This window comes from Folsomia candida, unplaced genomic scaffold (genome assembly GCF_002217175.1).
Source record: "Folsomia candida strain VU population unplaced genomic scaffold, ASM221717v1 Fcan01_Sc017, whole genome shotgun sequence".
NCBI classification, from domain to species: Eukaryota; Metazoa; Arthropoda; class Collembola; order Entomobryomorpha; family Isotomidae; genus Folsomia; species Folsomia candida.
Genome location: NW_019091209.1, coordinates 2,542,403 through 2,662,297, shown reverse-complemented (window position 1 = coordinate 2,662,297; position 119,895 = coordinate 2,542,403). Strand labels below are relative to the sequence as shown.

At 39.3% G+C, this 119,895-nt stretch overlaps 18 protein-coding genes across 25 annotated transcripts; 6 read left to right on the top strand and 12 right to left on the bottom strand.

The window, feature by feature from the left end:
* Positions 1-5,316: 5,316 nt before the first annotated feature.
* Positions 5,317-11,019, bottom strand: LOC110856786 (mini-chromosome maintenance complex-binding protein). The gene is made up of 15 exons (XM_022105336.2): positions 10,743-11,019; positions 10,618-10,673; positions 10,423-10,532; positions 10,145-10,327; positions 9,944-10,051; positions 9,747-9,881; positions 9,581-9,673; positions 9,384-9,483; positions 9,179-9,290; positions 8,945-9,112; positions 8,441-8,565; positions 6,756-6,892; positions 6,509-6,682; positions 6,146-6,231; positions 5,317-5,618 (listed from the first exon to the last, which is right to left on the bottom strand). Exons 1-15 carry the CDS (start codon positions 10,889-10,891, stop codon positions 5,507-5,509), a joined length of 1,848 nt encoding a protein of 615 aa, XP_021961028.1. The 5' UTR covers positions 10,892-11,019; the 3' UTR covers positions 5,317-5,506.
* A 203-nt stretch (positions 11,020-11,222) lies between these two features.
* LOC110856709 (signal peptide peptidase-like 2A) lies at positions 11,223-14,402 on the bottom strand. Its single transcript, XM_022105226.2, has 10 exons — positions 13,757-14,402; positions 13,537-13,683; positions 13,322-13,462; positions 13,123-13,248; positions 12,904-13,049; positions 12,435-12,830; positions 12,233-12,347; positions 12,044-12,156; positions 11,843-11,961; positions 11,223-11,754 (listed from the first exon to the last, which is right to left on the bottom strand). The coding sequence occupies exons 1-10, from the start codon at positions 13,847-13,849 to the stop codon at positions 11,591-11,593; spliced, it is 1,560 nt and encodes a 519-aa protein (XP_021960918.1). The 5' UTR covers positions 13,850-14,402; the 3' UTR covers positions 11,223-11,590.
* A 138-nt stretch (positions 14,403-14,540) lies between these two features.
* Positions 14,541-15,751, top strand: LOC118437912. Its single transcript, XM_035857459.1, has 4 exons — positions 14,541-14,668; positions 14,759-15,063; positions 15,146-15,265; positions 15,359-15,751. The coding sequence occupies exons 1-4, from the start codon at positions 14,605-14,607 to the stop codon at positions 15,362-15,364; spliced, it is 495 nt and encodes a 164-aa protein (XP_035713352.1). The 5' UTR covers positions 14,541-14,604; the 3' UTR covers positions 15,365-15,751.
* An 886-nt stretch (positions 15,752-16,637) lies between these two features.
* On the bottom strand, positions 16,638-19,021 carry LOC118437947 (TATA-box-binding protein-like). Its single transcript, XM_035857538.1, has 5 exons — positions 18,596-19,021; positions 17,895-18,512; positions 17,426-17,779; positions 17,243-17,337; positions 16,638-17,145 (listed from the first exon to the last, which is right to left on the bottom strand). Exons 2-5 carry the CDS (start codon positions 18,119-18,121, stop codon positions 17,072-17,074), a joined length of 750 nt encoding a protein of 249 aa, XP_035713431.1. The 5' UTR covers positions 18,122-18,512; positions 18,596-19,021; the 3' UTR covers positions 16,638-17,071.
* Positions 19,022-19,587: 566 nt separating this feature from the next.
* LOC110856727 (protein BCCIP homolog) lies at positions 19,588-21,120 on the top strand. The gene is made up of 7 exons (XM_022105253.2): positions 19,588-19,737; positions 19,802-19,887; positions 19,965-20,120; positions 20,200-20,286; positions 20,359-20,546; positions 20,608-20,740; positions 20,829-21,120. The coding sequence occupies exons 1-7, from the start codon at positions 19,719-19,721 to the stop codon at positions 21,042-21,044; spliced, it is 885 nt and encodes a 294-aa protein (XP_021960945.1). The 5' UTR covers positions 19,588-19,718; the 3' UTR covers positions 21,045-21,120.
* A 2-nt stretch (positions 21,121-21,122) lies between these two features.
* LOC110856725 (cytochrome c oxidase assembly protein COX15 homolog) lies at positions 21,123-23,133 on the bottom strand. The gene is made up of 7 exons (XM_022105251.2): positions 22,583-23,133; positions 22,386-22,518; positions 22,129-22,315; positions 21,802-22,054; positions 21,575-21,729; positions 21,377-21,490; positions 21,123-21,286 (listed from the first exon to the last, which is right to left on the bottom strand). The coding sequence occupies exons 1-7, from the start codon at positions 22,896-22,898 to the stop codon at positions 21,155-21,157; spliced, it is 1,290 nt and encodes a 429-aa protein (XP_021960943.1). The 5' UTR covers positions 22,899-23,133; the 3' UTR covers positions 21,123-21,154.
* A 9-nt stretch (positions 23,134-23,142) lies between these two features.
* LOC110856726 (protein FRA10AC1) lies at positions 23,143-24,812 on the top strand. Its single transcript, XM_022105252.1, has 5 exons — positions 23,143-23,526; positions 23,627-23,783; positions 23,860-24,025; positions 24,111-24,270; positions 24,365-24,812. Exons 1-5 carry the CDS (start codon positions 23,361-23,363, stop codon positions 24,640-24,642), a joined length of 927 nt encoding a protein of 308 aa, XP_021960944.1. The 5' UTR covers positions 23,143-23,360; the 3' UTR covers positions 24,643-24,812.
* A 1,008-nt stretch (positions 24,813-25,820) lies between these two features.
* LOC110856739 (peroxiredoxin 1) lies at positions 25,821-30,187 on the top strand. Of its 3 annotated transcripts, none has more exons than XM_022105272.2 (5): positions 25,821-25,988; positions 29,188-29,344; positions 29,432-29,548; positions 29,651-29,750; positions 29,845-30,187. In XM_022105272.2, exons 2-5 carry the CDS (start codon positions 29,202-29,204, stop codon positions 30,079-30,081), a joined length of 597 nt encoding a protein of 198 aa, XP_021960964.1. In that variant the 5' UTR covers positions 25,821-25,988; positions 29,188-29,201; the 3' UTR covers positions 30,082-30,187. The 3 variants fall into 3 exon arrangements, with proteins under 3 accessions (XP_021960964.1, XP_021960963.1, XP_035713263.1); XM_022105271.2 differs by having other exon boundaries at positions 25,822-25,984; XM_035857370.1 differs by lacking the exon at positions 25,821-25,988 and adding an exon at positions 28,558-29,110.
* Positions 30,170-33,014, bottom strand: LOC110856738 (pumilio homolog 3). Its single transcript, XM_022105270.2, has 11 exons — positions 32,810-33,014; positions 32,648-32,743; positions 32,334-32,572; positions 32,154-32,245; positions 31,723-32,082; positions 31,457-31,631; positions 31,246-31,368; positions 31,017-31,171; positions 30,797-30,942; positions 30,482-30,710; positions 30,170-30,409 (listed from the first exon to the last, which is right to left on the bottom strand). The coding sequence occupies exons 1-11, from the start codon at positions 32,874-32,876 to the stop codon at positions 30,277-30,279; spliced, it is 1,815 nt and encodes a 604-aa protein (XP_021960962.1). The 5' UTR covers positions 32,877-33,014; the 3' UTR covers positions 30,170-30,276.
* Positions 33,015-33,094: 80 nt separating this feature from the next.
* LOC110856969 (tryptophan 5-hydroxylase 1) lies at positions 33,095-38,324 on the bottom strand. 2 transcript variants are annotated; one of them, XM_022105560.2, is made up of 11 exons: positions 38,073-38,319; positions 37,676-38,015; positions 37,479-37,576; positions 37,257-37,324; positions 37,128-37,178; positions 36,885-37,030; positions 36,674-36,809; positions 36,480-36,606; positions 36,181-36,410; positions 34,741-36,111; positions 33,095-34,620 (listed from the first exon to the last, which is right to left on the bottom strand). In XM_022105560.2, the coding sequence occupies exons 1-10, from the start codon at positions 38,178-38,180 to the stop codon at positions 35,799-35,801; spliced, it is 1,617 nt and encodes a 538-aa protein (XP_021961252.2). In that variant the 5' UTR covers positions 38,181-38,319; the 3' UTR covers positions 33,095-34,620; positions 34,741-35,798. The 2 variants fall into 2 exon arrangements, with proteins under 2 accessions (XP_021961252.2, XP_035713261.1); XM_035857368.1 differs by having other exon boundaries at positions 37,676-38,324.
* On the bottom strand, positions 33,306-34,619 carry LOC110856781. The gene has a single exon (XM_035857473.1). The coding sequence runs from the start codon at positions 34,617-34,619 to the stop codon at positions 33,306-33,308; it is 1,314 nt and encodes a 437-aa protein (XP_035713366.1).
* Positions 38,325-41,731: 3,407 nt separating the features above from the next.
* LOC110856894 (JNK-interacting protein 1) lies at positions 41,732-44,577 on the bottom strand. Its single transcript, XM_022105481.2, has 8 exons — positions 43,998-44,577; positions 43,520-43,731; positions 43,253-43,444; positions 42,954-43,070; positions 42,700-42,876; positions 42,335-42,621; positions 42,087-42,268; positions 41,732-42,003 (listed from the first exon to the last, which is right to left on the bottom strand). Exons 1-8 carry the CDS (start codon positions 44,078-44,080, stop codon positions 41,931-41,933), a joined length of 1,323 nt encoding a protein of 440 aa, XP_021961173.1. The 5' UTR covers positions 44,081-44,577; the 3' UTR covers positions 41,732-41,930.
* A 244-nt stretch (positions 44,578-44,821) lies between these two features.
* Positions 44,822-49,395, bottom strand: LOC110856759 (histone deacetylase 3). 2 transcript variants are annotated; one of them, XM_022105297.2, is made up of 10 exons: positions 49,197-49,395; positions 47,901-48,955; positions 47,571-47,817; positions 47,299-47,493; positions 47,092-47,225; positions 46,899-47,011; positions 46,708-46,814; positions 46,480-46,628; positions 46,255-46,396; positions 44,822-46,167 (listed from the first exon to the last, which is right to left on the bottom strand). In XM_022105297.2, exons 2-10 carry the CDS (start codon positions 47,965-47,967, stop codon positions 45,993-45,995), a joined length of 1,329 nt encoding a protein of 442 aa, XP_021960989.1. In that variant the 5' UTR covers positions 47,968-48,955; positions 49,197-49,395; the 3' UTR covers positions 44,822-45,992. The 2 variants fall into 2 exon arrangements, with proteins under 2 accessions (XP_021960989.1, XP_021960990.1); XM_022105298.2 differs by having other exon boundaries at positions 47,571-47,796; positions 49,197-49,394.
* A 387-nt stretch (positions 49,396-49,782) lies between these two features.
* Positions 49,783-50,898, bottom strand: LOC110856841 (RWD domain-containing protein 4). The gene is made up of 4 exons (XM_022105412.2): positions 50,653-50,898; positions 50,475-50,584; positions 50,208-50,394; positions 49,783-50,113 (listed from the first exon to the last, which is right to left on the bottom strand). The coding sequence occupies exons 1-4, from the start codon at positions 50,752-50,754 to the stop codon at positions 49,883-49,885; spliced, it is 630 nt and encodes a 209-aa protein (XP_021961104.1). The 5' UTR covers positions 50,755-50,898; the 3' UTR covers positions 49,783-49,882.
* Positions 50,899-51,394: 496 nt separating this feature from the next.
* Positions 51,395-52,766, bottom strand: LOC110857007 (nucleoside diphosphate kinase). 2 transcript variants are annotated; one of them, XM_022105604.2, is made up of 5 exons: positions 52,544-52,766; positions 52,359-52,390; positions 52,060-52,248; positions 51,838-51,939; positions 51,395-51,737 (listed from the first exon to the last, which is right to left on the bottom strand). In XM_022105604.2, the coding sequence occupies exons 3-5, from the start codon at positions 52,243-52,245 to the stop codon at positions 51,528-51,530; spliced, it is 498 nt and encodes a 165-aa protein (XP_021961296.1). In that variant the 5' UTR covers positions 52,246-52,248; positions 52,359-52,390; positions 52,544-52,766; the 3' UTR covers positions 51,395-51,527. The 2 variants fall into 2 exon arrangements, with proteins under 2 accessions (XP_021961296.1, XP_021961295.1); XM_022105603.2 differs by having other exon boundaries at positions 52,359-52,413; positions 52,544-52,765.
* Positions 52,767-53,407: 641 nt separating this feature from the next.
* On the bottom strand, positions 53,408-70,867 carry LOC110856968 (dopamine receptor 2). The gene is made up of 6 exons (XM_022105559.2): positions 69,083-70,867; positions 67,281-68,090; positions 65,692-66,067; positions 58,056-58,279; positions 57,326-57,541; positions 53,408-56,571 (listed from the first exon to the last, which is right to left on the bottom strand). The coding sequence occupies exons 2-6, from the start codon at positions 67,518-67,520 to the stop codon at positions 55,762-55,764; spliced, it is 1,866 nt and encodes a 621-aa protein (XP_021961251.2). The 5' UTR covers positions 67,521-68,090; positions 69,083-70,867; the 3' UTR covers positions 53,408-55,761.
* Positions 70,868-72,658: 1,791 nt separating this feature from the next.
* Positions 72,659-99,856, top strand: LOC110856791. Of its 3 annotated transcripts, XM_022105343.2 has the most exons (10): positions 72,659-72,937; positions 75,629-75,764; positions 83,348-83,387; positions 88,154-88,323; positions 89,079-89,252; positions 94,521-94,682; positions 94,813-95,031; positions 96,060-96,566; positions 97,230-97,505; positions 97,619-99,856. In XM_022105343.2, the coding sequence occupies exons 2-10, from the start codon at positions 75,669-75,671 to the stop codon at positions 98,972-98,974; spliced, it is 3,000 nt and encodes a 999-aa protein (XP_021961035.1). In that variant the 5' UTR covers positions 72,659-72,937; positions 75,629-75,668; the 3' UTR covers positions 98,975-99,856. The 3 variants fall into 3 exon arrangements, with proteins under 3 accessions (XP_021961035.1, XP_021961034.1, XP_021961036.1); XM_022105342.2 differs by lacking the exons at positions 72,659-72,937; positions 75,629-75,764 and having other exon boundaries at positions 81,482-83,387; XM_022105344.2 differs by lacking the exons at positions 72,659-72,937; positions 75,629-75,764; positions 96,060-96,566 and having other exon boundaries at positions 81,483-83,387.
* Positions 99,857-102,617: 2,761 nt separating this feature from the next.
* Positions 102,618-114,928, top strand: LOC110856967. Its single transcript, XM_022105557.2, has 6 exons — positions 102,618-103,005; positions 105,147-105,351; positions 106,689-106,895; positions 109,188-109,262; positions 109,324-113,608; positions 114,265-114,928. Exons 2-6 carry the CDS (start codon positions 105,163-105,165, stop codon positions 114,411-114,413), a joined length of 4,905 nt encoding a protein of 1,634 aa, XP_021961249.1. The 5' UTR covers positions 102,618-103,005; positions 105,147-105,162; the 3' UTR covers positions 114,414-114,928.
* Positions 114,929-119,895: the final 4,967 nt, after the last annotated feature.

The following is a 119,895-nucleotide window of genomic DNA, read 5'->3' as shown; positions in this document are numbered from 1 at the left end:
GCGGATAGTGTAACCGAGGCACAAAGGAGCCATGCAAGTCGTCTACTTCTTCTTTTTTTCCTAAAGCTAGGAAAAACTACTACTTGTCCCCCCTCGACCTTCGCACAATGTAAATGTGTCGCAATCAGGTTTCACTACCAGATGTGGTCTTATATCAAGAATCTGGACCGCTTATCAGCCAAACCCAGCAGGCTGGATGTAATCAAACCTCTTATACATAACTCGAAAATGAGTGATATTGCCCCCTTGCATGCATGCATATCTTTCTTTCTCTTTTTTTTCGCGAAATTATTTATTTGCAAATTTTCTCCTCTGCCAGGATGGAGAGAAGGTAGATAGATAGTAGAAGTATGTACATATCTACCACTGGGAATATGTAGCGATGATAAGCAAAAAGACGGAGAAGAACGATTATGATTGGAAGCCGAGATGAAAAAAGAGAGGAGAAAGTCGGTCTCTCTTGAGAGAAAACGAACCAACCTTTTTCTCGCACTCTCGTCCTCCGTTAGCCAAACTGCTAAAAAAGAAATGCATTTTGTCCTTTTATTCTATTCTATCCGGGACTAAACTAAGCAACCCAGCAGCGAAAACAAGGGGAAAGAAGAAATCCTGCCTAAATCTTCTCGCAGGAGAACGCACGACTCTCTCTTTCAGCAACCACACTCTTTCACCAAGAAAGGTGACACTTTGTGACATTTTGGAAATTGAAAGTGTCACAAAGACAACGTCCAGGTCCAGGTTTTCTCCTGCGGCAGGCTCACTCACCTTGTTCCTCACTCACTTCCGTACACACACACACGCAGGAGAAGAAGAGCAGATTATCTCATTTTCTCCTTTTCCACGTCATCTTCTCATCAAATAAATGCTCTCTTCTTCTTCTTCTGATCATGCAGAGTGGAAATTGCGGCATTGGGCGTAGTACTGTAATCACTGCGCGAATTAAGCCCTTCCTTCGTCTGGAAAGAGTATGATTTCATCTTCGTTTTCGTCTTTCCTCGCAATTAAGCAGATCAAGACGGTCTTCTTCTTATGGACGGACATGCATACGTGACAGATTACGATGAGTAAGTTACGTATTATATATGACACACTTTATTATTACGCAATGCCTTTCAAAAGCTTAAAGTAGAACAAAAATGGGGTAATTTTAAAAGAAATTTTCCCTCTGGAAGTGTATGGCTCGAAATTTTTCCGTATTTTAATAAAGCCTCACTTTTTACACATTACTTACATCTTATGTTCATACTCTGCATGCAAATCTGTAAAAAAAAGTTGGTTGGTTATGCAACGCTACCCCCACATTCTGCATCAGTGGCAGTGCATCGGAAGGAAGCTGTGGGGACATTGCCATTGTAGGATAGGGGGAAAGGGACGGGTTTATATAAGATGGGGAGATGATGGGGACATCGAACAACCGTGGGGACATTGTCCGCGGCCACTGTTCTACATCGAGGCGAACTTTCTTTTTTGGTGGGTTGGTTGTAGATAGATATTCATAAAATAATTCGAACGGCTCGTGTTAGCATCGAACAACCGTGGCGACATTGTCCCTCTGTCCCCTCAAGCTTCCGCGGCCACTGTTTGTTCTGAGCCGAACTTTCTTTTTTGGTCGGTTTGTGGATAGATATTCATAAAATAATTCGAACGGCTCGTGTTATGCACGACTAAGCATAATATTTAGTACGTTACGTAGAGCTCCCCCATACCCATACTTTTAATAATAATAATAAATAATATTCAATAATCGAGGCCGACATGACTCCCCACGAAAGGACAATTTGTGCCGAGACTTGCGATATGTCCGAGTCGCTTTGTGGCTTTGGCGTTGGTGGATTTTGTGTGTCCATCCGCGTCATCCGCCGCCCTCATAATTGTGATGACCCTGCTTTTTCTGGGAGGACAGGCTCCATTTTTCTGAGGAAGCCTACCACCACCACGGCCACATACATGACGTTGGATTACGTTTGTCTCATCCAGTCAGGATGGGAGCAGTGGCCGCGGAAGGAGAGGGGACATGTGGGGACATTAAAATTGTAGGATGGGGGGGGGAAGGGCCGGGTTTATACAAGATGGAGAGATGATGCCGACATTGAACAACCGTGGGGACATTGTCCCCTCTCCCTTCCGCGGCCCCTGGATGGAGGATGCATTAGGAGAAAATTTTTGTGTGTTGGCCATTTGGAAATAAATTTTCACATCCTCTTTCTCTCCCTGAGTCACTGCCCAAGCCCAAACACTTTGTTATATTCTGCTCATCCGCCTTTGTGGGAGCAAGGGAAAAAGACGGCCAACTAAATTTAGAAGGGTCAGTTTGTGGAAAGTTGGCTCAAAGAAAAACTTTCGTTTTAGCCAATTTTAATGTGATGTGGTTGGTCGTAAGTCGTCCTATATGGTTTCTTTTCCAGTGGAGAATGAAGGGGATATTAACAGAGTCTGACTTTACCCGGCAGCACCAGTGGCCGCGGAAGGGTGTGGGGACAACTGGGGACGTTAACATTGCAGGATGGGGGGAGGGACGGGTTTATATAAGATGGGGACATCGAACAACCGTGGGGACATTGTCCCTCTGTCCTCACAGCTTCCGCGGCCACCACTAACTATTTCTATATCTATACGTCTAAATCCACATTCTGCTTGCTGCTCCCCCCAAGAAAGGAAAACTTTAAAGGAAAGAAATATATATATAAATACGAGATAAATTCCCGTCTAGGTCATGTATCTACGTAGCTGCTTCTCAGCTCTTCGTTCTTTTCAATCCAGGAGCCCCACACATTTTTACATGAAATGAATCACTATGCTGTGATTATCTCGACATTTTGCATATTATGCATAGAGTCCCCGCTTATTAGAGGAGGGACACACCAAGCCGAATTATTATTATGGACACATACACACCTTGGAAAACTTTCCAACCTAAATTCTCACATTGCCACCACGGACTACTTTTGTCTGTGTTTGAGAGAGAAAACGAGTTAGTCTCTTTCCGTGACGAGCACCTTTTGTGCGACATCATATTACTTGGCTTGGGTTAGTAGTTGAAAGGGTAAAAAAATTCAATTAGTTGCTGCTCCTCTGCTCGTCCACATATTTACACCCATCAACCTGACACATTGTGGGGTGATAATAACAGGGAATGAAATAATTGTGGGTTCCTCATCAGCTCAAAAGTTTGTTAGTGGTCGTGGTCGTCGTCCTAATTCTGTTGCTTTCTCTGCATCCAAAACCTTATAGATTTCCTTCTAGTTCATCGTTTCATGTGGTGTGATCAGTGGCCGCGGGAGGGTGAGGGGACAATGTCCCCACGGTTGTTCGATGTCGGCATCATCTGCCCATCTTATACAAACCCGGCCCTCCCCCATCCTACAATGTTAATGGCTTCAGATGTCCCCACGGCTTCCGCGGCCACTGGGGGAATTCAGTCTACTAACATGTATGTACATGATGCAGTGGCCGCGGAAGCTTGAGGGGACAGAAGGACAATATCCCCACGGTTGTTCGATGCTCCCCATCTTATATAAACCCGTCCCCCCCACCCCCATCCTACAAGATTAAGGTCCCCACATGTCCCCACGGCTTCCGCGGCCACTGGGTGTACTATTCCCTATACGAAACGCGTCTCGGCCTCCTCCTCACACAACAACTTTCACTCCCACCTTAATGTCTTTTTCTTTGTAATAAAGAGCTGGATATTATTATGGAATGCATGCAACCTGCTTTCCTTACTCTCATAAAAACATGAAGCACACTCACTCCTCGCCCATTGTACGTACGTACTGCTTCTTGTGTTTAACTCGTGCTAAACACGGGCCAACAAGCAAGCAAACAAGCGCAGGGTTCGGCATAAAATAAAAATGAGGGCGAAAATTGTCCATGGCGTACGTAGCGTTGGCGGAGTAATGTCTTGCTAATGGCCGAAATTCGACGCCATTTCACAAAATGTATACCATCCCACGGCCGCCACGTAAGGGGGAGGAAATGTGCAAATGTATTATGTACCAAATGGATGGACGGATATTATATGCATGGCGAGGAAAGAGTGAGATTGTTCTGGGGGGCAATGGGAGAAAGCAGTTTTGGATGAGTGACTGAGTGAATTAAGGACCACATCACGGGAAGAGAAAGGAGAAAGCACACATACAAAAGTCGATCCTGGTTATTAAACTGAACACTCGACTCACTAAAACCAACTGCTTTTTCGCCTCGTTCTCTTCACCCCTTTCATGATATGATTATCGGAGGAGATGATGACGTGATGAAAATTCAGCAGAGAGACCATCGAAAAGTATGTGCAGAGGTAGAGCCAGTGGCCGCGGAAGGTGAGGGGGGACAGTAACATTGTAGGATGGGGGGAAGGGACGGATGATATCTGATATCTGAGGACATTAACACTAGGGAACAGAGGGGTTTATAAGATGATGGGGACATCAAATAACCGTGGGGACATTGTCCCTCTGTCACCACGCTTCCGCGGTCACTGAATATATAGACAAACTAATAACCAATGGCTGCGGAAGCTGTGGGTACATTAACATTGTAGGATAGGGGAGGGATCGGGTTTATATAAGATGGGGAGATGATACCGATATCGAACAACCGTGGGGAAATTGTCCCCTCAAGCTTCCGCGGCCACTGCGTACATCCATCCATGGCAAGAATTCCGTTGTTGTGTTGTCGTATCAAACATGTGGACACATGTGGACGTACGTACATATGCATTTTACATACAAGCCGACATCGAAGAGGAGATGAAAATGAGCCAGGAATGAATGAGCCACTGAATTTTTTAAACTTTCTACCCGTTGAACCCCTTGTTTAATTTGCAAATTTGCAAGTAGGGCGCAGAGAAAAATGGCCCATCGTATCGTCATCTCATTTCTGTCGAGGGGTTGGTTATCAAAAAAAGCGACGTTGATCGTGCCACTAAAAGTGGTGCAAACTTATCTTTTTTTGTGTCTATTAAAAGTCACAAGTGAAACAAGGAATAATGTAAAATTCGTTATAAGGAAAAATGCTCATTGCTAAAATCTGCACATTCTGCAGGCAGGGGGCCATAATCCATTAAAGTCATATTTATGCGAAATTACCAAACTCGCCTCACGCCTTCTTTTCCTCTCTCTCTCTCCACTTCTCCAAGCACTTGAATTTCAATAGCGAGAACCCAAAGAGCCGGAAGTCGTCCGCTCACGCTTTCACTTATATATAGCGAAACCTTCTTTTACTCCTTCTCCTACGTGTGGAATGAATACGACCGACTTTTCTCATCTTTTCTATGGAAATGTGTGACGGTGGAAATAATAAATTCACAAATCAAACTGCTACGCTTTCTCCTCGTGTCTTTATTCATTATATTATTCAAAGGTTTAGCTGCACCTGTATTTATGCTCAATAGAAGCAATTATAAAACTTATTCTAAGCTGAGTCAAAAGACATTAATTTTACATTTGTATTAAAATAAGGGTATTTAGGTCTTGAGTTTGGAAGACGCTGTTTTGAACAACCATTTCAGTTAGTTGTTCGCTCCTTCTTGGATTCGCTGTCGCATTTCGGCATCAAATTTGAGCACTTCCTTCCAAATTTGTACCGTTAGGTTGACTCTTCCCGCAATGAATGTTAAGATTCTACAAATATAATACAACACACAAAATCAGCCAATGAAATTAAATCAGAGAGAGAGAGAGAGACGAAACGAATTCCCTTCACAAGTCTCATTCTTTCCAATTCTCCTCAAATAATTCAATTCAAAAGACTTGTGTTGGATGAATCAATGCAAGTTGGGCCACATTGAGGAGAGGAAAACTTGTAAGAGTCGTCCAAGAAGAGTATAGTTCTTGGAATGCAAGTGACGAGACTTGGAAGCAAAAGCTCTCCCCTTCATTTTAAAACTTCACAACATGCTGAGCCCTTCTTTTGAAGAAAAGTTTAATTTAAGATTCCTAATCCAAATCTCTAGAGTTGACAAATCAATCAATGCTGGTAGTCACTGTACTGGTAAGTGGTTGGCTGAAAGTCTGATGTAGTTACTCGAGCTCTTTTCACAAACTTGAGACATGTGTGGCAAACTTTTGGGACAAGTAACTAGTTCCTCAGAATACATATCCAATACATGGTACGTACGTACGTACGCTTGCATAGTGTACACACTTACCTAGCTTGAGTTACCAAGGCGGAAAGTCCTTCCGAATCTATCTTGATTCCATTGCTTCGCATGTTGGCAAAATCTTTTCCAATCTCCTAGAAATAGAACACGTGGCAATTAATTATCACCTTCGCTACTGACAGCATCATCAGCAAAACTGGTGAAACTAGTTAGTTATTCTAATTGTCAGGGGTCAAATTATGGGAGAAATTATGGGTTAGAAGCTAAAGGGCAAATTTGAAATTGCTTTCTGAATCAAATAAATGGTTCGAATGTGAAGTGCTCTCCGAAGCAGAAACTTTTTCGTTCAATTACTGTACAAATTTCGAAAAATGTCTGTAAAACCAAACCGTATTCTAAATATGTACTCACTTCTTCCACGTCTTCTCTAATCTCAATTTGTTTCCTCGCTTTGAGTTTAACAATTGCGCGTCGGATAAGGTCGACATCTTCCAATTGAAGTAACTCAATCGTAATTGTTGGACGGGTAAAGTTCTCATACCCCTCAGGTAATTGAGCAGGTCTGAAAGGCACTTGTAACACATTCTGAAAGTGAAAAAAGAAATGAACATTAGTTAACAAAAGCTTACAATTATATGCAGTTTACTCTTATGCTTACGGAAAACATGGTCTTCTTCGCAGAAGACAAGATGAGTACAGGAGCATCATGAAATATATCCATTCGCTGATAGATAAAATCATACGCCATGGTCTGGCTTCCAATCAGACTCTCTAATCCGGCTAAATTCTTCTTGGCTAAAAAAAGAAAAAAATTGCAAAATTAATCACAGCTCTAGTTGGATTTATGTTCATCCATCAAATCAACCTGTCAATAACTTTATAGTATTTTTTTCCCTTCTTCCATCCAACACAATCTCACCCTATACGTAATAATCCTGGCTGGGTAAAATTTCCCCATAGCTTGCCTCTTACTCTGCCGGTTACATTGCATAGCGTTAAATATACATATACATGTCTCCAGCGTATTGATGGAAACAATTCAGAAATGAATAATTATCTCGGGGGCAGAGAATACCACTCGACGGTGCTGAACCTCAAGGTAAAGAATAATGGAGTCTGACAAGGAAGCAGAACTGCTCATCACTCAACTCAATTTCCCTGTTAAGCCTTCAGGCCCTTGCTGGAACATTTCTTTCCCGTATGAATAATAATAATCTCCATCAAGTCATATACCATAATGCACGCCGTGTACCCCAGCAGCATCCGTTCCATAGCTGTTCATTTCATCTCACCACAATCCACAAACCAATCCACCAACTACAATCCACAAATCCACAAACCACAAACCTTTCCACAAACTACAATCCACAATTCCACAAACCACAAACCCTTCCACAAACTACAATCCACAATTCCACAAACCACAAACCCTTCCACAAACTACAATCCACAATTCCACAAACCACAAACCCTTCCACAAACTACAATCCACAATTCCACAAACCACAAACCTGTCCACAAACTACAATCCACAATTCCACAAACCACAAAAAAATCTTGTCCACTTTCCACACCACAGTCCACTTTGTGGATCCACACTTTGGTTTGAACAGCTACATATGCTAATTACTAGTAATTACATACATAATTAAACACGTGTTTCAGAATTTTTCATAATGCTCAGTTGCAACGAAGTTATAACGTTATACGTGAGCGACAATTCGCATTTTTTACAGCGAAATTTTAAGATCCAAATTCCCGCTTACGGATTATAACATGGTTTTCAGTGTGCATTTTGAAAAATCATGAAACGTGTGTTTAACTATTTATCTAAGGCTATATCATTCACAGGAATGCCTCAAAACTTAACCATAACTATAAACTACAGACCTGCCCACATTGTGGACCAGTCTGTGGTTTTGTGGATTGTAGTTGTGGACTCCACAACTACGAACCACAAACTTTTCCACAAACTACAATCCACAATTCCACAAACCACAAAAATATCGTGTCCACTTTCCACACCACAGTCCACTTTGTGGATCCACACTGTGGTTTGAACAGCTATGATCCGTTCCACTGTTACGTAGCTCACTCAAAACTGCAAAACTTATTGCGAACTTTGCATAGTTCAGAATGTCTAGCTGTAGGCGTGACATCTACAACTCTCTACTTGTGCTATGCTGCCTTATCAATTACACTGTTTATAATCCAGTCCAATAAAAGCAATAATTGCCTATATAGCATTCAACTATCTCTCTTCTCCCTAGAGAACTAAACGACGACTCCAGAGCAGAACATAAGCTGGTAGAGAACATGAACTATACACAAATTGAGAATTACCTTGAGTATTCTTTTGTAAATTTCGAAGCTTCTCTTCACTTATATCAGCCTCTTCAACGAACAAGTGGGTCCCATTTCCAATCTGCAATGCTCCCGTAACGAGCTTATCGGCCTCGTAATCCATCCTGGAAAGTGAACAACCGCAAAATTAGTATCCGATTAAAGTGTTGAATCTAAGTGTTTCAAATATTCAAGGATGCTTGACTTATTTTGCAAATCTTTAATCCTACTTGAACCACTTGTGAAACAAGAACAACTATGTATACCAAATAGAACTAATTACATACTTGAACAATACATGTAATTGGTCTTTCTTGTGATTGCATAATTTTGCCAAAATTGCATAACCAAATTGAGCAATGAAACCCAACTTCGTATAGAAAACAAAGAATAAGTTGCAAATAAAGTTATATTTAGCATTTTGATCGGTTTTATGCAACTTTTCTTGCGTAACTCGTTGATCCGAATAAAATATTTGTACAAGAACAGAGGATCGAATCTTACCACGGGACATAGTTTTCATTGGTTACTGATTCCAAAAAATTTGTCAAATACACTGACGAAGGAACGAAGGCTTTTACAACGCGATGTAAATCACGTGACACTTCTTCAGGGATTCCAGTGATGCAGAGTGGAAAATGACCAACTGGAATTCCGTCTGTCCGACAACGCCTATATATACAATTCATGACAATTAGATTATTTGTTCATGTTCATATTTATACAACCTACACTTACACAGAAGACAATATATTCATTAAGACGTAATGAGCGCACAACTCATCCCCACGTAAACATTGTGTGATGAATATTTTAAAGTCAGTGAAAGCCGTTTCCAGCAAAGTGTCGTCTGTAAAAAAAAACATTAAATATAAATACTTGATTAACTTAATATATAACACAGTTGATTGCGTTATACATTTTAAGATAAAAATACAATTACCTAAATCTTCTGGCTCTGCTTTCCAATATCCCAAGACGGACAGGGACAGTTGTGCTTGGTTATTGGCCTCATTTGGCGCAGAACCATTCATTCCATCGTCCTGATTATGTAAATAGTACAACATACAAGTACACAGTACTTTATAAAAACTAGCATAATTGAACTTGCATATTAATAATGTATCGCATCTGACTTACATTTGTACCACTCTTGTCAACTGTTACTAGTCCGACAAGGTTCACGATGTCGTTCATCCTAATCTCATCCTTATGATTTAACCGGCGATGCATCTATGTACCAGTTAATTACGAACATGTTAATTGCATTGTCGTCTTTTATATCGTATATCTATAATTCTTGTACTTTAGCTAAGACTGATATTGGATTCAGTCGGTCCTCCAACTGGCCTTCTAAGCAAACAAGTGGAACAGATAGGCCGGACGACGGTGGTGTGGCAAACATAATGTTCTTATATGCCCTATTAACGTCCATATCCCGCTGTAATAAATTTACAAAAATTGCAACAAAATTGTCCACAAAAAAGTTTAAAAAGACCAAACCTGTAATTTCCACTCGCTTTCCCCTGGAACTGATACGAAGGTTATGAACTCAACCTGCTTCAATCCGGAGCAGTCGTTCTCTTCCACCAACTCTTGGCCAGGTTTCAGCTAATAATATAGTGTTTAAAGTGTTACTTAAGCATTACAACTCGTACCGTTTTCCTCCCTTATTTGAATCATTACAATTTGCGATAATAATACCTCGACTTTGTCGGAAAATACGCTGCATTTCTCCACGACAGCTCCAGTAGCAGTGTTTCGAATCCGGATATATGGTCTGTACACCTTAGGGTCATGCTGACGTTGGACCATGCCTCGGAAATGGACAAGCCTCCCGTCGATAGCTTCAATCCCTGCTGGGCTCATCACATTTAAGTTTGGGATCTATATTTACAACATGAAACAACTTTAATTAGCCTTGCCCATCGATCTATACGTTATTATTTAAAATATTAAACTCATATTTTAGTAGCACTCACCAACCCATGAAGTCTAAAGACGTTCTTAATAACCACGCCATGCACAAGGGATACCATCATCGGCACCCAATCAGTTGAATTCAGTTCTTGCCCATGGTTAGTGATCTTGTCTGCAATCATATCAGTCATCCGCATTACATAAATGTCTCCATCATTCTCCAACCACCGACGAAAAATAACTTTATACCAACTTACTAAAGGCATAATCAATGAAAGCTTCTGGATCCAGGGCAAAATAACCGAAAGCCGAGCTGTCGGAAATAATAAGAAGACAATATAATTAAACCCGGATTTATCTAGTTATTACAAAATAAACTTACACTTCGTCGTCGGTTATATTAGTCTCGTACAGTTGCTGTTGCACGGCCATGATAAAGGTTCCGTGAAGGTCAGGTCGAACTCTGATATAGTCCTTCATACAGTTGAACATGCTCAGTGTGTAAGTAAATTGCTGACACAGACTGTCCATGTTGGATAAGGTAAAATTGTTAAGAGTTTACAAATTAATTGGAAAAGAGACTTCAAATTTTTTTAATCAAAAAACAAGCGTGTCTTGTCCACGAGCTTTTTGGGGAGAAACCACTGACAAAGAAAGAGCACGAGTGGAGCTGAAGTGCCGCTTATTTTTATATTTCGCCGGTCTCACTTGTCTCAAAAAGGAGTAACAAAAACCCTCAAAGTTTCTGAAAAAAAAATTGACTAAAAAACTTCCCTTTTTATTACTCAAGGATATAATTTTCAGAATTAGAATTAAATCATTTTTGTATGTAAAAAAACGCTAAATGCTTTCTTGAAACTTATTTTCTTTTTTAGGAGCCACTTTATTATGCTTTAATACAAAATTATTATTATGATATTTAATTCCATAAAATAAATTATTACAAAATTATAATTATGTATAACTTATCTGCTAATTTTACACGTTAGTTAAAGCCACGTGAATCATTTGCTGCTTGTGTTAATTGTTTCTTTGCGTCGTCAAGTACTAGGTCATTTCATTAATTAGATATTATGTAATGTATTAATTCAATCAGTCACGGACAGGAGCCACACCTACGACTAATATGCGTTTTTTCTTGCTACTGTCTCTAATCACAAGACGATAATACTACTACCGACTAAACTAGTAAATTATAAATCTTTGTGTGATTATATATTATGATTTTCATCAATTTCTCACAATGCCGTACCAAATATCGCGAAATTGTTTTCTAATAGCACCCACGATGAAAAGTGGGATTAAAACGGCAGGGACAATGTAGAGCAGGGCAGGTTGTCCAGTTCTGGTCAGGTATAAAGCCACAAAAGCAATACTTAATCCGATAGCGTAACCTGGAATGGAATAATAATATTAATTTTTCTTAAATTATTATTAAACTAGATAGGTTAATAATCATTAATTTATGATTTGTCATGTTACCCAGCATGGCAGTGATGAAATATGGCCGATATTTTTCTCGTTTTGCAATGTCATACGCATTTGCAAATCCAACCAAGAATCCAGGCAAGATGATGTCACCAAATCCAAGAAGTGAGAAACTATAATATGAAGATGGGGGTATTATATCAAATTTTAGATACACTTTATTTCAAAATAACTACTAATTATTGTGCGACATACCCCTTGTCATAACATGGCGAGACGATTCGTAATCGTGGAATTTGTAGAAGCAGAGGCAACCTTTCTCCTGATCCAGCACCAGTCGCAACTTCGACCATGATACTTTTTCCATTCTAATAATAATTATAATTTTCATCATTTATTTTCAATCATTCAATCATAGTTTAGGTAATAAGACCTCGAGCTTACCGGAGTCAAATACGGCGTAATGAATACAAAAAAAATGTCATAAATAAACAGCAATGAGAGTAAAACCGTACAAATCTTCAAGTTGGGTATTTTCATGGTTTGAATGAGATGAATACTGGAAGAAATAGACAAGATTTTGAAATGGTATACAAATTATAACTTTTAACAATGCATAATATTTGTAATTCAGTTTTTTTATTACCAAAAGCAAACGCCTAGAAGATCTTCCAATATCCAAATGTAAGCCGTGTGTCGGAGGAAGAACCAAGTCAACGGGAGAGCAATGCATATTCCAGTCAAGAGGATTTTGTGAATTCCAATCCCCTTGATTCTTGGAATTTGGTCATTAATTTGACATAAATTTAGGAGTTGGACCAAGACTTCGAATAATGCTCTTCCCGAAGCGACGCAGAATACAAACATGAAAAAGTAGACCAAGTATTCGAAAAAGAAGTAGAGCAGCATTAACGTTGTTGAAATGAAGACTACCATGACAAGAACTACTTTAACGTTGAAATAGACTTGGAGAGCGCTTTCAGGTTGGACGATTGCCTCATTCGATTCTCCATCCAAGATTTGCTGGTGTGTGTTGCTCGACCTAATAAAATTAATTTTTAAGATATAGATGGACAGAGAATCTGTCAGACATGCAAAAATTATACGAGAATTACTTTTGAGGTTCGTAATAAGGTGCAGCAAGTGATCCAACAGCCACACAGAAACACGCCAATACCCACAAGATGACCGTACTCCATTCGAAACCGTCGTCTGCTGTAATATCATTAAGTTCGACGTATGGTTTATTGATTATCAAGTCCTGGAATAGAGATAATCAATTTTGATAGTCATTCCACTAATCAGATAGCCGAATAATCTCTTATCATGCTTACCTTTATTTTCGAAACCGACTCAGAGTACAGATAGGCTAAAATTTCTATTTTTTCCGAATGCGTTTCATTATTTAAGATAACTGGGAGTTTTTCAGCTATAAGCAGCAGACCGGAAGCATTTTGTTCCTGGGGAAGAAGACAAGATATGAACATGAGATGACAAATACTAACTACTTTAATAATCCTATATATTTCTAACCTCTGCAAAATCCAGGTAATTTATCAGACTACAATTTGGCTGGACATTCATTAACAGAAGCGTTTTCTCTTTTCTAACTGGTTTCGGGGGTCCTGGCATATCGCAGGGATTTATGTCCGTATGGTTCTCCAACTTGTAGCGCTGCCAATATATCAAATTAGTCACCAGACGACAACAATTGATTCATTATAATACAAATATTTAATTAATCTCACAGTCAAATTTCCAGTCATCAAGTAATTGGACGGGTGCACGATACAGACCACATTTCCCAGGGGTTGACGCGTCACCTTATCCGCAAACAGGGTCATTTCTCCATACTTGTAGGTCACATTGGACGACGATGTCGTCGTCGCCACATCCTAAACATCAGACGTACATAAAAATTAAGACATAATTTCCTCAATCTCATCACCATAAAATACAATAAATCACCTCATCCTCATAATTATCCCCTTTACACAATCCTCCTCTCGTCACAATGGCCAAAACAATTATCACAGTTGATAACCCTACCTTCCAAGACATCTTTACACTGTCTTCCTACCAGTAAAAACTTGTATAAAAAGTTGGCACTTTTTCAATTCGGTTGGTTATGTATATTTTTAGTTAATAATAGTTCTGAGTTGTGTATATAAGCGTAAAAATAATAGATTTTCTGGCCGCACATATGGATATACTTATACTTATGATATCTATCTTCACAATTATTTTCAATATTCAGTACATTTTGTGTGTCCACCCAAGTAAAAATTAAGTTTAATAATGATTAGATAATTAATGGGTGGATTAAAAAATACGGCACACGGCAGAGCTAGGCAGACAGCAGCTGTACGTAGATAAGTCGAATAGAAGATGACTCACGTGAGAGAAGACTGATGACAACAAATGTTAATACCTTACAGTTAACTAATTAATTATGTAATATATTATGTAAACCTTTACTTTACGGACTACCCTGATATAAGTGCTATCAAAGGCTCGTCATTAATTGTACTTTGCATTTTATCTGATTGTAGGAAATAGTTAAACTTTCAATTTATTTTAAAACTATTATTCAGCAACAGCAGACAGTCTTTTTGCAGTCGAATAGAATAGTGGATTCATGTGATGTGTTCTCGCAAACCGAGTAAACTCGACTACACAAAGTCGAGTTTCTCTTGTAGTGTGCATGAAATGAATGCTGTATATGTATTCTACTTTGTCTCAAAATTTAGACTCAAGAATTGTCTCAAAATTTTGTCTCAAAAAGTGTCTACAAAATTGTCCCAAAAAGTGAACCCATGAACCCGATGATGTATGATGGGTCGATGAAGCATGTTCCAGACACGGTAACCGAAGAGTTCGGTAAACAATATAAATTTGATGATCTCTTAAAGTCTACAATGAAGATGTGGTGGTCAATTTCATAAATTTCTTGCTCGTGTTCATTCTTAGGCACTGGAGTCGAGGCGTTTGAGAAGATTAAAGCCAAACTGAACGAACTTTTGGAACCCAACATGACATGGCGTCAACGCCAATCAGCCCATTACGCCTTGACGGAACTGGTCGCTGTGAGGCATATGGAAAAGGGTGTACGAACTTGGTTCCGAGGTGTCATCTTAGAATCGAATGTTACTAATGTTTCTGACCGTAAAATTCCACACCATAAAGTTCAACTGATTGATGCCGGTCAAGTTTTGACGCTGCGGGAGGATGAAATGTGTTCCCTCCCGTTGTACGTGAGCTACTATCCTGCTCTGGTTGGTGATAAAATGCATACAAATTATAATTAATGTCATCTTTTCTATTGCTAATAAATTAATGCAATTATTTGGTATGCAGGCCTACAAATATTGTCTGAATGGGGTTGTGCCCGTGGGGAATACCCTGGATGAGACGAGCATTACTTGTCTTGCGGAGTATGACGACTGGAACAAACATCAAGATGAATGTGACCAAATCGTAATAATCAAATTAAATGTGATCAATCTAAACTGAGCGAAGTTTTTAATGAATATTTGCAATTCATGAAACGTTTCATTTTTACATGTACAGGAATAAATCTGCAAGTGTGTGCAAGACACTCGAAGTTGATCCATATCTCGTTGACCTGTCGCTGAATTCCTCGCATGCAACGCCTTAGCCATTGAACTCAATCAATTCCCTACTCGACCAATTTTGAACAGTTTCTTCGACAACGTAACGCTCCATAACGCTCCATTTTTCTGCTACAAATGACAACCGGAAATGAAGCACATATCATTTTGTGTTTATTTTGTCTTTTGAAACAAATCGGAAATCGGGGCAAAGGATAACAGATGCATCCTGATCATTGTTCTTGCTACACATTTCTAAAAAAAATCAGAGTACTCAATGTCCATGAAAATTATTAAATTAAGGGCCTGGGGGAAGTTGCTTAGAAATCACGTCAACTTTGACGATAAAATTCAGCAATGCACAAGAGGGCAGATTTTTTAAATTATGTTTAATGCGTTAATCATATCTTTAGATTTTACTTGAGTTTTTTTTGACGATCTGCCCTCTTGTGCAGTGGAGATATTTGGTCGTAAAGTGAGGACAAATTGGCTTAGAATTGCCAAATTAATGGCAGGAATTGCATTTTGAGTATCCATGGAACAAAAGAAACAACTTTTTTCAAAAACTTGAGGGACTTGAGGGAAACTTTTTCAAAAGCAGTGACAAAACCAAAGCTTTTGAACGTGAGTGTCCCATAGAAACGGTGTCAATTAATTGTGGTCGTAACCTAACAGAGCGATAATAATCTTGGGGCCCTGGCAATTATTGTTGCTAACATAAAATCAAGTAAATCTTCCCCCGGGCCCTTAAGCTACAGAAGTGTAAAACTGGACGCTTGATTAATCCCTGCTCAATTTCGGCGAATTATTTTATAGCTTTTGCTCCAACTCACTCGAGATCAAAGTTTTCTTTCTAAATCAATCCTTCTAATAGGTTCCCAAACTGAAATTCTCATCCATTTGATTCGTGATATGGTAATGAACATGTCAAATTCTGAGTAAATCGACTAAAACGTGTCACTCCTCATCAACAATTCGCGTTTCCTCAATTTTCTCGAATTAACTAATTCTCAGAAATGGAAATATGTTGACCCAAACGCACACACACCTTTTCCTTGACCATAAATTATTTTGTGGGAGTTGAGCAGTCATCAGTCAGTAAATGTCGCAACCTGTGTGGAGAAAGTTCTAAATTTCTTCAACTCTGCAACATTTCCTTCCCGTTAATTTTTGTTACAAAAAATGAAACGACAAGTAAATAATTATTCCAATCATCAGCTCCAAGAAGTACATGCAGCATCCACACTTATTCTTCTAAAAATCCAAAAACGGAACCTTCTAACGAGATATTTTAACAAAGACGGTAGTGAAAGTTGTCACAATTCGGATTCAAATCATCATCACCTTTGTAATTCCGTGTTTTAGATCTTACAAATTAAATACTTCTTAAGATATAATTGTCTCAATTTTATTATCGCTTTATTAATTTCATATACTTTATATGCAACAATGTAATAAATAAGATAAGTGCATATTTAATTCTTACTATTGGTTAGAATTGGTATGTAAGTTTCTATCAACTAGTAACAATATATTTAAATCAAATAACATGAAATTTAAATTATTTTTAATTTGATGTGAATTTGATTCTCGTTTACGAATGAAAAAGTTTCCAAAGTTGAAGACGATACTGAATTCGAGTGCCAAATAGTTTCTTACGATCCTGCCCTTCTCACATTGCATACATCTTAAAGTGGGGATAAATAATCTTGAAGACCTTATCGAGATCCTTGAAAGTGGTAACTCCTGCAAATAAATATATTAAATAATTGTAGTGCCAACTGAAATGGATCTCAAATCTCTCCCTCCAAAATAAATGTAGGTAAATATGATAATTAATTACCTTGTATCATCCCGCTTCCAGTCCGAAACACCATCACATTAGCTTTCGGAAATGGCAAAGCCATCGAAACTCCGGTAAACGAGTCAGGCTCATACCTGTCAGCGAATCAAATGATAAACGTACTTATTAATTAAGTAGATGGATTATTGATGAGTATGTAATTTGGTCGAATGGGTTTCTCACGTTATTTGTGGGGTGAGCATTCGATTCTTGGAGAGGTCTCTCAACCTAATCTTGAAGCCAACACTGAAGGTGGCAGAGATGTTTTTAATCAACATTCCAAATGGTCTCACATTGAATCCCACCGACCGAACCATCGCTGTGAACTTTCTCACCGCTATCTTACAATCCTCCACTGATTTGGCTCCAGCCACGGTCATCCGGCCACCTCGGTGGACCATCGCCGTGGCGATTGGATCTTTGAGACGCATGACCAAGGGTGCGAATGACTCGGGATTATAGCTCAAATTCACACATGCATCAGCAATGGCTTTCAGGTCCAAATCTGCTCCCAAGTTCACCGACGCCGCCACAGATCTGCAAGCAACAGTAATAAGAGCAGAATTAAAACACCATCAGTTAACTTTTTATTGCCATTCACATAATAATTATAATACTAAGAATAATGTTAAGTGGAATTGCAAGAGCTTACAAAACGGTTGGTTCCAACCCTTCCTTCAATTGGGCTTTGCTTCCACGGAGCATTCTTGAACCTGTGCGGCTCGGGAATGATGAAGTTGTACTGCGAAGCAAGTTCATACTTGGGATAAACAGTACCCTTCCCATTTCCGAGAATGCCGTTGGCTTCAAAGTTGACAGGACTGACTTCAAAAGCGGGCCGTTGTCGTGGCAGATTGCATGGCACGAAACTTGGCTCATCTTCTTCTGCTTCAGCGATTGCTCGAATTCGTCGAGCCGCCCGAAGTGCCGATTTGCGGCGTGTTAGTGTCACGGGCTTAGTCGCCACCAAACTTGGTTTTCTTGCCGACTTTCGTTTGCCCTTGAGGTTTCCTTCAGCCAATCCATCCTTCTGGCAGTCGTCGAAAAACTGATTTTCTGCTTTGACAGCTTCCAAGCACTCTTTTCGTAGTCGCTTCCTCTTGTCTTGACCCCTCAAAATTGGGTAGTTTCCAGAGTCAACGCAGACAAGTTTGTTGGGAGGACACCCGTCTTCAAAGTCATCCAAGGAATCCGTGATGGCTGCATTAGGACTATCCGGCTCATCCTTCACGGACAAATTTCTTTCCATAATAGACGTAATACTTCGGACCTGCAAATAAATTCAGGTATTAATAGTTTATCGCCTAGAGAGTGGACTAACTAGCCAAGAACTAATTAATAAACTATTTTTACCTTGGGTTGTCAAATTTTCCAAATTTGAGGAACACTAACCTTGAAGTCCGTCCGTTGCAGCTCGACTATAAAAATGGATGACGTGGCTGCGTGGCAGGGCAGAGTTTGATGAAATGATGCAAGGGGCGCACCAATCAGAAATCCTGACTCAGAATTTCTGAGAGTCTCTACTCATATGCATTTCATGCTTCATCCTGCATGCATATTTCTGGTAAAGTTTCCATTAAATCAATTTTAACGAATCTAATTATAGTTGCATTGCAAGCCAACTATTAGTGAGCTATCGGAGGCTATTTCATTTCACATCGTCATCATCATCAAGACCATCAGATAAGGTTAAAAAACATATTTAATAAATAATATGTATGTATGTACACACTACTTAAATTCATTGAGCACTTATTAAAATCGGACCCAACCCAAGAGAAGGTTTTTTTAAAAATTATTTCTCCCATTTTGCTAAATACTTTCCTCCATGTCCATGCAAGTCCATGATAGTCCATGCAAGGGTTCGTCACCCCCACCAACACAAAATCACACCCCTGATTTTGACATAGCCTCACCTTTTCAAATTAAGTTTTAAAATTGAAGTGTAAATTACGTTATAAAAGTTGCAAAGATATAGAAAAGAAGGAGACATTCGAAGAAATCGGATAAAGAAAAACGAAACTCAGACTAGATCACCGTTTCACAAAATAATCAAGGAGAGTAGTCTTACTCAAGCTGAGGCAAATTGAGAAATATTCTCAACTTGACTCCATTCTCAACATGTGTGGGTTTAGTATTATCTTATTCCATGGGTTTAGATTTATAATCGTGTTTAGCAATTGGCAAATATGATATGCAGTTTGCAAACGCAAAATATGTCTCATTTTGATTGATAACCCGATTATCTTGGGGGGCCCCACTGTGGGAGGCTTTTAGTAAATTGAGGTAGTCAGGTTTCTATGTTGGAAAACATAAACCGTTTTGTACTTTGGGGCAGGCTGAGATTAGAGCAAACAGGGAAGCTTGAACTTGCCTTCCTCGCCCATGTGCGTTAGGTATCCGAATTTCGGCCTACACACGAGGTCCGGTTTCGAGAGTAGTTAGTGCTCAATTAAATTGGTTTTTTCCTTGTTTTATGGTCGGATTATTATCAGGTAGGGTTGGTTTAGATTGTTTAATTTTAATGTGTAATTAATTTTAACTAATAATTTATTGCAGGCATCATGAGTGATAGTAGTGATAGCGATTCGGGCTCAATGCCAGAACTTGTAGATACTATAGATGGGTCCGTCGAAGAACCGGAGGTACACAATTTAGTATAAACTCGAATGAATGATTAATCTTGTTTGTGCTATTGTTTAAAGTTATTTTTACTTTGTAGACGTTCATGAAAGGCTTCCTAGCCGTTACGCCGGACGATGCTGACAGTTCAGGAATTGAAAATTTGTGCAAGCAACTCTTTAAACATTTTGAAGTTGATGTTAAAGAGCTGGCGGAACTTCTCGTTCGACAGAATTATGTGACCACCGTGTTGAAGGTTAGTTTGTCTTGAACATTTAATTTGAAGTTGGTATTGTTCGGCTTTTGAAAACAAGCTATTTTTAATGTTTTTTAAGGAAGAAGTTGATGAACCTGCGGCAGATCCGGATGATGATGGGACAGTGTATGGTGTGTACAGCGCAGTGAATCTGAAGAATAACAAGGTAGCCGATTTATAATAAAATTATTGATTCGATTTAACTCGATTTCATTGATTTATTAAAAACAATTAACAGGATAATCCTTTCGTGAAGCAAGTGGTTAATTGGATGTTGACACATGCTGGACAATCAGTTGAAGGAAATGTTCTAAAACAATTACTTGACTTTGAGGGTAATCATCCAAACACGACTGGATTACTGATCAAGGAGAAAGTGGTCAACATTCCGGGGGTGGCGACTTGCCCATTCATGAAACAGTTGATGTAAGCTCAATTCATGGTCTTAAATATTCTTGATAAAAAATTAATGGGTTTAATTTTTTAGAAATGATTTGGAAACTGCCACTGAAAATGGAATGCAGTATAATTTCACTCATTTTGTTCATGTGGCAAAAATGGTAAAAATTAAACACGAGCCCGAGTATTTCGTCGATCAAGACGACGAAATAATTCATAAGGTAAAGCACAATGATTGAATTGATCTAATCTTTTTGATAGCAGTTGTCTGTAAGAAAAATGTTTTTATTGGGTTTCTATTTTTTCTAGAACCACACTCGATTCTTCGATGTCAATTACCCATCATCCGTTGACTCAGGCATAATTTTCCAGAATCAGTCTGGCAGTTCTATCTATGGAAAAGCCTTTCGTCGGATTTACGTGTTCACTAAGGCACAACTGACTGACTTCATGAATGAGCTTCAAAATATCGAAGGTATGAATAACCTGATGGCAGAAGCTGCAAGCAGTGGATTGAAAATATAACGTGATGTTATTCTGACTTGTTAAATTCAAATACATGACGATGTAATAAAAGCATTTTTTCATTTTTCAAAACCTATATTCTGTGTTATTTGATATATATAATGACTCGTTTATTTCGGAATACGCTTTAATTCATGTGTCAACCAAAAAGCAATTGATAACAGAATTAGGGATCCACTTTGGTGACTGGCAGCGAGAGGTGTAGGAACATAAGTGAGCAATGTGCTTATCCCCAGACCCACCTGCACCATAAAATGTAAATGTATACATACTTAGCAGTTAGCAGCATCTAAAACATTACCATTTGCAGCCAGGTATGCGTAATTTATTACCTGCGCCAATGCTGCTATGGCCATTACATTGCAGGCTAATCTCGCCCTCCTGGGAATATTTAGACGACGACTAATTGCCCAACATGCCATAATTGTAGAAAAAGTTGTGACTCCCTGTAGATAAATAAATGCAATATCTGATTATTATTAGTTAATAATGACATAAAACTCATGTGCGTGATTGTGATTTGGTTGTACCAAAATCCGATGGTCGAACTGCACGGTGGTAGGATTTTCTGTAAAATTAGTCCATGTTGGTTTATATTCTAAAACATCGTCAGGAATCCATTTATCTCCCATTTTAGGAAATGAGTTGTAAACTAATCCTGCATCTAATCCAGCAACAAACGCTCCTGTAAATTAATTTGAAGATTATATATAATTGTAAAACCACATACTTAAGTTTACTAGTAATATTTAATTACCTGATATTGCCGTAATAAAAACTAAACCCTTGCACATGTGGGCCAATCGTTTAAATCGAAGCAACTCTTTCGACCTTTGCAATTGTTGGACGGGAAGAAGATAGTCGAGGGAGCACCACAACAAGTACGAGTAGAGGACAAACGCTGAACCTAAATGTGCAGCGAGTCGATATTGCGAAACACGAGGGACATCACTTTCACCATGAAACCGAGATTCAAGACCAGACTTTACCATGTACCAACCCAACAGGCCCTAAAAGTACAAGTAATTTACAATATAAATCATTAAATTAAAGTCATAATTATATTACTAGTAATTAAATGCACCTGAAACGCTAACAACCCACCCAGAAATACAGTTCTCTTTTTCATAAGTGGAGAGAAATGCCCTTTCATCCAGAAAATGGCAGCAGGAATATAAAAAACGGCTCCAATCGCACGCCCCCACGTTCTATGACCATACTCCATGTACCAAATCCATCGAAACTCGTCGAGTGTAATGTCCTTGTTTTTGCTAAATAATAAACAATGAAACATCAATTCAAATCTATTCTTCTATTTCATGTTTCCATCTCTGTTTTTACATTTTGAACTCTGGAAACTGTTTATATCTTTCAAATTCCAACTGCCATTCGTCCATACTTGTGGGAGGCCTTTCGCCAAATAATTTCCAATGAACCATCGACAACCCTGACTCTGTTAGTCTAGTAACACCACCTGTACAATCAATCAAATAATTAACTAATTATTTATTAACTGAAAATATAATTTAATTGCTTACCAAGTACAACTGCGCCGAAACACATCCCCGCACACCCGGCCAACCATCCGCCTATAAGTCGTTCCATATTCCTGCTCAACGGCATCGACACGTTCGGCGGCGGTGCAGCGGTCATCGTATGACGCAAACCTTGCTGTTTCATGAATGGTAAAAAAAGTTTGGATTTTGTCGTCAGACGAGACGCATTTCGAGACAATGGTCCCAGAAGAAAGGGTCGAATTGCTGGTCCTGTGCTGATAAATTTCTTGGAAATGGTGGATCCAAGTGATGGAACTCGTCCAAATGATGAGATAAGCCGGAAAGATGACATCTCCATTTATAAATTCTTGCTCTGGACTCTGGAGTGCTGGACTGAGATTTTAATTGAGCACTGTTAAAGTAACTAATGTTGACCACCCCCACCTCCCACTTCCCGTCACTAAATGCAAGACCAGATAATGCTCACTAATTATAAACTGATAAGTTATCAGTGATAACAACAATTTGCATAATCCGGCGAAGATTCTTGTATGAATAAATGTTATTTTAGAGTCACGTTCTTCCCGGGAGATTCTCACTTCTCTGATCTGATCACGTTTGATCGTTTGTTTACAAATTAAAAAATTTGGTTATCTGTTGTTCATAATATTTTAAATAGTTGAGATTTAGTTGATCAATTGCCTTATCTGTAAATAGAAGGTTAATGAATGCGTGCTAGTCTGCTTATCTTAAATATCGTTAATTTCGCCAAATCGTCGTTTTCATTTCTGCAATTTACTTTCGACGTTCATGGGAAAATATGAACAACGCTAAAAAATTACGCGTAGGAACTCACGACGATTACGATTCAGATTTTGAAGACGATGAGGACGACGAGAAAAAGCACAAGCGGGCCCAGCGCGAGGACCTAGCGCGGAAAAAAGATCAGGCAGGTTGTTCGAAAACGAGTACAAATCATGCTTCAGGTGTGTTAATGATAAGTTATAGTATTTAAATTGATACTGAATCAGGTTCGAGCTGAAAAATTATTTACACTTATTTTTGGTATAATTCCAAATTTTGTAGGTTTGCCTACAAGGGAAGCTTTTGAAACAGAACGTGGCCGTGCGGATGGGTACAAATATTCCTACCTGAGCCTTAACGCCTTTGAACGACACAAGAAGCTTATCAATGATTATTACCTTTTCTATCCGGGATCGAAAAATACATTTCAGAGGGACACGTAATAAAGTTGAAATATTAATTATTGCTGAGTCCAAAGTTTTGTTAAAGGTTTACATTTTGTAAATATATTCTAGGTCACGAGATAAGACGGATCACGACATCGTGAGAGATAATCATCGCTTCATTTGGACCGATGATGACGATGCGGACACCTGGGAGAAACAAATGTCCAAGAAATACTATGATAAGCTTTTTAAGGAATACTGCATTTGTGATTTATCATTTTATAAGCAAGCAAAGGTACGAAGAAATCCATTGATAATTATACATGATTTGAATTAATGGACTTCTTGTCGAGTTGTTTTAATATCTTTCTTTTCTATAGTATGCAATGCGTTGGAGAACGGAAACTGAAGTAATTAACGGAAAAGGACAATTTACTTGCGGTGCGAGAAAATGTGACAATTCCACCGAACTTCGATCCTGGGAAGTAAATTTTGCCTATATGGAAGATTCAGTAAAGAAAAATGCTCTAGTGAAACTCAGTATGTATTTACACAAATGATAACAGAATTGCTAAATGTTTTCGTATTATTTTCCAATCTATAATATTCTAATTAATTCTATAAATTTGTTTAGGACTCTGCCCTGAGTGCTCTGAAAAGTTGAATCATCACCAAAAGAGAAAAGACGTTACAAAAGTTCCAAAGATAAAGAAAAGAAGGAAACATTCCAAGCACTCAGATAAAGAAAAACGAAACTCAGACTCGACCACCGCTTCACAAAGCAATCAAGTTGACGCACAAGGAGAAAATGCAGACAAGTCGGAGAATATTTGGAAAGATTCACTTCCAACTGTAGATGTTAAATCTAGAGAAGAAGAATTCGATGAATATCTTGGGGACCTATTTTTGTAGAACACACAAACCTAATACTACCCATCAAATCCTTGTTATGTACATTTGCTTGTTTACATATTTCCTTATGAAATGAAACTAAAATGATTGTAAACTATTCCGTAATATTTCTCAAGGCATAATAAAAGTACGCATGTTATGTAAATACAAAAATAAAGACTTAACGATTACTTTTTCGTAATAGGGAATGCATTCTTTTGTTCATTACATCATCTAAGTTATTAAAATTCCAGACATTCCAATAATGAGAAATTGCTTTATTTATTATGAAGATATTTTGCATGCAATAATAATAACAAGCCTTTATTAATTTATTATCCCCACCCCATTTACTAGTGAATGCATATAATTGAATTACGTTTGCATACCATGTTAGCCTATTTTCATGAGATTACAGAAACTAAAAATAAAGCTAATAGATTAACTTAAATTTAAACTATATAGTATGTACTTAATACACATTACAAACACTAGAGAAGAAAAATACTTAATTAATTATCAATCCAGTCATCCAAAGTTCATTAAATTATTGATTGTTGAATTTAAATTATTGTTACTCTATAAATTATACATTTTAATTTCTATTCAGTCCTAATTTTGGCTAATTAAAACTTACAACTAGTTAGTGTCAATCTCAAACAATCACAAATTTGATAAGTATGAAATTTGCAAAAGACACGATCTCCCAAGGGGCACGTTTAGCAGAGATACATATTTGCATTCAAAGAGGAGAAAATACGCATTAAATAAAGTCCACAAATTTCATTTTGCGCTTTCCAAATTTCTTCTCTTCGGATGCAAACATCTCTACCAAACGTGCCCATTGGGGGGAGATCGTGTCTTTCACAAATTTAATATTTATAAAATTTGAGATCGATTGAGACTCTCAAATTTTTTCGTCTCAATTTGAGACTAATAATATTTGGTCAAAATCGGTGACCATACACGCTGGGAGACCTCCATTGTTAGTAGAGCCGTACTAACTACAAAGAGTGCCGTGGTTGGCTGGTCCGCTTCTTCGGCTGTCAAGCAGATCATGATCCTTGCTTTTACCTACGGAACAAGATGAGACGACATAATTATTGTGCATGCAACTAATGATTGACGAGGACGAGACATCATCACCATCCAATCGTCTCATGCATTCGTCTCACTTGCCTCACTCGCTGCGAGCCTTGAGCCACCTTTTGTTCACGCTTTCTTCCTCAGTCTCCTTCCTGCACCCTCCAAAACTGGTCCACTGGAAAATTCTCTCTTTCTTCTTCTCCTCTCCTCCTGCCCGGCTGGAAATATCGGAAATCCGAAAACTTCCTCTTTTCTGTTGCCCTGCTACTCTTCAACGGTAAGTGAGTCAATTATTCTCCTATCAATTAAGTTAAGGTTAAGGATAAGTTGTCGGCATGAGCATTATCATCATCAGTAGATCGATTAGCCATCAGATTTGTCAAACCGTGCTTCGAGATCATTACTTACTTGCAAAGGTCTTCTAGGTAATTGGTTTGATAGTTATTGCTCATTTATATTTACTTGATCATAAAACTATCGATCGAGACGGGACGGGACTTATCTTTGATGACGAGAGAGAGAGAGGGGATTATCGAAATAAGTAAATCCAAAATGGCAATTATTTTTTATTGAGGGTGACCAACCATCGAAAATGGGGACATAAAACCTTTACTTTTTAGTGCATGGTAGACTAGAATTAATTCATTTTGTCTGGATTTTTTATACGACTGGGATAAATATAGAATCGAGTGGCTTTTGCATTTTGACCGAATACACAATAAAAAGATGGAGAAAATTGGAAAGCGATCTGAACATATATTTTCAAAAATTGTATAAGGCACGTGTGCAATTGTCCATTTTTAGGTACAATGTGTCCTTGTCCGATATGTGCATATGCATCGTTGATCATTATTACTTAAGTTGTTTCAATTAACAAGTGATTGATGCGAAAAACAGAGAAAAACAATTAATATGAGACATTATTCCTTTGTAGGTTGCAAATAGCCTAGTGGTTTATTAGTTTAGTGGAACATTATCATATCCCAATAAGCTTCTTATCCAGATACGGCATCTATCAAAAGCTGTTCCGACTGCTTAAAAGCTTTACTGGATTCGGCATTAAAAAGACATTACTTTAGAAGGATAACGGTTTTGTAACCAGACACCAGAAGAAGAAGGAGAGTAAGTAAGCACTATAAATAAAGTATACATATTCTGCACGTATCTACGTATCATGGAATATAGTCGATGTATGCATGAATAAGTGAGAGCACACCGTTTGACACTCTGTTCTTCTATTGTCAGTCTTTCTCCGATACGGTTTCATTCATTGATGCAACAAGAACGACCGATGAGCATAAAGAGAAAACCTTAACAGCACAGTCCTTCGTTTAATACGGATGGAATTCATGAAGAGATATCCGGCGAAATAATTATTGATCCAACTTACCTTGACTTATATGTTGAGAGAGTTGACATTCTATCCATATTTCTATTTACTAGGGCTCTATTATTATGATGGGTGTCCCCTTCCCCTCCGAAATGTATAACATGTATGTATAACTTACTTCTATTGCGTGCCGATCTTTTATTAGGTTAAGTGTCGCCATTTCATACATACAACAGAATTGTAGTCGCATGCAAATTCATGATGAGGCAGACAAGCAAACCATTTGTTTTGTGTTATGTTATTGTATCGTTACGAGAATTGAAACCGACTTTTAATCAGGATGAACGAATCTTATTTTGATGAAGTCAGTTTTGCCATTGAATTAGTGACAATGTGAAATCAATACGAACGTTGTAGTATGAGTGGTATATGTAATTCTTATGCAAAGATTGTTCTGAAAGATTGTCGCATGATTTATTATTTTATCTACCTGCAGTTTTTCTCCAATCATAAAAATGCGCAGATAATCCACTCATCGCATATAAAAAATAATGCTTATTTGTTAAATGGGCGAGTTGACCGTGAATTTGAACTTGTCCAAGCGTCCTTTTGACGACGGTCGTTCGGTTTAATTGCCAAGATTGTGTAGCGATTTTATGTCATGTTCATATTATGTTCATTTGCATAATTGCGATTTTCCTATTTAATCCCCCTTCAATACTTTATGTGTTGCAATTATCATCAGCAATTCCAATTTATAGACTAGGAGGAAGGAAAACGTATGAATAAATGAACATTTCTGAAATTGTTGCCTATTCAAATGTCATTTTCCTTTTGTAAAACCTGTCAAGATAGATAGCTCGGCATGAATCATATTTAATATAATTGGAAACCCGTCCAACTTTGTTTTATCTTGCATTAATTAATGCTTAGCTTGTGGGAATTAAACATCATGCGGCATCATTATTATTTATTACACATAACTTCATAATGACTCTCCAGCAATGCATATTTCTTGCATGTCAACAAGTAAACACCGTTTTCAAGTAAATGAGGTACATTTTACAATTTAAAACAATTTGAACTGCAGGTATGCCAAATTATATGAAGTTTTGTTGGATTATGGGTTTCAATATTTACTTGCAAGGTAACCTTTTTAATTTCATATCATTACAAATATTGTTGGTTATCCTGATGCGCTCGTGGGCTCTAAAACTGCAAACTTCTTCCTGAGAAAGTAAGTACAAAGGATGTGAAAACAAATTAATACGTAGATTTTGTCCTCCTCATGAGTTGTCAAAGTCTACGTAGGAGAATTTTAGCAATAAATAATTGAGGACTAAAAGTCGATAACTTGAGTATTCGGTCATTCTGTGCCTGCGTGTAGTGCATATGTCGCAGTTGAGTCGGTTGGGCTAATAAATTGTTGGAGCTGTTGCTCAGCCAAAAAGTGGCTAAAGTTGTCATTTGCATTTACGCTCTGGTTGCATGAATAAGTGTGTGCAAGACATAGTTAGCTTTTACAATGCATTCGGAAACTTGAAGTATTTAGCTGATTTTAAGAATAATAAAAATGGTACAGTAGCACAATTCCGAAGAAGAAACTATGGGCAGTCTTTTCAGTCGAAATAACAGCAATAATAATAATAATCAGTCATCATTTAGTACAAATAATACATCGAGCCTTTTTTTGGGTGGAAAATCTGTCGATGATGGAAACAACAGTTCTGGAAATCCTGCCCTAGCTCTGAGCAAAGCTATTGGTTCGATAGGGGGCTTGTTCATGAATGCGTGGGGTCAAGGTGGTGGTGGAGGACGTAAAGTTTCCCCCATTGAGGAACAAGACTCTCATATTCTCATGGTTTCTGGCGACGGCAATGAAAACACTCGTCATCTTCGTGCCACAAATGAAAAGAATTTAAACAGTTTCCGTTCCAGTGATGATGGTCAGCGTAATTCTGTGACCTGTGTTGAAATTCAATAGCAGATTATCAGTTCTTCGCCTTTGTGTACCTGTGCAAAACATTTTTTCTCTGTTTAAAATATTCGTACAACTTGTTACAATTTATATCGGTTGGTAAATACTTTTCGGGGTTTGTGCAATGTCACCATAATTGTTGATTTTAATTTATTTTCGTTACTTTTTTCAGATTAGTGATCAAATATGAATACCCTGGGTCAACTGGAAATCCAGAAGCCAGCTCCGATGTGGAAAGGAAGTGCCGTTGTGAACGGAGAGTTTAAGGAAATCTCTCTCGAAGATTACAAGGGCCAATACCTCGTTTTCTTTTTTTATCCTTTGGATTTGTAAGGAGAACACAGCTTAATCCTACTATTACTCCAATATAATAATTTATTAGTAATATTTCATTATGTTTGTTGTTGATTTAACAGTACTTTCGTCTGCCCTACGGAAATTATCGCGTTCTCCGACAGGGTCGCAGAGTTCAGGGCAGTGGGATGCGAGGTCGTGGGATGCTCGACAGACTCGCATTTTTCGCACTTTGCGTGGTAAGTTGACTATGAAATTTTGATTACTGATTTGATTTTGTGCAAATTGTAAACTGATATAAATGAAGACTAAAAGTAGTTTTGTATCTCTCTTATATTTAGGGTGAGTCAAAGCCGAAAGCAGGGCGGGCTAGGGCCCATGAACATTCCTCTTCTTGCCGACAAGACGATGGAGATCTCCAAAGCATATGGCGTCCTTAAGGTATACCGTAATTCCTTAATGCTGTATTTTTTAGCTTGTTATTGGGAGGATATTAAAATAAATTGTACATGACTCTTCTCATATTTATTTACAGGAAGATTCCGGAATTGCCTTTCGAGGTCTTTTCATCATCGACGCGAAACAAAATTTGCGCCAGATCACCATCAATGATCTCCCGGTGGGGCGCTCGGTTGACGAGACTCTTCGTCTCGTCCAGGCATTCCAGTTCACGGATAAGTATGGAGAAGTGTGCCCTGCAGGATGGAAGCCAGGACAGAAGACTATCAAACCAACGGTTGGGGACAGCAAAGAGTATTTTGAGGGGCATTAAAAAATTGCTATTGTCAAAATATTACATTCCGTTTATATTCATATCATCTTCGGATGTGAAATTTATGAGTTGAATAAATTAGAGCTGATTGAAAAGTTAAAACAAAGGAAATGATTTAATGTATTCATTATTTAATAATGTAAAATTTTACATTTGCGGAATTACTTTACTATATATGCAAAATAATCATCTAGATTAATCTTCAACGATATTACTCAATAATTTTCCTCCTGCGGTTTTATGCTTTTTCAGAATTTGAATGTTTGACGTAACGCATTTCTTCACCTCTTTCCCAGGTTGAGAGTCTTGTCCACATTTCTCCCAAATTCTAAATTACAGATGGATTATATATACAACTCTTTAAATCACTTAATATAATAGCACGTTAAGTACGACAAACCTGAGCAAAACGAAGCATCCGCGATTAGTTTGAAGCCAGGGTTTGATTTGTCCCAATTTATTCAAATGGACGAGCAACTCAGATGCAAAAGCAAGCCGGGTTTCCATCGGTAATTCCATCAGAATTAACTTTGATAGTGCTTCAATCGGGTTTCGCTCAACTCCTTCCGCCGTCGAAGCCTCTGCAATGCACTCGGCAACCTTTTGAACAGCTTCATTCAAGTGACCACCTGCCGGTCAAACAAGTAAAAATTAAATAATTGAGTAATTACAAACTTTGTATATTTTACAGGTTAAATATGCATAAATATCGGACCTGTGAATCTTTTCAAAATAAATTTGGCTACCAAACATGGACAATTCTCTTTCATCCACATGCCAAAATTATCCACAATGCCATCCACAAACTCTTGTTCCAAAGGTTCCGTAATGTCCTTGAGACGTTGACCAATTGGTTTTTTCCTATTGTCAAATTACATCTCATTACATTTAAATAATTAGACAGGGTATGTGGTGTCAATTTGGTAGCTACTCACGTGTACTCATTAGAGTCCCCTTGGGCTAGCAATTTTGATATTTCCGGATCAAAGAACAATGAGCTTCGATGCTCCAAAAGGTAAACAACCGTCCGTTGTCCATATTGATTCAGCACAAGATCATTCAAGTTATTCAGCATTTCATTGCAGATTGCCTGTAGTGCAAATAATCGCATTAGTTCATGAAGTAAAATAACAATTTAAAAATATTTAAGACCTAATTGCATACCTTTGAAACAAGTACAACGTCATCTACTGTGTCAATAACTCCTAAAAGAACTCGATATCCGTTCTTATCACATGCGATTTTAGGAATAAAGCCTTTGAAGCTTTTGACAATTACTTTACGATCCTGAAACAATAACGAGAACAATGTAGCATAACTAAATGATAACTGACCAAACCAGCAAATTAATTTATTACTAAACTAAACTACAAACCTTGGGAGTTCCGTGCCACAAACAGCTCAATCCAAGTAATGAACCTTCGTTGGTGTGCAAAATGTTTACAAGTTCTTCTCGCATTGTCGTGATTAATTCTGTCCTTTCGGCATGTGCACAATTTTCCAAATATTCATGGATCAAAAGATGAAGAATCGCATTGGTTTTCATATTTCTAATGAGTCAAACAATACAAATAATAATAATTAAATTATTGCCCCACAAGTGACAAGTTAATATACTTTCCAAATGAATTTATGACATACTTTTCCAGCATGAAAGTAATAAGTTCTTGCAAATTGTTCAGAATGCCTGTTTTCTTCTCGGGAAATTTTTCAAGGATAAGTTTCAAATCGTAGCCCAAAGATTCATCCAAACTCTCCAAACGCAACAAGGGGGCGTAACACTCCTTAATTATGATTGTTTTCTGGGCTGCTTTGGCATACGTCAAGTAGAAATCGTTAAGCACTCTTGAAGCGAACTGATGCTTGAGGAGTGTAACGACGTGGGCTTCGATGGCTTTGAAAATAGCATCCCTCTGTTCTTTAGTCGCATATTTCATCAATTTTAGAGCCAAAAAGTGTCCATAGGTTGACTTCATGAGAAGCATAATGTCATCCTTTGACCTAGAAGAGATCATCGTTATTATCAGAGAAATATCACTTGAAGTAAATTGGTCTTGTAATTTTCCACTTACTTAAACGCAACATGAATGTTGGCACGAACTTCTTCCGAACCATACATTAAGAGCGACTCCAAAACTCGAGACGTATCGTGGGCAAAAGATAACTAAAAGAAAAACAATAAAATAAATATTTTTAAAAGACTATCGATCTGGATAATTATCCAGCTCTTAAATAAAACTTGTTCTTCTCACCCTTTTAATGTGTCCTTTAACTAAACGATGCATCTGATCGCAAAGTTTGTCCCGAACATTTTGAGGACAATTTTCTTTTCGCAACTCTTCCCAAATTTTCTTAGCTTCTTTGCTCAGCTCGTAAATTTCTGGCTTCATTTCCTTCTTCTTCCTCGTTTCCTTTAATTGTTTCATCTCCATCCTTGCCTTTTTCCAGTCTGGTTTGCCATCGGCTGTGACAATGTTCTCGTATGCTCGCGCTACGCAAATAATTAATTAAAGTTTAATTTACTAGTTAATTGTTGCACACTTAATATTGTTTAATACAAACATACGTTTCTTTTTTCCAGCTCCCTTCTCTTCTTTGATACCTTCACCAAATTTCCGTTTCTTGCCGAACTTGTCACCATCTCCTCCACTCTTTTCAAATTCTAGGCAAAAATTATTATTACAACGTTATCAATTAACAATTAAACATCGGAAAAATGTGTACTTACTGTTCGTGAATTTCTTGATCTCTCCGCCATTCCTTGTCCTCACTCCGGTCTCGCCACGTTGCGTCATTTCGTCGAATCGGGGACAAAGCAAGTTATCTTAATTTCAAGGTATTTAATTCACTTTAAGAATTTAACAATTAAATTGAGCAGTTCAATCAAATGCTGCCATGTGCTTGTCGGCCTCACCGCAAAATAAACCCACTGCACTTCCTTTCTACCTCGGCTGTATGAGCATGGGAAACGTGAGAGATTTAATGATGATGATTAAATAAATACGAAAAATCATACATTTTGTTGTTATTTATTTATAGATCATGTAAAATTTTGATTGAATTGAACGGAACAAAGAATTGAGTAACATTTACGAATGCCTACGATTTAAGAGAACATGTAACCAAGTAAACTTTTAAGAATGACCAGGAACTGTTTAGATTGAGTTTGATTAAATATTACAAAAAGTCAGTAATAATGCATTGTTTCGTCACGGGCAAGGTTGTTAAAACCCGTCGTCATCATCCGCCATTAATGCCTTGATGCAATCCATGACCTCTTGAGTCTCGCTGGCTGGGGGTTCCGCTCGCGGAGGGGGCCGTGGCGACCCTCGGTACGTTGAAGCCACGGGGATGCGGGTCGGTGGCTTGAACTTTTTGTGAGCTGACCCTTGCTGAATGATTCTGCTGTTGGCGGAAGATGGACGAGGTGTTGTTTTAGCAATCATGGGAGAAGATGGGCGAGGGGATGATTTAGCAATCGTGGCAGAAGGAGAGGCTTTAACAATCGTGGCGGACGATGGACGAAGGGATGGTTTAGCAATCGTAGCAGAAGATGGGCCAGGGGATGGTTTAACAATCGTGGCGGAGGATGGACGAGGAGATGCTTTAACAATCATGGGAGACGAGATTGTAGTCTTTCGAGGCAACGATTTTCGGCTAGTGTCCGCCGTTTCAAATTCCTTATTGAGACTCAATGCCTTCTTCATGGCCTCCTCCGATATTTTGACTTCCTTTCCACTTGCCGTTGTGAATCCGAGAGTGAATTTGAACTTCCCATTGGTAACTTTCGACAAGACTGAATTCAGTTGCATCAAGACTTCTCCGTCGCCTTCTTCATTTTCGAGTTTTGATTCCTGTTGTTCATCGTGTCGTGGAAAACAGGGTGAGAGTGGAGGTGAAGATGAAACCACACCGTCGTCGCTGTCCATGTCGTTGTTTTCATCCGCCATTAATGCTTCGATGCAGTCCATGACCTCTTGAGTCTCACTGGAAGGGGGTTCCACTCGTAAAGGGGGGCATGGAGATCCTCGGGACGTTGAAGCGGTTGGGGTTCGGGTCGGCGGCTTGAACTTTTTGTGAGCTGATCCTTGCTGCATGAAACTGTTGACAGAAGATGGGCCCGGGGATGCTTTAACGATCATGGGAGACGAAATTAAGGACTTTCGAGGCACCGATTTTCGGCTAGTGTCCGCCGATTCAAATTCCTTATTGAGACTCAATGCTTTTTTCATAGCCTCCTCCGATATTTTGACTTCTTTTCCACTTGCCGTTGTGAATCCAAGGTTAAATTTAAAATTTCCACTGGTAATTTGAGACAAGGCTGTATTCATTTGCATCAAGGCTTGTGACTCGTCTGCTACATTGTCGAATTTTGATCTTTTGACGACCTGCTGTTCGTCGTATTCATCGCCCACTGGAACACAGGGGGAGAGCGGAGATGAACCCGTACTTTCGTTGCTGTCGTCGTCTTCCTGTATATCCAAGTAAAGTGAAGTCCGTTTGAAATTGCTCGTCGACTGCATCACGGGGCCTGCCATGCTGGAACGTAATTATGTGAGTTAATTTGGTAATTTGGCTTATCAATATACGAATTTGCATATATATATAAATGAACTAACCGACTATTCTAAAAAAGATATACTAAAAATACAAACTTACTCGTGGTAGACTTTGAAATTGGAGAATACTCAATTTAACCCCTTCGTGAACAGTGAACAATTAAATATTACAATTAATTTTAACTATAAATTAAGAAATTTGATTTATTTAACGAAAATTCTCCCAAAAACGTCAGACTCTGCTCCTGCTGCAGGTGGTTGGCGCACTTGTTCGCCGGTTGTACAATTTAGATGCCCGTTTCAAAATGAGAACTTTTTTCTACTGCTATCGGAAAACGTTTCACATTTATTTCTTACTTTTCATTACATTTAATTATTAATTAATTAATTAACATTTTTCTGAATTAATTGTTTAATTTTAGTCATAAGTTAAGCAGCACTACTGCCACAATCCCGTCTTCTTTCCGTGCTTTCCTGGCATTTTGAACATCACAAGTTGTGAGCACTTTCAGTCCCGTTCTTGAATTCTAAACATGACATTTTTAACTATTATGATATTTAATGAGGGTAATTATAACTATGCTAATTTTTAACTGTTGAAATTTAGAACTTACATACATACTATTATTACTACTTCTACTGCTACATATAAACTGAACGCCAAATTGATGCGATTGCATTTTTCGTAAACATTAAAATAACACATAATATTGGTGTTTTTAGAGGATAATTTCTTTTATATAGTACATACATATACACACTACGAAGAGAAAGTTGCATACTTTTATGTACTTGACTTTACTTTAAGATAAGTAAAATCGAGCTTAACTACTCTACGGATTGGTCCCGTGTTTCCATGAAACAATAATGTTTGTTCCCTTTTTCTTGGTCGATTAGTTTATCAAATAATTTATATAGTTAAGTTATAATTAGTGTAATAAATGTGTGCAAGCCTTTACAATTTTTCTAGATGCAACAATAGGAAAGAAGGTCCTATTATTTCTGGGAGACCAAGAGGTCAAGCTAATCCTAAGTGGAATCTAAAACAACATGCATTAATTACATATATATTTTCAGCTTTTTCTACTCCCTACAGATTCTTTTTAATTTCCTAAGCCCAAAAAAACATGAAGATATTAAATTGCAGTTCTCATAAGTTTACTTATCGGGAGGATGATCCCCATTTGGGCTTGCGCCCCGTTCGAAGCATGGCGTCGCACGACCGCTGAGACTCTCCTGGTCACCAGGGTCAATGTCTATCTGATCCTTCAGCATGTGTGCAAACCTCTCCACATCAACGGTCTCATCCTGCTCGTGAATCTTTTTCAAAGCATTTCTCACAATGCACAAGTCTCCACGAAGTTCGGAGACGAGAGCTGCTATTTTCTGAGCATTGCTGAGAATATCGACACTCTGCGTGTAAGGGTTGTACCGGACACCGAACGGTCGCTGGATCGTGGAGGCAAATGCCCTTAAAAATAAATAAGAACGAATTAAACAGGTTTCATTCAATCTTAAAATGAGAAACGTCTCAACTTGCCTCATCTTATCCTTCGCCTCTTCAAACGAGTCGGTATAAAAGTATGCATTTTGATACGATGTGATAATGCATTCTTCTTTACAGGTCACGTCCGGTTCGAATCGCCGGATTTTGTTGACCGCTTCAAGAGCATGTTTCAACTCGGCGACTGACGACAGAAGTCCAGCCCCAAAGACGCGGAGTTCATTGTCTTGTTTGCAAAGCCCGAATTCCACGGTGAAAAAGTAGCACTGCGAAAATTCAGGGGGGAATGTTACACATTAATTTGAGACAAATATGCATTATTGTAAGGTAAATACCGTTGCAATTTTCCCAACTTCTTCTTCCGAAGCCCCCAGTGATGCGAGACCAATTTCTTGCGAGAACTGGGCAAATGATGGATTTGCGAGGAGTGGCATGTGTCCCAAAAGTTCGTGGCAACAATCCCTATAAAATAATCAATTATTAAGCAAAGTAATGCATATTTTGCATGTATTTCTCATCGTTTTAATACGGTTCCGGAGTGTAAAATGGATCCGAAGAGTGTCGAATGTACTGAGTGCAGTGGAAAACTCTGAATGCCAATCCAGCCAGAAAATCCCGTGGGGACAAGTACCCTGCCACAGGTCGGAGTTGAAAACCAGTCTTGCCTAGAATTACAAAATCAGAGTTAAGTAAGGAATCCAAGATATTAAAATAGAATAAAGTATGGAAACTTAACGAACGTTTCAGAAATATGTCAATGTCTTGAAGTTGGGGAACGTTATCTTCCCGATAAGCACAGTACTGGATGAGTTGGTCCCAATTTTCCAAGTATTCTTTGCAAGCATATTTTGGATACAATTTGTGCAATTCGCGAAAAACGGTCCCCCTGAGCGAGTAAAAAGGAAACTTGGCAATGAAGGGGTAACTTGACTATTTATGAAATTGTGATAAGTGAAATGATAAAAACTGTAGAATTCACTTACCAAGTGCGAACTTCTTCTGGGGTATATTCAATTCGAGGGATTGTCTGGCCACTGAATACAATATGCACAGTTTAGCTAATTAGACTAAGCTAAATAAATTCGCAATTTCATCATAACTCAACCACTTACTATTTATAACCCATTGCCAGATCGGAAAAGAATTTCCGTCGTTTTCGATAAACTGGATCTTTGAATCCCTGTGATAATTGGAAAGCTTTCATATTTTTGAACCAATTGGGGATTTTTAGAGTATGGATAAGTTTTCAAAATGAAATCCTAAATTCTCCTACAACTTTAATCGTCTACGTTCATGCTAATATGTTAACAGCCCAATTAAATTAATGAACATACAGGATGATCCGCATCCAGCTCGGACCCGTACATGAGGACCCTTTGGCTTTGGTCAAGGTCCTGAATTTTTCTCGGAAACCAGGGCATATCTCCGAAATCTGGGGCAAGGTGAGAATCATGAGACAAACTTACTTTCACCCTCATAAAACTAGCCAAACTACCGTTCCTACTCTAAACTATCTTAAATATCAACTCACCAAAACTGCTCATCGACTGAAGACTCTGCAACGGTCGTGGGAACTTGTGCCCCTGTTCGTACGACGTGAGATTGATGGCGGCCACTTCGTCGGACAAAGTCTTCATAATTTCGTCCATCAGTTCCGGCTCGCAGTCCACGTCGAGCATGATTTCATACTCGGATGGCTTCTTCTTGGACTTGCGAGACTCGATGTGAATCACGTTGACGCCATTGTCCTGAAAAACCTTCAACGCCCGGGCCAACCCACCGACTTGATTTTTCAAGGAAAACACGACACAGTTCTGGTTCTGACCCTCTTTTGGGTGGTCGATAAGTCGCGGCTGGGATGTGACGGGGCCCTGAAAAATGAACGAAATTGAGACAAGTACATAGTTAAAAGTATGTATGCCACCCACTTTTCCAGGCTCCTTATTCCGCCCCACGCTTTCCTTCAGGGTCCAGTCCGTGCTGTCCCCCATGCGGTAGAGCCACAAGCCCAAGAGCCCTTTTCCTGACCCACTCATCCTCCAACTTTCTCCGGACGAGGGTGAGCGACCAAATGGTGGTGGTGAAAAAAGTTGAGACGAGTTCTCTGGGTGAGGGTGAGTCTCTTACTGGTCAAGAGGAGAGATCGGTCGGAGTCTCATATTCTAAGAGGTGGTAGGTATATGGATGAAATGGATGGACGAAAAATCTGCCTGGACTGGATAGCAATCCCACTTTCTCAATCAGTCTTTACGGCCAGCCAACGTGGGTGGGTGAGATTCAACACGTTAGGAAATATGAAGTAGTTACATGCATTGCTTTTATTTAACACCTTTCTCCCCGTTCCGCTTCAACTAATGACGTGACGAACATTAAGGGAGAAAGTGTTCCACAACCACTTTCTCTTTTACTTAGAATTATATTAATTCGCGATACTTCATTTCCCACAATAGGATACATAAGTTTCCTAACTTTGATACAGAGTAATGATGACAGAGCTCGGTAATTATACTGAGATAACGGACAACATTAAATACTTTAGGTGCTCATGTTTCGTGTAATCAAACTATTCCTACCTTTGAATCTCTGACATTACATTTGTTCTTCATACTGATCCTCACTTACTGAATTATATGTAATAACGCCTCAATTTTTCCAGTTTGCAAACTTACAGATTATCTAAGCAGGCGTGCTCATTTTGAAGAAAAAACTTTTACATTGGCTTCATTACGGCCTAATTGTCTCGGGTGCAGTCGTCACAATCATGAAATGGTCATGGACACACACACACGAGTTCTAAAAAGAACAAACTCGTTGCAATTACAAGGATTGATTTGATCAAGTTATTTCTTCCTCGTCATCATCATAGGTTGACTAACGATCAACCATCATAGTAGAGCAGTCCGTGTCCGATACCTAACCGTTGCCCACGCACGGATGGGAGAAGAATTTCTAGGCCGACGACTAAAACTGTTCCTACTAATTGACAACTACAGAACAATCAACAAGTTCGAGAACAAGAGGAGAGATACGTGTCCGTGACAGGTAATGGTGTCCAGAAGCTTTAGCAGGCTTACGTGGCGTGGCATTCGTTTTCCTCCCTGTTTGAAACTGTTTTTGAAAAGAGCCTGTTTCTCCACCCGTTAATGTCTCTCAGCCCACACTTTACAGAAGATAGGCGATGATGCCACTAATACGGAATGAATTTCCAAATGGTCATACTCGTCGGGACACGTTTCTCTCTCTCTTTCTCTCCATTTGGAACTGGAACAAAGAAATGGACATGACCAACCAAGACCACGAAAAAGGAATCCCAAGAGACGAGGATTGATGCTCGGAGTCCATGTGGAGCCTTTTTCCCTAATGTACTGCATCCAAAATCAACACTTATCGTATATTATTTTCTCTTAAGAAAATTGACTAAACCATATTGCTCTCCTCCCCGGTCGGTCGTTCGTTTCTGGGATGGGATTGATTTTATACCGTGCAAACTGCTTCAGATTTCCTACGTGTTTCGCTTTCTCTAAGGTGCCCACACCACTTGACTCTGCTTTTTATTGCACATCTCTCCAAAAAGTGGGGTGGTGGTGGAGAGATGAAATGGAGGACGCACAGCCAGTTATCTATTTCTCTCCTTTCCAGAGAAGCGATCCCTTCGCAAACCAAACCAACTTTTCGTATTTGATTAGGAAACAAGCAAAATTTACAATTCGATACAAGGAAAGACCATTTATCTCTGAAACAGCCGTGGCCCAGGGAAGAAAAGCACTTGCCTGGATAAGAGGAGAGGTGACGTCTTTGCTTTCACCACCACCATCCATTTCAGTGGCCGCGGAAGGTGTAGGGACATCTGGGGACGGCAATATTGTTGGATGGGGGAGGGCCGGGTTTATATAAGATGGGGAGATGATAGGGACATCGAACAACCGTGGGGACAGAGGGACAATGTCCCCTCAAGCTTCCGGGGCCACTGATCCATTTGCTTTGAAATTGGACCCACTTACTACACGTAGACTAAAAACTAACTCTTGTCCAAACACAATAAATACTTGGTTTGATCTTTTGCCACTGAACAAATGAAAGCACAAATCTATATTTAAGTTCACATAATTCACTCTATTCTCAAAGAGCTTTTGCGTCGTCGTCAACAAATTGACAACCGGAACTTGTTACGGTCAGATTTGTGTCGCCAAAGAAAGACAAGCTTTTGGACAGAGAGAGAGATTTGAGGATGTTGTTGAAATTGCTAAAATGAAAATATGTATTACAAGTCTCAAGTTGTCCCACTTTGTGCATGACTTGTTTAACTGATGTCAACATTGGGTTTGATTGTTGTCTCAGATTGTTAAGAGAAAGGAAGTGAAAGTAAATAGAAGGGTTTGATACTCGTTATTTTGTAGAAACTTTGATAGGTTTGATTGACCATTTGAAAGTGTGCGCAAATTTTTAAATGCGCCATAAAGTTGACAATTTGTACACTTTCCTAAATTACTGCGGATTTTCTCCTCTTCGGGTGTGAATATCTCTGCCAAATCTTACCATTGGCAGATAGTGCCAAATTTCATTCATAAATAATCATATTTCATTTCATTTTTTCATAAATTTAGTTACTACAATTTTCACATAATGTAAAAAAACAACAGACATAAAATAAATTTTCGCTGCTGATTGTTGTTTGGTAATGTCTTTTGATTTAATTAGTCGTGGGCCCGCCCGTTAGGACAGAACCCTTAGGTATCCGATGGATACAATCCACCAGGTACTTTTAACGGTACCCAGCTTATCCCCGTGCAAACGGAGAAAAAATCATGGTTTGCTGTAGGACGGCTTTTTTTCATGCTCCAGCAAACCAACAACCACCGAATACGAGAAAGTTTTCCTTAAAAATTTCAACTCAAGTAACGTCTCCTAATGGTAATTTTTTAAAAATAATGTGGATTCGCCTCCACTGAAACGTTTAGTGCATTAATATTTTCATTTAATAATAAAATATTGTCTGTATCTTTTGAAATGTGAAAATTAATGAATTATCAAAACGAGGATGATTAATACAATGCGAATTTCCAAGCTCATCGCCATCGTAGAGGTTGGTTAGCTTATCTTTATCGAAAACGACGTCTCGACTTTGCATCTGGATTATTAAGGTCATCTTACAATGGAGGTCACCCAGCGTATTGTCTCGGATTTTGAGCAAACTAGTGTCAATCGATGGTAAATTTAATTAATATGGAATTTCTAAATGACACGATCTCTCAATGGTCAGGTCGGAGATATTTGCATCCGAAGACGAGAAAACTAGCTCTAAGGTTGACAAATTTTAATCAATTACTCAATCAGTATTTGATATGATGACCAATGGTCATTGACCATGACAAATTTTGCACTTTCCAAATTTACTGCACGTGTTCTCCTCTTCAGATGCAAACATTTTTTTCTAAACCTGATCATTGGCAAGTTTTGCGAATTTCATATCAATTAAATTTGTTATCGATTGACACTAGTTCAACCAAAATCTGAGAGTATGCTGGGAGCTGATAAGTAAGTCTCATCGTCAGTGGTATGACACAGCTTCAAATTAATGACCAAATAATACTGGTTTCATCAACAAACAGTTTATTTTCCACATAATAAGCTTCAACTTTAAGCAAAATGTTATTTTTTTCGTATTTAGGAAGTTTTTTGCGTTCTAGTCACACTTTCATGGAAATTAACAAGGTTATTGTTTAACTGGTGTGTATTTTAGTATGTCAGTGAAAGGAATTTCCTTCCGAGGTTAAATCCTTCTATTTTCACTCCAGGTAAATATCTTCAATTGGATATGCCGTTTCCAAAAACTTTTTGTAGAACCGTTGAAACGCTCGACTGCAAGCAAAAACGTATGTAAATCAATTCAAGTGTATATTTCCAATATCCTTACAAATATTTCCACCCGATTTCTTACTTACCCAACTGCCTCAGCCACCGGCCGGGTCGAGTCGTCGGAAATAAAAACGTGACACGCGAATCGATTAAGTGTAGGATGTTTCGTAACGAAGCCAAAGTATCGATGGTCCTTTGGGTGAAAACCGCAGAACGAGACGTTCTTGAGTGCGTAAAAGTAATCATGACACGAAAGTGCATGATTAGGCTAGAATTCATTGTTAGAAATTAATATATAATTTCCTGTATGAATTTTATCTCAAGATTCCCTCACCGTTGAAGTCTTTGCCTTGTCTAACATGTGAATCCCTTGGTCAGAAATTTCCAAAATGCAGGGCCTCTTATGCGACGCGACGTAGCCTTCGTGACGTGATATTTTTTTGACAGCTTGACACAATACTTCGTTCCCTTTGTGATACAGTGTTTCTATTGAGCCCACATAGTTGAGAAGATACCTCTCTTTCTTCACCTTATTGGCCGTTGGGTCAAAGTCATTGTATTCCACGTCAACCACGTATGCGGAAGGAAATATCCCCTGCATCCCAGTCCTTAAATTTACCCCTGTAATGACATGAAATGACATTTTATGAGTCTGTTGAATAATGCAGGATCAAATGGTACATGAAAAATGATATGTACCTTCACACCACAAGTCGTCGGCTTCTTTTTGCATGTAGATCGGGTCACCAATGTCTACTTCGACTTCGTCGTGATGTCTTGGCACGAATTTGTGCAAGCCACGATGTGTGGCTTCTAGTATTTCCAAGTGAGTACAGAGAACACCGGATGAGGTGGGAGATCCTGGAGAAAATGATTCTAAATTGTGGCAAGAAATTTAGTGTGATTAGTTAAATTTAATTGATTTAGGGATTGAATTGTTCTCGTGTAGTTACCGTTAACGGATGGGACTTGGGGTGAGTATGGTTTGCTTCCGTCTTCAGAATGAATGGTCGAGTTCCCAGAGTCCAAACTTGGATAAAGTTCTGAATCTGGGGAACTGCCTTCGTCTCCTTAATTTTGTTAGAATGGAAAATATATCAGCTACTTATTTAACTAACTACAATTATTAAATTAAGAAAAATAAGGTGAGAGAAAGCAGGAGAATTCCCCATAAATCAATGGTCTAGATTCACAAAACTACAAAATAAACTACTATGCTAAACTAATCATGTAATTCCACTAATTTTCTTACCTCCATTAAAACTATTCAACTTTAGGATAAAAATTGGCCTCGAACCGGAACAATTTTCACTTTTAGCTACTAAACTAGTAAATTGAGGCTGCTGTACGAAACATCCATTCCCAAAATTAGACAAAGATCGTACATTTTTGTCCGCGTCTAAGATTTCTTCTGCTAATGAAATTTGGCGTGTTTCCTCATTCCCTGCAAATTCAAGCATGGTCAAGTTAACAAAATCATTACTATGATAATATAAAAATGATTAGTTTCTTTACATACATCTGCGCGCAGGATTTTTAGGAATTTCTGGTAATTTTCTCCGTCTCCTCGTCGTACTCAAACGTTCATCTCTGTCTGTTGGAATAAGTTGCAAATCTCCTGAAAATGGTTCTGCGATATTTTCGCTATAATCTGTGTCTGGGATGAGGCCTGATTTCGGACTTTGCTGCTCAGGTCCATCCTCCATCAATTCCGGGATATCGTGCACCAATCTGTAAATATGCATACAAGTGATGTACAAAAAACTGTGGGTTAACAAAATCTTAAACTCTAGTTTGTCTGCTTCAAACGGTGATGGATCTTACTAAAAAATCCACACCGTGAAAACACCCCTCAATTTAAGACAACTTTGAAAAAAGAGTATCATGAATATTTAAGAATCAGTTAAACTTTCTCTCTTCTTCAAAGTCTGGTAAAAACTGCTTTTCCACAATTTCAACCCACACACTTTCCCAAACCATAAGTAATCTCAACTTACGTATAAATATCTGCCGGAGCTTTGATGTATTGTGGGAGACGGTCGAAATATTTTCGAAATTCTTCAAATTCGAAATCAGCCATTTTCACCAGCAGGAGGAGGAGAGGAAGGCAAGCTGTGTAAAGTTTCGCACTGTTAATTCATGTGTTATTTCTCTTATGGCCGTGAGTCATTTGGCATGAGTATCGATTTCCTCATACGTTGGACCCTTCCCTACTCCTCAACCACTTTCTCCATGATCCAGAGAAAGAGAGAAAGAGCAGAGAGAAAGTCTCGGTCCTGGTCGTCCCGAATTTGTAATGGTGTGTTTGTGTATGTATGTATATAAATGATCCTTTTCTCTGCTTTCCTACTACTCCACACACCGCAACGCTGCATGGATTTTTTGCAAAGAAAGAAGTCCAGTTTCCGTCCGTCCGACTAGCAGAGAAAACCATTTCATCACGGAGCAGTCTTTATACACAGAGTGTTACATACAACAGAGGAGAGAAGAAGATAATAAGATGTGGAGGCGTCAGAGGAGAAAGTCTGACAAAATCCGGAAACCTAATCTTATTATCTATCCATGTATCGAGCTGTATATGTATGTAGGCAATTCACGTCAACTTTCGTAAGTCTGTAATCAATCACGTAAACTTACGAACCAAAAACATGCCTTACATCTTCTTCGTAAAGTTTTGTAAGTTGGTAAGTAACAAATTGTTTTAGAAATGTTGGTAAGTTTCGTCAAAAGTTCGTAAATTTACGAAGGTTGACGTGAATTCCGTCACTATGTACGATTTTACAAATGAAATTGCTGCATACATGGTATGCAAACACGTTGCTTTGTTTTTCATGGATTTATTCAAAATATATAATCAACACACCCACCCACCAACCACGCACAGTAGCAAAGACTTGCACATCTAAATTCAGCATACAAACTGGTATCCACATAAGACATATCTATTAGTGCACTGTATAAAACTTTGGGACATTACCGAATTAAAAATATGTTTAACATGGAGAAATCCATCCAATTGTAAAATGATTTAATCAGGTTAAATAATTACAAATCATTTAAAACACAATTCATCTTAACAATGAATGAAAGTGTAATGGTGATGGAAACAAATTGTGTATGATTGTCTATTGTTCGATGAGGCTGACGTGAAGGTAAAACATTTTTCTACGGCATAAACACAACCAAATATAATGTATTATTCAACAATAAACGATAGTAAACAGATATATAAAAAAAGTAGCGGTAGTACATACTTTGAATGAACGTTGTACATAAATACGTATCCAAAACCCAATTAATGATTTTCAAAACACTAGACGATTCTCTCAAGGTGGCGGAGAGGTAAACAATTTGCAAATTTCATCCCATTTCCCACAGCGTTCTAACGATATCTTATTCTATGCGGTGCGCTGATTTGACCCCACACCGAAGGGCACGTCATATTTTGTAATGTCATATACCTTATACTTATTTCTAATAATGATACCACATAAAATTGGAGTTAGTATTTAAAATTTGGTAACCTCTACGATCGAAGGTTATACCCGATGTTCTAAATATTCGACGGTAGAACTTCAAAATGTTCGACAGACAGACAGATGGACGGATATAACGTTCACTGAAAGTATATAGCTACCAATTCGGAGCATGCTAAGAAACAATAATAATAATAAACAATAAACAATAATTCCTGTTACGAAAAATAATGGATCACAGATCAGGCCAACATCTACATGACCGCATTACATATGCATGCAAGTAAAAGTAAGTAAAAGTATATACAACATCCCTTATAAATTAAGTACTGCTCAAAACCAGGTTTCATGAATAGAACGTGGCTTTGTAAATTACATTATGAATAATAAGTGGAGGGGGGGGGGGAATTGTGCTCAACTAACTGAAACCCAAATATACCTAGCCAAGTTACATATAAACAACGATTATTTCATAGAGTAAGATTAATTACGTGGTAAATACTTTGACGTTATTGTTCACGTGTCTTCTGGCATTTCCGTGTCACCATCCTGGTCTTTGTCTCCATCGTAAAACTCATTTGCGGGCTCGACACGTTTATCCTCTTCAGATTGGTGAATTCTTTCATTGTCGTTGTATTCTTCGACAACATCAAGGCTTAAGGCATCTGGAGGAACGTCATGCATTTCCACGCTGGAATAATAAGATGATTAAAAGTGAGCAATATGGATTAAAATTATACATACAATTTCATAACTCATTAATTTGTTGACACTGTACCTGGGTGCATTATCCAACATTTTTAAATTCTCTAATACATGCTTGACAATTAAATCTAGATACTGTTTCGTATTAACGTTCTCCTGACGAGTTACAACCTCAGGATGCAGTGTAAAATCTGGTGCAAAATACTCAAAGTATTCTAAAGAAATAGAAGAATTAGTATAATTGAGTGTTACAATTTTACCAATGGAATCACAAATTAGTTGACATTTAAGTAATTACCAGTATATGGAAGTTCATTGGAAATAGACTCATCGGTTAGCAGAGATGTTTCATATGTCCAACAGCGAGCAACGTTTCGTACGGTGTACCCCCCACCACCCAACACCAGCAAGGGGACATTTAGCTCCTTCACGAATTTGACACATTCACTAAATCATAAAGTAACACGTTTTAGTCAATATTAGTTTAATAACACTAAACAAAACATGAACAAGAGGAGGTTATTACCCGTGTCCTTTCGTACTAAGGGTGAAACAACCTAATCTGTCATTTGCTAGCGAGTCGGCCCCGCACTGGAGTACAATTGCAGTTGGTCGATAAAACTCCATGACCCCCTGGACATCATTACAGCAACAATTTTACATTCAAGTTGAAATCAAGAGAGGATCAAAGGAAAACAAATACGAAATATGACATACTTGGATAACCGGTTTAAAAACTTGAGCGTAATTTGAATCATCAATCCCTTCTTTTAATGGAACATTAAGAGAGTAATATCTACCACTTTCGGCTCCAACCTCGTACATGTCGCCTAAAGTTAAATATTTAAAAAACGTTTAAATTAACTATGTACCAAAAACCTGTAATTCATTCTTTATAATAAAAAACTACCTGTTCCAGGAAAGAAGAAATTTCCATACTTGTGAAAAGACACCGTCATTACTCTATCCGTTAGATAAAATGCTTCTTGAACTCCGTCACCATGATGGATATCAATATCAATGTAAAGAACTCTGGGATGATATCTGAATAAACAAAATGTAATCAAATTATGTAAAATACTTAATTTCACAAATTGTACACAATTTTGTTACATACTTTAACAATTCCAAAATAGCAATGACGATATCATTCACATAGCAAAATCCTGAGGCCTCCGTTTTCTTGGCATGATGCAACCCTCCCGACCAATTGATGGCGATGTCGACACATTTATTATTAAGTTTTACTGCCCCTTCCAACGAAGCACCGGTGTACATGGAACAAAAATCGAACAGACCGTCGAACACAGGGCTGTAATTTTAAAAGTAGAAGATAAGTATACACAAAATAATTACAAAAGTGTATAAATATTATGTAAGCACTCATACCAATCGTCTCCCACATTAAAGGAGCTAAGACTTTTTGTAAATCCTTGAATATTTTGTGGGGTCACTCTTTGCAAAAATTCGATATATTCCTCCGAGTGAAATCGACACATATCGTGAACACTGGCTCGGTAAGGTCGGTAGAGCTGCATTTTCTTGTACAACCCATAATTTAAAACCAAACTATGTGTTACTGAAAGTCTGTGAGGCTTCATTGGATGACCAGCCCCTGTTAACAGATTGAAATATCCTAATATTTAAAAAAATGTTTATAATCCATCCTATTAATTTTGACCAGATTAAGTGACGGTATTTAAATTGTGGATTACTTACCATAATGAAAATTGCCAACATCCGAGTCGTAAAAATAAGCAACCACTTTATTCGAATGTGACCCCATTATAACTAATTTAAACTTCTTATAATGCACTAAAGGAGCCGGCCGATGACACTAAAACTAATTATCCTATCTTATCAAACATAATATTGAATAATTTTGATAAACTGTGAACTGGTATAAATTCAATTTCAGCTTTTAATTCCGACAATAACATAAAATTTTTTTACTACACTTTACTAACAGCCCCAGTACAAATATCATAAAAATTTTAAAACGTTAGAAAATTTTCCTTTCTATTTTAAATTTTAACCGAATTAAAGCGGCTCAAAAAGGAATGAATGTCACCCTTATTCAGAATTTACACTGACTGAGGAGCATTTGAGCTTGGCTCACAAAGAACGTTTTTTTCTACCTTATATACGTGGAGAGAGGATATTGACATGGGCAACATAGCGTCGGGGCATATATATATATTGTTCCCATAGCTATTATGGATTAAAAATAAAATCTGGATTAATGTAAAATTAGACAATTGAGAGGTTACAGGTTAATCAATCGAGTTCCATTTCCTTTGGGGGTTGCTGCAATCTGCGCCAACCTTGCGCAATTTTTCGCCCTTTATCACTCCACGGAACGATTGCTTGAGATGTTCCAGAGCCATTTTCATCTTCTATTTCCATTATTTCTTGGTCGTCTTCTTCTTCTTCTTCACTATTGTCGCCGCGTTTCCTTTTAGTTGGGCTTCGGGGTTTACGAAACGTGAAATTAGAATATGTTGGGACAAACCTCATCTTGATGTTCTTGAGGATTAGACCTATATTCCAGGAACCCTCTTGGCCCGTTCTTCCTTGTTTTGAGGCGTTGTATGTTGACATCTTACCACGGAGCTTAATGGGTCGTAGAGGTTGTTGTGGAGGAACATTCGGATTGGAAGGGGGTGCTTCAAATTCGGACCTTGGCCGCTTGTTACGATGACCTTCCTCTTGAACTACATTCCCTGAAGAGGCAGTGGATTGGCCTTGTCCCATGGTTAAGGCGATATCGAATCCTGTAATTGAGGAGTAATGAGGAGGGTTAGTTAGTACAATTCAATTTAACCGAGTTCGACAATAATTTGAAAAGGCTGCTTATAATTATAGAATAAAATGAATTATAGAATAAAATGCTACTAAAACTGCAAGATTTGAAAGTTAAATTCAACATACTTAACTATATCGTTTTACTGTTTAGTTTAATTAGAATTACAAGAAATGTGAACAGTTACCGATAGAAAAAAATAAATAAATTACGGAAATAAAATATAGTAGTCTCGTCGAGTCTTATCGTTTCTGTAACAGTGGCGTCGATACTTCTTCAATCTCATACAAGATTTAAAAAAAGATCCAAATACCGTGGACGGGGGTAAAAGGTCGGAAGGGTGGACTCTTATGGAAGTGTTAGTAGTTAGTAGATAAAAGTAAATTGTCCAAAAATCAGCATCGCACATGAGAGTAGAAATGCAAATGGCTGTACCTACTGTTTAACGGTCGATTTCCTGATTGACGGCTAGGGGATGGTGAGATCCACGAGGACGAGTCGAATTATACTTTTCCTCAACAAAATGAAAATTCTACCTTTAAAATTTTAAACATAAATTAAAATTTGTTTAATTAATTATAATCACAAATTAAGCCATTGAAACCATGCTTATAACTTACGATAAAGTAGCTTACTGGATACAAACAATTTTAGCCTCGTTAAATCCTACTGATTAAACTGATTCACGTCTTGTTTTAAAATGTATTCCAAAATATGTCAATATTTCAAAATGTTTCAAAATATGTATAAAAGATGCAATGAAATATTATGAATTATAAAAAGTATTAACTCTCCAAATTAACCGTTTTAAAAATATTATTCGAAATAGACTTTAATTTCATGTTGTGTTGTCACAATAATTTAGATGATATAATATGTTTGATTGAACATAATAATTTCAACTAGGAAGATTAGCTGGAGATAGGTACGAGTCTGGGAGTGAAGTTTGCTGCTGAGAATCCCCCCAATCTGGCCGTCCCCCAGTTTGTGAGAGATGTTTCACCACGTCAACCCAGTCATAGCCGCGAGGTCGCTCCCCCTTGTTGTCGACACGGTCCCACTCCCTCCTCTTCTGACTTTTGGATAATTGTTCCTTTTTCACCTTCACTTTAGCAGTTTCCTCGTTTCCCTGTCATAAGTAAATAAGGAGACAGGTGGTCATATAAGGATGAAATAATAGCAGTTTCCAGCTACAAAAGGGCAATATGTACTTTTGTTTTTACCTTATTCTCCCCCAGACTCATAGATTCGATCCGCGATGGTAAAACATCTTCGGAGAGGTGTGGCGTAATAAGGGCGTCATAGTTCTCTTTCGCCCATTCGATCATCGTGAAAGTTTGCTGCATCCCAACATTCTGTTCGGCTTCGTCATTTAGAGCGGTCAGTAAGGCAGATTTTGCACCAGAAGACCTGCAATTGTTTAACAGTAGGCATTCAGTTACTATTATAACAAGTCTTAATTACTCCTAATCGTGTTGTAAATAATTTACAGGTGATTATTGTAGAAAGCTCCAAGATTAAAGATAGGCACCACTTCGGGATATTCTGGAGGCCATTGAACTTCAATTAAAACGGTAGACTTGTCTCCTTCAACGCCTAGCTAAAGTTATACAAGTTTAATTATTATTAAAGTCATCGACATTAATTATTATGATTTCATTAACTTACTTTATATTGGGATGTGTCATCCTTAATCTGTTTAAAGTTGGGATCACCTTCATAAATGGATGCGAGTACTTCCAATTCTTCGAGCTGAGACTCGTTAGTCATCACAACCCTGCTCTGCCCCCCACTCTAAAAATACTGGACTAATTACGGTTAAAATGTGACCACATTTATGCGCAAAATAAATAAATACGTTATGTAAAACACGACCATACGAGAAAATACGAGACGAAGTATATTTTTCCCACGGAGAGCAACTCAACTCGCCTCACGTCACTTGTGCAAAAAAGTGTATGCTTAAAAAATCTCAAAATTGAGACGAAATTGAGTCTCATTTCATCATTTGTCTAAAAATCTCAAATTTTGCATCCATCACTTATCGAAAATGTCGCCACATTTAACAGGTAACGTGCAGGGAAGGTCAAAATACTTGGTAAAAATACAGTATTTTGACCTCTGTTCTTCCCAGGGATTGGATTTCAAGGGCTGTCACACCCACAAAAAGATGAGAATCTATGTGCGTGGAGGATACAACAGTCAGACGAAAGTACAGGTTTTGTAAAGAAATTATCTTTTTATTGCTGTCAAAAATACATTGTTTAATAGGATCATAAAAAAGTGTCACATCAAAAAATGGATAGGAATTGCGTCATTAAATTAAAAAAACAACTTTTGTAACAATGATCACGTCATGACTCATGAGGTAAATTAAACAAAAATTGAAATATGGTACAAAGACTTGTTCTGAACTTATAAAAAATTCTTGCTCTGTATTTCTACTCATTATTTCATCGTATGATTTGAAACAAGTTTTATCATTTTACATTTTCTGTAATACGTCACGTCATGTGTTAGAAGTTTTCTTTGCTTAAGACAAATCAAACTGATTTGGACATCGTTTCCAAAAGGTCACCAAAAAAGAGGGCAATGTCCATATCCGCTTCTTGCTGGTTGTCCGCCCCGTGACAAACGTTTCTCCCCACGTGGATACTGGTATCACCTCGGATGCTCCCTGGCAAAGAGTTTTCCGTAATTAACTCGCTGATCGTCCTTCTTCCCACGCCCACGGCGTCCACGCCTTCCCAAATCTATATATTCGTACACGTTTTTAAAAGAATTTGAAAAAAATTCAAGTTTGTTTTGCGTAATGCAAAACAATTGGAACGAATATGCAAATTGCATATGTACCATTGGAACCGCTGGACCGCAGGTCATGATATAAAGCAGCTTATCAAAATATGGCTCATGCTTTTCATCCTTGTACATTTCCTTTATCAGTTCAGGAGTAGGCTATCAAAAAATACAAATAGGGTTCCAAATTTTACACTACATATTTACATATGTTTACAAATTATGCAAAATTTACCATAAAGGTAAATAAGATGTTTAAATAAATAACTATTCTCTCACCATCATGAACTTCATGGCTTTCAATTTCAGACCCTTTTTCTCGAAACGGTTGATAACTTTTCCAATTAAACCCCTCTGAACCCCGTCTGGTTTTATCATGATGAAGGTACGTTCAACTTGCGCTTTGTCAATTTCAAATCCATCAATTCTGCATCGTCCTTTGGAGAGTAGCAACGTTTCCTCCATTTCCTGTAGTGTAATGTGGTGGGACATATAGTAAAATCCCGTGTTGTATGTAAATGTCTAAAATGCACCCGAATCGACAACGATCTAAATATGTACATATATTAAATTATTACCTTACAATGTCCCAAATATTTCCGAGAAATATCTACGTTGACAGAAAGTTAAACACTGGAAAGATCATGTCCTCGAATTAGTTTTGTTCACGAGCTATAATCGAACCGTGAAAAATTAAGACCACTCGAATTTTATTTTTTGAGTCCACAACGTAGGTTCGATTATAGCTCGTCAACAGCACTACCTTGAATTTCGTATATTTTCTTCAACAAATCGGATTGAACGCTGGAAGAATTTGAAGATAAATAGACGTATGTAATTATGTAAGAAACCTATATATTGAACTAACGAATTCTTTTCCCACGATCACTCTTGTATACGCATTTTGACTTGATATCGACACAAATAATTTGACCATAGGTCGAATATCAGTGCAAAATATTATGATTCATTCTGTATTATCTTCATTATCAACAAAACTCAGATCAGATTGCACTTCATGCACTTTACTCATATGTAACTCGGGTATAATCAAACACATTCCATATTGACGGTATGTAAATTATTCACGAGTAGTTGTTTCGGTCAGGGCGTCAAATCTTGTGCTATGTTGGTCACAACTAAATTGCGGATCGAGTTTCGGACTGCCACTAATTTTAGCAAAACATTCCGTCCGAAAATAAGTACGTGCTTATCTAAATATTCTTTTTTTTTCTTTATAAAATCACGAGTTGTGACAACATGTGCGTAAATGTGCATAGGACGTCATGTCTCAAATGTGTGGGTTTATGTATTTACATGCGCCCTGCACTACAAAATATAAATACTCATCAATTATACAAGTACATATAGCAAAATATTTTACAAAGTTACCAAGAATTGCCTCGATATATTTTAACAGCGAAAAAATAAATTTCTTCACAAAAACGTGCATTTTCGTATGACTGTTCCCTTCTCGAAGTAGATTTTCGTCCTCTTTTGCGTGTAACACCCCCGGAAATCGCAACCTTGAGAAGAACGGAGCTCAAAATACTGTAATTTTACCAAGTATTTTGCCCATCCTTGATAATCAACGTGCAATTAAATGTTTCATGAATACAGAACAAAGTGCCTGAATTATATTGGTTCATTTTATTTATTGTTGCTCAAATATCACGTCAATTCCAGTAACATTAAGATTTTATGTACATACATAACATTAAGATTGAGATTTAAGTATATGAGATCATTTTCTTCAATAAATAATGGGTAAAAGTAAACTGTAAACTGCAAATAATTCATAATGTCTCATTTTTCTACATAAATTTTGAAACACAATATACCAAATATACCACAATATCGGTATTTTAAAACTTATCAGAGAGTCATATTTAATATGTAAGTAGTTTATCATTTAATTAAGAACTACAACTACTTAATAACATTACTACCGAGTAATTTTAACGTTCAATGATAATTATACATTGGTGTTTAAAGTATTTGTCAATTGGGTTGGAGAAAGAGAGAGTTGATTTTTTTGCCGAAAGTGAGAAATAGGATTTAAATATACTTTATTTAATTAAGTACGATAAACTATTACTTTAATTATACTAATTCAATAACTATGTAACACTTTGTCAAGTTAAGTTAATCTAAAATCAATTCTGAAATTCTCTCCTGCATAATTAATTAATGTATGCATACTCTAATTTAGTCTCATTTTCATCTAAATACAGATAATTTTCTACGTTTCTACTAAAATTGAATGCATTTTATCATCATTGAAGAATTATGTAGGTACACACAGGTCATGATTTCGAAAACATTTGTCAAGTTTGCGACTAAAAATTATCATTACTACGCTCATATTATGAACTATCTATCTATGCATTATATATAAATTATTAGATATACTTTAGTAGTGAGATATAGAAATAAACTTTGAACATACTTTATACACTTGCACATAACACGAAATAACGCATGCAAACATTCAGAACTGGATACCTTCACAGCAAATTTTTACGAAACACAAGAGCCTGTAGGACATCAAGTTAAGCTATTCCTAAGTATCATTAGTCTACATTTGCCTCCCCAAGTCGTGGTGACATTTGTCTAATAAACTTCAAGCACAATTTGTAGTTAACCACGAAAACTTTTCGACTAATTAATAACTCTGGTTAATTGTTGTTCATCGAGTTTCTCGGAGAAAGAGAGAGAGACGATGAAAAGTGAAAACTGCTTCCAAGAATTTGTTGTATGTGCTCTGGCACCACGTAGTCACATAATTTATCAAAAACCTGCTGACCTTGACTTCTCCCAGACCAATCTATAATTCTGTGAAGTTAACGACCCGTCCAAGTCAAAACTTTCACCCACGCACCAAAGTCTATAATGATATCCAGTAAGTCTATGCCTACTGCGTGTCCCTGAAGCTTCTGTATCATCACGATCCTACATTTATTCCAGGAAAACGGTGAAGATGAAGGATCGTGAATGTTGACGGGTTCACGGCTTTCATTCATCCATCCATCCACATGTGTCAGAAAACCGGTAAACATAAGAACCCCCCTTTAAAAGCATGACTTCAAAAATACGGTATACAAGTTTACCTTCCCAAAATGCAGTGATACCTGAGAAGGTTTGGAATATTGTGGTGATACATATTTTTTTTAATTGGATACGAAATTCTCAGCTAAGCTATGTATATTCCCCTTACAATGACTTTAAAGCAGTGATGATACTAAAGAAATGATGCTAATACTATATACGTTTCTGGGCGAACGCCGCCTTTCCTTTGGACACCTGCAGCGTTCTGCCAAAATCGGTTACATAAATACGTTCAGTGTCGATTGACCAGGTTAATAAATGGTTTCGTAGATTGGCATTGACCATCAGAAAATCGGAGGCAGCGTTACTTGCTCTGCCAGCCTTTGCACTTTCTCTCTTCCTTTACACCATCAGTAAAAGAAGCCCGTCATTCAACTGCTACTACATATTTGTTCCCTTCTTGCTTTCTTTCTTCCTTCCAAGTTCTGCGTTCCACGGCACAATTCGTCGCAAAAACGGGCAATTTAACAAAGTCAGTGTGGAAAAAGGTTGGATTGCAAATTGTAAACTGAGCGATAAAACATATCTTCCCAGATTAAACTAAATCAATCCATCACTTTGGAAAGGTACAGATTTTAAATTGAATTTAAAATAGTGTAGCGTAGAACCAAGTTACGTAACACTAACACTGATCAACAGGGTAAATAATACTTTCTTAAGTTATACATCACCATTTAGCAAACTGCTACATATGACTTCTATTTCACCAAAATTGAGCTAAAACCGATACTGTTACGAAACAAAAATAATCATCTAAAACATAACTATCAAGTGATATGCTGTTATTTTTTAGCTAATAATAACAGCATCAGCAACCAGTTTATCCCATCGTGTTATACATTTTTTTAAAAGGGGCGTCATCCCTTAACTCTCCTACGCCATTGTGATAGCATCCAATTCATTAGTGTTCCCAGCAGTGGGAATGTTTCCATTCCTATCATCCACTTCCGTGCTGGTCTTCTGATGAACCGCTTTCTTTTCCGACTTGCCACCAACAACATCCTCCTCCTCGCCATCGTCTCCTTCACCCACCTCGCCATCCTCGTTCACGACATGAATCTCAATCCCATGACTAATTCTGTTCTCCTGAATTGTTGTTTGGTCCTGTTCGATATTGGAATTCTTGACGGCATCCATCAGTTCGACGGCATCGGGCTCAATCTTCTTTCCGGGTGAGATTTGGGTGGTGCGAAACTCATCTTGGAATGCTACCCGAAGGTTCTCCTCGCTGGACAAGCTGGTGAAGGATTTTTCCGTCGAGGTGGTCGTGGTGAGATTGTGTGGGTGGTCTCGACCCGAATTTGACATGATGAGCCCTTGCCTTGGCGAGATTTGGATAGATCTCGATGCTGATGAGGTGTTATCCTTGACAATATTTGAGGGGGATGAGCGACGCAGTTTTGTGCAGATTCGGCCCGACGACGAAGTGGTCGTGGCTGCCGCGGCGGCAATTGATGGTAAGGTATGGCTCCTACTTAATGGTCCAGCATCTTTCGTTAATCGACCACCCATCAAACCGCACAAAAGTTTTTCGAAAAGCTGCAGCAAAGCGTTCTTCATAGCACCGCGGAACTCTTTGAGATGGTAGGCGTACAGGAGTGGGTTTAAACTGCTGTTGGCGTGGGATAGAATGACGGTGAAATTGAGCACTTCGATGCTAAACTCGGTGTCGGGGAAGAAAGCCTGGAAAAAGATAAGAGGAGAAGATTACTGGCACAAGTTCATATTCAGCAACAATCGATATCAAGCGGATGGATGGATGGACACAGTGGCCGCGGAAGGTGTGGGGACATGTGGGGACGTTAACATTGTAGGATGGGGAGGGACGGCTTTATATCATACCTGTTCACTTTCATTCATTTGACTGATTATGATAGTGAATGAAAATGAAATTCCTGCCATTTGAATGAAAATGACTGAAGGATTCTGTCATTTCAGATGAATGACTGTGATTTTTTACTCATTTCATTTTTTACCCTATGCTTCATACATGGGGCGCAGGAAGAATTGAAGTCGGATGAAGTGAAATGAAATGAGTTTGAACAAAAATGATGCACATCTTCAGTCAGAAATCGGGATGACTGACATTTGAATGAAAACTAAATTTTTGAACAGATATGATTTATATATATATAAGATGATGTGGACATCGAACAACCGTGGGGACATTGTCCCTCTGTCCACACACACCCTTCCGCGGCCAATGGATGGACAGGTGGGTGGTGAGAAGTGAAAAGTGGGGAGGTGAAGAAAATTGGAAATTTTATCTAAAAGAGAAAAATCTGTATCGTCGCATCATCCATATTACATTTCTGGCCTATAATCCACTCTTTTCGCAACTTGATCCTTCGCTCACAGGCATTCCATGACATTGAGAAATTTCTTTGGCTCTTTCTCCCCTCATGTGTTTATGATAATGTCGGGCGGGATGCCTTACCGTGATGCAGTTGATGGTGTACAAGGGCATCCAGCAGATCATGAAAAATAGGACGATTATTCCAAGTTTATGGGCTGCCTTGGCTTCCCTTCGCTTCTCGGAAACAACAATTCGAAGGATTTGAGATGCCCCTCTGTTGTCCGAGTTTAAAGATCCAGACCGAGATTGTTCTGATGGTCGGCGCAACTGTGGGGCCAGGTTGCCTTTTTGACGGATCTGTAAGAAAAAAAAGCAATAAGTGAAACATTCCGCGCAGCAGGTGGGAGTTATTGTCCTGTTTAAACGGTCTCGAAAAAAGGACGGTGGTGGTGGAGTGGAGATGGTGACAGACCGACTTTCTCTCCTCGGGAAAGTGGCTCATTAAGACTTTCACCATCAGGCTTTCACCGCATCATCCCCGTTTGCAACCTGGTGTTGCTTATCATTGCAATAAGAGGGAGAACTCAGATACAAATTGTCAAATTCTATTAATTTAAGAGGACAAATTCTCGCGAATTTAAGTCAATTGCATACATATGCATCAGTGGCCGAGGAAGCTGTGGGGACATTAACATTGTGGAATGGGGGGAGGGCCGGGTTTATATAAGATGGACAGATGATGCGGACATCGAATAAGCGTGAGGACATTGTCCCTCTGTTCCCTAAAGCTTCCGCGGCCACTGATTCATGCATACCATATTCCCACCGTAACAACAATAATTACGTGGCTGTGGCATAATTAAGCGCATACCTTGATGAGAACGACGTGGTAAATGTATCCATAAAAGCATCCCATGAGAATAGCGGGGAAGACGATGGTCGCAAAGTAGAGGAAGACCAGGTAGTTGTAGTCCATGACTTGGCGGAAGTAGCAGGAGCCCTTCGCAATGTGCAGCCATCCTTGCTGGTTGTACCATCCGAAGAGTGGGAGGAATCCGATAATGGCCCCCACAATCCAGCACGACAGAATTATTCCTGCGTACAAGAATAAGAAATATCTATACTTGGCTTGTCAGGCACTCAGAAAGCGTCGTACATTAGTCCGTGGTGTCAAATTTCGAGAGATGCTGGCTGACGATTATTGCTTCCCCATGAGAAAAACACAGTGGCCGCGGAAGCGTGGGGACAGAGGGACAATTTCCCCATCATGTTATATAAACCTGGCCCTCCCCCATCCTACAATGTTAACGTCCCCAGATGTCCCCACAGCTCCCGCGGCCACTGTATGCCCCAACTTAAGTGGTGGCGTCATTCTTTTTGTGCCCTGCTACAAATTCTTGGGATTAGACCGAGAGAGGTACACGTGTCCATATGCAAGCAATGAAATCATACATATTTTTCATCTCACAAAAAATATCGTGGCAAATGCATGTATTTCTGCACAATTTCATCATCACTTTTCCAACCAATTTTGAACTCCGAGAAGAAATTGACTTGTAAATATCAAAATTGTGTGGGAGCAAGACAAACTTTTTTTCATACAGATCACGAGATATACTCGCACAGAAGTAGAAGTGGTAATAATGCACGTGAAATAAATTGTATTGACTGTAAGGCGTGGCAATATTCCTTTTATAGGCGGTGGTGGTCCATACCTTCCAAACATGCTGCAAAAATGCTTTGTTTATTCGCTCCCTAAATTTTCTTCTGTTAAGACAATACAATACTTTTACATGTTTGGTATTACCGAAACAAATTAATTAAGTGGAGCGCATGCCAGGAAAAAAATTGTGATGCAATATTTCACAAATATGTCGGCATTTTATAACCACACAATCTTTATATGGATGCACGTGTCACATGTTTCAGCTTATCCGAAATACTTATCTAGATACTGCACCAAACTGGAATAAAGGCTTTCACTCCATTTATTTATGTATCTTTCAGCTTATCTCGCATCTATGGAAAACATGGCATATTTTCTAAAAAAAAAGAGCTTGCATATCTGTAGATTCGCCATATCGCCAATTCGCTACACGATGTGCGAAAATTAATTTCGCTGTTTTCAAAAGACACACCGAAATAGATAAATAGATGGACGAGAGAGAAAATGTCAAATGTGAGACTGTAATGTACACTGTTCGTACAATCATTACGGGCTCGTTAAACATCCCAATTATAAAAGTATCGTGATAGTCACTCACTCGACGGGAGAGTGAAAGTTGGTGATATGTTTCTAATACTTTTCACTCGCTCGGTTCCAGCAGTGGCCGCGGAAGGTGTGGGGACATTAACATTGTAGGATAGGGGAGGGAGGGATTTATATAAGATGGGGAAATGATGGGGACATCGAATAACCGTGGGGACATTATCCCCCTGTCCTTCCGCGGCCACAGGTCGGTACATATCTATGTACATACTTGGAGGGTTGGGACAAAAAACAATATTATGAATAGGCCGTAGATACATAGAACAGCCTGATAAAAGGTTTGCAGTAGAGATGATTCTGATGATGATGGTGATGTGATGAGTCTGCACATAGAGCACTTATTATTGCTACTCTGTACTTGATAATTTCACCGTGAGATAATTTTTTCTCTGGAATCTGTCACGAAAATGGGAAGGTCGACGACAACGGGTGACAGCCAGCAGTGATGTTTGAACAGGGATGAAGTGATATCAGGTTTTGACATGCTTCATTCAAGTGCAAAAATAGCAACTTTGCTTTTTTTTACGTCACCCACCACACCACCCTCCCTGCGAATTTGTACGGATGCGTATCTATGTACACTAAAGTGTGGGGGAAGGAAAGCAGAATTTGGTACGCTGCTGTGTGTACAAGGGTTCTAACCGTGGAGGTCTCCCAAAGTATGCTCACAGATTTGGACCAAACTAGTCTCAATCGATAACAAATTTACTTGTGAAATTTGCAAAAGGCAATATCTGCCAATGCGCAGGTTTAGTGGAGATATTTGCATCCGGAGAGGAGAAAACGGACAGCAAATTTTGAAAGTTTCAAATTTGGAAACATTATGGCGTGCTTTTTCCTCTCTGGATGCAAATATCTCTGCCCATTTGCAGATAGTGTCTTTCGCAAATTTCATATTTATTAAATTTGTGATCAATTGACACTAGTTTCGTCCAAATATGTGCTCATACGTTGGGAGACCTCCATTGTGAGTACATAAATTGTGTAAATCTGCGACACCCTCAACAGTTTAACGTTTAAGACCGTTCTTCAGACACGTATTTAAATGAGACATCGCTTAAAAATAAATAATTGTTGTCTCCTAGAATCGAGTCACTCACTTGTTGAGTGAGTCACTTTAGACGCAATCTGGTTGTTTATATAACTCCGTCACTTTTTCAGTGCCGCTATTTCCTCGCGTTTTATGGTAGAAAGTCGGATCTCATATCTGCGTCGCACCACCACCAGTTCACCAGTTTCAAATAGCTAACAACGAAATTTGATCCTATTTTTGCAAAACCCCGACAAAACCATGTGCACTGCCAGAAGCCAGCATCTCGAATTTTATATCTCACCAGTCCACTAAATCAACATTAATTAGACTAGATGTAAAAGCGAGCAGGGATGATTTTGTCCTCATCGACACTAACAATGCAAGTCTTTTACGTGTACAACTCAGATCTGGTTTGGACCAATTTTATTTTGTTCAGCACAAAAAATAAGCAGACCCGTATTTTTTCATTTTTCATAATGCGCTAATTTGAGCGCGAGGCGCGAATTTTAAAACATTTTTCAGCCAAAACCTTGGTTTTTAAAAATTCTGTAAATTTTCGAATTTTGGCGCGAATCAAAAAATTCGAAAACATGTCTCTTCAGAATGACTTACCTGACTTATGAAAAATCCAATTGTCTCGAAATTTGATTTTCAAAATTCGTTGCCAGTTTTTGAAATTCGTTAAAATTATAAATTCTTTAAAATTTTAAACTTTTCAAAAAATAATGCATGTGGGTTTTTCATAAGTCAAGTAAGTCATTCTGAAGAGATATGTTTTCGAATTTTTGGATTCGCGCTAAAATTCGAAAATTTACAGAATTTTTAAAAACCAAGGTTTTGGCTGAAAAAGGTTTTAAAATTCGCGCCTCGCGCTCAAATTAGCGCATTATGAAAAATGAAAAAATATGGGTATGCTTATTTTTTGTGGCGAACAAAATAAAATTGGTCCCAACCAGATCTGACAAGGGAACCTTAAGTACTGTCACCTCTCGATTTCCTTCCAAATAGCCTTAATCGACAGATAATTTAGTGAAACTAAAACTTTGTCATAGAACATGCGGTGCAAAATCGCATTTTCGCGAAATATTTGGCGAGAACTGCACCAAAACCTGCCATTTTCCCAATGCTTTTAAAATGTCCATCAGCCTTTCGAATTATGAAATGAACTTTGTAGAATCTTAATAAATTATATTTGTACTCACGTAATTTCAGCCCGATCACGAATATGCAAAAAATGATGCAAAGATTTGAACATTTTTTGCAAATTGAGAAAATCTGCAAAATTTCGCAAATTCGAATTTCTTCGTTTTTTTTAAATTCAACAAATTTATTAGTTTAACTGATACAAAACATATTTTTCTTATTGCAAAAAATTTGCAAAAGTTTGCAAAAATTGAACGTTCCAATGTTTAAATTTTATAGAAACTTAAAATTGTCACATATGTAGGTATGAGCGAATAAAACCAAAGTTAATTTGTTGGAAAATTAAAACATGCAAACATTGCAAAAAATTCTACATATTCAATTAAAAAATTGCACCCTGTAAGTTTTTGCAACTTGCAAAAATAAATACCGCAAATAATTTCGAAAAATACGTAAAAATAGACTAGCATTGGTTATTTAACTTACTTTCATGAAAAATTTGCTAAATTCAGTTTTTGCAAATTTTTGCATTTTTTTTGCAATAAGAGAAATGTTTTGTATATCAGTTAAACTGAAAAATTTGTTGAATTTAAAAAAGGAAGAAATTCGAATTTGCGAAATTTTTCCGATTTTCGCAATTTGCAAAAAATTGGCAAAAGCTTGCATCACTTTTTACATATTCGTAATCGGGCTGAAATCACGCGGACGGGTAACTATATAATTTTTCAATATTCCTTAAAGTTCATTTCATCATTCGAAAGGCTGATGGCTATGTTAAAAGCATTGGTAAAATGACAGGTTTTGGTGCAGTTCTCGCCAAATACTTCGCGAAAACGTGATTTTGCACCGCATGTTCTATGATAAAGTTTTAGTTTAACCAAATTATCTGTCGATTAAGGCCATTTGGAAGGAAATCGAGAGGTGACAGTACTTAAGGTTCCCTTGTGAGTTGTACACGTAAAACACTTGCATTGTAAGGAGGACCAGTCTGGCTTCGAAATAACGCCGAGCTTGCCTCATTAATATTTAATGAAGCGTCCCAAAGGGGTAGTTTATCTTGGTGTCATGATCATTGCCAAATTTGTTAAGAAGTCGGGGGGATAACACGCCAGTGGAGGGCAGGATGACAGTATGTCGAGAAATATGCTCTACCGGTTTGACCGAGTTGATAAACATGCGAGGACGATCGTATCCGTAAATGACGAACAGATTGTCGCAATTATCTCTTTTATCGGGAAACAGTTAGACAAAAAACAAAACAAGGAAGAGTAATGCATGCAGTCCTAATTTGTAGGTTACAGACACTCATTTTGTGCGACAAAGGTGAATCCGACAACAAGTGTGACACAAACCCAGCGGCCGCGGAAGCTGGGGGGACATTAACATTGTAGGATAAGGAGAGACGGGTTTATATAAGATAGGCAGATGATGGGGACATCGAATAACCGTGGGGACATTGTCCCTCTGTCCCAACGCTTCCGCGGCCACTGCACAAACTTACGCCAGTCTGGATGCACACACATTTTTAAGATGTTTACCTAGTTTTGCATCAACACGTTATGAAACGAAGATTCTAATAATATTTTTCCTTATAATTGTCTGTCTAAACATTGAGCTCCCATTAATTGTTGATCTTTGTAATTTTCTGTCTAAACATTGAGTTCACATTAATACAACAAAATTACAGGGTGTTCTGTTCAGTCCTCCTCTCGCATATCTAATATTTCCCCACATCGTATCAAACTTTTCTGTAAATTGACTTTAATTACTTCCCCACTCATACATACGTACATCTCCCCTCCGTATGATTAAAGACGACTCTGTTGCCCACCATATTTTCGCCGAATGAAAGCAAAGTAATCCCCATTGATTAGCGGAGTCATGACTGGTTGGTTAGCGGAATGTGTGTGTGTATGCTTTCACCGGGTCGGATGGTAGTAGTGAAAGTGATGTGTGTACAGAATAACGGAGGCGTAATGATAGATAGCGTGGCCCCATTCGTTCGCATTCGCTGTTTGTTTGTTTATGAGGTGGCTTGATAACTTTTATGTCATGTCTTTGATGTCAATGAGAAGAAAAGTTGTCGTATGGCAGCAGCAGCCGCCGCAACTGTTCTTCCGAAACCGATGAATAAACTTTTATTCGCCCATTTTCGAGTGCTTTATACGACTGCCTAAGCCAAACTGCAGACATTGGAATGTACATACACATGTTGGTTCGGTATTGGTTGCTCTTTTGGAATGCATTCACGTCACTGCAGTGCTCTCCAGGAAAATGATGAAGGTACTCCGGCTAGGTCCAGGTACGAATGTCCATAATTATTCGACTAATTTCGCCCCGCGGTCAATGAACCAAGGCTCTGATCCAATGGATATTTACTAATTGGCCACCCACCGCGCGGAAGAAAATGAGACTTTGGCCGTGAACAGTAATCAACGCTGGTCTGGTAAATATAACAAAAACGAAACAAGAAGCAACTCTGACCGGAAAGAAATAAAGTTGCAGATTAACTCGTGCTGTTGACACTGGAAATTCTTGATTATGTAAATTTAGGATTGAACTGATGATGGAAAAGGTACATATATTATATTGCAAAACACCAAGAACCAAGACAAAAAAAGTGTTTTACGTGAGAAAGAAGGCGAGGAAATGGTGCTGAGCTGGCCGAAAGGGCAAATCAGACCGGAGTGTAAACGAGCAGTAGGAAGTGTGCAGCACAAAGTGAAAGTTGTATGGCAGGAAAGTCACATGTATGTAAATATGCATGCATGAATACGGTTTATGTGTGTGTGTAGACGATGATATACGTCTTGACAGAGTCACGCAAACGTCTAATTTTCTCAGTAACGTGAATATTTAGAGTGACAAGTTTCAGGTAAAATATGCACATAACAAAAATACTGGACAAGCATAAATAAACGGTGGCGGTGTCGGCACGGCAAGAAATGTATTTACATGCAAACATTTTAAACTGGAAATTAATGCACATTTCATTTCAAAAAATGATTACATAAAATTATTTTCGAATTTATGGTAATTAGTGTATTATTCAAATGAGGCGAATGACACGATCCCGTGTTACGTAAGGAAGGAGTAGATAAAAATAAGTTTTGAAAGTGCTCATTTAATCCCCACTATTTCGAGAAAGGGCAAAAGGTTGGGGGAAAAAAGTTGCATGAAAAATGTGTCGAAATGACAAGCGTAATCTACACGATTGAGAAAATTGGTGGTGAAAAAAAGTATTTTCGACTAGACTTTTTTTTCGGGAGAGAAAGACAACTTGTTGGAAAAAAATCGATCCATCTACTTTCAGTGTGAGGTTCATTTAAATAGACAATTGTTAGGTATTTCTGGAGGCTGTTTATTTGACAGGGCATATATTTCAAACTGCGCATTTGTGATTGATCTTTCATTACGGGTCACTTGACAATCTGTCAAAGTCTGCAAGAAGAGGAGACGTAATCCCAAAAGTGGCAGTGGTGCTGGTGTTGGTCCCTATACGTGCGGCACTCACCAACTTTCTCTCACTTACTTAATATGACTGCATTATGTGGTTTGGTTGGTTAGAGAAAGTTGAGACTTTGAGTTGAGGCTGAAATGAACCCATTCACTCAATCGCTCCCTTTTATAGAAGAACATGTAAATTCAGCCCATAAATTTTTAGTAATACTTCTTTTTCCAAACTTTTATTTTGCGAGGAAATGGGAATACTTGAAACAATGCGATATACATTTGTGGCATTTTGTGGGAAAGCGTTCCCCTTCATTTTGAGACGGGCTACCCGATATCGTGCATACATAAGCAGTGGCCGCGGAAGCTGTGGGGACATGTGGGGACATTAAAAGTGTAGGATAGGGAGGGACGGGTTTATATAAAATGGGAAGATGATGGGGACATCGAACAACCCTGGGGACATTGCCCCCTGTCCCCTCAAGCTTCCGCGGCCAATTTACATAAATATGTTCATATATATGTCATTGCGTTTATGTATTTACGGGACTGTTCTGAGGGTCTTAATTTTTACGACTTTTGTTACATTCTACGAGAGTGAAAGTGACTTACCCACTGCAGTAGAAGTTGTCATATGGCGATAGTACGCGAACGGGTTGGTGGTTGCCCAATACCTGTCGATACTCACGGCGACGAGGCAGAGGATCGAAATAGTGCAGAGAACCATGAGGATGGAGACGGTGAAGAGACAGCCGTACAGATTTCGGGGAAGCCCAATGCTGGACAAGACGGCGAAGGGGATTCCCAACAGGCCGACCAGAAAGTCGGCAATGGCAAGGGCAAAAATGTAGTAATTCCTGTACCTTCGGAGACTCCGATTCGTACAGAAGACGTAGACGACGAGGGCATTGCCAAAAATCGCCAAGAGGGAGACGACTCCTTCGCTGGCCGTGTAAGCCACGCTCAACTGCTGGTAATCTCCCGATTTCTAATAAATAGATCCCCATAAAAGACAGACAAAGTAAATATTGACCATTGAGAAAGTTACATGACCAGGAAATCCTCCAAATTACGGACGATGACTACTTCACATCACGGGCTAATCTCACCCTCGTTGTGGTTTCTCTCTCTGATGACCAGTGGCCGCGGAAGGGTGAGGGATAATGTCCCCATGTTTATTCGATGTCGGCATCATCTGCCTATCTTACACAAACCCCTCCCTCCCCTTATCCTACAATGTTAATGTCCCCACAGCTTCCGGGGCCACTGAGATCATGACCATCACGAGACGAGATTTGCTATCACGACACGAGACAATTTCTCCAATCACGATGCAATGAGCACATTCTGAGCTCGGTCTATAAAAATTTTGTCTCATTCCTGTCATACAAAAACGACACCTTTTCTACCAAAAGGAAAGAAAACCTTGGCGTCATCATAATTTGTAGGTACGTGTATCGGGATTTTTCTAGTACCCAATTAACCTAATGAGTACAGTCCTCCCTTTATAGATAGATAAGTGTGGATGCTTGATCCACGTAAGGTTTTCTGCTTTTTGATGCAACTTGAACAATCCTATTACGGATATTACCTAATTTCCCGGCTACTTCCTGTCCAATTTACGAATGGAAGAATCATTTTCACAACTCAAACCCACCTAGTTTGTAATCATCATCAAATTCCTGAGAGTCATTAAATCCTATCCTTTTTATTGAGCCGGGTGTGTGCATGTATGTGACTATCTATTTATCCTGGCATGACAAAACCCATGGTCGTGATCAGAGGGCGGATATGTATTTGGGAAAAATTGCTGAACTATGTATTCAATATTTATGAAAAAAACGCCAAAATATTTACGACAAATATGCGACAAAAACTATTAAAATTAAAATTTTCGCAAAAAGTTGTATTTTGAAATATGGATTTTTAGTGGTTCAATTTCTGAAGGAAAAAAATTCGTCTCACCTCATTGAAATATTTACCAAATGTATGTATATATTTTTGATAAAAAATTGTAAAAGATTGACATAAATTTCAAATAATAGCGGAAATATGTGTATGTCTGAAAACCTAGAAAATATGTAACAATATATGGAAATATTTTGAGGTTTTTGCAATCTATGAAATAAATATATATCCGCTCTCTGGTCATGACTACTTATCTAATTTGGTGACGTACAAGTAACAAGTAAGTCAACTACCTGTGGGGGTTGCATGGTCGACGACCCAGTCACGTCGAAGGATGACTGAAACATTGAAACGGTTGAAGGTCCCCCCGTTCCCCCATCGGGCATTGTCGTCATCGTGGGAAATGACGAGGACGACGTGACGTTCCTCGATGATGGCGACGACGACGAGGTGAACGCCATGGCGGAGGAGGAGGCGTGGGTAAAATAAACGATGCTGCTGCCAGTGTCACTACTCGGTCCACTCATCATCATTTAATTTGATCGGGATGATGCGACTCGTGTGACAGGATTCATTCAGGACTGGAATCTATATCTATTTTTCTTCTTTTATGCCACTCCTGATGCGACAACGAAATTGAATCCTGTGACCTTTTCAGAAGTGGCGTCGTCCTAATAAAGTGTGAACATTGGTGGTTGTTCTCCTCCGGAAATTTGAGGATTTAGCATTACTTTTATGATCCGCAGCACAACAGTTGGTGGTTATTATTTCGTCGGATTCTATTGTCCTGTACACTTGACCCCGTTTCTTTGTTTTTTGGTATTTTCTTCTCTCGAATTTGGACCGCTTGGCTGTTATGTCATGTTGTCTGGAACATGCATGGTTCAAATAAATGGGGCGGATGATGATGACGACTCGCTGGAGGCTGAGGCAGAGGAGTCCTTGTCTGTCCAGTGTTGTTGTACCCTATTTTGTGGTGCAAAAGTACTCATTGGACCGTCAATAATGGGGAGAAGAGTCGAGTTTAAAAGGGAGGCGTCGCTTGTTGGTGGTGCAAGAGCGTCATAAATACTTCAATTCGACATGGTCCTCGTTCTCTCGCTCTGTGGAAAAGAATGGGTGGAAAAATACACTACAAAGTGCAAAATAAGTCCCCCCCTTTGCATGTATGCATAGTCTTCTCTCTATCTCCGTAATGAAGGTGCTTTGACAGCCGGAAAATGAGTTTTTGTGTCATCAATCGCAATTTGACGGGAATTACATACGTCGGATTCGTCTATCCAATCCACTGGTGTACATTTCCCTGCTTATGTTTGTACATATGCAGTGCCCGCGGAAGATTGGGGGGACGGAAGGACAATGTCCCCACCGTCTGCCCATCTTATGCAAACCGGTCCCTCCCCTATCCTACCATGTTAACGTCCCCACATGCCCCCACAGCTTCCGCGGCCACTGTACATATGTCTACTTGCTAAACGTATGTATATAAATTATTAGTCGGTGGGTGGGTATGCTTCGTATGTACGTGATTTACTAAATAAATATGCCAAGCCGGAGAAACTACAGAATTAGCCCCTTTGCTTCCAACTTTTTCGTCTAGGAGGCAAATATTAATGTGATCTTGTCCAACGAAACACGTACAATTAATTAAATTTCAATGATGCAAGTGAACCGTGGAACAGAAGCTCTGGATAGACGGACGGACTTAGTTTCTTCTTCTAACTTGTACCAATAAAGTACATAGGACTGCTTTACTACTACTGAGCAACTGAGCTACTTGCTCCTGCTGGAATTAATTCCGTCTCAAGTCTAAAGTTTATTTGCTGGAAAAATGCAATGATACGTGCAGTGATACGTTCCGACGTATGTACGAAATATACCAGTTTTCTGTGCAGTCTTCAGCTCTACCTTAAATTCATTTGCACTTGGGGAACAAAGTGTGAAACTCTCGCTTTCCTCGTCCTCCTGCCTGTCAATTCTTAATGACATTTTAATGAAGGAAGAAAACATGATTCACGTTGCCAGAATAAGTCTACAGCTTTTTAGAGAAGTGAATACAATTGAATTTAGTAAATAATTCGCCTTCTCTTCTTACCATAGGCAGCTGCGGCAGTTGTAGCTTGTAATCAGTATACGAGTCCACGAGATGGTCCACAAGGAAGAGACTGATGCACAAGTTTAGTTGTCCTCAAACCTTGATAACCTTATTACTCGTTCAACTCCACTTACTTCAGAGTTTATCGAAAATGAGTCACAAATTCACTTTTGTAGAGTGTAAAATCCAGTCTTATTATGATGACGGGGTGAATTGGATTGGATTGGATACTACTAACTAATGGATCAGTTACTTACATACGTAGAAATGCACAAATAATTGAGTCAATGTGAAACTGGATCACTTTACTGGGACAAAGTTCTCTTAAGAATATCGCAGTGAATAAGAAGGATTCAAGATACGACACACACAAATCCTGCAATTGGAGGCAATCTAACTCTTTAACTGTGCTTATTAGTCAAGCAAGCGTCCTATTCTCCGTCGTCTTCTGCTCCATAAATACGACGACGACGCCACTATTATAAACTTTTCCAGTTAAATTAAACAATAAATAAGTGCATAAACATATCTACATGAATGAATGACCAGATGCACTCTACGAGGCGTAATTAAATCTAAATATATACTCAATTGCGAGAATTATTTTGTCAATATTTTTGTATCTTGTATTTTTTTATTAGCAAGTTGAGACCGACCGACGGACTGTTTTTCCTCGTTCTATTGATGATCGTACATACGTATTTTGCACGTATGTAGGTTAGTGGATGAACAATTGCAAAATATTGTGGATGACAATCTTTGGAGTTCAGTCGTGGACTGAGCGAAAGGTTGCAAGTTTCTCTGCTTTTCACCAAGAGAACAGAGAACAGAGAACAACCGGGGACAATGCGAGACTGGGTAGGATAGATATCCGAATGAGGGTTTTATCCTGTTCGCCCCATAACAGCCGTAGCAGCAGGATTCCTTACTTAGTAGCCACTAACTTTCCTTTTGACACGCTTGGTCCGGAAAATGGTGTGGCTTTTCCTTCCTTCCTTCCGTTCTTCTTGTTCTTTTAGGTTTTGCAAATTCAGATCCGCTTCGATAGTTTGGGAGGCAAATAAGTCAGGTTCCTTCAAACTAAAGTATGTAGCGCTTCAGCAGTGGCCGCGGAAACTGTGGGGACATTAACATTGTAGGATGGGGGAAGGGCCGGGTTTATATAAAATGGGGAGATGATGCGGACCGTGGGGACATTGTCCCTCTGTCCTTCCGCGGCCATTGCGCTTTGAAGAGAAGGATTGTCCGTCCCCACCACTTTGTCCGTAATTATGAAGAGTGACGTTAAATAGCTGAAAGTACTTGAAAGAATGATAATTTTTCATGATAAAAATTTGGAAAAGTCGGCATACTTTTTTCTTTTTTATATACACCCCGTCGTTGAAATAGGGGGCAGTAAATAATGAACACGCGTTGAGTCCCGTCATATTTATATATCAATTCATTCACTTCCAGTCCTGCGGATATATAACTATCTTGCATAGCTTTGATTTCGGAGAAAACGTGACGCAAACTGTTGCACATGTTGGTGGTGAAGAAAAAAATGATATTTTTTCGGATAGAAGATGGAATGAAATGTGGGGAAAGTATGGGATTGAATTTCTTGGAATATTATCCAATCTGCAAATTACCACCAGTTTGTAAAGTGTCGTTTCAACGACTGGACTCCTCTGGTATCAAATATATCCATGCTCCAGTTAGTTTTGGGTTTCGTGGTGGTCGTGGTGGTGGAAGCAGCGTTTATTCATCCTGTCAAATCTGAATGTGCTTATTTTGTGACGTAAAGTTCACTTATCTGGCTTGGCTTCCTTTCCCTTTTGGATGGCTTTTGTTTTATTTTATTACAATAAAGAGTGAGTCTCAAGTCGTCAAAGGCACGGTGGGTGCGATATGATAATAATGATATTAAAGGGGAGTTGGTGTTGATGAAATGGATGACGGTTGACGGTGACAAAGTTCTTCTCCGTCATTTGAACCATTGTTTGTTACCCATCGGATGAGGGTAGACTCGAATTTATGCAGTCGTACTGTCAATGTTGCTACGAAATAAATCCATATTTACATGGAGATTGGTATTACTCACGGACAAACAAATTCTTCTAGGTTACATTGAATTGATTAAATCGCGACTGTCCTACAGTGGCCGCGGAAGCCGTTCTGGGGACGCTAACATTGTGGGATAGGGGAAGGGCCGGGTTTATATAAGATGGGGAGATGATCCCGACATCGAATAAACAACCGTGGGGACATTGTCGTTCCGCGGCCACTGTCAGGATCCGAGACAATGGGCAAGTTTAAGTGTGTATGATTGGTCTTTAGAGAGTCAGCAGCAGCAGCAGCAACAAAATGTGTTTGGCTCTTAGTCAAATGGTTATCGTGATTGGTTTCATGTGCGCCACGAGAAGAGAAGAAGAAAACGATTATTATGAGATGTTTCCATATGTGACTGTCTGCCCAGTCAGGAGATATGATCTTATTTTCTCCTCTCCATTCAATTAATAAATACGTGGTTGCATATTTTTTTTCAGAAAATCCATTAAAACTAAAACTATGGAAGTATCTCTAATTGCCAAGTTCAATCCATGTAATGTGATGATGTGGATTACCTTCAACGGATAAGTTTATCATTGTATCGTCCACTTCTGACCCACCCACGCACCCAAATTGACGACCAGTCCAATCCAATATTTTCTAATTCAGTGCACATAATGAAAAGTGGCAACGACGCGGACAGGCTTGGAGCACCATTACTTGCAAAATTGTGATAAAATATTATTATGTGACATAATAATTTCTTCCTTATGTACATCCATTCGAGACTTTTGTGCACTTGACTCTTTATCATTGGCACACTTGACGTCTGTTCTTCTGTATTTTATGCAAGGATGAATATACAAATTCGGACATGGGTCGTGTAGGCGTTTATAGTTTAGCGTCGCGTATGTTGGTCATTTGAATTGACGAGTTTTTTTTCTTCTTAGCTGATGCGCAGCATTTCATTAAACAGATTTGCAGATATCGATGTGCAAACAATTGTTTTTTTAAAAATTTGCAAACTTTTGCTGGGAATTTCTCGACTTTCTCATTTTGCAAATGTGCGAATCTATTTCGCCATCATCTTGATTAGGTGCTCCCATTAATCAGACGGCACTCATGCCCCCCACATTGTTCACCACATGTCACTGGAAGTTGCTAAAAAGGATGATTGAGCGTCCAATCGGCACATAAATGACAACGTGTCCTCCTGGTCCGAAGATGGAGTATGGTATCGTATGGTATGGAATGTTCTTTAATTTGGTGGTGAGGTGAGGTGACCACGAAAAGAATGAAGAATTTATGTACTCACACTTGACGAAAGCAGGTACTGACTGGTTGCGAATAATGTATGACGAATCAGTGGATGGAAACTGCAATCTCCATTTATAAATGTTTCTCTACCCTTTTATGGATTTCGCAAGGTAAAAGTAACGTAGGTTTTTGGCAAAGGTTATCCCATCTTGTGTTGTGTTGTATGTTTACTAGTTTATTTAGTTGGGACGTGTAATAATCTCTTATTCGATATCTGCACACTCAATTAGCTCAGTCCCAAACTAACTCTGAGGGCAAGAGCGACACATATTTGTTTCAGCCAGCTCAAATTGTATTCATTCACCTTTTGTCCGAATTATTAAATAAAATCGTGGATGCGTGGCCTATTAAAAAAAGGAGGGTGACTTTTTGTAAATCAGTGTTGGAATTAGTATTATTTATCTGTTTTAATGTGAAATACGGTTGTGATTTAGTTTAAAAGTGTGGAAAAAATAGTGTATGTAGCTAAAAATTGACAACGTCTTGTTACGGATCATTGCTAAACTGGTAAGCTTTTTGTGGAGTTCTTTTTCTAGAAATTAGTAGCGAACAGATTGCGAACATAGGACAAGTCACGTAGTTCAAGTTTGCTTTCATGGAAAATGCAAACTTTTGGCAAAAATCTGCCTCTTCTCTTCAACGCTATCCATTTCTCGGGTGACTCACAAACAGATTACGTATCATCAACACCACCACCACCACCACGGCCATATTTGAAACATTGACTCCTGTAAAATAAGATGATAGCCACGTTTCCACAAAAGCATGAAATTTGTACGGGACCCCGTTTCAAAATTTGGTGTAGGTTTTCATCCCTCCGTGTTCTGCAGCACGTGTGTCGATTTCCACAAGAAATGGCATTTAATCAAGTCAATTTCCATTTTAATTTCTTCCCAAAGATCGACTCGCCTGATTATTCATCTCCTCCAAACAATCACTTCGAAAACCATCCAGAGAAGAGTGGGATGGGATGATTCGAAGGGTTGGTTGTTACTGTGCTAAGCTAAAGTAGGTCTCAATTCGCACACACGACTCTCCTCTCATCTCGACTGATAAACTTGGCAAGACAAGGGCGTTTGCTCTCATGTCAGATTCCATCCACCATCATCCATCCACCTACACCTTTTGCAACCTTCACAATAATAGAAGATGGCCTTTGAGCAAAAAATAACGTGTACGAAAAGGAGGAGGTGGAGGAGACGGTGCTTGTTTTTCTGCTGCTGGGCACGTATTTATTCATTAATAATGATACAAGATAACTCTGTTTTTATACGAGAAACCCATCTCAATTACTGATATTCTTCGGTGGAAAGAAAGAAATACGATTTTCTTTATGGTATCCATACACCATTTAATTTGAGAGATTGTTGCACAGCATGCATACATATTATTGGCAGAGAGACATTACATTTCATTAGATGGTGAGGGTTCGGTCGTAGAAAAAAACGTGTCTGCATGCATAATAATAGTTGTTTAATTCTTGTAAGTACGACTCGGACCACCACATTTTTAGAGGTGACGCCGTTACGTAATGATGTCTCCGCAAAGTGGTGACATCAATTTGTCCGACACTATTGCGACGACAAGTGCATAATGTATTTGGAGACAAATCGTTCCAGTTTTATTTAGGCGAGCGAGAAGATGTGAATGTGAACATGAATTCCATTCCATCAATCCTCCTCCAGGACCCACACACTCAAAGTCGTCTCCTCGTGGGCGCACCTATTTACTTTTAGTGTGTGCATGTCCAAAACAGACGCGTGTACACACTCCAAATATCATTCATCAGATGGTTACATAATAATGCACACAGAAAAAAACGTACAAGTGAAAAAATAAAATATGTACAAACAGTTCTAGAAATTATGGATGTAAACATCTCATTTATTAAGGTTGGAGTGTATCTAGACGTAAAATATGTTTGGTGAGACGAATCAGAGGCTACATTTGAGCCTAAAATGAATATTTATCTCTGATTTATCTCCACATTATTTAGCACTATGGACAAAGTTGTACTTGAGATCGTTACATATTTGCGAAATAAAACACCCACCACGGAACAAATTGGAAGTATACATATTCCCAATTTTATGGCAACCTTGGCCCATAAGTACTTGAGAGATTTGCTTGTTAGACGATTTCAAACGTGTTTAAAGAAATATTTGCAAATTAGAGGGAGCAAGCCGTCCAACTGTTTTATTGCGAGACCTTCCTCTCCTTGTAAATATTCGGGGTTTTGTTCTCCTCAGGTCAATATTTTTACAACTAATTGAATTGTTGACTGTACGGATGAGATGACATAACAATATGTACGATATTAGTGGATGGCAAGTTCATCTGTGTTGGAATTTCATATTTATGTACTACTCACTCCTACATAGTTTTACATACTTGTACACAGAAATTTATTGTCACTCTCTTGCAAACAATGACGAATAGTTTGACAATAATCAGTACTCGCCCAGCCAGCCAGAGCTACATACATGCATAATCATAGATCTGTAGGGAGTCACAATGGGGACGCAAACTATGTTCAACCCAGATTATTTTTGGGACATGTTAGTTTGAAAGAGCAACTCTTTAGAAACAACATTTAATTCGGAATTTGCGCATATGCGAAAAATTTAGCAATCTTTGAGCCCCGAAAGTTCACGAAAATGCGCAACTGTTACAGCAAGGCGCAGATTCCGCTGGATAACAGAGTGTTTTCGCGAACTTGCGATGCTCAGAACTTGCAGAATTTTGCAAATGCCATTAAATGTTGTTTCTAAAGAGTTGCTTTTTCAAACTAACATGGTCGCAAAATAATCTGGATTGAACATGGTTTGCGTCCCCATGCATTGTCAGACAAATTGTTATTGGAATGTATGCACCATGAAATTTCAATCGTTCCACTCAATATTCTCTCCTTTTCATCCATCCATAAGTAATTGCACAATATTATCTTGCACATTTAATTTCAATTGTCAACAACGAAATGAAGCAGGGACTCGCAAAGAAAGAATTACATTATTATCTGAAAATTGTCCAGCAATTACGTCTCAAACAGCGTCTTCGGTTGGCACGTTCATCTCCATGGATGAAACAAGGGCCGGAAGCCGTACGTGTAATAATTGGCCGTACAACGACTACTGCCTGCCTGCTTGGGCGCTATACATAATTCATCGATTGACCTTGCCGTTTCCATTTTTGCTACAGATTGTGTCCGAGATTTCTCCTTGTGATCATCTCATCCACGATGGTAGCTGACGGCGATCGAGATCGTCCCACTGTCCTCTCCGTCCAAAAGTATGAGTCTGGCCCACCTGTGGTCGACTCTCCAGATGGTCAACTGGTAAGTTCCACTCATAATTTGTTTGTCCCCACACCACTTATGACGACTTTTTTTGTGACTACAAACTTACTACTACTACGACTACTACTATTTGCTACTACATAATAATAAATATGCACCATCTAAAAAAAAGTAAGATTGCCATGAACCGTGCATCACACAATTTGCCACGATCTGCTCTTCTGTATATTCGTATCCGTCGCCCACGCGTATATTGAAAAAAAAATACGGCTAGATAATTTTCCTTCTCATCTCCAACAAAACTTGTCACCACTTTGAATCACGAAATTTAATACAATTCCAAACGTAACGAGCCGTCGTGAGTGACAAATGTCCGCAAAAATTGTCAATCTAAAAAAAACAAGCAGTGTTTGTTTGTGATCACACCGCACCACATCGTCCCTCGGTCAGTTTGCTTAACTAATTTAGCACGGCCGACGTGTGTTTGGAGGAATTTTGCGTTGCTTATCTTGCTTCCAACGTGCCGAAAGAGTTCGTGCACATCCGTCTTTACCGACAAAGACGATAAAGCAATTAGTGTCATATGTGCGGAATCATTTTATGTAATATGTCCGCTTTTTTTAAGGTCATTCCTATCTATTTTACACGGATACGTACGTACATAACTCCTCCGAATTTCATTACGCGTTCGGACAGTACTACAACTTTTTGCATAATTTATCCTCTCCTGCTGATGGATAAACGAACGTTGCTTGTGTTGTTCAAGGGATGAAATAATAATCTCACGAGAGAGACACCACCATGATCGTGCATCTTTTTTACATAAATGCTCAACCCTTCCACGATTTTTGTCTCTGTGTGTAAAATACGGTACGGATTTCATCCATGATTTACTTCTCCTGAGACAAACAAACCACCACGACCACCGCACCGTCAAGAAGATAGATATTAAGGAGGCAAGAAAGTTTTTATTATGCCAGTTTGCAACATGGGTTTCCTTCACGGCGTGGTTTTTGCAGACTTATGCACGATACCTACCTTGACCTTCTCACTAAAATGTACAGGTTTCGTTCGTGATTTCAAAAGTAATTGGAGAGTTAAATCGAAGAAGCTGAACTTTGCGAAGAGTTTAAACAGCACGTCTGCCCAAGAAGAATGTTTGTCTATCTACTCAGGAATTGTAGGTATGCAGTGGCCGCGGAAGTTGTGTGGGGACGTTAGCATTGTGGGATAGGGGAGGGATGGGTTTATATAAGATGGGGAGATGATGACCGTGGAGACATTGTCCCTCTGTCCCCTCACCCTTCCGCGGCTACTGTACGCTAACTTTGGTAATTTTATCCAGTCTAGAGCAGCATGTGGATAAATGCACAAATGAGATAATTCGTTTCCTTATTAAAAGCGAGAATTCCCGTCCCTCGTTTCTCTGCCTAATCTTCCCATCGAGGCTTAAAAGACGTCGAGTGAGATAAATCCGAGCAGAGAATTAAATGCAATTCCTTTAAGAAAGACTACCTAAATTCACACCTCGTCTCGAATTTACTTTCTGAATTTGGCAGCTTAGTAATACTGACGATGAGATGTTTTTAGTGCTGTAAGGAAAACGGAGATAAATTAGTCTTGTTTATTGTTTTCTTATCTTTTTTGGGGTGCTAATTGGCTCCCCAATCGTTCGCTGAGAGTCTTGCGTAATCTCCTTTTTCTATTACAACAAGTCGAAATTAGCACGAAAAGTCATGACTTTTTAGGATTGGAATTCTTCTTAACACAATTCCAGAATTTTATTCATCCGTCAAGGTTATGAGGGATATAAATTTCTCATAAAAAAAAACATTCCTTGTTTAGCTCATCGTAAATCCTACACATTTTTTCGCATGTAAATATGCATTCAGTTCACATATGCACTTTCAAAAAGTATAATATAACCAGTCTCTACACCACTTTCTGGTGATCACGATTTGCTGTATCGAGATTTTTTTTTCAATTTTGATTTCACCTCAACCAAATCAAGTTGTTGGAACAATGGCTCCATTCAACCCACTCTTAAAGACAAAAGAGTGGGAGGTTAAGTACCAAACATATGCAAATATAGTAAACAATATGATAGAGAGGCCAGGTCAAGCGCAGTTATGTAAATTGTCGATACAGCAAGCAAGCAAGAAGCAAAGCAAACTGTTCATGAAAGCTGAGACCACCACCACCACATTCTGATCAGTGGCCGCGGAAGGACAGGGGGACAATGTCCCCACGGTTGTTCGATGTCGGCATCATCTCCCCATCTTATATAAACCCGGCCCTCCCCTCCATCCTACAATGTTAATGCCCCCACACCTTCCGCGGCCACTGTTCTGATCAGCGTTTTATCAAAAGATGCACATTGTTGATGCCTCGTGTTGTCTTAACGTATTGTATTAAAAAATACCTCCCAAAACGACTCAGTCAGTATTCCATTCACATCACTGCTTATAAAGTATCGGACGATTTTTTAATAGAGGTTAAATGACTCACGACTCACGAGCAATCTCTGCTTCGGCAGGTTCTTATAAGAATAAAAAATCACTCAGGAGACCATTGTGCAAGTCCTCTTCCTCCATAAACATCCGTCCACTTAGGAATATTTGCTATTTACTAGTTGGTGTAGCGTATTATTATTATGAGTCTAAATAAATTGATGATAATCGACAATAAATGCGGAGGCCAGTCGCAGCATAGTCAGTGTCAATACCTTGATTTACCTTAACTAACGATTCCTGATTAGCCATTCTACGAGAAAGATAATGATAATAATAATACACAGCTTGCGAAGGTTGACCACCTATTACGTTACGTTACGAGACGAGGGGTGAATTATAATTTTAAATGATAATTCCACCGACCAACTAACGAATTCTAAAGAACCCTTTACACAATGGAGGTCTCGCAACGTGTGCTCACAGATTTTGGGCAAAAATTAGTATCAATCGATGGCAAATTTAATTAGGATGCAATTTGCGAAAGACGCGATCTCCCAATGGGCACGTTTGGCCGAGATATTTGCATCCGAAGAGGTTAAAACTGACAAATTTTACAATTTACTACGCGTTTTCTCCTCTTCGGATGCAAATATCTCGGCCAAACGTGCCCTTTGGGAGATCGCGTCTTTCGCAAATTTCATCCTAATTAAATTTGTCATCGATTGAGACTAGTTTCCTCAAAATCTGGGAGCATACGCTGCGAGACCTCCATTATCACTTGTCGATTCATTCATGTTTAGTAACTAAACGATTCGAGAGACGACAAAATAATAGAGTTTGTTTAGCAGATAATAATGAAATAAAATTGAAATGAAAATCAATCCATCATGTTTACACACTTTGAGCAAGTAAAGTATCATCATCCCCAACTTTATAGTCATCATCATTACTTTTACACCTCTAAATCAACACCAGCACCACCATCACCACCAGTCGAGAAAAATTAATGTCTTGCGGTTTGCACCTGAACACGACGTGGAAGCAGTAATTGATTTTTAATTGGAGAAATGTTAATGGAAAAAATAAATCTGAAATGAATGAACATGAACACGAGAATATAATTAGGTTCTCTCATCAACTCGTCGTCCCAGCATAATTCCGAGTAAGACTTATGTACGGATGAGTAAGATGAGTTGTCCTTGTGGCTGAGAATTGCTGAAAATTGCGGAGATGAGCAGTGGCCGCGGAAGGACAATGTCCCCACGCTTGTTCGATGTTCGTATCATCTCCCCATCTTATATAAACCCGGCCCTCCCCTGTTAATGTCCCCCCTGCTTCCTCCGCGGCCACTGGGACGATTATCTCGTAAAAAATGAACTCATCACCACCACCACTCAACTCGTCTTCACTTCTTCTTCTTCTGAAAAGAAACATTATTACTTTTAGTATTTGTTATGAGTTCACTAATTGCAGAGCTACACATTCTTCTTCTGGGCTCGCATTTTACGAATCCTGCATGCAAATTTAAATAGCTGGAAATAATGCAGATTTTCATTTTCAAGACCTTTTAAACTAACTCACACAACAATGTGCTTCTCTGAACTGGAATTTTCCATTACTTGTATCGCACCACCACCACCTCCGTCGTCGTCCGGTCTGTATTATTCAGGAGATTACGTCACTCACGTATTTACGGCATGCTATCTCTCCCTATCTGCGACGACCATGTCGAATAAGTGCTCTGTACACATGTAAATATACACAATTTAAAAAAAAACCTCATGCAACAGGATGGATGACATTGACACTGCGCGAGCAAAATGCAATTACACACACAAATATGGCAGGCAGAGATTACATTAAAATTGCCCATCAGCATTGTCATCCATCACGATGACGGTCATATATTTCCAGTTTAGCAGCAGCAGCAGCGTTCCTTTCTTGCCGACTGCATTCTCCCGATTGTTCCGCGAGCTGCTGCTAAAACCGCGATGATGATGATGAGATGACATCTTTTCAGGCTGGACAGACAGGGAAAGAATGAAATGGAACGACTACACGTAAATAATAATGCAAAAAGCAACAGGTCTTCGTCCGAGGAAAAGTATTCCTTTTACTGCTCGGCACTTTATTAGGCGTCCTTTTTAATGCCGTGTGCAATGTCGTGGGAAGAAGTCCACATTCCACACGTAAGTAACACCATCTCGCTCCTGCTGCTACCTTACCTTACCTGGAAGCAGGGGCCGCGGAAGGAAGGGTGTGGACATCTGGGGACGGTTACATTGTAGGATGGGGGGAGGAACGGGTTTATATAAGATGGGGACATCGAATAATCGTGGGGACATTGTCCCCTCAAGCTTCCGCGGCGACTGGCTAAACTTTTAGGAGTACGTGGACATTATTGCATGACTTTTAAACTATATGGCTGCTGGAAACAAGACTTTTTTTCGCATTTACTACGTAGATATTTACTTATCGAGAATATACAACCAGTTCTTTTTTATGTCTTGCATGACAGCCGCAAAGGAGTGAGTAAAGTATGAGACGAGATGAATGCACTTCTTTTGAGAGAGATATGTATTTTATAAGATAAGATTATTCCGCGTGCAGTGTGCAAACCCTTTTAAGAATCTGTCCAAAGTTTAAAAATCCATTATTATTATTATTACTACGACTTCTACTACTTGAGATTACGAGGTGCAGAGTTGCTTAAATTCCCCTTGGTAAAAGTTGTAGCGAAGATAAAACTTGAGATGCTTTTCGAGTGGACAAATACTGAGACGAAGGAATACCAATAAAACAAAACTCCATTAAGTGGATCGTTCCATAATGAGACTAGTTTTCCCGATGGTTTATCTCCAGTAGCCATTTTTGTAAATACGTACGTTCCGTGTCACAAGATGGATTAGATTTGTGGTTAATTATTTTCTGGAATGAGTTTTTGGGAGGATTTGAAACATGTCGTTGGTTGGCATCCTTTGTTGCATGTGCAGTTTGGCTTTGTCGTCTTCCTCTTCGCATCTTGCCTCGTCTGGTACATACAAAATCCCAGCAAGATTCTCACCCTGGCTGCTGCACGAGATACGTACAGAATACGTTCCCATGTTAGTTGAGGTGAGGTGAGGTGAGACTGGGTCTGCACAATTTCGCCTTACTCCTTGCCAACCTGCTTATTCGCTATTTACCTGTATTTACCTGCAGGTGTATGTCTGTAATGGTGAAGTTGGTTTGCAGCAGCAGCAGGTGGATTTTCATTTCAGCATCTCAACAAAGTCTTCTACCTCCTGCAGGAGATAGTTAGTTAGTAAAGATCCTCCCTTCGGCACCCACGCATCGGCCACGTTCTCTCCTCGTCAATTAATAATTCCCCAGACAGACATTCAGATAAGTGGGAGCCCATTTTAAGTATATAGATAGTCTCCTGCTCTATAATTTAGATCACAAACTGTTTATTTATATTGTACCGGAACGTGAACGAACGCTGCCCGGAAGCAAGTTCACAATTAATTCGAGTCGAGTGGATTGTTCTCGTGAAACCGGACAAAGTTCAGTTAACGTCTGCAGGATTGAGACAAGTATCAGAAATCCTCGCCCAGGGAAATCAGTCCAAGTACCTAAGTTTCTGAAAAAAAATACTTTATCGATATATTTTTTCGGATCTACTGACCAATAAAAAGTGACCCTGAGAAGCTCGGATTTCTTTGAGTCAAAGTCAAAAGGGTCATTATGACTGCCAAAATTGACACCTTATTTGCTTCACTCGGACATCGGCGTGGCGTGTGTCTGGTGACGAAGATTTAAGCCATCCGTTCTTCACCACCCGACTGGTTTTGAGATTCTCGATGATATTACTATTATTATTGCGGATTTAACCTTCGTCTTCCTCGCAATTAGAGATACACACGGACACGCGTGGATCTTGTAACCCAGCCAGTTCAGTGACTCGTGTGTGGGAAGATTATTATAAGTAAATGCAAATCAATATATATCTCTACCTTCCGACTTGATAGCAATAATAATAATCCGAATAAAATAATGGACTCGCCAAGATGAAGAGGAAGAAGAAGAACGGGACGGAAAATCTCAAGTTTCTTCATTGATGAGAAGTTTGACCATAAATCATTCTAATGACCTCATGCCGCATATGTGCCTCCTGAAATCTTTGTCGATAGTCACCGTCGTCGTCGTCGCCGTCGCCGCCGTCGTTTCATAATCAGCAAGTAGCAACAATACCGTTCCAACGAATATATAATAGACCAGACCAGACCACCCTCGCCTATCGTGAAGTTTGACACAGACCAACCTTGGATATCGCCTTATCTGGGCTGGCCACCATGTGCTAATAGGTTTCCTCTGTCGTTAATTTGTTCCATGGTGTGGCGACGACTCATTAAATCATCGATTTAACGGAATCGGTGAATTGGTTTGCTCGTACTGTACTTTGGTCCATATAAATTTGCATGAAAAAAGTTATCGTCGTCGTCGCTGTGTTGTCATCTGATCGGTTGGGGATGTGTCGTAATAAAGAATAACGAACCACACCACACCACTGACTCAAAAAGTACTTTGATCGATTGTCAGTTACCTCTGTGGTTGATTTTTGGGATGGTTTTCGTCTCATTAAACGTAGACTGAGCTACCTAACCGTAATAGAATAGGATAAAACGTCTCAAATAATGCAAGTCAGTCAGTATAACGTCTCGCTGATTGAGTAGTGATACTTTTTATTGAATTCACACAAAATGTGCGACACGATTGATAAGGCTTATTAAAGGATCGACATGGCGAATTAGTCAAGCCGCTACTGCCACTGATTGTTTCTCCTTGAAGAAGGAGGATTTTTCATGTTAAAAATATCTAAACTCGAAATTCTCTTTTTTTGAGACTAAATATATAATAATCTTTAATAAAAGTTTAACGCGTGCCTCGCTGTTTTCTGACGGACGGACGGATGTGCGTGTTTGCATATAGGAAGTGACAACGGACACGATTTTATTTATTTTTATAAGCTTGGAGGACAGACTCGATTTTGAAAGAAACATGGTTGTGATCACGATTTCATACCCGCATCATCCCCGCTTCAATTATAACTCGTTCGCCTCGTCGACCTCGGTCAGCCCCACGTTGACCGACAGCAGTGGTTCTGAACGTTTGCCTTCACTCTTGCAGATTTCCTCGGATGGTGACACCCTCGCAGCGACGAAACAAGGTGAGTAAAATATAAAATATGGTTACCGTTTTAAAATTCTACGGTGCACTGATTACGCGGCTTTGGTCCGTATTACTCAATAAATTGAAGGGAAATCGAGCGTCGATTCGTAATAATAAGTAATTTGTGGTGCAGTGGCCGCGGAAGGTGTGGGGGCATTAAGATTGTGGGATGGGGGAGGGCTGGGTTTATAGATGATGGGGAGATGATGGGGACATTGGGGACATATTGTTCCTCTGTCCCCTCCAGCTTCCGCGGCCACTGGCGTGATGTGGTCTTGTTAAAGGATAAAGTGAGCAGTCAGTCACCCACCGGCCAGGGTTAAAAAGTCATTACTCATTCAAAATCTGCTGCTCTTGAAGCGGTGACCGCCTCATTAAACAAAATGCAAACTTTTCATGACCCACTGCACCACAGAACTGTAATGCGCAAGCAAAGAAAACCTGTCAGGAGTAAAATTAGAGTCAAACTTTTTTCATAGACAAGTTTTCATACAGGGTTTGAATCGCTATTATTTAAAGCAATGTTTTTTTAGGGGTGATTCCAATTCTAACTGTATTTTCCGATCACAAAGGTGAATTATAAAGGCGACGATTACAGAAAAAATGGTCGATTTTTATTTAGCTCGTCACCTTTCTGGCGTGTGTCACGCAAAATAAATGTCTCGTAAAAACATAACTGATAAGTATGTAGGTATACAAATGTGTATTAACAATTAGCAAATTCTACCGTTTTTTTGCAGTTGCAAAATTAGTTTATTATTGGGGTTGGCCATGGCGTGGCGTGGCGTAGGGCAGGATTTAATAAGAGTCAAAAGTATGACGACTAAATCGCCCAACTTGGTTCACACCTATGCACAAAGTCCATCTGTAAACAATCCCGAAAGCTATGCCCACTGCAGCCGTTACATTCACGAAAGGGTTTAATTGCTTAAAAATTTACGAAACCCGGTTCAAAATCCTCCCAAATAACTGAGCACCTATTGTCTTACCGTTTCTGGTGCTTCTCCCTCCCCAACATATCACTTATTATGATACTTAACACCATTGTTATCCACAAGTGCACAGGCGATTGTGTGATGCCAGTAATTCTGCTGAGGAGGCGTGTCGAATGCATTTTATTTCACACCAAGACAACCACCAAGACCAGAAATGCGGATTTTATGTGTGTGTGTAACGCACTAACGGAACTTCTTCTTCGTTTACTTGGTTCCGGATTCGGCGAGTCAAGTGTTTTACGTACTTTTTTACCACCGGATTATAATACCAACAATTAAACAACGTCTCAATTATGTCCCTTTCCTTGGCAGGAATTAATATGAAAAGGAATAACGGCAAGATTCATGTAGAAAAAAAACCTCTAAATCATTCCAGTAGATAGCTAGGCATTTCTGCACAAGGATTTGCGAACAGGTAGACAACGGAGCAGATTGTTTTTTTTCTGCACATTTTTACATATGAACATACCGTCAGTTTCGCATTGTGTTATGTTATTTAATCATCACTGAGAGCCAGCATGGGCCAGAAGAAGAAGGAAGGTAATTAAAAGCACGGATTGAGTAATTCTTCTTCTCACCAGCCAAGTTTAAGTATGACATCAGCCATTAAGACAACGCTGCTAAATAAAAGCTCATAAAATTCCATTGTAACTAAAAACAACTGATAGGGAGAGAAGAAATGATAAAATCATTTTATTCACAAACCAAACCACCATCAACAAGATGGATATGCACGTAATATAATTTATCTCCTGGCTGGCTGAGTTATTATGAAGTAGTGTCAGTTAGCTGCTTATTGTGATCGTTTTGTCCGTCCGTCTGTCCTTAAGTGGGAAGAATATCGCCAGAACGCGTCTACCTAATCAAACGCGGTTTTCGCCATTGTGTTTCTAATTTTTAGTTCGAGTTCGAGTTTAATAATGGGGTCAATCGGACGACCCCACAGGACGATGGGGTCTGGTCCAAAATTAAGTTTAAACTTAATTTTCATATGGGGTGTCATTTTAAAGGAAATGTCGGCACGAATTCAACGCCCGTCAATATTTTATTTGTGACCTCATGACCGTGACGACTAGGTCACAGGTCAAAAAATACATAATTTTCCTATTGGGTCTCATTTTAAAGGAAATTTCAATCGTTCTAATGCCACTTCTTTATATTTGGTTTACTATTATTGGAGAATAGTTGCACTTGCACTCACCTCAAACCATCGAGACAAACATCAAGACACGAGTTAGTTAATTTTTGCATGCATGCACGAAAATCAAAAGTGTAAGTGATGCTATATAACGAACGTCTAAAAATTAATGAGCACCACCATCTCTTTCAAAAATCATACGTACATCCACTATTTTACCCCTGCCTCCTTACTTACTTATTAATACGAATTGACGGATAGAGGTCACATGCACAAACTGCAAGGCAAAGATGCATGAAAGTGAAAAACTTTGAACAATTCATTCGCACATTGTAAATTTTAAAAAGTTAATATTTTAAATACAATTTTACGCTTTCTTTGCTTACTTACTTATGTGAGTCTTAACTAAGATAAAGATGGATTGATATGATACGATTATTTATGATTAGGAGTGATTAGTGTCTAAAAACTGACACAACACAAGAGAACAGAAACTCTCAAAATCTTTTCAAACTTTTTTTTTCTTTTTTTTGAACAATGGCTTCGTAAAATATTTTAAAGGGTTTATTTTTGTGTGCTTTCTTAATGCGATTGCAATGATTGGATGGAAGAAAAGTGTTAAGCTGAATGGATATGTGGTGTATGTACTGTTGGGTGCGAGTCAGCATGATATGCACATTATTTGCCTGCATATGTACATGAAGAAAGGGTATGAAAAAAATCTCCAAGTCGTGACCCAACCGTTGTTTCAAGTGATACGATCAAAAAGTAATGCATTTAATAAGCGAGCAATCCGCATCATTGTTGGTGGCACAGCTCATTTCCTTTCTGCCGTGCCAAATAGGACAGTTCATAATTCAGGAGTGGATGGATACCATTGCATTGTGCACAATATTATTGACCGCTATTATATTAAAGATGGAGGTACCCAGGTCTGTATGGGAATTGGCATTGCATACTACCAATTAATGGATGAGAGAGATGGGGACGATTCGACTAATGTCACTTGATGGTAATTATTGTCGTAATTATTACAATTATTATGAGTGGATTTTGCCTGCATATATATTTAGCTTTGTGATTTTGAGACATTATTGTGACGAAAGTGTCAAATTATTTCCTTGCAGGGTTTAAAAGACGACGTGAACTTTTGACGTAAATAACGTCAGTTACCTTGTGCATTAGTGTCAGCGTAGTGTACTTGTTATGTCATAAATTGAAGTTTATCATAGCTGTTTTTGATACCAAATTTTGATAAAGATTTAAATAAGCAGTCAATCGATTAATGTATTTAGCTACTTACAAGTCATCTTAGATCTCACAACAGCTGCAAAGTCAATCTACTAGTGTCATGTCATATCGAGGACATTGTATTCACTCAGACGTCATACTTTGAGAACGAGATCCTTTAAAACAGAGCTCTTAAGAAGAATTATTCCGCATGCGGACATGCATAAAGCGACTTTGCACTAAATACTTGCAACGTCGTTGTATAGTGTTAACTTTTGGAGTGTCAGAACAGTTTTTAAGCGGCAGAATGAATGAATGAATGACATGATCGCTATTGTCTTTACAACAATTAGAACGGTGGTTTCCTCTCATTTATGGGTCTTGAACATCATTCGTTCGTTAGTGTGGCATTGTGCGAGAGGTTAATATTCAGCTCGGTAGTTTTGTTTGTATCATCACCTGTCAGATTTTTGTGTATCAGTTTCGGTAAAAAAAAGAAGGCAGCAAGCAGCAGGCAGGACGGTCTGTTTTAAGTATTGTTGTTACCTTCGACTAGTTATCTTACTCCGCATGGGATGCAGTTTACGAGAAATAATAATGACGCAACACGTGGTTTCCACTGATGAAGCTGTACATACACATTCTTATCGTGTAAAATCGTGTAAAATGGCAGGAAGCATGAATCAATGTTTAAATCCGTAATGACTAATAAACCTCATAAACGACGACGATGAATAAATAACATTTCGCCTGGAATTCCATCACCGTTATAAACACACGCTTTTTGCCATTTTGGCGTGGCGTGGCCTTCAGAGTTTAACTATGTATGTAGCTCCGAGAAGCGTAAATTTAGTGGTGACATTGACATGGTCTTATTGTTTTAAGTCAAGTTAGTAGATACATGCATAAGCTGAGTGCATAATGTTACGTTACAGGCTCAATTTCCTCTTATGCATAGTATTTTCCACGTAAAAAACAACAAGTATGCATACATTTTCCTATGCACACGTTAATAATGGTCGGGTGCAAATTTTGCCACTATTTTTTTGCACCTTTTCAATTACCACTTTGAAAAAAAGAGATTTAGAAAAAAACGGAGCATATAAAATTTGAAAGGCTCCAGGAAATCTTTATTAACTTTATCAACCCGTCAATCTCGCATTATTCTATTCCTGGTGGCTGCTTAGTCATGATGAAGAATTAATTACTGCCTAAAGCACCCTTGTTGCTTGGAATGAGACATTATCTCGGTCAAAATCATACACATGGATGATGTGATTATGACTTATTTAATGGCATGCAAAAAAAGTGCCACTGGCCAAACAATGCAATGCAATGTATTCTTCACTAGTGAATGACAATGTTCAAATACTAAACGAATGTGAATTTTCCCTTGTGTAGAAGAATGGGTGAAGAAGAAGCGAGTCGAACTGACGACCACGAAACAAATTGAGACAAGAGTCAAGCGTCAAATCGTTTTGGAGGATGGGAAAGTGGTCGACGATTCGGGACCCATTGTTACCACGAATACGACCGAGGATACGGATAAGCAAGAGTCGGAACATACCGAGGTGAGTTGGAAATTTTGAAAATTTTGAAAATTTTCTTCATTTCATGTGAAGTTACACGTATCTAGATATGTCCAAAAATTATTTTCCATTGTGTACCATTTACACAAATTTTGAGAGATTTACAAAAATTATGGTAAAGTTAGTAAGCATTTCGAAAAAATAAGTTTTCATTGAATTGTATTACACATAAATTTCTGTTTACAAAACTTGTATTAGCATTTCGGAAAATAAGCTTTGATTGATTTTACATGCTGTTTACAAAACTTGTAACGTTTGGCGCTACATGTTTACAATACAGTAATTACATCATTACAATAATTGATCATCCATCATTAGTGGTAATTATCAGCACATATTATCTAGTCAAAATTGGAAACGTGTCAATGCGTGTCAATTATAATTATATAGTAATTAAACTAAAAATCAACTTGTAACAGAGTGGTCATTATTTGATCTTATGTACATACTTACATAAGTTCATAATTTTATTTTAAACATGTCACGCAATTCCTTAGCTCCTCCGACTTGTGCAAAAATTTTGCACAAAAATCTGTGCATAAATTTTGCACAAGAACTAGAAGTTAACTCATCTAATTGCATAAAGCTAGGGTGCAAATCTATGTATAGCTAACTTATCATGCGTCTATATTTCACTCTTTTATAACTTGCGCCATAGTTAAATTATAACATTGGCGCAAGTTACAAAGTATAAACCCAGCTTTACTCTCCATCTAAAATATTCCCTCTCCTCGCAGCACTTCACCCATGGGGACGACATGGACGGAAAAGAGGGCTGGGTGGCCGTTGAAGACGTTCCGGACGAGGCCGTGGTTAAAGAAACGAACGAAAAGAAGATAACCACGCACGACGAGGTGGAGGACATTTATGAGACTGAAGAAATTCAACATCTCGGCGATGCCAGTAACGAGGTGAGCCAAACAAAATTGTTGTTACACATTGATAAATAAATAATTGTCACCAAAAATTATTTATTTCCCATTGTTACCGACGACAGTGGAAATAAACATGTAGGTTAATAGCGTTTTGATGAGGTACGTAAGTACCCATCACGTCAAAAAAATGAGGTGCTCATCAAATTATTATCTATTTATGAGTGAAGAACATCTAGATAAATAAAGCCTGGAAAATCTTATTATTTCTTTTATATCTTATCTCCAACCATGTAAAACAATGGGTTTCACACCACATTTACGTTTTGTCTGCTCATCAAATCTCATCAATTCTCGTCAATATTTATCCCTTGTAAAACAAGTAATTACATTTTTTAACCTCAAATCCAAAACAACAACACAGTTCAAATCAAGAGAGAGAGAGAGTGTTTGTGTATGTATGAATAACTTGTTAACAGGGGCCGCGGAAGAAGCTGTGGGGACATTTTCAGTGTAGGATGGGGGGAGGAGGGCCGGGTTTATATAAGATGGGGAGATGATGCCGACCGTGGGGACATTGTCCCTCTGTCCTTCCGCGGCCACTGCTTGTTAATCAGCAAATACCAGTAATAATTGTGTATGTACATACATACGAACGCCTGCATAATAAGGTTTACACGTCCATACGCGTGTGAAGTAAGTACATACTCGAACTAATAATTTATGTATGTTACCTGTAAAAATTATTACTTTCAATGAGATCCATTATTAATTCGAGGCTTTTTTTATTGTTGGGAAATTCGCATGCAAAACTTGATTGACATCAGAATTACATTAAATAAAGTATTTATGGGTAGGCCAATGTCATGTCAGACAGAGAAGACTAATTCCACACACTGCTTACTATTTACTGCTCCTTGTTAAAGTCAAATGCACTTTTGAAGTGAAGCGTGACCTGTTGTGCAAAAGTTAAATTTTAAAAAAACACAAGGTTCTCTCTCGTCTTTTATACAATTTTTACTAGATTTTTGCTCTTCTCTGCAGTGTGAGAATATTTAATGAGAGGGGCGAAGAAAAAAAACAATGATGCATTTATTGATCTCTGGTACGGAGAGATCGATAAACAGTGGCCGCGGAAGGACAGAGGGACAATGTCCCCACGATCCGCATCATCTTAGATAAACCCGGCCCTCCTACAATGTTGCTGTCCCCACAACTTCTTCCGCGGCCACTGTATCCACATATCCGTAATAATGAAATAACAAGCAAATTCTTCTTTCCCCGACCATCCCAATTTATTTTATTTTGCATGAAACATGAATAAATTAGAGTCTGATTATTTATTATTAAGTAAGTAGTACCCTCAAGTGTTGTTGTTGCAAATTAAGAAAGCGAATCAAATTATGGTCAAGTTGTTAGTGCAACGGCTGCAGGTTTTACAAATTAAGTGAGTGAGATATTGTAACAACGTATTTATCTATTTATTTTGCACTATTCCTGGATTCACGATTCGCCTCATTTTTACTATGAAAGTAAGAAAACTGTAAAAAAATAATCTGCGCACGAGCAATTTATGAGTATGTACCACGTAATTAAACAGGATGAAAAAAAATATATATCATGTACATATTTTTTTATTACTTGTAGTATTTTATACAGTGTAATAAATTTTGTGCCAAAAAATGGGAAACAATAATACTTAACAAGCATCTCTCTCTTAAAGCCGTAGGCATTTAGAGACGAAAAAAATGCGACATATCTCTTTTCTTACCCATTAAAAATTTAGTTAACTATTTATTATTACGTATTATTTAAGTAGATACATGAATATTTTGTAAAATTCAAATTGCCGTAGTAAATGTGATTGTACATATTTTGGCAATATTTTTATAATGACGGTGTGTTTGTTTCTTGCACAATTTGAATTTGAACAGTTAGTTGGCCAAGCCAATAATATCCGCAAAGTCATATTTACATATTCCACTATTTACTTATTTGTCTCCTTTCTGCTGTGTAAAACAAAGGGTCGTTTCGCTCTTCAAGCGTCGTCGGCGGCATGATGCAGCCTAAAAACTTTGAAGAAATGGACAATGTACTTTGTTCCTTCTCGGTTTGTAAATATCTATTTATTTACTTTCTGGTTAGCGGAGCGAAGCCATACACATTTGAATTTATAAATAAACTGCACAATAAATATTGAGCAACTCTACTTACTAACCAACCAAGTTGCACGATAATACAATATAATGACAGCTTTTGGCATGAATTGTCTTATGTGTGAGTCAAAGCAGTGGCCGCGGAAGGGACAGAAGGGGGACAATGTCCCCACGGGTGTTCGGTATCATCTCCCCATCTTATATAAACCCGGCCCTTCCCTATCTTACAATGTTAACGTCCCCACATGTCCCCACGGCTTCCGCAGCCACTGTGAGAATTCAGGCTGCTCAAATGTATGAATATGATGCAGTGGCCGCGGAAACGTGGGGACATCGGGGGACAATGTCCCCACGGGTGTTCGACGTCGGCATCATCTCCCCATCTTATATAAACCCGGCCCTCCCCTATCTATCCTACAATGTTACTGTCCCCACACCTTCCTTCCGCGGCCACTGACGAGTCAAAGATAGATTTTCCAATTGGGTTGGGCAGAACAAGTTGATTAAGAAGGATGTGATGGAAATGAGGATTGAGAGTTATAATAATAAATACTGTAATTTTTACTGCGGTTGGTGGTGACTCTGTTACAAGCCATTTATTCACTCACACACAAGCAGTAAATAAAATGCGTATACATATGTTTCAAAAATTTCATTAGGGAAGAACTTACAACCTAAATAAAAAAATAGTCACGTCCGTTTACAACATATCATTTTGAATTAGAAAATTAATCAGGAATATTGATGGGTTGCTTACTCACTCACTGAGGACGAGGGTGGTTATGTTGTAACGTCACTTTTTGATATTATTGCTCTCTAAATTACATTAAAAAGCAGCAATCATAACGATGATAATACGGGTTAAAGATGTGCTCATCACAGAAATCGAGTTAGTGGTCGAATCTCATTAAATACATTACACAGTCGCAAATCATCTCTGCACACAATTTGTGTATGTATCTACATGTCTGGTGACCTACTTCGTTTAACCATCAATTATTTCCGTATTAGATGATGAACAATATAAATTTAACTGATGACACTGACTGAGGGACAATTAATACAAAGGGCTCATAATTCATTAAGACTGGTGGTTGATGCCTTGACTTCATGAAAGAATAAATGAGATTAGGACGGAAAATAGACAAGACACGAATGATTCGTCTTCTTCACGCAGTGGCCGCGGAAGCCGTGGGGACATCTGGGGACATTAAAATTGTAGGTAAGGGGAGGGCCGGGTTTATATAAGATGGGGAGATGATGCCGACATCCAACAACCGTGGGGACATTGTCTTCCGCGGCCACTGGTTTTTCATGCAGAATTATTATTAGCTCTGGCGAAATGGAAAGGGAAACCTGATGCATACTAATAATCGAGCCTAACATCTAATTACGAGGATAAGAATCTCATCCACCACCAGACCAGCATAACTTTTCTAGTCATGTAATAATAATGATAATGAGCTTGACGACATGGAATTAGCAATTAAAAAAGTTGCTCTGAAGTATGCAAAGTTTTTCATAGTAGGTTCCTTTTTTTCTTCAGGAGGGGAGGAAATAAGGGTCTACATACAAAAATTCACTACCTTCTTACGAATGACCTTAAAATACGATTCGCATTGCACATTTGTTACATCATATTTATTTACCGATAATAATAATATCACTGGCGAAAAAAATACATAAGTGGACGTGTCGTCTCGTAAGTAAATACATATCCCAATTACAAATTAGGATACAATGATACAGCTCATTTTTTACAGGATATCGTCATGATTATCATTATGTGAGTAGCGTTGCTGACAAAGTGTACACATTTACCTTCTCAAGTTCAAATGTCACTCCTGCGTTAGTTGGCTGGCTGAGCCAAATAATTGAAACGTGTTATTGAAATACCATATTGTTGTTGGTTCGAATGTTCTTGAAAGTTGCGTGTAATGTATGTTTAATTCACCACATATGGAAATAAGTAAAGCCTCATCCATGCACACACCACGTAACAAGAAAGGCCTGCATGGCGTACAGTTAGTTAGGAGGGACGACGACAAAGCGGAAACCAATCACCCATAATCCAAGGAAAAATCTCAAAATAGTTTCAAAGGACAGCTCATTAACCCTGTCCATTGATTCGGCTCGATAAGGACTTGGTGGTGGTGGTGGTGGTGGCATGACACGGTATCATGCTGCTGATAGATAGGCCAACTAACTAACTAAGTAAGTTTGCTTTACTTATTGTTGGGTTATATTATTCAGTGGCCGCGGAAGCTGTGGGGACATTAACAGGGGAGGAACGGGTTTATATAAGATGGGGAGATGATGCCGACATCCAACAACCGTGGGGGCATTGGTCCTCTGTCCTTCCGCGGCCACTGGTCGTATTAGTGGTCGGCTATCATTTTGAATTGCAAAGTGAGAGAGGAAACGAACTAAAGGCTGACTGTGTGCACTGACACTTACAACATCGCGATGCCTTAAAAGTCGTATCGGACGCTTTTATTTGGTCAATGAGGCCAATCAGATACGCAGCAAAGAAACAGTGTGGTGTGGATGACTTCATCTTAATAAGAATGACGACAAGGTTTCTTTATAGTCTTCCTGCATAAGACGGCGACGTTTCTTGGTGTAAATATGTGTATCTACTGATTGCGAGAGAGAGAGATGTGTGAGAAGATCAGGCTTAATTTTTAATCCGACTTTGGCCCCAGCAAAGAAAAATTCGTGTAGGTGATGTGTCATGTTGATCACCCAATTATGAGGAGGTATTGTTGCAAATTAATAATGCTACTTGAAGGATGGTGAATGCATATAGTTTCGTACCTTTTGTATTTATATGTATGTACACAATAGCGTGAAAGATGTTACTTGTCGTGATAATAAATAGGGAAATTTTCTAATTTTGATGGCCGTATTTTTAAGGAAATATAAAATTACCTAAGAAATATATTCTTCAATATTTATAATTCATATATATCGAATAATATGCTAAACGGAGTATTTAGTGGAAATTCGAAGATAAAGTTATCGAGCTTTCGGGTCCTATTCTGCCCTCATTTTCAAGAGTTTCCGAAAAAATAAAATATTTTCGAAAGTTTGGTTAAATCATATCTGCGCATGCCACATTTCTAAGTAAATTTCTTATTTCGAATTTCAGGGAATTATTCGAGCCCTTCGCGAAGAGCAGGACGTTCGGAAAGGATTACTTCGATCTTCCGACCGAAAATTGCAGCCTTATTATTCGAAAGATCCACAAAAACGGGTTCTCCAGCAAACTCGGAGGCACGACAGAACCACCGATATTGAAGACACGAAAGAGGTTCAGATCACTCACATTTCCGGCTAATTTTGTCCCCTCCCTCGTCGAACTCTCATGTTTTTCTATGCCTTATCCAATTATTTATTATGATAATTAATAGTTAAAATTAATCTTAAATTACTCTTCTCAGGTCAGCAAAAAGAAAGAAAATGGCAACATCGTCACCGAAATAACGCGACGACACGAGCATGAAGAATTCCACAACGACGACATCCCAGACTCCGACTCTGACGAGTTTGAACGCATCGAACACCAAGAAGGCGAGCAGGACTATAGTCACGCCAAAAGCGAGAACTTCATCGACTACGTGTCCGTCCCCAAGGGAAGAAATTTTAGCGAGGGGGTGAAGGTAACGGAGACGATGAGGCCTTATCAATCAATTAATTAGCTGTAGTATATGCATCCTATTCACTTCACATGCATGCACAAATTTACAGTCATATTGGTTATAAATAACCTTTCTGCCCAAAAGTCCTGTTTTGATAGGAATCGAGCGTGCACGCGCTCTTCCCAACTTTTGCACGAAATTTTAAACTTTGTCCTAGAGATGCGAAATTTGGCATGCACATGCACCAACATATGCTACATCATAATATAACATCAATTCCCGTTCCGTTCGCTATAAATTTTTCAGGAAAAATCAAAAACCAAATGTCACCCGTATTCAATTTGGTTTTTGATTTTTCCTGAAAAATTTATAGCGAACGGAACGGGAACTGATGTTATATTATGATGTAGCATATGTTGGTGCATGTGCATGCCAAATTTCGCATCTCTAGGACAAAGTTTAAAATTTCGTGCAAAAGTTGGGAAGAGCGCGTGCACGCTCGATTCCTATCAAAACAGGACTTTTTGGGCAGAAAGGTTATTTATAACCAATATGACTGTACATATCACAACACAAACTTGTACTTCGTATTATTATACAACAACTCTGCTCAACTCTTCATTTTTTTTTACTTTTGCATGGTGGAATCATTTATTGGGTTATTGATTCTTCAATTGTTTGCTATTTATTTTTATTTTTTTCAGCCGCTTGCTATTTTTTTGTAAATATTTATTTGCACATTTTATCTTTCTTACTCTTCCTCCTCCTCTTACACGACTACTTCTAAATCAGTGGCCGCGGAAGGGTGAGGGGACAGAGAGACAATGTCCCCACGGGTATTGGAAGTCCCCATCATCTTATTTAAACCCCTCCCTCCCCCATCCTACAGTGTTAACGTCCCCCGATGTCCCCACACCTTCCGCGGCCACTGTTCTAAATACTCTACTTACACACGTCTGTTCTCAGCCTAAATGCGTAAACAAAATCATAATATGGGTGCCTCTCTCTCTATGCAATTAAAAAAAACTTGGTTGGTTAACACCACGCAGATTGGCGAAGGGGGAAGAATGGTGTCGGAAAATATCAGTTCGCAACGTCAAGGGGACGAAGACGTCTGGGACTCAGTGTCCGAACGGGTTCGTCGCCTCGCCAGTAAACCGGACGCCTTATACAGCACCAAATTCGGCGCAGTGCCGCAAGTTCGCCCCAACGTGTTGACCAATCGACCCCTCGACACGAGTCATGAAGAACACACGAAACGTACCGAAACGAATAGATGGCTCAATTCACACTTTGGAAGTTCGAGCAGTTCCCTGAATTCGGACACGTCGCCGAGATCCCCACTTCCCGTGACGCCGACGGGAATTCATGTCACGATGACGTCGCGAAGTTCGCCGCTTAATTCGCCCGCCCCTCCGCCGCCGGCCCCTCCCCCCGGAAGGCAGAGCAACCTCTCACAAAATAGCAATAAAGTCTTATCCAAGGAATCGGTCGGGAAAAGGATCAGTTTTGGAGATACGCCATCTCGAACCACGCAGCCACATTCTGTACATTTTGTAAGTTGATGACAGTATATGCATACATCCACGTTTTGCATGCTTTTTGTGTATTTTGTTTGGAAATTTTGAAGGGAAATGTTTAGGAGGTGTGTTTTAAATATTTATTTAAATATTTATTTAGTGCATATTTTAAGATCTAGTCGGTAATCTAGTGAGTAAATAAATCTAGTCAGGAAAGTGTAATATTTAGTCTTGAATAATGCGACAATTTCATGAATCTGAGAATAAGATATGTAAACTCGTTAGTATATTTAGTGGTAAATTAGTACCCGTTGGGGTCGCAGTATTGAATTTGTCATGATCAGTGGCCGCGGAAGTTGTGGGGACATTAACATTGTAGGATAGGGGAGGGCGGGGTGTATATAAGATGTGTAGATGATGGGGACTTTGTCCCTCTGTCCCCCACCCACCCTTCCGCGGCCACTGGCTGGCTGTCTGATTCATTACTACTTGGGCATGATGACGCGACGTGCAACTGATTAATATCCAATATGGCTCAAACCCACTAAACTCGAGAGAAAATGGTTTCTTCAAGTATTTATTTGCATATCGGTAAAGGAAGAGGAGCAGAGTTGAACCAGTTGGTTATTGCGCACTATTGGCCATCTTAAACTTAATACTTGAAAGTTTTTAACTCGAGGTTCTAATTTGTTGTGAAAGGACCTCAAGAATCGGCACCACCACCACGAGGACAGCATGGCTCGTTCAACTGGGCGAGTCTCCCTGACCAAATCGGGAAGCAGTCCGTGGGACGAGGAGCCCACACCAACACCGCCCCCACGATACCGTCGTGCAAAGTCACCCGATCCCAGAACCGAGAACTTTTTGCACATCGATCAGACACATCACGGTCGGCACACTGGGATCATGAATAACCACTCGTCATCGACCAGAAACTACACTCCGACGTCGGACTATTCCTCGTCGTATCTGCAGGTGAGAAATTTTATGGTCAAAATTTTACAAAATTTACTTTTTAAAAATAAATAATTTCTTAGTTAAAATAAAATCAAGTGAAAATTTCTGAAAATCTTACCTCTTTTTTGCAGAAACGTGAAGACGTCGGAGAACGCAAAAGCTATGAACGTCGCGAACAAAACTTTGGCTACAACGGCCCCTCCGCCGGCCCCATCACGCGAGATTCCATGGAATCCGGAAACTTTGGAAATTACGCCACCAAGCATTCCAACTACTACAAAACCACCGAGACGGACAACCCTACACAAAACTCCCTCTACGAAAACGGAGAGGCGGAAGTTGAACAAAGAAAAACTGTGGAACGCCGAGAACGCGTCTTCAACTATGACGGACCCCCACAAAAGCAGTTTCACCCCAAATACATCGTGGGCAACCCGTCCAGCACGATGGGTCGGTTGAAGGGGATCGAGCACACGGGCGCCGTAATCGACCCGGCCACCGACTCGAGGTCACAAACCCTTCCACGGAGACGATTCTACTTCGGCGACGACCAAGGATCCCTCCTCGGTCTGGACGGGAAACGTACCCCCACCACGAACAAAGCCATCAAATTTGGCGCAGACGATATCAACGTTTCCATTTCAAACAGTTACAACAATGATAATAACAATCGCAAGTCTCACAGTTTAAGTCGCAGCATGAGCTTTACCCCCAGATCGGGACTGCTTGGGAAGCCCACCTTCCCACCCTCGTCAAGGCTTACCCAACAACAAAAACTGTCCCCACAGTACACCTCGAACCCACAACTGCTCGACTCTCCGGACCTTTTGGCCCCAAAATTGTTGCAAAATATGAGCCGAAGTGTGCGCGATGTCAATTCGTACGAACGGAGTGATCACCACCAGCAACGCGACGAATACACGAACGTGTCCAGATCCAAGAGAACGTTTTTAGACAACGTTAAACGACACGGATCTTCGGACATGTACGATTCCACCACCCATTTCAAAGCCAGCTCACCCGCACGATCCATCAACAGCCCAACTAACGCTTACTCACCGCTTCGAATCTCGGATTCTGCCCGGATAGTTCCGAATCGAAAGTCGATCAATTCCCCGCGTGGCTTTGGCGGAGCAAATTCCCCAATTTCGGACGATTACCAGGAAACTTATCGTATGAGCTCGAGCACTCCGGACAATGAGGAGGGCAGGCCACGGATTTCGACCGATACGACGTCCCGATTTTCACGAAGGATGCTTAGAAACGAGACGGGTGAACCTGCCGGACAGGTCGAGTCGTCCGATACGACGACACGAACCAAGTCTCGGTACTCCGCGTCGGAAGTGATGTATCCGAATGGACGGAGGGGAGAATCTCCAGGCCCAAATTTTCAGGTAGAATTTCAACAACCTCGTCAGCTCAATTCTGGAACGGTCATCATTCCCGTGAGAGATTCGAACAATAATGGCTCAACGTACAGGAAATGATGATACACGTCGTCGCCACAAAATTCGTTGTCGTCGCCGATTTGAACTTCACATACAAAACAGATTTATTACTAGAGAAACTACTACTCCAACTTAAATATTTCCTGTAGAGGGTGGTGATTGATGATGAAAAATGTACCTTATTATGTCCATCATGATTCTAATCATACTGAAAATGCAATTCCGAACACGTCCAAAATATATAAATATATGTAAACACAAAGCGGTCAACTTCTTCTAACATACAACTTATTATTACTTGATGTCACGTCTTTATGATGATTACTAAACTAATGAGACTAGTGTTTTTTTGAACTTGAACTAATATCAACTAAAGAAATATATATGTAATTCATAAGTAAAAAATATCTGCTCATTCTTGGTTTTTGTGTTGCAACTACAGCTTTAGGATAGATTTTAAGAGGTGATATATTTTATTGAAAAGTTTATGTATGCACATACATAATTTGTTGTGTTTGTACTTTACTCTTTCCTAACTTGCGCCATAGTTAAGCTACAACATTGGCGCAAGTTGGCGAAGTACAAATTCACTTTATGTATGAATACACAAACAGGCAAAGCAATTAGTTAACGTGTAACTTTTACTTGTCACCAACAATGTACTTGAACACGTAAAAAGTAAAATAGATTCATTAAAAAATCGATGATAACCTCTCCAACTTTACGAAATTATAGCGATGCTTGTAAAGAAATTTAATGTCATTTAATTCGGGCTAATTTGGAATTACTTTGAAAATATAAACAAGTCGGAATTTGGAGCAGAGTTTATTTAAAAATATGTTTATCGTTAATAATAAAAAGTATTAAACTCATTACTGAATAAATAAATGAATAAAATGCACAAATTTATGTAACAGAAAACATTAAATTCTCGACGAATTTATTTATTTCCATGATATGTAAATATGCAAATCCTTCAAACTTCGTCACAGGAGACAGCGTCACATGCAAAAAATTGCGAATCACAGACCACAAATACTTTATCTTTCACGCATTTATTTAATTAATTTCAGGAAATAGCATCACACAATTAAATAAATCTTTCTTATCGATCTCTATCAAAGTTAAAATAGTTAATCGTTCCATCTATAAATAAATAAACGTCCATATTTATAAAATGCACACCCCTCTCGTGTTCCGCGTCCCACGTAATGATACATAATTAAATAAGTATTGAATGAAATTATTACTCTATAAACGACGGAACCAATAAATGGATGGATGTATAATAAATCAGGATATATTTAACTCGACAAGGTGCTAAAACCATTAAAATCATTCAATGCATGCACCTCATAAGAATTAAGGTTTAATTGACCAAGTGCACCCAGACCAGACCACGCGCTTATTATTGGCAAGAGTTTCAATTAAAAGTGAAATTTTCATGTACAAATTGCATTGATTACTCTGTACACATAGACAGTCATGTACATACATAATTGTAATTATGTTATCAACACATGCCTGCACGGTTTTGTTGAATGAGCAAAATTTTGGAAATCCATTAATAAACGAGAAATTCTATGTATACATAAGTATTTTCCTTTTCATGCATTTTGTGTGTTCAGTGCAGCGGCCTAATTGCACTAATTGAAAATGTGCCTTATTTCGTCGTGATTACAATTTTTTTCCAATTTCATATCTTATTTTCCGCAGTTAAATAGTATGATTTATTTTCTTGCAAAGCCTTATCTTCTATTTGTGGGTATGACCATTTGAGAAAAAATTGCAATCTTGACGAGCGTCGATGTGTGTATCTGACAATAAGAGAGGAAAAAAAAACATCCCAATCAATTGACGACTTGGATCTCAGAAAATGATTTCAAGGTAAGACGACTCATTCACAGATGTCCATTTCTGTCGTCCACTGCTCTTGTCTTTGGCCAAACATGGCGCAAGGACCAATAACCAAGCCCAGTGGCGGCTAAAGCCGTGGGGACATTAACATTGTAGGATGGGGGGAGGGACGGGTTTGTATAACATGGGCAGATGATGCGGACATCGAACAACCGTGGGGACATTGTCCACCCCTTTCCGCGGCCACTGATCAAGCCACATCTCACACTATCGCATCGTATCGGTCGGTCAGCCAGCCAAGAAAATGTCGAGATGTTAAGATTTTTGTTTACCTACTTTTTGTTAATGGTCTCTGTACACCTGGACAAGCAGAAGTCTTCGTTTTTTCATACTTGTCATCATCACATTGATTCATTTCATGACGCAAAATGCGACAGAATGCAAAAATGTGTGTGTGTGAACGGTCATCAACTCGCATCATCTCGAATGACGGGCCGGATCACAGCAGACCATTATTTATTCTTGCGTTGGCGAACTTGGTTTATTGAGCCTCAGTCCATTCACCGTCCATTGTTTCACCATAACTTATTGCCTGCTCATTTATTACATTACGAAAAAAAGTCGCTACATTAACTAAATAATTACGCATTCAACTCGTAATGAGAAATTGTCGCCATTTTTGTCACATCGTTTATTCAACATTTTAGTCAGCTCCATTAATCTTGGGTAATAAAGTAATTAGTATAAATATGTTAATGCATTTATAAAATTATTCACTTTAAAGGTCTGTTTACTCAGTCAGAGGCTTATTTTACAAGTCCAATTTCAGCCTAAAATATGCATTCGTGCCAAATTTTCATGGACGGTCGAGTTCGTTCAGAAAGTGTAATAAGTAAATCTTCTTGTCGAGTGGTTGTTCATGTACTCACTTTTTTTTGTTTATTATTATTGACCTGCCAGTCTTTGAGGTGGATGGTGTGATGATTTGTTAGTCCAGTCTGTATAGGTGATGACCACTCGTTGTTTGTGTGTATTTATCGCCTCATCTCGGCAATAATTCGTGGTTGAAACAATGAACTCGAGTCTGCATGTTGTCCCTTTTTCCCAATTCGGACTAATTCAGGCCGTGGCCGTGTAGTATGATATTTTTTAGTTGGACGTGTGGCATGGCAGGAGGAGAGACACTCAGTGGCCGCGGAAGAACAATGTCCCCAGGGTTGTTCGATGTCGGCATCATCTCCCCACCTTGTGTATATAAACCCGGGCCCCCCTATCCTACAATATTAACGTCCCCACACCTTCCGCGGCCACTGGAGGCGACGACGACGACGACGAAGAATACGACTTAACGATGATCCATCCATCCAACCTTAATAGCTGTGCTGGTCTGGTTGAAAAAAGGACGCGAGGAGTATCATCAATACTTACTTATTCCTTACGGAGAATGATGTGAGACGAAGAGACGTTGTTAAAAAAGGGTTGAATATTATGTGGGAGTAGTGAAAAATCCCAAGACGCCTACACTTCTGCTGGGATCTCAAGTCCACGCAGTGCAAATTAAAAGGAGAAAGCCTCACTCACTCGTTCAGATGAGGTATTGAGTAATATCAGGTACATTGCCGTATATGGACTTGGATAACTCAGGTGCACCCAACCAAGCCGAGCCAAGCCAAAAGCCAGCACTACTACTACGGCTGCAATAACAGGTAATAAGAAGTAAAATACTTAAGTAAGGACTCGCATGTGTCCCACCAATGCATGCATGCTTTTGTACCACACTAACCACCACCACACTCAAAGATCTCCAAAGATCTTAACTCGTGTAAATATGTGGCATGCAAGACGCAGCCTTTATTACACAAACACGTCCGTCCGTGCTCACATCGTCGTCGTGGTCTTATCTTGGTCAAATAGCAAGTACCATGTGCCATACATGCACCACCATCCCTTCTTCTCCTCAAGTTCCGCGGAAGACGAGTTCCGCCCGGTTTGCAAAATAAAATTGGCTAAGAGAAAAGTTAAGCTAGTGTGATTTTGACAGGTTGTGGAGGACTTTATCCAGTCAAGTGGGTGACACCGGAAGTGGTCCAGTTTTTTCTTGGTGAGATCGAGTGACTAGCTGGAACCTCTCCTAAACACTTCTTCTGGTGCGGATGCCCTTAATTTTGACGGGTTGGGTGGTGTTGGATTGGATTCTTCTCCGAATAATACGTGTGAGTTTATCGCAGTTTTTTTTATCGAGTGGTTTGGTGTCCATCCATCTATATTTTCATCACTTGCAATCCCCATATAAATCATAGCGTCGAGACTCGAATTTTAATGGGGGAGCCCAACTAAGCTACTACTACAAAATTGGTTTTGCTTTGAACAGATTTGGATTGGAGAGAGAGATAAATTTGGTTTCGTTAAAAAACCAGCTTCTCTTTTTTTGTTTGCCAAACTGCATGTGGCGAGTCTGCATGGTGAGTTTTCCTACTGACCCGTAATTAAAACTGTGCGAATCTCCCCTCAGCAAGGCAGGGTTTTTGCATGAATAATTTTATTTGCATGTCCTTCCTACAATTAAAATGGGTCTTCGTAAAGTGCACTTTTATGTAGTTACATACAATGCGAAAGTGAAAGCCTGTTAAACCGTTGAAATAATTTAAATCGATTTTTTTTCGACTGGTTATATAATTGGAAAATGCGCAGGTAAATTGATTGAGCTGAGGAGTAAGATTGCGACTTTTTTAAGGGTTTGCGTCATCGTACTGCAAATTGATGCCAAAAGTGTGTGAATTTCGCCAAAATTTGCACAAACAAAGCCATAAAATTTCTAGCTTATTTAATTCGGAGCAAAACTATCACAATTAAACAACCGTATTTATATAAAAATGATCCACCTCACGCTTGGCAAGGTCCAAATGTGGGACATCCGACAGAAGCCAGCCCAAAAATACACAAGTTTACAGTGAATTGTGAAAATACATAGGCTGGTCAGTCTCATCTCAGTATCGTATTTAGGATGCATTCTGCAGGATGTGGATGCAGTGGGACGATGATTCGCCATTATCCGAATGAAACCGTATTTATTATTATTGCAATTCTTTCCGTGCGATGATATCTCTTCATCCCTTGAGCGGAACCGAGTCAAATTAAATTCGGTACATGTGTACAATACACATTTGAACTTTATGAGAGAGTTCAATGTGTACAGGGCAGATTAGTGAATTTGAAATCCAAAATGTGTAACGGATCAACTACTGCCTTACAACGATAAAAAGTCAAACACAGGTTGCTACTACCTAATAGAAGTAGATATGCAGCTAATTCTCTTCTTGGCTACTATTTTAATCGTCAGTGGCCGCGGAAGGGTGTGGACAGAGGGACAAACGGTTGTTCGATGTCTGCATCATCTTCCCATCTTATATAAACCCGTCCCTCCCCCCATCTTACAATGTTAATGTCCCCAGATGTCCCCACAGCTTCCGCGGCCATGGTTAATCGTATTATTATTATGATTATTATTACCACATCGAAAATTTATTTTTTATCTTGTTTGCATCGCACTGGTGGCATTATTATTTTTTTTTGCTGTAGAAAAAACCTAAGTCTTAAAATTTATTTGCCGGATTGGGAACAAGTAAACTGTCGAAAAAACGAAAATATTTATATTTTGCTTGACTTGGCCATACCCCCAGAAAATATTGCTCACCCCTTTTCAACCACATGAACCACGGATTTTTACTATTTTGCAATAATATGTGTGTGCCTTATTAAGTAGATATCCATCCACTTTTCTATGTGTGGTGGTGTGGATTGGGTGTATTATGTGAAGTTAAGTTTGATGTGTGCCCTGCCCTGATGCCATTTTTAAAACGCAGTGTACCATAGATTTATTGAGGCTGAGGCGTATGTACGTACGTGGCTGAAGAATTGGCCAAGTTTACTTTTTTACAATGCTCTCCTAATCCTTTGTTGAGTCGCGAATAATGCATAAGCAGCGTTTTAGAAAAAAATATCTCTCAAACAAACGCATTTCCCTCTCCTCGTCGGTTGTGGGATTGAATGAAATGAAATGATTCACCTTCTGCCTCCGCTGCAGGTTGGCTTAAATTTTGTGCCTTTTGGGAAATTAATTGCAGCCAGGAGCTCATCCGGCGGAGTTGAGTGTGTAGCTGCAGGAGTAGTGGTCAAATTACGTATTTAGGAGGATCTATGGAAAGCGTGGTGCTCTTGTTTGTTGTTCATTTCTGGGCCATGGGTCAGTATTGATCTGTGCAATTGACAAATGTGGATGGTGGACACTGAATTGTTGTGCAAATTTTGGTGTGTGCAAATTTGGTGCTAATTTATACTGTGTATACGTATGTAGAAGATCGGAGGACATCATGATGGCCATGGACTCGCAAGCGTTGGTGAAACTGGGGGTTCCCGAAACTTTGGGCAACTTTCGTCTCGACGATCACAACGTGGTCGAGTGGTCAGACTCTGACCTGCCCGGAGTGCGGCATAAGGGTCGCAAGGAGACTGGCAAGTGGATCAACCCCATCAACAATGCGGACATTCAGTACCAAAAGGTGGGCACACAAAATTATGTTATGTACATACTACAGTTCAGAAGAAAAAAATGTGGCCCTAGAAATTCTAACAGGTTATCTGGAGGAATTTGTGAATTTTCATGGTTTTATCTCCTTACAGAAATTTATTTCCGTGCCAGAATTTATAGTTTCTAAGATATTAAAGAAATTACATGGGAACCTTTTTGAAAAATTTGTGTCGAAAAAGGCCACATTTTTTTCGGATAAACAGTTATCACCAGCCTAAACTATTTACATATGCAGTAAAATGATTATTAATGGCGAGTAGTTCAAAGAACTAGAGACATTTAGCAGCAGAAGGATCAACAAACATTTTACAAATAGGAATCTTCTTACATGGAATAAATCAGTTGTGTCAGTGAGTGGGGATGTAAAAAAAGCTTTAAAAACGAATGAAATCACTGCCACGGTTGATTTAAGGACTGGGAGGCTTTAGTTTAGTCAGAGCTTGTTTTTTCCATGCCAAAATATCCCCCAGATCACGTTTTATTAGTGCTTGGATAATAAAACTGCTGCCAGGTGGAACATTACTGAAAAGTACCAAGTGACACCCACGCAGGCTGAGAAGAAGACTCCCTGATGATGATCATCATCATAGTTCAGGTGGTGGTAGTCGTTCGTTCGTATGTCCAGTTCTGAACAGTGGCCGCGGAAGCCGTGGGGGACATTAACATTGTAGGATAGGGGAGGGCGGGTTTGAATAAGATGGGCGGATGATGCGGACATCGAACAATCGTGCGGACATTGTCGCTCTATCCCCTCACCCTTCCGCGGCCACTGGTTCTGAATCTAGATATTAATTCCATTCCATTCCATCCACCACCAATTCCACTCCAACTCCTCGATACTTTTATCGCCGAGTAGATACATTTTCGAGAAATAATTTACTACTGTTTTTTTCTTAAGTAACAAATTCATCCACTTTTTCTAATTGCAATTAGTCTCATAATCGATTATCACGTATCTATCTGTAGATAGATACATACGTGTTTTCGTTGATGAATGAATAATGGATTCTGTACATGCACGCCGCAATCATCCAGAAGAACCACTTTTATTTTATTTTCTTACCATACTAAACAAATACCTGTGAAGAATATGAATCTGAAATCAGGAGAAGACACACCTAACCGATGCCCATAAAATGTGGGTTAATTAGTGTCAAGACTCCTATTTAGACGATATATATTAATTCATTTTTCTCGATGGGGCTCCATTTATTGAAAAGTCGTGGGTCTGTGTGCACCAATTCTTCTGTTTTCTTCATAAAATATCGGGAAATATTCAATCTGTGTATTGTATTTTTACTTGGATAGCAAGAAGACTGCAAGAAATCGGACCGCGGTGAGGAACAAGTGCGGACGGAAGTGATTCAAGGACAAGCTCCAGACTCGCAGTTTCAAATTGTCCGTTCTCATTCGCATTTTCACACGGAGAATGACAATCTCAACTCTTCTTTGGTCCAAAGTTCCTCCACGTCGTATCAAATGAGCTCGTCCAGAGGGGTTCGGAGTACCAGCAAGGTGAGTAAACACAGAAAAAATATCTTCTTAATTTCACATCCACGAACGAACGACATGCATAAATAATGAGGAGAACATTATAATGTCGTAAATGTCGGCAAGTTACGTTTTACGAGGGGTGTAAAAAAAGAAAGACTTTTTTACCCCTCTCCAAACATTCATGTATTTATTTACACAGCTAGACGCCAGCTAATAATTTTTTGAACGCATTAATTTTATTCTGATTGAATAATCCCAAATTGGAGAGAGGGTACAAATTTACGATGTTATCTTTCACGTTTGTTTGCTTCGATCCGGCCAGATTTTAATTAGGAAGTTAAAACCAACCAAGTAACTAACTGGTCAGCGAAATAATTAGGAAAATAATTAGGAAAATCAAACCAAATCAAATCCAGCCGATCAAGTCTTTCAGTCTGAGAGGAAAATCTATCGGCTACTTTAAACATATCTCTTCAACAATCTCGATCTGCTTCTAGGAATCCATAATGATTTACATATGTATGTATGCAGATCACAATCTGTCACTCTTGTTATGTGCCTGTGTCAATGTCAATATTAAAATTTCATCACTTTTTACCACGACCACCTCCTTACATGCACATTTTACCTTCGACGAGAAGAAGCACAGTTTCTGGACGCGATATTTATTATTATTTCCAAGCAAACAATACGCATCACGTTTCAACAATAGCCAAGTTTTCCTGCATAAGATTTTTAGCCTGTCAGTCGTTCCGCAATTGCATAAATACTTTCGAGTTCCTGGGTTTTGTACGTAATTATTTTCCAATCATTATTATCTATTTCCACGAACAAAAGTTTTCTGCTGGAGGAATTTATGTGTCGGCTTCCTGCAACTGCCGTACATGGTTCTACCTCATTTCTCACAATGGCAGTTCTTCTACAAGCCTTATACAGATTCAATAATAATAATAACAACAATAATAATAGTGACACATGAATCAATGAGTTGAACTGAATACGAGTATGTAAAAGTTCCACACGAGTTAACAGGCTCCTTTGTCATCATGCAGTACTTACGTAGACATGGATCAATTTCAAGGTGGTTTAGTACACTAGATACTTTTTTCTTACTTCCCAACAATGGTCGTCGTCATATCGGATATTGTAATGACGACTAGGCTGCCACGTCAAGATGAGAAATGAGCCTTTGGTCAAGTTAATACCATCGCGGTTTTAAAGAAAGTTTAATAAATCGTTTCCTCTCCGCAGTAATGTTTCGAAATTCGAGTTTCCTAAGTTGGAAATTGATGTTTTTTTGGACGAATTAAAAAAATATGCTTCACGCTAAAGTATGAATTGAAGTGAGATGATTAATTTTGATAATAAAGAAATGAATCATTTCATGAATAATCTCCTCCTCCATCAATAAATATCTAACTGGTTCAAACCAAGCCAAGTAAACTATCTATTTAAGAGATTCGCAGTGTCTTCCTGCAAATACTTCACGTTTTGTTTGATTTTCTTTCTTGGCAGGATAACAAACTTTTAGTGTGGCCACCGAGCCGTGAATTACGATACGATACGATATCGTTTCGTGGCGTCTATTTAAGTGCATATGTAGATGTGAAAATGAGAGAGATGATGTTATGTAGTATTATTATTATCATTGGTAAATTATTATTGGTTTTCAAACGCTTTCTCAACCCCCGACGGTCGTAAACTTGAGACACGTATCATTCGTCATGTGTACACTTATGTATTTACATTAGTTTTCATTATTGCGTACATATGTACATGCACACTAATAGCCGGACACACCAGTGGCCGCGGAAGGACAGGGACAATGTCCCCACGGTCCGCATCATCTCCCCATCTTATATAAACCCGGCCCTCCCATGTTAATGTCCCCACAGCTTTCGCGGCCACTGGTACAGACGCCTAATCGACATCATATGCAGGTATCTAAATAAATTCGTGGTGGTAGGTGTGTCCTGAAAAAAAAGAAGAAAAACATTCGTACTTACATCCAAATGACGCTATATTTTTTTCTCTCTTTTATCACATTTCAAGGCCATTAAATCGGTTCCTGTGATGATGCAAGTAATAAATATTCAGGTCTACATACATACAAAAACCGCATGCATGCATGAATGACATCAGTCCGTTGTTTGTCCACATGCTAATTATTGTGCCAGGAGGATGCACGAGGAGGATGATAAATAAATAATTTACTGTTTACTTTATTAATAGTCGTGTAATAAATTTGATTCAGTATTTTCGTCATGAATGTGATGACTTTTTTTCATCCTGGGTCTCATTTTATAATTCTAGAACACTAGCAACCGTACCACAACAAAGACTGTGACTGTGAGTGGGGGCCGATCCGATGACTTTGAGCACCTTGGAGTAAGTTTTTGTGACATTTTTTTTGATAAAATTATGTAAATTACGAAATTATTTTGCCCAGTTAACGTTTCAACCTTTGGACACGTCAACTCAACGGGAACGAATAAATGTCAGCCGTAGCGGGACGATGGGGGTGAGGCGTCCCCCGACCCGAAGGCACACCCCAGTCACACCCGCCCCCATCGTGTCAACTAGTCCGGACGATAGCGAGGTGGAAATCAAAGACGAAATTATTGTCGATTCAGACGACAACTTGAGAAATACTCCGCCTCCACCGCAGACTCGATCAAGCGTCATGATGAACCATGCCAGTGGCTTATCCATCGTCGAGTTTAAAGATATCACTCCCAAGTTTCGCGGAGTCATGGTCGGATTTCCGGTAGAAATTCAGCTCGAGTTGCAAAGTCGGTTGAGAGGAAGTGCGTCGTCGCATATGGAGCGAAGAAATGGGATGGACTCGGACGATGATGACGACGTTCTCCAGGTACCGGTACGAAGAGAAGGTGACGATAAGTCGGGGCCTTATCAAAATGATACCGCGAAGAAGAGAGAATCTTCTCCTGCGAGGCAGTTTGGCTTATCATCATCCTCCTCCGAGAAGAAAGGATCCACCTTCGGTTTCCCCCAGAGAAAGAAATCGTATGAGTTGGAATCTTTCGACTCGCATGCGGATTCCTCGAGATTGCTTTCGAGCAATAATAATAATAACAGCAATAAATTTGCTTCAAACTACTTGAACCTGTTTCCCCCCAGTGATGATGACGATAACCATCATCATCACCATCACCACCACCATCATCACGGCGGAGAGAACGTCCCGGAAGAGATACCGCCAATGGACCAACACCTACGGCGTCACAATTCCCCCTCTCCAATCATCCAGTCCCCTTCGCCACCACCTTGGACCAACTTTTACGATAAGATGAAACCAGGAAACGAACGCGGCGGAAAGATGTTCGAAAACAATAATCCCTTCATGTCCTATGACGAGAACACGTTTGAGAAAAGTACCCCGATTCCGATTCAGATTGAGGGAAGAGCGAAAGGACACAGTGTGATGAACACGTTCGAAAGTGACAAATATTTTGGTCAGGATAACTACATGGTTACTCCGTCAAAGTTGAATTTCTCGGCGAAATCTGGTCTCGGTCAGGGAGGAGAGGCTTATGACACAAGACGGGAAGAAGAACGACCACCTTCCCCCCAGCAGGAACCGCTGTCACCATCCCCCCCACTTTTGTCCCCCTCGTTGGAACGATCTCGCCGTCTGTTGCAAATGCTGCATGAAACTCCGACCGTCATGTCGAAAATGTCGGGAGGGAAGTACTCCCATTCTGAAGAAGACAAATGGGGTCAAAATAATAATAATAACAATGAAGAAAATAGCAACAATGAGGAAGAAGAATGGCAAACACAACGTCAACTGAGCTTTTTGAATGATTCACTCTCCCGAATTTTGGAAGCTGGGCGGACAACTGCGCCCAGGAAGAGTGACCAAGGTCAGCAGGAAAAATATTCCAATATGGTGGAAAATGTGTACACTTTTTCCAATCAGAAATACTCCTCGAGAGAATGTGACGAAGAGGATGACGATGACAATGACGAGGTGGATATCAACGGAAATTTACGACCAGCTCAAGTGTCACAAACTTGGATTTCTTCCGCCGATATGAACAAACCTTCGCAAAAGGTTCGCGACAAGGATGTCACGACGAGCATTTCCGCGACGCATGATCACTTTCGACGTGGGGCTAAAAAGGTGGAATTTTGTAAGACGGAAGTTCACTTTACGGCGGATTCGGGGAAGTTTCACATTGTAGAAACTGATGAGAATAAGCCTTCCACGTCGCACTTGTTCCGCAGAAAGAAGAAGGACCGGACGAAAAGTGGAGAGAGTGAGATTGCTACCACGCCCACGAATCAAACTTCGACTGAAAGCACCCCATCGTCGACGTCGTTATTATCCCAGAAAAGTGGGGAAAGTGTATGGAGCGACGAGAAAAACCAGAAACACTGGCTTTTTGGGAAGGATTACAGTGACAAACGGACCTCTTCACACCTTTTGCAAGCTCCGGAAGTACCAGAACCACAAGCAGAACAACCTTTACCATCATCCTCCTCCCACACCAAAAATGACTCCCAGTCGAACAAACCTTCACTATTTTACGACGACTACAAACCCTCTGAACCACCCACAGCCACTCTGGATGAAAGTTACATCTTAGAAATTCAACCCAGAGTCGCCAAGTCACGATTAATGCCAACCGCCTCCGACACAGACTCACCAAGTCACAACATATTCTCGAACTATGAAGAATTGAAAATCCAAAGGTATCTCAGCCGCTTAAAGTCGCCCCCATCTCAGCACCAGTCAGAGGCTGGCAAACAAACCTTCAATTTCGACCTGGACGACCAAAACCAACCCAACACGTACCGATTTAACAACGTGCTCTACGAAAACGGCTCATTCGTCCCACTCGCGACACGGAGAAGTTTGATAGAAATGAACAACACGAATAAAAAGGGGGGACGCGACATGTCTGAATCGGATAATCGGAGTAGCGTCTCCATCACCCCGGAAAATCCGGTCGCCACCCAACCGATTGCAAGAATGGAGGCAAGAGTTGCGACTGGGAGGCCAAATCCGCAAATAACTTCGGTTGAGCTGAGGTACGACTTTGACAATGAACGAGGCAGCGGGGTGAGACGAAATCACATGGCTGAAAGTCCACCTTCTTCGCCTCCACCCCCTTTTCACTCGTACCGTAGCGCTCTTCCACCCCTGCACGAAAGGGAGGACAAGAAAAAGCAGCATTTTTCTGACCACAGTCGACACCTCAAGAAAAAAGAAGAACAGACGCCGAGCCATCATCCGTCATCCGAAACATCCTACTCGTCCAGATCGGAACGAATCTCTGACCTTATCAAGCGTTCCTACTACAAGAATCCAGACTTGGAGTGGAGCCCGAACGACAGCAATAACAATAATATCAACAAGAGACTTAATACTACTTTGGCCAATAACAATTTGGCAATGTCCGCCGCCACCATTTCGTCCACATCGAACAACAAATCTGCATCAAAATCCATCGTCACGATTGGCGACTACGATGGGAACACCACTTCCGTCACGCCTGCCCTAGTAAACGCAGACCCTAGTCCGGAACCCATCCTGAGCATGGACCACACCTGGAAGGGTCCAGCCTACTCCAATGTTGAGGACGCATCATCCGACAGAAAAACCAGTAATGCGAGGTCACTCACCCTGCTAAAACTCGGGCATCACTCGAGTGAACAACCCGAATGGATTTCGAAAGCTCGCAACCGTGAACATCGGATCTTGGATTGGGACTCAGTCGGAAAACAGCCGACGTACAGCTCCACGCCTAGTCAACCGCCAGAGCAGCCTCCCTGGGTGGATGACTTTATCAGACCCAGGGCTAAAACTGTCCTCGCTGACAGGATAGTGCCCAAAGTGTCCGCCGTCGTCTACCCGTGGCAACGTCACCCTGTCGTCACGTCATCATTATCCAGGAACGAGTCCAGGTCGGATGACGGGAGAATGAATGAGGAAGAGGACGAGGATGGGATGAAGAGTCACATCGTCTCCATCGTACCAACGCCCTCCTTTATCACGTCAAAGTATAATAGAAAACTTGAACCGATTGGTGGTGGTGGTCGAAGTGGTCCAACGTCCCTGCCTGACCTCCCAGTTTTACAGTTGTCCAACAAGGAAGAAGTTGTGGACCGAGATTCCGACTCCATTCTGGTCCATTCTTCGACCCAGGTCATGAAAAATAGGACAAGTGGAGGAGGCAGAAGCAAAGGGGGACGTGGGACGAAGGAACCAGAACGTTCATTACCACCACCACCTCCTCCTCCAAGTGCGACACTGAGCAGTAGTAGATCTTCAAATCCCAACAAGTTGGTCACCAGTGAGACGGAGTCCGAACAAAGGCCGACTACTCGAAATTCAGTCAAATCCGGAATTCATAGCACCACCATCAGCAAGATGGCGAAAGTTGTCTCGAGTAATAAAGCCGCACTGAATGACCCCGTGACCTCAGGAGGAGGAGGACGAAAGAGTGGGGCCGGAGGAGGACGTGGTCGAACGGAAGTAAAATCTTCCGTGACGTCGGGAGACTCCACAACGACGAGGAATAATAAAGCGACAAGCGATAAGCAGTCTATCACCACCACGACCACGAGTTCCACTCCCATTCATCGCCATCCTTTGGTAAAAGTGTCGAAATTGCCGGTTAGGAAGAATCTCGCACCGAAATCATCCTCCGGGGAAGGCAAAGGGATGAAGGGGTCGTCAAAAGGTGGTAGCAAAGAAAATCCTGGTCAGTACAAAATTAATGACAAATTGCTCTCTGTTTCTTGTCGACTTATCTGATAATTAGATACACCTGCTCAACAAAAACTATACCTACATTTAGTTACATAATAGTTACACATGTCATGTAATAATAACTAAAAAACAATGAAATGAACTTGCTTTTTCGTAAAAAAAATACCCAACTTGTTGTGTTGTTTGTCATTCTATCAATTCTTATTTTTAATCTGAACGCCCTCCTGTCTTAAGTAGTCATAATATCGAACCTTCTTAAATTGTCCTGTGCTCCATTTGTAACGCTTTTTTGTCAATAATTTTCCACCTCTATGTAATAATATTTCATCATTTTTTAAATTCTTCTCAGGGAAATGTACACGTTTATAAGAATTTAGTTAATGTACTCTTGTAAACTTGAATAATAATTGTAATCATAATAATAATTAATTAAAAATCTGTACTTCTTTGTATTAACGTCTTTCTTACATAATTTGTTTATTCTTTTTTTTCCTCATTTTTTTCTCCTTCTCTCGAGTAATAATGTAATTTTTTATAAAATATTTCGTAAAGTAGGGTAGCGTTTTTTACAAAAAAAATAAATCTTTTGCTCAACTTGATGAAATGAAAACTTTCTTCATTTCTCCACTTTTTGATTATTAATTTCAGATGAATCCTCCACCCCAAAGAAAAAAAGTGGGCATTATCGAGTCGGATTATTGTCGCCGACAAACAATCCACCGGAAGTTGTGGGAAAAACGAGTCCTCCAACGACGACGACTACGACTAATCAACAGCAACCTTGGAGGAGAAAGTAGACCAAGAAAAAAACGTGTCACCATTTAAAAAACATAAAATAGTCAACCAAACCAACTTATTGTAATAATATTTAAATAAGTTTCACGTGTACTTAATAACCATTGAACTGACTGCTGCTATCGAGCCTACGCACTTTTTCTCACTTATGAAGTCTTATCACGATTTTAAATTACCTGCCTTTATTATACTTCACTCCTTAATAACTTGCGCCATAGTTAAAGTACTTATAACATTGGCGCAAGTTGGTAACGAGTAAAGTACTTATAATGTCTCTCCCTGGTAGATAAATACGATACGAATGTCTGGTTAATAATTGGGACTTTGTAATATTAATTAATGCGTTTTTTTTCTCTCTCTGGAGTATAAAATGACTTCTCAGAACTGATCTACATAAATACATGCATAAATTAATTAAGGATATAAAGATAAATGTGCCTCCTATGCTTTCACCAATTTAACTTAACAACGAGCTCATGCAAATAAAAACAAAAAAGTTACGCCACTACCACAAGAGGATCTTTACCATAAAATATGGTTTCTTTGTTCAGTCATTGTCCTTCTGGTCGAGGGATGGCCCTGGCATCGGCAGAGTAGAAAAAAACTTCCTGGACTAGAATACCTCAGTTTTTGTGATAAGCGGACTTATCTACGGAATTATTGCATGATAAATAGACTTCGATAAGTACAGAAAATAAGTAGGTTCCCGTCACCCGTAATAAAATAAGTAGAAAAAAGTAGTATACCTCATCACCCTTCAAAACCATCTCATCCTTTACTGACGGATAAAAAAAGATCTCGATCATAATTTACATACATTTTATTCTACGAGACAACATATTCCCATTTCATCTCACCTCCAATTCAACCCCTTTTCGAGAAAAAAAACTAACTATGAATATTCGACGTTAAATAGTTTAGAACCGGAAATTTGTATAAATACATGCACAAAAAATGTGTAGCATCTTTGTGAACGTACGAGGGTCTTGAAGGGTCATCATCATCTCTGCCTATCAGTGGCCGCAGAAGCCGTGGGGACATCTGGGGACGTTAACATTGTAGGATATGGGGAATGGAGGGGCTTATATAGCATTATGGACAGATTATCGGGACATCGAACAACCTTGGGGACATTGTCCCTCTGTCCCTTCACCCTTCCGCGGCCACTGCTCCATACCCCTAACCAATCTCGACACTGATGTCGTCCTCTCCTCTCATGAGCACCTGGTAATTGTGACCGTGTCTAATAAGCTGGCTGGAAGAGGGCCATTAGGAGCAAAAGGGATGAAATGTGAAGCTATTTAACGCCAAAGTTTGTTCACATATTAATGATGATCCTGCATCCATCCACCTCTAACAAAGTGTACGTCCGTCCCCATTTACGTGATGGAGGGCCCAAGTATGCGCAGGGGTCCTTTATTAGAGCTTGTTAGACATTAATCGCTGACCACCCAGGGAGACTGTCATTCGGTTTGGTGGAAAGGTTGAGGTCTGCCTGCTCGCTCGTACATGGGAGAAGATGAGTGAGTACCCTGCAGGCATAAGCACCACAACCATTACATCATGCCCTCACTAATATGCATCACACCAAGGAGGACGGGAATTCAGACACCTTCACTCATTTTCTTCTTCCTCGGCCGAGTCGCTTTTCGTGTTTCTACAAAACGCCTCATTGTCAGAAGCGTTTAGAGAGAGAGCGAGGCTTCATTTCACGATACCCTTATCGGGCATGGAACTGGTATCATCGCAGAGATTCATTATTACTTATTTACTATGCGTGCATGCATCTTCTCGTCATGCGTTGGGTGCTCTCCGACCGAACTTATCCTCCTGATGAGGAAAGACACGGGAGAGAAACATAAATCTTTGTTCTCAAGGAGCCGTTTGGTTGGGATGTCCAGTGGCCGCGGAAGCTTGAGGGGACAAAGAGGACAATGTCCCCACGGTTGTTCGATGTCGGTACCATCTCCCCATCTTTAATAACCCCGGCCCTCCCCTATCCTGCAATGTTAACGTCCCCACACCTTCCGCGGCCCCTGCTCACGATCATCTCACTCTTTAGAGATGCATTTGCTTATGTGCGTTCTATAAGATGTGGTCTTCGCCTCCGGTATCGAGCAGCGGTCATTGCTGCCTATTGTCATATGAAACCCGTTGCCACTCCTGGCTGGACTTTGGAAATATTTCCATTACAAGAATGGAGTATGGTTCACGCACTTATTGGCTGTTTGTCAATATACAAAGGATGTTCCACGATTCTGGAACAATCTTAGAGATTTTTTTCCCCACAAGCCGAGAAAAGATAAACCGAAATGGTTTTCGAAATATTTTAAGGAAATCAATAAATTAATTTAAGCGAATTTTTTAGACTGAAAATTTTCAAAAATGTGACCCCCATGTTCATTCAAGTAGAGAGACATCCTCTGTATATACGTAGGTACGTCCATCATTAGACAGCCTAATGGGACGCCATACATACCCAACTTATTATTGCCGTTCTATTTTGACGAGTAGGTTGTGAGGGTCAAACAACAGGGTGGATTGGATTTATTTATCGGGTGTGGTTAGCTTTGTACTCCGGGTTGTGTATGTACACAACGGATACGTGTTGTTGATTGTGTTTCAAATGTCATGTATATTTATTTTCTTCCCGTAGTTTTAGTGCAGTTATTGGATCTGTGTTAAGTTAATAGTCGCGATGGCATCCGACCATCCTGTCTTTGTGATCGAATCCAAAAAAAATCCAGGAAGTCAGCCGAGGACTCACGGACCAAGAATAATATGTTCCTTCGATTTTGAAGAGTTGTGATTTGATCTCACTCCTCACCCCTTGATCTTTTTTTCTCCCTTCTTTGCATAACACATGAGTGATTTACTTACTCCATAATCCGACAGATTTTAGAATCCAGAGTATCTCCAAGATTTTATTTTCATTTTATTTCTCTGCATGTTTCGCTGCAATATTTCCTTCCTGGCTTCCTCGCCCCCTTGCAATTCTTCGTTTCAAGTACTTCATACTTACAAATTTGGCTGTAATAAAATGAATATCGCGTCATGCAGTGAGTGAGTGTGGTGTGGGCACTGCATAATAATAACGTGTAGGTATGATCATTAAGTGGGTGCATTTCATGGGAGAAAAAAAATGATTCAATTCTTCTCAAAAAGTTAACCCAACCCGTTGTGCATACTTATTTATGATGATTTTGAGCACCCATGAAAAAAGCAAGGAATGATAATTTGGTGTAGAAGGAATTTTTTGATGAAAAAAAATATCAAAAATATTTATTTTGAAAAAGTAGCCCAAGGAACAATAGTGGTTAACGATTGAGACACGTTGATCAACCTTAATTAACCAGATTTTCCTCCCTTTTGAACTGTATTTAGTCAAGTTTAATATTTAATGTGGGATAAGATCTTCGCTTCCTTCCTTCCTCCCACGCGCACAGAATCCCACCGCATATATACGAAACGAATTATAAATTACCTGCTGCGGTTGAAATGGCAAACTTGCCTTGTTCTCGGGAAGAATGAATGATACGTATGACGATGGTTGTGGTGGAGAGGTGGATTAAGTATTGCCGTGATCATCTACGACCAGTGGCCGCGGAAGGACAGAGGGACAATGCCCCCACGGTTGTTGGATGTCGGCATCATCTGCTCATCTTATATAAACCCTGCCCTCCCTTATCCTACAATGTTAATGTTCCCTTAGATGTCCCCACACCATCCGCGGCCACTGATTACATACGCCTATAGTTAGTTGTACCGCTCTCTTCTTACTTTGTGCATGGGGTTTGACGAATTACTTGAACTGGACATTGGAGACGGTTGCTAAAGGAGAAAGTAATCTGATTAAACTCTGCTGGGATTTATGAACTCGGTTCTGCCTGCTTTTCTCCTTTTGTGAGTGTTGAGAATTGTATAATGCTCATGATTTTTCTGTTCAGTTTATTTCCTTATCTAAATTTGTCTCCTTCCGAGTTTTTACATATCTTAACTATGACGCACATGCATTCGTTTAACTAATGTAATTATCTGTACTTCATGCAAGCCTCCTACCTTTGTGAATCTGACCAGTTTCTAACATTGTTTTTAGCCGTCAAATTTCTCAGTATTCTGTATTCTTCCAGTTTTCAACCCAAACTCAAGGTTTCTATTTTTGCATTTGACTGGTCATTCACTCTCAAATAAGGTTATAAATATTGGTCGACAAGTCGACCTCGCTGTCATTCTTTTACCTAAGCTGCTGTGAGTAGCGTCAATCTTTCCCATTTTTATCAAACTTGTAACAATATTTAAATTGCATAAATCCTGACTTGAAGTAACCTTAAACCATTGTGCACTCGTCTCTGCCTGATTATTCTCAACTTGCCTCAGTTTACAACTACACCATAATCTCTCATAAAAGTATTCATCTCCACCCTGTTACCATCCATACGATTGAACATCACACTTCAAACTCTCACAAAAACCACACCCCAGTTGGGACCCAACATCCCCAACAGTGAGTGAGTGAGGGGAGAAAGTGGGTAGTAAAATTTAAGCACTGAGCTCATTATCATTCCTGAGCTCGTCAGAGGATCCAAGTGTCATTCCGATTTTCTAAGAAATTTGTTTAGCCCTTTTGTCTCATACTACCCGCTACCAACATCCTCCTCCCTGATTCACTACTGCTCGGCGTCCTCAAAAAAGATTCACTCAGCCAGCTTGAAGAAGAAGAGCCTACTTACTTACGTACTTATGTTCTCTTCCTCCGGGGAGGATTGGGTCCTCTCGAAATAATAATAATGCTCGCTCCTCCATACATTTATATATTTCACAAATCTTCCGCAAAGTCTTTCTCCCATCGAATTTTATATCTCTGACAGTTTGATTCTTCTTCTACATTGTGCTGTTGTACAAGTCTCTAAATTATTTTAGGTCTTTTCCTTCCCAGCCCTCCTCGCTCCGTTATTTTGCTGTACGAACAAAATCCAATCCAGGCTCGGCCAGTGGCCGCGGAAGGACAGAGACGGTTTAAATGTCCCCACGGTTGTTCGATGTCGGCATCTTATATAAACCCGGCCCTTCTTCCCCCCATCCTTCAATGTTAATGTCCCCACCGCTTCCGCGGCCACTGGTCTCATCCTCCTCCCCAGTTGCGGAATCAGACAGATTTAAAATGCAAATTGAATGCATACGGTAGTACCATGCATATTTGCAAATCGTGGCGATACATACGCGTCGCAATTTGCATTTGCGGATGAGATCCCACAACACAATACACAATTTCATATTCATATTTACCTTAACTCTCGCACATATTTCGGACATGAAGTGCGTGTACATGGGCATGTTTAACTTTCTACTTTCCATCCATCCTTCCATTTGTCTCTTTATTTGTAATGCATAAAATTGTGATTTTTTCCCCGAAATCGGAGCTCGGATTTGAAACTGGAGTCAAGGGTGGGTAGTACAGAAGGATAAATATATTCGTCCCTGCAT

What these genes read in the sequence shown, in the direction of transcription:
- LOC110856786 (XM_022105336.2), bottom strand. Translation starts at nt 10,891, where the DNA reads ATGGACAGTCTGTGTCAGCAATTTACTTACACACTGAGCATGTTCAAC. An exon ending in TTTCATTGATTATGCCTTTA is followed by an intron (nt 10,533 to 10,617) that starts GTAAGTTGGTAT and finishes ATATGATTGCAG; the next exon opens with ACAAGATCACTAACCATGGG. An exon ending in TATTTTCCGACAAAGTCGAG is followed by an intron (nt 10,052 to 10,144) that starts GTATTATTATCG and finishes CTATATTATTAG; the next exon opens with CTGAAACCTGGCCAAGAGTT.
- LOC110856709 (XM_022105226.2), bottom strand. Translation starts at nt 13,849, where the DNA reads ATGTCTTGGAAGGTAGGGTTATCAACTGTGATAATTGTTTTGGCCATT. An exon ending in GGGATAATTATGAGGATGAG is followed by an intron (nt 13,684 to 13,756) that starts GTGATTTATTGT and finishes TCTGATGTTTAG; the next exon opens with GATGTGGCGACGACGACATC. An exon ending in TTTCATCACTGCCATGCTGG is followed by an intron (nt 11,755 to 11,842) that starts GTAACATGACAA and finishes ATTCCATTCCAG; the next exon opens with GTTACGCTATCGGATTAAGT.
- LOC118437912 (XM_035857459.1), top strand. Translation starts at nt 14,605, where the DNA reads ATGAACCCGATGATGTATGATGGGTCGATGAAGCATGTTCCAGACACG. An exon ending in CACGGTAACCGAAGAGTTCG is followed by an intron (nt 14,669 to 14,758) that starts GTAAACAATATA and finishes GTTCATTCTTAG; the next exon opens with GCACTGGAGTCGAGGCGTTT. An exon ending in TGAGCTACTATCCTGCTCTG is followed by an intron (nt 15,064 to 15,145) that starts GTTGGTGATAAA and finishes TTTGGTATGCAG; the next exon opens with GCCTACAAATATTGTCTGAA.
- LOC118437947 (XM_035857538.1), bottom strand. Translation starts at nt 18,121, where the DNA reads ATGAGCCAAGTTTCGTGCCATGCAATCTGCCACGACAACGGCCCGCTT. An exon ending in GGGTTGGAACCAACCGTTTT is followed by an intron (nt 17,780 to 17,894) that starts GTAAGCTCTTGC and finishes TGTTGCTTGCAG; the next exon opens with ATCTGTGGCGGCGTCGGTGA. An exon ending in TGGAAGCGGGATGATACAAG is followed by an intron (nt 17,146 to 17,242) that starts GTAATTAATTAT and finishes ATTTATTTGCAG; the next exon opens with GAGTTACCACTTTCAAGGAT.
- LOC110856727 (XM_022105253.2), top strand. An exon ending in ATGTGACCACCGTGTTGAAG is followed by an intron (nt 20,121 to 20,199) that starts GTTAGTTTGTCT and finishes ATGTTTTTTAAG; the next exon opens with GAAGAAGTTGATGAACCTGC. An exon ending in ACGACGAAATAATTCATAAG is followed by an intron (nt 20,741 to 20,828) that starts GTAAAGCACAAT and finishes TATTTTTTCTAG; the next exon opens with AACCACACTCGATTCTTCGA.
- LOC110856725 (XM_022105251.2), bottom strand. Translation starts at nt 22,898, where the DNA reads ATGGAGATGTCATCTTTCCGGCTTATCTCATCATTTGGACGAGTTCCA. An exon ending in TTTTATTACGGCAATATCAG is followed by an intron (nt 21,730 to 21,801) that starts GTAATTAAATAT and finishes ATTAATTTACAG; the next exon opens with GAGCGTTTGTTGCTGGATTA. An exon ending in AGTTCGACCATCGGATTTTG is followed by an intron (nt 21,491 to 21,574) that starts GTACAACCAAAT and finishes ATTTATCTACAG; the next exon opens with GGAGTCACAACTTTTTCTAC.
- LOC110856726 (XM_022105252.1), top strand. Translation starts at nt 23,361, where the DNA reads ATGAACAACGCTAAAAAATTACGCGTAGGAACTCACGACGATTACGAT. An exon ending in GAGTACAAATCATGCTTCAG is followed by an intron (nt 23,527 to 23,626) that starts GTGTGTTAATGA and finishes CAAATTTTGTAG; the next exon opens with GTTTGCCTACAAGGGAAGCT. An exon ending in AAATGCTCTAGTGAAACTCA is followed by an intron (nt 24,271 to 24,364) that starts GTATGTATTTAC and finishes AAATTTGTTTAG; the next exon opens with GACTCTGCCCTGAGTGCTCT.
- LOC110856739 (XM_022105272.2), top strand. Translation starts at nt 29,202, where the DNA reads ATGAATACCCTGGGTCAACTGGAAATCCAGAAGCCAGCTCCGATGTGG. An exon ending in CATTTTTCGCACTTTGCGTG is followed by an intron (nt 29,549 to 29,650) that starts GTAAGTTGACTA and finishes TCTTATATTTAG; the next exon opens with GGTGAGTCAAAGCCGAAAGC. An exon ending in AAGCATATGGCGTCCTTAAG is followed by an intron (nt 29,751 to 29,844) that starts GTATACCGTAAT and finishes ATTTATTTACAG; the next exon opens with GAAGATTCCGGAATTGCCTT.
- LOC110856738 (XM_022105270.2), bottom strand. Translation starts at nt 32,876, where the DNA reads ATGACGCAACGTGGCGAGACCGGAGTGAGGACAAGGAATGGCGGAGAG. An exon ending in ACGTTGTACTTGTTTCAAAG is followed by an intron (nt 31,172 to 31,245) that starts GTATGCAATTAG and finishes TTTGCACTACAG; the next exon opens with GCAATCTGCAATGAAATGCT. An exon ending in TATTTTGAAAAGATTCACAG is followed by an intron (nt 30,711 to 30,796) that starts GTCCGATATTTA and finishes TTTGACCGGCAG; the next exon opens with GTGGTCACTTGAATGAAGCT.
- LOC110856781 (XM_035857473.1), bottom strand. Translation starts at nt 34,619, where the DNA reads ATGGCAGGCCCCGTGATGCAGTCGACGAGCAATTTCAAACGGACTTCA.
- LOC110856969 (XM_035857368.1), bottom strand. Translation starts at nt 38,180, where the DNA reads ATGAGTGGGTCAGGAAAAGGGCTCTTGGGCTTGTGGCTCTACCGCATG. An exon ending in AGCTGGATGCGGATCATCCT is followed by an intron (nt 37,325 to 37,478) that starts GTATGTTCATTA and finishes CAATTATCACAG; the next exon opens with GGATTCAAAGATCCAGTTTA. An exon ending in CCAGAAGAAGTTCGCACTTG is followed by an intron (nt 37,031 to 37,127) that starts GTAAGTGAATTC and finishes TTACTCGCTCAG; the next exon opens with GGGGACCGTTTTTCGCGAAT.
- LOC110856894 (XM_022105481.2), bottom strand. Translation starts at nt 44,080, where the DNA reads ATGGCTGATTTCGAATTTGAAGAATTTCGAAAATATTTCGACCGTCTC. An exon ending in GCTCCGGCAGATATTTATAC is followed by an intron (nt 43,732 to 43,997) that starts GTAAGTTGAGAT and finishes GCATATTTACAG; the next exon opens with ATTGGTGCACGATATCCCGG. An exon ending in CGACGACTTGTGGTGTGAAG is followed by an intron (nt 42,622 to 42,699) that starts GTACATATCATT and finishes ATGTCATTACAG; the next exon opens with GGGTAAATTTAAGGACTGGG.
- LOC110856759 (XM_022105297.2), bottom strand. Translation starts at nt 47,967, where the DNA reads ATGGGGTCACATTCGAATAAAGTGGTTGCTTATTTTTACGACTCGGAT. An exon ending in TTTTTAAACCGGTTATCCAA is followed by an intron (nt 46,815 to 46,898) that starts GTATGTCATATT and finishes AATGATGTCCAG; the next exon opens with GGGGTCATGGAGTTTTATCG. An exon ending in CTTAGTACGAAAGGACACGG is followed by an intron (nt 46,629 to 46,707) that starts GTAATAACCTCC and finishes TTTATGATTTAG; the next exon opens with TGAATGTGTCAAATTCGTGA.
- LOC110856841 (XM_022105412.2), bottom strand. Translation starts at nt 50,754, where the DNA reads ATGACTAACGAGTCTCAGCTCGAAGAATTGGAAGTACTCGCATCCATT. An exon ending in GCTTTCTACAATAATCACCT is followed by an intron (nt 50,395 to 50,474) that starts GTAAATTATTTA and finishes AAACAATTGCAG; the next exon opens with GTCTTCTGGTGCAAAATCTG. An exon ending in TGAGTCTGGGGGAGAATAAG is followed by an intron (nt 50,114 to 50,207) that starts GTAAAAACAAAA and finishes TACTTATGACAG; the next exon opens with GGAAACGAGGAAACTGCTAA.
- LOC110857007 (XM_022105604.2), bottom strand. Translation starts at nt 52,245, where the DNA reads ATGGAGGAAACGTTGCTACTCTCCAAAGGACGATGCAGAATTGATGGA. An exon ending in AAGCCATGAAGTTCATGATG is followed by an intron (nt 51,940 to 52,059) that starts GTGAGAGAATAG and finishes ATTTTTTGATAG; the next exon opens with CCTACTCCTGAACTGATAAA. An exon ending in GCGGTCCAGCGGTTCCAATG is followed by an intron (nt 51,738 to 51,837) that starts GTACATATGCAA and finishes ACGAATATATAG; the next exon opens with ATTTGGGAAGGCGTGGACGC.
- LOC110856968 (XM_022105559.2), bottom strand. Translation starts at nt 67,520, where the DNA reads ATGATGATGAGTGGACCGAGTAGTGACACTGGCAGCAGCATCGTTTAT. An exon ending in CGACCATGCAACCCCCACAG is followed by an intron (nt 66,068 to 67,280) that starts GTAGTTGACTTA and finishes TCTATTTATTAG; the next exon opens with AAATCGGGAGATTACCAGCA. An exon ending in GACAACTTCTACTGCAGTGG is followed by an intron (nt 58,280 to 65,691) that starts GTAAGTCACTTT and finishes TCTTGTACGCAG; the next exon opens with GAATAATTCTGTCGTGCTGG.
- LOC110856791 (XM_022105342.2), top strand. Translation starts at nt 83,219, where the DNA reads ATGGTTGTGATCACGATTTCATACCCGCATCATCCCCGCTTCAATTAT. An exon ending in TCGGCGATGCCAGTAACGAG is followed by an intron (nt 89,253 to 94,520) that starts GTGAGCCAAACA and finishes TTCGAATTTCAG; the next exon opens with GGAATTATTCGAGCCCTTCG. An exon ending in AGCCACATTCTGTACATTTT is followed by an intron (nt 96,567 to 97,229) that starts GTAAGTTGATGA and finishes TTGTTGTGAAAG; the next exon opens with GACCTCAAGAATCGGCACCA.
- LOC110856967 (XM_022105557.2), top strand. Translation starts at nt 105,163, where the DNA reads ATGATGGCCATGGACTCGCAAGCGTTGGTGAAACTGGGGGTTCCCGAA. An exon ending in GGGTTCGGAGTACCAGCAAG is followed by an intron (nt 106,896 to 109,187) that starts GTGAGTAAACAC and finishes TTATAATTCTAG; the next exon opens with AACACTAGCAACCGTACCAC. An exon ending in ATGACTTTGAGCACCTTGGA is followed by an intron (nt 109,263 to 109,323) that starts GTAAGTTTTTGT and finishes TATTTTGCCCAG; the next exon opens with TTAACGTTTCAACCTTTGGA.